This window comes from Crinia signifera, chromosome 2, assembly GCF_055691185.1.
Source record: "Crinia signifera chromosome 2, ASM5569118v1, whole genome shotgun sequence".
Lineage (NCBI taxonomy): Eukaryota > Metazoa > Chordata > Amphibia > Anura > Myobatrachidae > Crinia > Crinia signifera.
In genome coordinates, this window is record NC_139218.1 from 199,413,517 (window position 1) to 199,557,695 (window position 144,179).

Sequence of the window (144,179 nt, forward strand, 5' to 3'; positions counted from 1 at the left end):
GTAGTGGTGGCAGGTGGCACAGACTCCTCAACCTCCTCAAGAGATTCTTGACCAAGCGGTGGGGATGCTGGTGAAAGAGAAAATTACAATTACAACACATTCCATGCAAAATTAGAACCAGCTACTTATGGCATGGCAAATAATTACCTTCAAGCACAGAAGCCATGACTTCCGCTGGGGACTCGCTGTCTATGTTGCTCACCCCCGGACCTCCTCAACTGCAATGCAGCACTGTGCCATCTCCTCCAGGGGGGTGAGCTTCAGCTTAGATGGCATGGGGCCAGCCCCAGAGGTGTGGCTGTGTTCCCACCGCTGGGTCAATTTCTTCTTGAGGTTGGTTTTGAAGTCGTGCCACCTGCAAGCAAAGTTTACATATTAATACATGTCACTCCTCATGTTTGCTGTAGCACCCATTGCAATCTGCAACATAATACAACATGTGCCTCATGACACCAAACTTACATTAGGTACTTGTGGAGTATCACGGCTCCCACGACCTGCATCGTATGCAGATCGTATGCTAAAAATCGCATCGCATCGCATGTGGCATACGATGTCATACGATGCGATACGATGTTTTACAGATTTTTGAGCAAAAATGGTCAAAAATCGGTAAAAACATTGTATGCCATATGTAGTGGCATACGATGTCATACGATGCGATACGATGTTTTACCGATTTTTGAGCAAAAATTGTGAAAAACGGTAAAACATCGGATAACATCGTATGCCATATGTAGTGGCATACGATGTCATATGATGCAATACGATGTTTTACCGATTTTTGAGCCATTTTAGCTCAAAAATCGTATGCGATCGCATCGGATGCCATACGCGTCCTACGACCTTTTCATACCCCCACTATCCACGTCGGCGTGGAGTTGAGAATAGAATAGTGTGGCGAGCGCAGCGAGCCACCGAGCCCGAAGCGTGGCGAGCGCAGCGGATACCTTCACAGCTATACGCGTCTCCTCGCGGGCTTTACAGGTATCCGCGTCCCCTCGCCACGCTTCGGGCTCGGTGGCTCGCTGCGCTAGCCACACTATTCTATTCTCAACTCCACGCCGACGTGGATAGTGGGGGTATGAAAAGGTCGTAGGACGCGTACCGCCGCCCCTCGCGGGCTCGCTGCGCTCGCCACGCTTCGGGTTGACGTTGATAGTGGGGGTGGTGCACTATGAAAAATGGCATTTGGGGGCATTTCACTACTTTAATACACATTTCAATGCATTCTGATGCATTTCAGTGCAAAATCGGGTGCCATCGCATCGCATCGGATGCCATCGTATGGCATCCGATGCGATCGCATACGATTTTTGAGCTAAAATGGCTCAAAAATCGGTAAAACATCGTATCGCATCGATGGCATACAATGCCATGCGATGTTTTACCGATTTTTCACCATTTTTGCTCAAAAATCGGTAAAACATCGTATCGCATCGTATGACATCGTATGCCACTACATATGGCATGCGATGGCATACGATTTTTGAGCAAAAATGCTCAAAAATCGGTAAAACATCGTATCGCATCGTATGACATCGTATGCCACTACATATGGCATACGATGCCATGCGATGGCATACGATTTTTGAGCAAAAATGCTCAAAAATCGGTAAAACATCGCATCGTATGCCATCGTATGCCACTACATATGGCATACGATGCCATACGATGGGAGCTGTGATACTCCACAAGTACCTTACATTATATTAAATTTGAAAACCAACCCTTACAAGATACACTCACACTCACCCTACAATAACTATCAATTAAATGACATGGCAAACATGTCTGTGCCTCCAAGCAACGTGACCGGCCATTGACCAACTTCATCAAATATCTAATGTGAACATTACTGGTCTTGTACTGCTCAAATGTAACACACATGAACTTGCCTCTTCTTAACGTGCTTTGTCTCACGAACTTGTGGAGCCACCGCATTAATCTCCGCCGTTATGTCCTCCCAGATCTTCCATCTCCTTGTGTGTGTCAGCCGGTCCTGTGGACACTCGTTGCAATCCCGTGCGCGGGGCACCAGGATGGCAAGCTCCTGCGGTTCGTATGCCATGTTTCTGGTGGTTGGTTCCTCTGTTGCCCTATTTCGGCCACGGCCACGACCACTGGCACCGCCACTGCCACGGCCACGGCCACCTGTCGCTGTACTGGAAGTGCTGGCCAGGCTACTCTGTTGGGAAGCCACCTGCTGTGTTCCCAATGATTCTCCTGAGGCTGAAGATGGGCCAGCTACCGATTGGGATGATGTAGAAGGCCCATCTGGCTGCTCTTCCCCCAATGGCTGGTCTGGGTTGATGGGGACATAGGTGGTGCTGGAATCCATTCTGGCAAATAGGTCCTGCAACTCCTGCTCCTCCTCAGATTGAGATGCAGACATGTGTGCAACCACATTGCATTGGTCTAACACACCTTTATATCCTATTTCTGTAATTGGCGTACATCAGCGACACCCTGCGTTCCGTACGGCAGCGTCAACCGTGCGGCGCATAGGCCACGCCCCTAGGTGAGTAAATTTTATGGCTAAAAACCCGGGAAACTTAGTAAGACTGATTTAGTAGGTAAATGCAGATTTGTACACCAATGACCAAATAAAACTGAGTTCAGACATGAAATGTATATGTTAATGTGGTATCCGGTCATTTGGTCGATCATGGGAAGAACAAACGAACTTAGGTCGACACCACTTCACAGACACTGTAAAGGTCGACACTTAAATTACATCGAAACCTTATAGGTCGAATGTAACATAAGTTGGAGGGATCCCAGGGGTGGAGAGCTTCATGAGTGACAGTGTAATGGGTGTTTGCAGCGCTGGGCAGTGCCAGGTCATTGTGGTACTTGTGGTGCCACAGTAATAACAGAGCCCGGCAAAGCGCTATCAACTAGCGTGGAATAAGCTTCTACATGTAGACGGGAGGCTGTGTGACTCTATGGGGAGACTTGGGGAGTCTGCATTTAGGCGGCAATAGGTGTGCCGTATTTAATGGGTGCAGCTAGGGAGATGGAGGGATCCCAGGGGTGGAGAGCTTCATGGGTGACAGTGTAATGGGTGTTTGCAGCGCTGAGCAGTGCCAGGTCATTGTGGTACTTGTGGTGCCACATGGGCCGGTATAAGTCTTCTTAGGCACCAAAGTAGGGAAGTATGCCTCTAGGGAAAGTGTGGGGGAGGTCTCAGAGGTTCCAGAGCAGTCTGCTGCATTAAGTACCACAGGGATCCTCGACAGAAATCCCAGAATATTTGATAGGCAGACTTTAGCGCCCCCCGAGATCCCGGCACCCTGGGCAGCTGCCTACTGGGCGCCGCAGTCATGATAGGGCCCGGCAATGCGCTAGAGTGGAGTTGAGCTTCTAAATGTAGACGGGAGGCTGTGTGACTCTATGGGGAGACTTGGGAGTCTGCATTTAGCCGGCAATAGGTGTGCTGTATTTAATGGGTGCAGCTAATGAGATGGAAGGTTCCCAGGGGTGGAGAGCTTCATGAGTGATGGTGTAATGGGGGTGGGCAGCACTAAGCAGTGCCAGGTCATTGTGGCACTTGTGGTGCCACGTCAGAATACTGCTGTACAACGTGGTTTATGTGTCAACCTATTAACGGTGAACCTTGTGAAAGGCGTCCTAAATGTGCTCAAATTATAAACAGTTGACTTTGCACTTGTTGACCTTATAGCGGCCCACCTATTGTTGATCGACCTTGTAATTTTCGACATGGAAACGGTCGACATATTTAACGGTCAACCTAATAGCGGACGACCTAGCAATTAACGACCTCGTACTTGTCGATAAAAATGCGGTCGACCTAGATACAGGTCGACATAATAGCGGTCTACCTTTCTGCCGTAAGACTTTGCATATTTCGATCTAACTATGATGGACCATATGCTACTGTCTATCTATACTATTCGATAAAACCGTACAGTCTGACTAACGGCTTCGTCCAAAACACCGTCGATCTAATACTTGGCGACCATATATATTACTATTAAGTTGTGTTCATTATTTGCAGTGTAAAAGTGTGTGAAAAGTGCAGCATATATGTGCGTGTTTAGTAATGTTCCATTTAAGCTGCAATGGTTCCAATTGAAGCAGTGACAAGCGTGTAATTAACAAGGAATGAGTAAAGGAGTGGATTGTTTTGTGTTCACCTGACAATGGTTTCAGTGATTAGGTGTTCCGAATGCCTAGCGCATGACCGAGTGGTGTCCGCAAAGCAATACTTGCTTATGGACACCGCATATTTCTTGCCTTTTGGTTCGCGTGCATTCGGTGTGCTGTCCGAATGCACGCCTACCAAAATAAGTGCACTCCCCCGTGTCCGCCCATGTTTCCGCCCAGTTTAGCCACACTATTCTATTCTCAACTCCACGCCGACGTGGATAGTGGGGGTATGAAAAGGTCGTAGGACGCGTACCGCCGCCCCTCGCGGGCTCGCTGCGCTCGCCACGCTTCGGGTTGACGTTGATAGTGGGGGTGGTGCACTATGAAAAATGGCATTTGGGGGCATTTCACTACTTTAATACACATTTCAATGCATTCTGATGCATTTCAGTGCAAAATCGGGTGCCATCGCATCGCATCGGATGCCATCGTATGGCATCCGATGCGATCGCATACGATTTTTGAGCTAAAATGGCTCAAAAATCGGTAAAACATCGTATCGCATCGATGGCATACAATGCCATGCGATGTTTTACCGATTTTTCACCATTTTTGCTCAAAAATCGGTAAAACATCGTATCGCATCGTATGACATCGTATGCCACTACATATGGCATACGATGTTATCCGATGTTTTACCGATTTTTGACCATTTTTGCGCAATAATCGGTAAAACATCGTATTGCATCGTATGACATCGTATGCCACTACATATGGCATGCGATGGCATACGATTTTTGAGCAAAAATGCTCAAAAATCGGTAAAACATCGTATCGCATCATATGACATCGTATGCCACTACATATGGCATACGATGCCATGCGATGGCATACGATTTTTGAGCAAAAATGCTCAAAAATCGGTAAAACATCGCATCGCATCGTATGCCATCGTATGCCACTACATATGGCATACGATGCCATACGATGGGAGCTGTGATACTCCACAAGTACCTTACATTATATTAAATTTGAAAACCAACCCTTACAAGATACACTCACACTCACCCTACAATAACTATCAATTAAATGACATGGCAAACATGTCTGTGCCTCCAAGCAACGTGACCGGCCATTGACCAACTTCATCAAATATCTAATGTGAACATTACTGGTCTTGTACTGCTCAAATGTAACACACATGAACTTGCCTCTTCTTAACGTGCTTTGTCTCACGAACTTGTGGAGCCACCGCATTAATCTCCGCCGTTATGTCCTCCCAGATCTTCCATCTCCTTGTGTGTGTCAGCCGGTCCTGTGGACACTCGTTGCAATCCCGTGCGCGGGGCACCAGGATGGCAAGCTCCTGCGGTTCGTATGCCATGTTTCTGGTGGTTGGTTCCTCTGTTGCCCTATTTCGGCCACGGCCACGACCACTGGCACCGCCACTGCCACGGCCACGGCCACCTGTCGCTGTACTGGAAGTGCTGGCCAGGCTACTCTGTTGGGAAGCCACCTGCTGTGTTCCCAATGATTCTCCTGAGGCTGAAGATGGGCCAGCTACCGATTGGGATGATGTAGAAGGCCCATCTGGCTGCTCTTCCCCCAATGGCTGGTCTGGGTTGATGGGGACATAGGTGGTGCTGGAATCCATTCTGGCAAATAGGTCCTGCAACTCCTGCTCCTCCTCAGATTGAGATGCAGACATGTGTGCAACCACATTGCATTGGTCTAACACACCTTTATATCCTATTTCTGTAATTGGCGTACATCAGCGACACCCTGCGTTCCGTACGGCAGCGTCAACCGTGCGGCGCATAGGCCACGCCCCTAGGTGAGTAAATTTTATGGCTAAAAACCCGGGAAACTTAGTAAGACTGATTTAGTAGGTAAATGCAGATTTGTACACCAATGACCAAATAAAACTGAGTTCAGACATGAAATGTATATGTTAATGTGGTATCCGGTCATTTGGTCGATCACGGGAAGAACAAACGAACTTAGGTCGACACCACTTCACAGACACTGTAAAGGTCGACACTTAAATTACATCGAAACCTTATAGGTCGAATGTAACATAAGTTGGAGGGATCCCAGGGGTGGAGCCCTTCATGGGTGACAGTGTAATGGGTGTTTGCAGTGCTGCACAGTGCCAGGTCATTCTGGCACTTGTAGTGCCACAGTAATGACAGAGCCCGGCAAAGCGCTATCAACTAGCGTGGAATGAGCTTCTAAATGTAGACGGGAGGCTGTGTGAGTTGGGGGAGTCTGGATTTAGTCAGGTATAGGGGTGCTTAGGGGTGACATCTTTATTGGGTGCAGCTAGGGAGATGGAGGGATCCCAGGGGTGGAGCCCTTCATGGGTGACAGTGTAATGGGTGTTTGCAGCGCAGCACAGTGCCAGGTCATTCTGGCACTTGTAGTGCCACAGTAATAACAGAGCCCGGCAAAGCGCTATCAACTAGCGTGGAATAAGCTTCTACATGTAGACGGGAGGCTGTGTGACTCTATGGGGAGACTTGGGGAGTCTGCATTTAGGCGGCAATAGGTGTGCCGTATTTAATGGGTGCAGCTAGGGAGATGGAGGGATCCCAGGGGTGGAGAGCTTCATGGGTGACAGTGTAATGGGTGTTTGCAGCGCTGAGCAGTGCCAGGTCATTGTGGTACTTGTGGTGCCACATGGGCCGGTATAAATCTTCTTAGGCACCAAAGTAGGGAAGTATGCCTCTAGGGAAAGTGTGGGGGAGGTCTCAGAGGTTCCAGAGCAGTCTGCTGCATTAAGTACCACAGGGATCCTCGACAGAAATCCCGGAATATTTGATAGGCAGACTTTAGCGCCCCCCGAGATCCCGGCACCCTGGGCAGCTGCCTACTGGGCGCCGCAGTCATGATAGGGCCCGGCAATGCGCTAGAGTGGAGTTGAGCTTCTAAATGTAGACGGGAGGCTGTGTGACTCTATGGGGAGACTTGGGAGTCTGCATTTAGCCGGCAATAGGTGTGCTGTATTTAATGGGTGCAGCTAATGAGATGGAAGGTTCCCAGGGGTGGAGAGCTTCATGAGTGATGGTGTAATGGGGGTGGGCAGCACTAAGCAGTGCCAGGTCATTGTGGCACTTGTGGTGCCACGTCAGAATACTGCTGTACAACGTGGTTTATGTGTCAACCTATTAACGGTGAACCTTGTGAAAGGCGTCCTAAATGTGCTCAAATTATAAACAGTTGACTTTGCACTTGTTGACCTTATAGCGGCCCACCTATTGTTGATCGACCTTGTAATTTTCGACATGGAAACGGTCGACATATTTAACGGTCAACCTAATAGCGGACGACCTAGCAATTAACGACCTCGTACTTGTCGATAAAAATGCGGTCGACCTAGATACAGGTCGACATAATAGCGGTCTACCTTTCTGCCGTAAGACTTTGCATATTTCGATCTAACTATGATGGACCATATGCTACTGTCTATCTATACTATTCGATAAAACCGTACAGTCTGACTAACGGCTTCGTCCAAAACACCGTCGATCTAATACTTGGCGACCATATATATTACTATTAAGTTGTGTTCATTATTTGCAGTGTAAAAGTATGTGAAAAGTGCAGCATATATGTGCGTGTTTAGTAATGTTCCATTTAAGCTGCAATGGTTCCAATTGAAGCAGTGACAAGCGTGTAATTAACAAGGAATGAGTAAAGGAGTGGATTGTTTTGTGTTCACCTGACAATGGTTTCAGTGATTAGGTGTTCCGAATGCCTAGCGCATGACCGAGTGGTGTCCGCAAAGCAATACTTGCTTATGGACACCGCATATTTCTTGCCTTTTTGTTCGCGTGCATTCGGTGTGCTGTCCGAATGCACGCCTACCAAAATAAGTGCACTCCCCCGTGTCCGCCCATGTTTCCGCCCAGTTTAGCCCACTTTGAAACTACGCCCCTGTGTCATTCCGAATGACGCCCATAATACGCCCATATTTCACGAGTGATTGCGGTGCACATTTCTGTGCGGTATTAGTGAGAACAAGTACGGCGACCATGCATGGCACATGCGCATAGTGTTCCTCGCGCTTGCGCAGACGGCTAAAAAACGGCATCCGAAAGTATACGGAAATTTACGCACCAACCAGAATAAGGGCCTATATTCCTAAAACTCCTATGTATTATACTGTTTATATGAACGCGGGTTCTGATCATACTAGCAGTCTGGCTGGCACCATCAACCCTCACCTTTGTTAAATCATGTCACTTTAGATGCTTGAATATTATATATATATATATATATATATATATATATATATATATATATATATATATATATATATATATATATATATATATAGGACTCCAATAATGAGAGGCACACAATCCAATCTTGTAACATCAAGTGTATTCAGGCAGCTTCACATCAAGCGCTTTCGGGGGATGCAACCCCCGTCATCAGGATGACAGCCCAAGCGCTTTCGGGGGATGCAACCCCCGTCATCAGGATGACAGCCCCAACAAACAAAAAAGTGTAATGTTGGGGCTGTCATCCTGATGACGGGGGTTGCATCCCCCGAAAGCGCTTGGGCTGTCATCCTGATGACGGGGGTTGCATCCCCCGAAAGCGCTTGATGTGAAGCTGCCTGAATACACTTGATGTTACAAGATTGGATTGTGTGCCTCTCATTATTGGAGTCCTGCATATACGTTGTGGAGTGCACCGATCAAGTTGTGCAAATAATTGGAGTGCCGGCATAAAAGGAATGCTATATATATATATATATATATATATATATATATATATATATATATATATATATATATATATATATATATATATATATATATATATATATATGAAAAGGAATGGGGTTTCAGAGGGCGCTAGAGTAACACACCACCTTTGATAAATGAATTTAATTTAATACAAAGACAATTGAAAATTGTAAATTAGCATAAAACTCACCCTATTTAGGGTGTACCAAATACAAGCAATCACAAATATACAACTCTGGTGGATTGATGGATTTGTTCAAAGCAAATATTCACAAATAGATAGACAACACTGGTGGGTTGATCAGTTCAGAATGGAAATGCCAACGCATTTCTTCATGTTCATGACTTCATCAGGGGCAATGGAGCAACTGATACAGCTATGTTAATCCAAATCAAAGGTATCCAGAGTGAGTTTCTCATTGATACCAAGATAAGCAAAAGTTCACAGTAGCCAAAGAACGTGATTTTCTCTGGTAATATAAGGTAATGGGCTTTTATATATATATATATATATATATATATAGAATTGTGGGTAGCAGGACGGCACTCCACAGGGTATAGGGTTGTCGGTGCCAGGTCTATAATGAGAAATGCAGTACACTTACCCCCCCCCCCCCCCGTAGAAGGATGAAGACCAACACTCAGACGTTTTAGATGAAGAAAAAGACGTATTTTATTCTATGTGCAAGTAGAAGCAACACGGGCTGTCCCGACAGCTGTTTCAACTGGGCATCAGCCAGTTGTCATCAGGCTTATATTGTACAGCCATTCCCCTATTACTTGTCACTTGATATATGATTTAATGCATTAAGACAAAAATTATATTAGGATTAAGTTACTGTAATTCTTGAGTGTCAGAAGGATGTGATTTATAGGGGAAAGTGAGAAGATGGTGGAGACATATTCATCTCGAACAGGGGGACTGTATTAGGGAGATGTATTTAAGGGATGACCGTCGTGGAAGGACAGATGTGTCCTCTTTCAGTCTAGCCACTATGGGCCTTATTCTAGTTCACTCTATCTGACAAAATCCTTCTTAGATGGACAAAACCATGTGCACTGCAGGGGGGGGGGGGGGGGGGGCAGATGTAAACTGTACATAGAGAACTAGATTTGGGTGAGTTATTTTGTTTCTGTGCAGGGTAAGTATTGGCTGCTTTATTTTTACACTGCAATATAGATCTCACTTTGTAGAAAAACCCCACCCAAATCCAATTCTCTCTGCACACATTACATCTGCCCCCCTGCAGTGCACATGGTTTTGTCCATCTAAGAAGGATTTTGTCAGAAAGAGTGAACTAGCATTTTATGGAAGATCAGGTGCATGCGCACACTTTCCTGCGATCCATTCCAACTACAATATAATAACGTGAGCATATGCAGCCTAAGCTGTAAACAGCATTACCAGGATATACAGTATTTGCACATGCGTATGCTTTGCAATTATGTTGTAAGAGGACATATCTGCAGCGGCATAACTATATCACCGCAGCCCCCGCGGGGAGATGCTGTGCATGTGGGGGCGCCGGGGGCTGTGGTGCTATAGTTACACCCCCCCCCCCCAATCCCCCGCATATTTACCTATCTCGCTGGTCCCGGCGGCATCCGTTCTTCTGCTAAGGACCACCACAAAATGGCCGCCCCCATATAGCACACTGTTCTCTGAAACTGTTTGCTGTATGGGGGCGCCCATTTTGTGGTGGTCCTCAGCAGAAGAATGGAGCCGCCGGGACCAGCGCGATAGGTAAGGCTGCGGGGGATTGGGGGGGCGTTTGCATGGGCGGCGGGGCGCCCCCCCATAACGGTGGGGGGGGGGGGCGCCCAAAACTTAGCTACGCCACTGCATATCTGTATATACATATACATATACATATGAGAGAGAGAGAGTTTTCTTGCACTCAGCACTCCCTTGTAGAGTATACAGTAATTGTAGACATTTTTTGATGAGTAACAAAAAAAGAGAAAAAGATAAGTAGATTTATGTCTTAGGTGCACTGGGATCAGTTACAATATAAGAGTATAAGAGTCAAACACTTTATTGATAATGATATGTATTAAAATTGTTTGATATTATGAACTCAAACTGAAATATTGAAAGAACGGAAGGTGCAAAAAGTAAGAAAAGTGTTTTAAAATAATATTCCTAGTGGGCCATTATATAGTGTTACTAATTAGCTATACTTCTTGTTAGCTGTGGCCAGTCAGATACTAAACACACTGGGAGAAATTTAATAATATGATTTTGTAGAACAAAATTCGTATTTTCCTAGGAAAATACAATTTTTTTTGGTGTATTCGTATTTTTGGCATTTACTATGCCAAAAATACAAATATTCGTATTCATATTGATGGGACATTCGTATTTGTATTTACAGATACGAATGTCTACACCATCGACAGAATACGACAGGAATCACCATTCAAAAGAATGGTGGTTCCTGATTTACTAAGCGGCCATATTGAAAATACGGCTGCTAAATAGTATAAAACTGCCACGAATATACGGCAGGAAAATACACTTTATTTTAATGTCGTATTTTGGCAGAAGCCTGCACGGATCAGTTAGATCCATGCAGGCTTTAGTGATTAAAAAATTGTAAAATAAATAAATAAATAAAAAACGGCGTGGGGTCCCCCCCACACACACACAGCTGTAACCAGCACCAGGCTGAAAGAGCCGGGCCGGTAATTAAAAATCAGGGAACCCGACAAATAAGGGTTCCCCGATTTTTAACAACCAGCCCCAGGCTCCAGGTCCGGTGCTGGTTCCCAAAATACGGGGGACAAAATGACTAGGGGTCCCCCGTATTTTAAGAACTAGCCCCAGGCCAAACCAGCCAGCAGGGTAATGCCACAGCCGGGGGGAGACGTTTTATTCAAGTCCCCCCGGCCAAAGCATTAACCCCCTGACCGGTCAGCCTGGCCTGGGGTCCTGGGGGAGTGGGGACCCCCCCAATGAAGGCCCCCCCCTCCAGGACTTACCTGACCTGGCTGAAGCCCGGTGCTGTCCCCGGTGGCCCTGTGCGGTGGCCACCAGGCTGATTGAGTGTAAAAAAATTGATTTAAAAACTATTGTTTTAAACTGTGGAACTATGAGTCCCAGCAAGCCTCCCCCGCAAGCTGGGACTTGGAGAATCACAAATCCCAGCCTGCGGGGCATTAAAGGGCCTGCTGGCACTTGTAGTTCCACAGTAAAAAAAAAATAGTGAAATAAATACACACTGACACACAATAAAACTTTAATACATCCAAAGCCCATACATACTGATACTTACCTATCTTGAGCCCGTAGGTAGGTCCCTGGGTCTTTGTCCAGTGCCTTGTCATGCTCCATGTCGGCGGTCAGCTCCATATCGGCGGCGTATGTGTCGGCGGCGTCCATCCGGGTCCGAAGAAATCCATGGGGGACCTGTGGAAGGAAATCCTACTCACCCAGGTTCTCCATGGAAGATCTGAAGTCTTGATCCAATGTAGGATTTCTGGCTGGTTTGGCCTGGGGCTAGTTCTTAAAATACGAGGGACCCCTAGTCATTTTGTCCCCCGTATTTTGGGAACCAGCCCCGGACCTGGAGCCTGGGGCTGGTTGTAAAAAATCGGGGAACCCCTATTTGTCGGGTTCCCTGATTTTTAATTTACCGGCCCGGCTCTTTCAGCCTGGTGCTGGTTACAGCTGTGGGGACCCCACGCTGTTTTTTTTTTAAAATTTATTTACTTTACAAATTTTTAATCACTAAAGCCTGCACGGATCTGACTGATCCGTGCAGACTGCCTCCACAAATTCGTATATATGGCCAGCTAATACGAATTTATATGCCATCGGAGGGTTATAAAGCAGTCGTATTTGACTGCTTTGTAAATCCCCCTCCGGAACACGACTTGGCATACGAAGTATGGAGTCGTAGCCATTCGTATTAAGAATACGAATGCAACTTTTTGCATTCGTATTCTTAGTAAATTTCCCCCACTATCTCTAGTTTATATGTCTGAGTGTTCTCAATTTTTCTGATATATAGAATAATGTGGCAGTGTGCAAATTACTGAGTTACTCCCCTCAGCTGTTTGCAGTCACTCAGGTGTTCACATGCATAATTAGTATTTCAACACACTGCTAAACCTCATGTGTACATATATCACTGAAGGTACTATGGGCCTTATTCTGGTTGGTGCGGCCGGGCCGTACGCGTACGTCCCGGGGTTTTTTATGATCTGCGCATGCGTACATTCGCTAATGCGCAGGCGCGAACACTTCACAACGCTTACGGACGGGTCTCTACGTGCGAAAAAACCTATACGCGAGTGTACGGGCATTGGGGGCGGCATAGGGGCGTGATGAGGGGAGCGGCCGAAATAATGAGGGAAAATGGGCGTAAATATGGGCGTACACGGGGGTGTGCACCAAAAATGAGCGGTGCTACTACCGCACGATCGACTAAAGCACCGTTCATTTCGGACACAAAACAGGCGGCCGCCAACCGCCAGCTAAAACCACCCCTACAGATACCGCATGCCAGCGTGCGCCTGGGTTTGCTAATTTACGCTGATTACTACCAAACACATACACCTGAATGTAATAACCAATGCTGCAGTCTATTAAGTCCAAACCAGGATTTCACTACCTGCAAGCCACACACAGCACTCAAATACATTGGAAGCTTATCTTTCTATACTTCTCTACATTTAAAGGTTTATTTAATTTAAGGTAAGAATCTTTGTAAGACCTGCTTATATATGCTAAGGTAGGTATTTGTTAAACAGTTAGACACATTCACTACGTGCTTTCATAGACTTTACACAGTAGCACACTCAATCTACACAAGTCGACATGTGTCAACGTGTTCACTCTAATACAAACATAGGTTTTGTATTTATGATACAATAACATAAACCACATCTAACACCTACAAAGGATGTTTCAGCAATGTTTTAAGCCCATGCCCACTATTTTGCACATTAATTAATTCAATCAATTAATTAATTTTCATAATTATAGTTGAAAGGCAAGATTTGCAGGTCCATATATGTGAAGGGTATGCCAGCGTACACGGACGTACGCTCACTCTCACGAGCGGTGACATAAGCTGAGTTTTCTATTGAAAACAATAGGGACCCGTCCGTGCAAGCTGGCGTACGCTCAGATAGCAGCAAGAAGTCGGTGGGAAGACGGACGAGAGACGTCCGTAAACGGTGGCGTACGCTCAATTGTACGCCAGTTGTCGGAGTGTAAGGGCTGGCCCGTCCGTGTACGTTGGCGTACGCTCAATTGTACGCCACTCCCCTTTGCCGTTGTTTCTGGCCCTACGTATGCGGCTGAGTTGTGGGTGGACTTGACCCCAACGGCCGCGTACGTTAATAGCGAACGTACGCACGTTTGGCCGCTACGATTCGAATAACCTCCTATATCCTTGTACCTGGATTTGCATTGAGTGGGGTGTCACTGGATCTAAACTGATCACTATTTGGTGTGATTTCCCCTTTTCCTTTTCACATATCTTTAAATCATAGTTGCCTACCCTCCTGCATTCTGCAGGAGACTCCCTGAAATAGCAGCAATCTCCCTCTCTCCCTCGTTAGTCTAGCAATCTCCCTAATTTCTCCTAGCCCATATTACACTGTTACATTTTTTGGGGAAAAAAGTGTCAAAGTCGAGTTACATACACGCCATTTTAGAATGGTATGGCCTCCATCTTGGTTCGCAGAGTTACGCAAATAAAGTATAATAACCAAGTTTTGTAATAAGGCGAACCTAGTGTGCTGCCATACTAATACACATAAATTCATATCCCACACTCACACGTAATAAAATATAGTTATAATGGGTTTAATTTGCAGCACATAGTTTAACTGGAATCACTAGATCTTCATGTACATATTTCACATCTCTGTGATCCGTCTCTCAGGCGCAGTGCTCCGGTCTGGGTTAGATGTTCATATCTTGTAACGGCCAGAAGTTATTGAACTCTTACATATTTCATTGTTATTTCACCACGAGGACAGAGTAACCAGATGATCTGGATGTAATATGTTTCTCAGGATGAGCTATGATGATACCTGAAGACAAAGAAACCTAGGTGCATTCTCCTGCAGTAATCCAAGAGGAGCGACATCCGATCCCCTAATCAATGATGTCCCTCACTGTGCCAGTGCTTTATATGAGACAGTAACTGTTGCATTCCTGGGAACTTGTTTGGTTTCACGGCGCCAGCACAAGACGCTCTAGCTTGAATATTGGCAGCTTGCCAAACTGCCAGACTGGCTTAAGCTGCGCTACTAGTGTAGCGACTGTTTGAAATCTGGCAGCTTGCCAGTTTCCTAGCTGCCTTACATTATCAGGCTACTTGTTTAGTTTCAGGGCGGCATCGCTTGCCGCCTTACGCTGAATTCTCCGTGGCAGGCCAGTGCTGCTACCCCTAACCTCCTGTCAAGTGAGCGCCTCTCATTCAGTGCTTGTGCCCGCATGATATGCACTCTCCTGTGCAGAGGGCATCATGATGGCGACGGTGGAGAGACTCTCCATCTTAGTGTTACGTAGGAGCATCTCAGATGCTCCAGCGGCGGCAGCCCGACCCCACTCCAGCTATGAATCTGCATAGTAACTGTATGAGCGCGCAGATGTTTGACCGCCCATATGTTGCCTAGTAACTGTATGGGCAGATGTTTGACCGCCCACATGTTGCCTAGTAACTGTATGAGTGCCATGTCACTGTTTTTAGTCAGTCTGCTCTTGTATTTTGTGAGAGCTAGACATAGTACTGTGTATCACGGAGATGGCTGTAGAGAGGGTGACTTTATTCATGCAGTTGCTTTTCTGCAGGGGCAGCATTTCCTGCCAGAGACCCAGACCTGCCCCAATGGACACCCAATGAGGCTATCTCTCAGAGAGCGGATGTGGCACTGCTATATTAGGGCCTGGGGCAGATAGGTTAGTTTGAGGGCTGCTCAGTGGTTTGCAGGATGCCACTTGACCTTTGTGACCCTCCTGCGCTTTGTGTTTTGCAGGACTGAGGAGATGACCAGTGCATGGTTCTGCAAATGCCACCTAACCGTGTCCCAGGCCACCACTGTCCAATACAACAGCTTGCTGAGGGAGGCCTGTGGTGTCAACTTCCTGTCACAGCCTCAGCAGAAGATTGGCGGCTCCGGTACTATAGTGGAGGTTGATGAGAGCCTTTTCGCCCGTAGAAAGGCCAATGTGGGACGCCTAATGCTGCAGCAGTGGGTATTTGGGGGCATCTCGAGGCAGACGGGAGAGTGCTTCCTGACGGCAGTGGAGAGGCGGGATGCCAGCACGCTGATGGCTACCATTGAGAGGCATGTGATGCCAGGGACCACGATATACAGCGACTGCTGGAGGGCATATTAGACCGATCAGCTAGAGCAGTCTGGCTTTCATCACGCCAGAGTGAATCATAGATTCAACTTCGTGGACCCAAAGAGCGGCATCCACACACAGAATATAGAAAGGCTGTGGGGGACCTGCAAGTGGCGTAATAAGCGCCAAAGGGGGACCGCGCGTCATCACCTGGGCTTATACCTCCAGGAATTTATCTGGAGGAAGAGTCTTGGCACGGAGGACCCCTTTCTGCGCATTATGCAGGCACTGACCCTGCTCCCCCAGGCCGACAAAGTCGACACCGCACAGCCTTAGTCGACAGCCACCGCACAGCCTGATTCGACAGCATCTACATCCGCAACTGCTGCCTCCACTGCTGCCTCCGCTAGTGTTGATGATGGCACTGTTCGGTACTTGTTTCCTAGCACGGCGCCACCGATTTTAATTGTATGCAATCGGGTTGCAAAGATCGGGTCAATCGCATCACATGCAACCAAACTGCATGCGATGCGATTGACCCGACCGACCCGATTTTTTACATTCGAACCAATGTTAAATGGTCCCTTAGACCCGATTTTACATTGGCCCCAATGTTAAATGCCCCCCAGACCCCATTTTTCATTGTATGACCCCCATTGTTAATGCCACGCCACGATCAACGCGAACCCGAAGCGTGGCGAGCACAGCGAGCCCGCGAGGGGCGGCGGTACGCATCCTATGACCTTTTCATACCCCCACTATCCACATCGGCATGGAGTTGATTTTATATAGTGTGGCGAGCGCAGCGAGCCACCGAGCCCAAAGAGTGGCGAGCGGCTGCGCATTACTTCAGATGTATTACGCGGCCCCTCGCTGCACTCACCACACTATATGAAATCAACTACATGGCAACGTGTATAGTGGGGGTATGAAAAGGTCTGAGGATGCGTACCGCTGCGCTCACCACGCTTCGGGTTGGCGTTCATCGTGGGGTGGCGTTAACAATGGGGGGGGGCATTTGACATACAAATTACCCATGAGGGTGGGTATACAATCAAAAATTGGGTATGGGGGGCCATTTAACATTGGTTCCTATGTAAAATCGGGTCCATCGCATAGGTCGCATTGTATGCCATTATAATGGCATACAATGGACCCGATTTTACATAGGAATTTAACATTACATACAATGCTTACAATGTAAAATCGGGTCGGTCGAGTCGGTCGTATCGCATGCCATTATAATGACATGTGATGGACCCGATTTTACATTTGTCGGGAAACCTCAAAAAAAGACGGAAAATCGGGTCCGTCGGGTCCCATCGCATACCTTAATTTAAGGTATGCGATGGAACCCGATGGGCGCCGTGCTAGGAAACAAGTACCCACTGTTCTTACTCAAAAATGACTTTTTTTCTAGATTAACTTGTTTTTTCTGTCTTTTTATTGTTCTTCTAATTAATTGTTTTGTCATGTTATCAATTTTTTTCCTCTGTCATCTTTATTTTAAACTAAAAAAAACAGTTAATAGTTCACACATGTCGTCATTACTGTCTCAGGTGTATGATTTTGCAGGTGTGAATGTATTCCTGGAACACCCCCACCTTCCACGCTATCCTGAAGCGTGGCAAGCGGACACGGTGTGCGTCCGCCCGACCTTTTCATACCCCCACTATCCACATCGGCGTGGAGTTGATTTTATATAGTGTGGCAAACGCAGCGAGCCACTGAGACCGAAGCGTGGCAAGCGCAGAAAGCCCGCGAGGGGACGCGGAATACATGGTTAACTGTGTCTCTTCGCGGGGCTCGCTGTGCTCGCCATGCTTCGGGCTCGGTGGCCTGCTGCGCCTGCCACACTATATAAAATCAACTCCATGCCGACGTGGATAGTGGGGGTATGAAAAGGTCGGGAGGACGCGCACCCTGTCTGCTCGCCACGCTTCGGGATGGCGTGGATGGTGGAATAAACAAGGTTGACAGCTGTTACGTCGACTACTGTCATTTTGAACTGATTTAACAGTGTTTTACACACTGTACCCCTATGCCCCACTGAATTTTGCGTCTACTGCTTGGACACTACAGCATCCAAGCAGTAGCCAATTTTGCATGTACTACTTAGACGCTATAGCATCTAAGCCAGGGCTGGGCAATACCGGCCCTCCAGATGTTAGTGAACTACACATCCCAGGATGCTTTGCATTAGTTTGCTATGTGGCCATGCTGAAACTGATGCAAGGCATGCTGGGATGTGTAGTTCACTAACATCTGGAGGGCCAGTGTTGCCCAGCACTGATCTAAGCAGTAGGCACAAAATTCAGACGCAGTGTCAGCAGACGCAAAATTCAGACGCACTGAGGTGCCGCAGAGTCACTACGCTGACAGGTCATTGTGGCGCCACAATGACCTGTCAGCGCACAGATGACAGTGTATCATTGCATTGCTGCTGGAGTGTCTGAGACACTCCTACGTATCACAAAGATGAAGCGCAACTCCGCCGGCGCCCTTATGATCCCCTCTCCACAGGAGAGAGGATATCATACGGGCACAGGCGCTGTGTGAGAGGCGCTCACTAGGCTTCACAGGAGCTTAGGAGTAGCAGCGCTGGGCTGCCTTAGAGGAGTCAGCGTAGCACGCTGACAACGTACATTACAGAAGTAAGGCGTCACGGGCTGCCGCCCTGAAACTAAACAACTAAGCAGCTGGCAAGGTGCCAGAATTCAAACAGTCGCTACGCTGATAGCGCAGTTTAAGTCAGTTTGGCAAGCTGCCAATATTCAAGCTAGAGCATCTTGCGGTGCCGTCGTGAAACTAAACAAGTATCCATTCCTGTATGTATATTCTATAGTGTGGCTGATTGTATTTTATATCTTTTGTTTTCCCCCTAGTACTTATAAGCATACTTTGTATTGTATACCAAACTGTACACTGTGTTATATTGTTTCTCTCTCTTTCTGTAACCCCCCGCTGTCCACTAGGGACTAAATACATTATTTGGAGACTCTATCTCCTTATTTCGTAATTTATACTTGAGTCTTGGCTTTTATTCGCATTTAACGACAAAGGTTTAATAAGGACATTATCTTTAAACGGTGTACTCAAATTGGGTACTAATTACGAGCGAAAGGATACCGCTTCCTAGGTATCCGTATAGCGTGTACTATACACGGACAATGTTCGCTACGCTGCGCTAAGCTTTGTTCGCACGTAGCTAGGAATAAAGGGTTAGTGGTTCACGGACAACGTACGCAAACTGCGCACTTCACTTATTTTCCATCTGGTTATATTTATATCGACATTGATAAAGGAATGAAAGATAGATACACTTACATTAAATCATCAGAACCATTTCCCAGCACTTTACCAAATATTGTAGCTCTTACTAACTGCTTTGGGGTTCATCTACATTTGTCATTTTAAATTACACACCCACACTTCTAGGTGCCACATTTACAATTTATTTTCACAATCTCTCCATATATGGAACTAGCCATGCCCTTTGGCTGGAGCATGACACACCCCCTTCAATGGGGCGCTGTGCAAAATTATATTACCAACTGCAATCTCCATGAAACTAGTTTTCAAAAGTAGGCAAGTATGCTTTAAATATTTATTTTATGCTGCTGTCCCCATATATCCTGGGTACATTCAGCTTCTGCTGTTAGTTAAAACAGCAGCTTACTTTGCTGATAATAATACAGCTTTTGTAAATATCTGCTGTAGAATTGCAATATAAATTAACTCATTTTGGTAATATGTTAGAAATTATGATACAATAATCACAGCATGAGTGAGAATACTATTTTGTTTCAATGTGTTTACTCTGTTCTGAGTGCTACACTGCCACAATGTGCTATGGTCAATAACATTTCTGTGTACATTCTATCTGACTGCCACATATACATTATAATAATATTGTCAGGATCACACAACAGCCCAATAATAGCCTGCAGCCATTTCCCACATAAGCAGGGCCACCACTAGGCAGGTTTAGGCATTTGCCTAGGGCGCTGGCCACTGGAGGGCGGTAGTGAACTGCAGGCCAGCAGCAGGAAAGCTACCACAGAGGAGAGCCGGAGGAAGGAAGCTGCATGGATCTGCCAAGCAAGCACTTACTCACAGACAGTCACAGCTATTCGATGAGTATTTCCCCCCTGTCGGAGCCCGCCCCTGTTAAACTTGCTGCCTGTCCCCATCCCTGGCTGGTTGTTAGCAGCCAGCAGCAATCTTCGGCAACGGACAGGCGGCGGCTGCCCCAGCCAGCTAGTCAGCCACAATTCGCTGCCTTCTCCCCCCAAGACTCACCGCAGCAATCTTTGTCAATCTCTGGTGGGAGGCTACTCAGCAGCAGTCCGCTGCCCTCCAGTCCGTGCTGCCTGCTGTACATAATTTATAATAAATCATCACTGTAGCTGCTGGTGGGGGCTAGCTGTGTGCCCAGTATAAATGTTTGGCATCATGTTCCCTGCACATAGAAATACATGTACAGTGGTGTGGATGGGGGAGGGATGGGGCATGTTTACTGCAGGTGAGGGGTGGGCGGGTGCACATCCAGTAGTTCACACACTGAAAATTGTTATGAAGGAGTATTGCAACGCAGCAGGGGGGTGACAGTGTGCAATATACCCAGCTCACACCCAGATTGCTGCAATCCCTGGTCATACATTCAAAAGGTGACTGCACTGGCAGAGGGTTTGGGGGATTATTTTAACTGCAGTAGGTCTAGGCCCAGAACAGCAAGGGTGTTCCTAGATCAGCATCTACCTCTCAGCTGCTCTCCCGGGAGCTAGTCCAGCAGGACAGGAGGCAGCGATGCTGTGTGTGTGCAGGGGTTTATTCCCTCTTACCTCCAGTAGCAGCCTCAGGTAGAGGAGAGTAGCATGTCCGGCAGTGAGCGTCTCCAGTGCCGTAACTCGAAATTTTGCACCCCCTGCCAAGAAAGTTTCTGGTGCCCCCCCCCCCCCCCCCCCAGCACCTGGAACATTTTACAAAATGAACTGCCTGGGCTGTACACAGTCACAGGCCATCATCAGCTGCACAGCGCTGTACTGTACAGCACAGCCCTGGCTCATGTGCAGTGTGCGGGTGGTCTGCGCTCGTCCTTCACCCTTATGCCCTTAGGTCAGTGAGGGGAGTGGGGGCAGCCCGGACGACAAGGAACAACAGAGGGGGCAGAGCAGGAGCTCACCTGTAACCTGTTAGGTGACTGGTAGGTAGCAGCAATGGAAGATGGGGCCGCTCATGCCTCCAGCTAACAAGCAGCTCCCACTCCTCGCCTGTCAGGCAGATACGGGGGTTCACGATCAGCTCGTCCATGCACTGCCCTCGCCCGCCCTCCCATTGGATGGACAGCCCGCACGCACTCCCTCCCTCCCATTGGACAACCCACCCGCCCTTCAAATAATGTGTTGTTTTTTTTTACTGACAGACACAGTCTTGGCCATGCCCGCGCCGACTCACCTGTGATCAGCGAGCGCACGGGCAGCGGCATGTGGCCGTGGTACACAATCACTAAGTTCGCCAGCCGCCGGCAGATACCCGCACCCGGCGCCCACGCAGCCCCCACTCGCCCAAACAGTGGCGGGGGCTGCCTTACTGTATCTACGCCACTGAGCGTCTCCTCCCACTGAAAGCATCACCAGCATATGGGGGTGTGGGCACTAGCTGGAGCCATGCCCCTGATCGTTGTGAGGGCAGAGCTCTGCAGTGAAATTACAGACCTCCGTGCTGCTACCCCGAGGAGTAAAGAAGCAGAGGAGGGTGGACGAGAGTAGGCAGCTTCTCCTACCTGCCGTATCTCCACGGAATGGGGGTGTGCCTGCTACCTGGAGGAGGAATGTAGGGTACCATGGTGGAAATCGAACCTAGGAACTTATTGATGTGAGGCAACCTCATGCCTATGATATGTGATATGCCTATATTCTGTGTATAATTTAAAAAACTATGCTTAATGTACTTGTTAATGTAACCATTTTATAAACCTGCTCAGTGCTTTATTCTTGCCTGCTATGTACGTCGCTTATACTGTACAATAGCTTGCTTATCCCCATAGTCCCTGTGTTTTGAATAACGTAATAAGATGCATGTACAGCAATGCCCTGATATAGGAAAAACCTACTGTATGCCTGCTCAATAGATGTGGCTTCCACAAGGTGCTGGTTCATGGGTTGGAGACATTTTGTGAACCCACTCAGTGCTTGAGTCTGACCTGCTATGTACGATGCTCATACTGTAACTCGCTTATCCCCATAGTATCTGCGTTTTATCTAGTGTAGTGAGATACATGTACAGCATTGCCCTGATACAGGAAAAACGGTACTGGTTTACTAGCACGGCGCCCAATAAGCTAATTGCTTAGTGGCCTATTCTGCATAGGAAAATCGCATCGCATGGGCATTTTAATGCCATGCGATGCGATTTTTTAATGTCATTTATTCACTGCTCTGTGTGCCCCAGGAGATCGCATCGCATTGCACCTCCCGCAAAATCGCATGCGATTTTATAAGGTGTGCAATGGCATTACATTAGCTATACAATAATATGACTGTATGTCATACAAAGAGGTTTTAGGCACCCCCCACTATCCACGCCACCCCGAAGCGTGGCGAGGGGCGGCAGAACGCATCCTCTGACTTTTTCATACCCCCACTATCCACGTCGGCATGGAGTTGATTTTTATATAGTGTGGCAAGTGCAGTCCGCTCGCCACGCTTCGGGCTCGTTGGCTTGCTATACAAAATCAACTCCACACCAACGTGGATAGTGGGGGTATGAAAACATTGGAGGACGCATTCGGCTGCGCTCGCCACGCTTCGGGGTGCCTTGGATAGTGGTGGGGTGCGTAAAACATCATTGTATGTCATACAATTATATTATTGTATAGCTAATGTAATGGCATCGCACACCCTATAACATTGCATTTGATCGCATGCAATTTTGCAGGAGGTGCAATGTAATGCGATCCCCTGGGGCATACAGAGCAGTGAATAAATTACATGAAAAAATCATAAAATGGCCCATGCTATGCGATTTCACTACGTTAGCGTACATAGAAAATCTGGGCGCTGTGCTAGGAAACAAGTACCGGAAAATGTGACTTCCACGAGGTGCTGGTTAGCAAGCAGCAGCCATTTTGGGAACCCGCTCAATGCTTGAGTATGGCCTGCTATGTAAAGTTTGTCACTCATACTGTAGCTCGCTTATCCCCATAGTCCGTGTGTGTGTTTAAATAGCAGAATGAAACAGACAAACAGCATTGCCCTGACACAGGAAAAATCTATGCCATCGCTTGCTCCATAGATGTGGCTTCCACGAGACACTGGTTACCACTTGACAGCCATTTTCTTAACACACTCGGTGCTCGAGTATGTCCTGATATGTATGTTGTCCATACTGTATGCCCGCTTATGCCCATAGCTTCTATGTGTTTTAAATAGCATAATGAGATGCATGTACAGCAGTGCCCATATATACTGTAGAACATGTATTTCAATGGAAACTTCCCACATGCGCAATTGTAATTCTTTTTCTATAGTATTCTATTGAACACCTCATGCGTGCACAATAGTGGTTTTAAAGAGTGACATTTGGTGGATAATTGCTGGTATTACACTTCCCGGTGATGTGTGCGCCTCCCTGGAACTAGATGCACCACGTTGGGCCCATGCACGCTGCTACTCCATAACCAGGACTAATTCCATAGACAGCAGAGATGAGCGAGGCTTCATCCATCCGTATGTGCTGGTCATGTTCCCACCACACCCAAAAAAGAAAAAAAAAATTGTATGTTCTGCAAAGACAGACCTGGAGCCTCAGGAAATGTAAGCCCCTGCTATGTCCATCCACCATGCCTGGGTAATCAGTATCACACCCCTTGGCACCACTGTAAGCATGTTTGTTTCTACTATGTTATTGATACAAATCTCATATTATTTTTTATTTATTTACAGTTTCTTATGTAGCACATCATATTCTGTTGCGTTTAAATATTATAGATTTATTTTCCTTTTCTATCTCTTTATCAGTCTTTTCAACCATGATTCCTGAGACTGTGCATTCTGTTCTCCATAACTTCACATCCTAAGCAGATCACAATATCAAACACAAAATCCACTTTTGTGGTCCTGTAACCTTTTGATGGAGTGAAACGCTTCTGCTTCCCTTACATTCCAATGGAGCCGTTAATTCTCTCCGCGTTCCACTCTATAATTGGAAACCCGCGTCAGTCTTGGAATCTACAAATATGTTTCAAGAAATATAGAAAACATTTGACAATTTAGATAATCTATATTCAAGGGTATTATTGCTTCTATCCATAATGAACAGTCACACTGATATTGCCTGAAATATCCATCTGTGCATCTTGTCTTCACAGTGTATATTTTTTTTTGTTCAATAAAACCATTCATTTTCTAGTTTCAATTGCAAAAAATGTAATCAGATTTTCTTAATATGATCTCCACATCCAGCTAAGTTAGCATCCTCAGGAGTGTCATAGGCACTGAATACCCACTTAATATTTAGTTTTAACAGCAAACATTATGGCTTTCAATTTAGGAGATTATTCTTCTTGTTAGTTATGTATCATATTTCCTATATCTCGCTCTCTAGGTGGCTGATTTTCATCAGCAGCGGTATCATTTTGCCAAGGTTATAAAAATGCCATTTGCTCGGAGACTACTTTCTATTTGCTGATCCAGTGAAGCAGCGGTAGGATCACAATCATGTTCGGAAAAGTAATTGATGTAATCAGCTATATGCAGCTCAGTGTCTCTGATAAAAAGTTTTAGGCAGTGGGGCTTAGCAATGAAACTTTATTCCAGCAATGCGATTTATGCTGCAGAAACACTGTGCTTTTGAAATGTACAGTATTATTGGTAACTGTTTATTTTCTGCACTTTGCAAGATAACATGGTTAACTGTCTAGGGGCAAATTCAGCTTCAGTTGTAGATCAGCAGAAATCACTATTCAGTGATTTTTGCTAATCTGTGCATGTGCACACTCCAGAGCCTGCATGTGTTGGCACTTAAACTGTGGGTGCATTACAAAAATGTGACCACAGTGTAAGTGACAATGGGGCTTTGACACAGTATGGGAGTTGTCTCAACAATACAGGTGTGTCTGGAGATTTTGCGTGGGCAAGGCAGCTGTATGACGTCACACACAGCCTCTGTGACCCAAAACATGGCAGCCCTGCACCTGGCTTAGCAGCTAGGCTAAGCAGTCAGAGGGATACTTGTATCAGGGCAGCCATCAGGGTGGGGACTGCTGGGTCTCCAGTCCCAGGCAGAAAAGGGGGCCCAGGAATGGAGCTTCTAAAGTATAATTTGTCATAACAAAGTTCACATTTTTTTGAAGCGATGTAAAGGTTGAGTAGTGCGGCTAGTGTTGCAGACACGGGTCTCACCAGGCATTCCAGGTGTTCAAAAAAGGGAAGGGGGTCCCTGCCTATTTTGTCAGTCCTGAGCCCCACAATTTCTGATGGCAGCCCTGACTCTTATAGCTATATAGCAAAGTGCTTGCATGCTAGCAATGAAATCGCTAAATTTCGTGACCACATCGCAAGGCGGGACCCGGCATGCGTGGTGGCCTTGCCCTCCACTGGTCATCCCCCCCCCCCATGCTAGAAGGAACAGTTATAGTTTTGTGAATTTTTGCAAAACTACTATTGAAGCTTAAGTACAGTAGCCCCTGGATCAGGCTTTCCCAAGCACGGTCCTCAAGGCACACCAACAGTGCAGTTTTTAGTGATATCCAGGCTTGAGCACAGGTGACTTAATTAGTACCTGAGTGATTCTGATTAAACCATCTGTGCAATATTTGAGCTCCCTTTTGCTATGTCATTTTGAATTGCATCTGTAAATTCAACTTGCCAGAATGTGTAGTTTATAAATAAAGTGGTCAACTGTTCAGACTTGTCTTCCTGTTCTCTTTAAGAAAGCTGCATATTCTATTCCAGGATGGTGACCAAGATATATGCAGGGTCCATATTGTTGGGTTTTATTTTGCTTTTTAACCCTTTGCAGGCCAGTTTTTTTTTTTTTTGCAATCTGGTTTAAATGTTTAAATTAATTGTATTTTTTTTTTATTCAAAAATGGTCTACATTGAATCAAAGCCAACAACATGACTCTTCAGGAGGGAAAATTGCTCTGTTTCTGGACTTCCCTCTTAATCTATTATTGCCATCACCTGCTTTAAACAGCTTAATTGCTCAGAAAGGTGTTTCCACAGGTGATAGCAATCATAAATTAAGAGGGAAGTCCAGAAACAGAGCATTGTGTCCCTCCTGGAGAGGGTCATGTTGGGAGGTATGTTGAATGTTGAACAATGTTAATGTTTTTATTTTAAAGTGGCTCACCATTGCATCTGCTACTAGTGCTGTTGAGCGTGACTATATATTCGACCTGAAAGTATTGAACTGTGTAAAGTGACATGGTGGGAAACATATTGTAAGTATTCTGCTTAGATCGTATGAGAGACCTGGTTCATATACAGTACATACCATAAAACTGTTCCAGCATCCCTGCATCACTGCCCATTTGCAGCATACACTCACTTGTTGGTACGGTAAGCTGTGTGGGTGTGGTATAGTAGCCCGACAGTCGGGATTCCGACAATAGATGTCGGAATCCCGACTGCACAGCGTGGGGAGCGCAATGAAGCCCCTTGCGGGCTCGCTGTGCTCGCCACGCTGCGGGCACGGTGGCGAGCTGGGCTCGCCACCTATTTTATTCTCCCTATATGGGGGTCGTGGCCCCCATGAGGGAGCAGTCGGGATTCCGACGCCGGAGGAATGACCCAAGACTGTGTGATCTGTAGCATGTGTTCGAGCAAGATATGTATATTGAAATAAAATAAATAAATTACTTAGGCTAAAACATCAGGCCTGAGTAAAGAGTACTGTACATGCCCCTCCCCCCCTTTGGTGCCACTGAGTGCAGGAGTGCAGTTATAGCAGGGGAGGGCATAAATTGGTGTGTAAAATGTAAGTTTAAAAAGAACACAAAGAAATGTTACCAATGGTAAAACAGGCGCTTACAGGGGTGTTTTGTCAAGCTGCTAACACAAGGTAAAGTAGTTTCCCTAAGGAGTTAAGGTAAAACAGAATAAACAGTTGTAGAGCGCTATAGAGGTTCAACACTATCAATTACAGTAGGTATTACAATATTAATATTTGTTGTTCAAATGATAGTCATCACAGATGCTGAATTATGATGGCGAAAATAACAAGAATTAATGCAATAAAATATACTATAAAAAGCTAGTGCACTTTATGCATTAAATAAAACATTAAAATGTACATTAGAGAGATGGTATACTTATTATTAGAGTCCCGCTTGTTCCTATGTTGCTCTGTTCTTTTGATGGAATAGTCCGCAATGAGATTTATTATGGATGATAGATAACAATATGGGAGTCCATATACCTGGCTTGGGTGGTATACCACTGGAGGATATTACGCTCCAATGTTAGGAAGGCGACCTCACAATCTTGCGGATATGGTTGTCCCGGATTGGCAGGTGGTGGGGTCCCAGTTGCTGTATTGTGGTGGATGTGGTGACTTAATGAATTGGGGTAAAGTTTACAGCTGGTTCAATGCGGGAAAGAAATGTACAAATCCTCTAATGTCCAATTTAGCTTAGGAGTAATAGAGCTTCCTGATGCCTTTTGTTGTTCAACAACTTTTTCAAACATATAAAAATATTGAAGGAAGAAACGGATATCCTAATAGTGTGAAAGGGTGAAAAAGAACCTCCCAAAAGAAAAGTAAGGTAGCACAACTTATCTCGGGACTAATTCAGTGTGAACCGCTAATGTGCGAGTTTGCAGCAGACTACGTGGAGAAGGTTGCCGTCCAGACAGAAAGAGAAAATTCGGTACTTGTTTCCTATCTGGGCGCCCAGCTTTTCTACGTACGGCACCGTAATGAAATCGGATCGCATCGCATCGGATTCGGTCTACGATGATGCACGATGGCATACGATACGATACGATCCGATCCGATTTCATTTTAAATCGGATCGCATCGTATGCGGTACACAATGCTGTACGATGCCGTCCGATCCGATACGATCCGACTACATTTTGTAGGGAAGACACTTTGGTACCCATTAATAAAATTAACAATTTTATTAATGGTTTTACAATACAATTATAATAAAATAATGAGACGACACATTAATTTCATTCAAATGATTTTATTTGAATATTATTATTATTTTTTAATGAACCATTTCAGGCCCTGGCCTGGATTCCTTGCAAAATAACAAGAGAACAGCTGCCTTTTGGGAAGAGACAGCCGGAACCAGAGAACTTGGAATCGGGCATACAAACATACAAACAGTGCCGCAAACTGCACATGGGTTCAGCGTAATGAACAAATATGAGGAACAGTGCTTCGTGAAGGAGCACAAAAAGTAGGGATTCACAACGTTCAGAAGTTTGGGACTGTGTCCCGAATAAGCCAAAATTGTGGTACAACAGAGGAAATAAAGAATGTCCATGGAACAAACACAGGTAGAACAACAACAGCATTGCTGTATAATAATTTAGGAAAAATATTAAAATGCCAAATTGGGGAGAATTTAAGAGAAACGCGCATCATCTGAGGAAGGTGATTGTGTACTCACCAAAGATGTATACACAACCCCAGATAATGTCGAGGAGTCAGTGGCAGAGGTAGATGGGATATGGGGTCCCGCCGCATAAAAAGAAGGGGGAGGCGGAGGATTAACCGGCGCATAGTACATAGGCTGTGGATGTGGGTATTGGGGTGGTGGGGGCAATTGACTTGGGGTACTAGCATGTGGAATGATATCACACGCATCAACCAAAGTCTTGTCTGATGCGCGGATCAGACCAACATGCAGTAGACGCTTGAAAATGCGGAACTGGTGTGGATCCATATTCCGCATCTCATCGATGACGTAATTTCCAAAACGTTGGAAAGAATCTGGAGGATTTTTCCGGGCTTCCTCCGCATATATACAGCCACACTGTTGCCCACTAGAAAGAGAGCTGGTCGGCTGGGAGCTTTCTCTACTCCTTCGCCTCCTTGAAGAAGCAGCAGTTCTTCTAGAAGCCTCACGCGGAGGAGGAGGCGCTGCTTCTGCTAATTCACCAGCTTCTTCCTGTGGCTCAGGGGAAAATTGCTAGTAAAAAAAAAAAAAAAAAAACATAATTACATAAAAATACAAATTTACAGTTGGTCTCATACAATAAATGGCATATGAAACACTTACTAATTCTGCACTCTCAGAATCACTGCAGTGAGAGGCATCCTCATTACAACTTTCCTCTGGTGTTCTCCCTGGTGTCTGTTCCACGACAAACTTCATTTCCTCGTAATACCACAATGTTGGCTTGTAACGGGGAACAGTCTCGTCTTCTGAACGCTGTGACTCCAAAACTTTTTTGTGCTCCTTCACTAGCACAGTCCTCATATTTGTCAGCTTACGCCGAACCCATTTACAGTCTGCAGCACTGTTTTTAGTTTTGCTATAATCCACTAATTTATTGTATGCCCGATTCCGCATTCCCTGGTTCCGATAGTTAGGATTTTCAACATTCCAAAGGCAGCTGTTCTCCTTGAAGATTGCAAGGAATCCAGACCAGAACTTGTTGCTGTATGTGCGTGGCATGTCTAAAAAAATGCAAAGAAAACAAAAACATTGCTTTATGTAATCATGAAATGCACTGTTAAATAGTCACTGTGAACTCAGAAATGGCCCCCACAATTGTTAACGCCACCCCACTATCCACGCGTACCCGAAGCGTGGCGAGCGCAGCGAGCCCCGCGAGGGGCGGCGGTACGCGTCCTCCGACCTTTTCATGCCCTACTATCCACGTCGGCGTGGAGTCGAGAATATAATAGTGTGGCGAGCGCAGCGAGCCACCGAGCCCGAAGCGTGGCGAGCGCAGCGAGCCCCGCGAGGGGACGCGGATACCTTCACAGTTAAGCGCGTCCCTTCGCGGCCTTCACAGGTGTCCGTGGCGACCTGGACACCTGTGAAGGCCGCGAAGGGACGCGTTTACCTGTGAAGGTATCCGCGTCCCCTCGCGGGGCTCGCTGCGCTCGCCACGCTTCGGGCTCGGTGGCTCGCTGCGCTCGCCACACTATTATATTCTCAACTCCACGCCGACGTGGATAGTAGGGCATGAAAAGGTCGGAGGACGCGTACCGCCGCCCCTCGCGGGGCTCGCTGCGCTCGCCACGCTTCGGGTTCACGTGGATAGTGGGGGTGGTACACTGTGAAAAAAATGCATTTGGGTTACATTTACAAATTTATTAGAAGCACAATTTAAGGAAGACTTACCTTATTAGGGGTCAAACACGAAATGTAGATTTTCAGTGTAAAATCGTCGCAAATCTCCGATAACAGCAACTTCAATTCCCCCAAAAAATAAAAAACACATCATTAATCATAATTCAATGAGATAGGAATTCACCACCACTATCCACGCGTACCCGAAGCGTGGCGAGCGCAGCGAGCCCCGCGAGGGGCGGCGGTACGCGTCCTCCGACCTTTTCATGCCCTACTATCCACGTCGGCGTGGAGTTGAGAATATAATAGTGTGGCGAGCGCAGCGAGCCACCGAGCCCGAAGCGTGGCGAGCGCAGCGAGCCCCGCGAGGGGACGCGGATACCTTCACAGTTAAGCGCGTCCCTTCGCGGGCTTCACAGGTGTCCGTGGCGACCTGGACACCTGTGAAGGCCGCGAAGGGACGCGTTTACCTGTGAAGGTATCCGCGTCCCCTCGCGGGGCTCGCTGCGCTCGCCACGCTTCGGGCTCGGTGGCTCGCCACACTATTATATTCTCAACTCCACGCCGACGTGGATAGTAGGGCATGAAAAGGTCGGAGGACGCGTACCGCCGCCCCTCGCGGGGCTCGCTGCGCTCGCCACGCTTCGGGTTCACGTGGATAGTGGGGGTGTCGATGGTAATGGGGTGGGAAATTAACATTATCAGTCCAATAAAAATTGCAATCAACTTTTGTGGTCCTTATACCAGACTTAGATCTACATTTATTAAGTCGACACCATAAGGTCGACAGGGTTGAATATTGACATGACTTAAGGCCAACATAGGCCAAGGTTGACATGGGTTTACGTCAACAGGCATTAGGTCAACAGGAGTTTTTCACTGTGTTTTTGTGAAAAAGTTGACACAGTCAACATGGCGACAGTTGAAGTTGAACTGCACACACTATTTTCTTGTACAATAACGTCCTAGTGCATGGTAGGGCATGAAATACTGCCTGTTGGCACATGTCGGCTCAATATACAATGCAGCCCCCAACAAACACAACCCCCTCTCCCCACAGCCACATAAACATGCCCCCCACCCTGTGCATGCCTCCCCCATCCCCCCACCCCCATATCTCCCAAAACGTGCAGCTATGTGCTGGATTACACTTTCAAGTACTTACTTTATTGTCAGTCAGCCAGGGAGCCAGCCAGCGATTCTGTCGGCCAGTGTGTTGTGTGATTTCCTGGTTTCATGTACGTTTTGGCGCCTGTACAATGTGATTGACAAGAGGGCGTGAAATCGCGTCGCCTCTATACAGACGATGCGACGCGACGCGATTTCATAGTTATATGTATTGACTGAGACGACTTAACATATGAAACCTATGGGAAACGATATGAAATCGTGTGTCATCGCATCTTAAGCCATAAGATTTTGGCATAAGATGCGACCACACTCAATTTGATATTACACTGCTTTTGTAATGTGCTCTATACCCCAGCACACCCCATACCCCAGCCTACACTGCTCCCCCCAACCACAACCAAGACCCCCCATCCACAATCCAACACCATATTCAACCCCCCCTTTAGCCCACACACTAAACATGTTTTGCAGAAGTGTGGCAAGCGCAGTGTGACTGCGCAAGATGAGGCAAATTATTTAACTGCACTCAGCACACATTGTGAAGTGAAGGGCAATGGGAAGGAGGGGGGGGTGGAAAGGGGTGGAGGAAAAGATTGTAATCAAGCATATCATACCGTATCAATGATATCATCCATCTGAGACAGTAAAGATTACCTGCTTTAACAATGTTTTTTTTATATTATGTGATTAAGATATAACTTTAAATGCATACAAAACAATTAATGGTTTATTCATCCTTAGGGAGGAGGGTTAATGCATAAAGTGCCCTTTGGAAAAGATTATCCCTGGCTAATGTCTGTCTCCAAATAAACTCCTGGAGGTATGATTTGAGCATGTGGCGTGCTGTTCCTCTGTGGCGTTTGTTGCGCCACTTACACGCACCCCACATGCGTTCGACATTTTGTGTATGCACACCTGTAGTTGGGTCAACAAAATTAAATCTATGGTTAACTTGGGCATGAAAGTAACCAGCTTGTGTGAGTTCATGGGTTGTATATCCCCTCCAGCAGTCACTGTATATTTCAGTCCCTGGTTCAATATTTTCAATAATGGCGGCCACCAATGTGGCAGCATCCCTCCGCTCCACCATACACAGGAAACACTGGCCTGTCTCACGGCAAATGCCCCCAAAAACCCACTGCTGTGGGAGAATCCTGCCGACATTATATTTTCGCTTCACAAATAAGGATTCGTCGACTTCCACGATCCTTCCTGGACCACCAATTCTGCGCTGTGGCTGCGACAGGAGGTCACAAGTGCAGGCCTCTCGCATAGTGCGGTTATACAGTACAGCAGTTTTCTTGGACATAGTAAGTTCTTCCGCACAATATTGGATTGAAGTGAGCTCTTTGGTCCAGGAATAAATAAATCGTGCCATAATTACAAGTGGCATGCGGCTTCCTAGGAAACAGCAGGTGGCCCGGACACTCACTTTTTTGCGGCACACTTTAACGTGGCAGCGCCACTTCATCTCTTTCACTGACATTTTCATGTTATGCCCATTTTCACATGTCATGACGGAAGGGATCAGACTATTGCGTTGGAAAAAGCTAATCGCATCCTCCTCCGATGTAGGTAGTGAGAACAAATTAGGGGCAGATGCCATCTCTGAAGCAAGCACTAATAAAATAAAATGAAAAATCCACCATCACTACTTGATCTGTAATATATTTTAACTACTATTAAGACCCATATAATTCACCAATATAACTCACCAATATAATTCAGATGGATACTAGAATCAGCAAAGGAAGTCTGGGGAATGAAACTCAGTCCAAAGCACTAATAAAATAAAATGAAAAATCCACCATCACTACTTTATCTGTAATATATTTTAACCACTATTATTACACATATAATTCACCAATGTAACTCACCAATATAATTCAGATGGATACTGGAATCACCAAAGGAAGTCTGGGGAATGAAACTCACTCCAAATTCAAATAAATCGTCAATTATCTCTCAAAAATCAGCAGCTCTCACAATATCAACCTCTCTTATCACCAACAAACCCACAAAGATTAGATGTGACAGGGGGCCGGCTTGGGGCAGCTGTCATGACACTGATAATGATGATGTCATGTGTAACTGTGCAGAAACTGAAGGGGGCAGGATTACCATGTACATATAAAAACACTTTATTTTCATTGTTTCTGTGCAGATGTGACAAGGGGAGGGCTTTCAAGGGTAAATAAACACTGTAGAAAGCAGATGGGCCATTCTATGGGCCAACCATAGAAGCGGGAGCAAAATCGGATCGGATCGCATCGCATCGTTCAATATCGTGTGTATGCATATGTGGCATCCGATGCGATGCGATCCGATTTCAGTACGGAGAATACATAGGAACGCAAATAACGTACTGGGCGCCCAGATAGGAAACAAGTACCGAAAATTCCCCTTACTAAATGGCAAGAGAATTGCAAACTGATTGCTAATCTCTATCCATTCGCAAATCCATATGCAATGCCCAATTCATGGAAGAGGTATTGCCATCTCTGCAATTATGAGTAGGTCTCAGGCTTCAACTAATCTGTTACTGAGACATGCTGGAAGAGATCGCCGCTGGTGATGTCACAGACGTGCTTCAAAAATTCCTAGGCTCACCTGCAGTTTCTCGCCACTTCCAGAACCACCAAATGTTGGCTTTCTGTCAGTCAAAGTCTGACCACATTACATTTGTGAGCCATACTCCTTTTATTCTCATTATCAGATGCTATTTCCTCTCGCACATGCACAGCCATTCGATAATACTTTATTTGCAAATTCTCTGATCAGCGATCTATGCTGAATAAGCCCCCTGTTTTTTTAGTCAATTGACCATCAACTGGATATTATATGCAAAATAAAAGCACAAAACATAGTGTATACCGTCTATTAATTGCACGATTTAGTACTATTTAAGCCCCATTGTAAAAAATCTAAAACTGAAGATAAAGGTTAAAATTTGACATCTAAATAATGCAGTAGCAGACAAATGATAAAAAGGCACACATACAGTAGAAAGTAAAAACATAAAACCTTACCAGTTAATTTTTGGGGGTCAGGTACAGCAACTCCAACGCGTTAAATCTTTCAGTGGTGAGACTTTATCAATTGGATACAAACACTGTGCCAGGGGGCTATATTTATACCTAAGGGACAATTATAGATGGATGCCACCCATGAAAATGCCCTGGGACATCACATCCTGAATGGAACTAGTTTGCATATAATAAAAAACTAATCATAACCAAAATAAAGGGTCAAGCGTAATCTAAAATGTATAATAAAACCATTGGTATTAAGCCAGGAAATAAATGTATAGGAAAAACTATTTCCAGTGTTACAGATGGAGCCTTCTTCAACTAGCTTTCTCTGGATAGCCATGGCTCACCCAGGCCTATTGTTCTCAGCTGCAATACAATACATAGAACAATACAGTAGGGGATTACCATAGGATTAACTCTGACAGCTCTGGCTCACTTAATCCTATTAAAGGGCTTGATGAGGATGTCTCTATCTGTATATAAAAAATAAATACACATTAGTGTCTAATGGGACACATGATGCCTGTTTCAATAGGTGGAATGCAAGTGAAGCAAAGTGCCGTCATGCATGCACCTTATGTGCATTCCACTACCAGAAACAGACTTTGATACGTTCCGACACCACATTTTACAGCAATGGGCTCTTCATGTTAACTTGCACTTACTGTAGCTGGTGCAACTGCTAATACTATTCAGGACTGTTCAAGTGGGGTGTAAAATCAATGGGTATCACATAGGAAATACACTGCAAGTAAAAGTTTTATTAACAAAACAAGTGCACATTTTATCCTGTTCGGAAGGAAATACCAAGAGGAAAGTTTTTGCACCTAAAAGTGCTCCAGTCACTTGCAATTTAACACAAGATCAGAAGAACACCAAGAGAACTATCAATAGAAGGTACAGTATGGAAGAAAGAATATGAGTACAGGTAGTAGTATAGGCTTTTCTCCATGCTTATTGGCATAGTGATTTCTGGGGACCTTCTGGCTCAAGATTTAAATTTAGTGTATTACGAAACACAGAGACCAGCAATAGGTGACTGCTGAGGACATCATATGTCCATCGGGTGACATCCTCACAGCCAGTGGTCAGACACAGCCACTCTGGTAGTTGGAAATGGAGACACAAACAGTGTGCTTAAGTGTTGGGAACAAGGTAGGTTTGATTTGGGAGAGGTACTGTAGGCAACCATTACTACGGAACCCAAAACAGGGAATGTGAGCTTACTGGACATCTACCAAGACCGGGTACCAACCAGAACGTTTTGAAAAACATTGCAAATAGTTCTTAACCATTACTTTGGTTTTTACATATGTGCCACTGGGGCAGATGTATCAACCAGAGTTAAGTGCAAAATGCACTTAACGCTGGTTAACTGGGGGGGAGGATTACGTTTATCCTAATGTATTACTAGCGCACCTAACGTGCGCTAGTGACAGCCCGCCGAGTTACGCTCGGCGGGGCTGTCCCTGCAATCCCCCCCAGGGATTAAATTCGCCCCGGCCGCTTCGCCAGCTCAGGGCTAGCATTGTCCTATCCCCCACTATGGGGACAACGCTAGCCCTGCGTCTGGCTTGGGCTGCGCTGGAGATCTCGCGGTTTTAGCGAGATCTCGCGCATGCCCAGAAAGCCGGCCAGGGGGGGGGGGGGGGGGGGGCGTCAAGTGCGCATGTGCGGGGCGGCGAGGGAGACGATAAGGAGAGCCATTCACGCTGGGGATAACAGCTCTCCTTATCAGCTGGGATGGGGTTAATACATCTGCCTATAACGTTTGCCCGCTTCTCCACATTATGCTGGCGAAGCGGGAATCGTTATTCGCCAAACGTTATAGGCAGATTAATACATCTGCCCCAATATACTTTATTTCCAGTACTCCTTTTACTTATTTAGCAACCTTGATTGTTCGTCTACATCTATCTATAGCGTAGGCATTTACTTTGCAATCCCATATCGCATAGCAGAGATATATACAAACACATTGTTGCACATTGTGGCATTACAACAAGCAAAACATCAGACATACTGTATATATGTCTCTGATTCATGAATTATTTCGGTACTTATGTAGTATCTGGGCTGCCGATTTTTTGATTGTATGCCTTAAGTTAAGGCATACAATCAGATGCGATGCGATGCGATGCGATGACCCGATTTTTCCATAGGATTCAATGTTAAAATGGACTGAGTCCATTTTAACATGGAATTCAATGGGAAAAAGGGGTCCTTTTCATACCCCTACTATCCAAGTGGGCATGGAGTTGGATATAAACCTGTGGCGAGCGTAGCGAGCCACCGAGCCCGAAGCGTGGCGAGCGAAGCGAGCCCCGCGAGGGGACGGTATTCTGCGTCCCCTCGCGGGGCTCGCTACGCTCGCCACGCTTCGGGCTCGGTGGCTCGCTACGCTCGCCACAGGTTTATATCCAACTCCATGCCCACTTGGATAGTAGGGGTATGAAAAGGACCCCTTTTTCCCATTGAATTCCATGTTAAAATGGACTCAGTCCATTTTAACATTGAATCCTATGGAAAAATCGGGTCCATCGCATCGCATCGCATCGCATCGCATGCGATATGGTCGGGTGCGATGCGATGCGATGGACCCGATTTCAAAATCGGCAGCCCAGTTACTACATAAGTACCATTATTTCATGTATAATACATATCCTTTGTATTCATAATATAGTCAGCTCAATAATAGTTTCATGGCTGTTTAGACTGTGACATTATACATATTGCTGGAAAGACATTTGACAAGCTACTGAATATTAGAGAAGTTGCATATCATTATATAACAGGAGTATCAATATGCACTCAGACATCAGCTCTACTTAGAGATAATAGCCTAATATCACTAAAGCAATCAAACTGCCTGGCAGTATGCACACATTGTCCGCCCTTTTGCTGTTTATGCTGAGAGATAGACAGGAGAATCAGGCAGTTAATATGGATTTGTATAAACTTGTTTCTGAGCATATAGGCAAGTATGGAGATAGGCCTGATTCAGAGTTGATCTCTATTGTGGGAATTTGCAATCCCTTCAATTATCTAGTGACTGTGCATGCATGGGCCAAACTGACACATTACTTCAATATACTGTAGCCCAGGCATTTTACTGCTCTTTTACTCTCAAATACATACAGTACATATGCAAAAGACAGTAACCTTTGCAAAACTGCAAAACATTTTCAATGTCTACCTAATGCATGTCTAACTTTTGTTAATGTCTAACTAACGCATGTCTAACTTTTGTTTATGTCTAACTGATGCATGTCTTACTTTTGAAACTTCAAAAATCATCTTACTCTTACTGCTTCTCCGGAAGTAAAAAGTCATCAAAAATTGATGTTTTATGATTCAACAGCATCTTTTTTAATGATTATCTTTTTAATAATCATTTTTTTAAAGAATCATCTTTCTTAAAAATCATCTTTTTCAAAAATCAACTAGGAAGAGGGAGTGGATGGAGTAGAGGGAGATGAGAGGGAAAGAGGAAGAGGAAGGAAAGAGGGTAAAGAAAGGAAGAGGAGGGAGAGAAGAAATGAGGCAGAGGAGAGTGGAGAGGAGTGGGAGAGGGAATGGGGGAGATGGAGAGGAATGGTGGTGAGTGAGATGAAGGGGGAAGAATATAGATGTCAGGAAGGTCTGAATTATTTAGTTTCTCTGCATTGTGTCTCCTCTTTGCCTCCAACTGTCACTCTATTTGCCAGTGGCCTGAATAGCAGATTCCATTCTGAGCTTGCAGGGTAATCACCTGATCATGAACATTTGTGGCCTGTACCTGGGATCTGCATTTTAGGTCCAGCTCACTAGCATGCCTGTGCAGATTATTTTAGTTTTCTAGGTGACTACTACTAGGTGATTCCCTGTTGATCTGGCCTTACTTCTGCCATTCCTGCATCCCTGTGATACTGGGATTGATTCAGACCTGCTCACACAGGTCCGAGTTCAGCACCTGTCCGATGCTGGGCTGACTGCGCATGCACATTTTCCATAATGCACATGCGCAGGACCCAGTTGCGAGCTCCATCAGAATATTTTTCGCTGCCAAGGCACTTGCACCCTTACTGACTGACGGGTACATGCCGAGGTGTTTTATTCCGGGAGTGCCCGGCACAATGCAGGTGTAACTTTGGCTGCTAGATGCTGGTGACATCCACGCCCGCCCTGAAATCGCAAAAAGCCTGCAGCCGTCGATTTCTGGGTCACGCAGTGGCTGCAAATGGCAGGAACCTTAGGAGAAATCATTTGATCATAAGTAACCATTGAATTCTTTTCCTTGAGTGCATATGAACAGCTGTGCACCCGTACACATCCTTTTGTGTCCTTGCACATGAGCAGGTAAGGCCAGGAGGGCATATGTTAAGTGGGGCAGCGATAACCTGCTCACTGGGCTCTGAAATCATGCATCCCAGCAATCAGGTCTGAATTTCTCACAATATCAGCAGTCTGCTACTACACTAATGCCCCTTTCCCACTGCAGCCTTAAAACGGTATATTGCCGATTTTTGAGGGCAAAATACCGTTTAAGGCTGCAGTGGGAAAGCGCCAGAGTGGAAATACCGTTTAAAGTTAAACGGTATTTCAACCCGTTTCCAAAGCAGAGTTTTACACGGTAATCTACCGTTTAAGAGGCAATGGGAATGCATCTTAAACGGTAGAGATGATGGCTGATTTTTTCAGCCATCATCTCCGTGTGTGTACGCTGCCGGGCTGAAAGATTAACCACTTTCAGCCCGGCAGTACGCCCCGCTGCCACCCCCCGCCCCCCCCCCCCCCCTCCTGTTATACTCACTTGTCCACGCTGCCCCGCTGTGTCCGGCTGGCTGCTGCTGCGGCTGGATGCCGTTAGCAACGCTGGTCCGGCCACATGCCCCGCCTCCCTCCGTTCTGCTCCACACAGAGCAGCACTGGCCACCAATGTTTTATTTTGTAAGCCAGTAATATATAGATTGCTGGCACATGCCAGCAATCTATATATTTCTGGAACCACTGGGCACCAATGACAAACCTAAGCCAGTAATATATAGATTGCTGGCACCTGCCAGCAATCTATATATTTCTGGAACCACTGGGCACCAATGACAATCCTAAGCCAGTAATATATAGATTGCTGGCACATGCCAGCAATCTATATATTGCAGGCACCACTGGGCACCAATGATTTAGTTATTAGGCAGTAATATATACATAGCTGGCACTGGCCAGCAATGTATATATTACTGTCCACCATGGGTTAAATTGAGCCGACACATAGCACAAATGTCGACGGCTGCGGGATTTGTACGCACCACTGGCCCCTCCCCCACCTTTTATTATGTGAAAACAACTGTGGGTGTGCACCTTTTTATCCCTGAAAAGCCCATTAAAGTCACAGGCACTCATTTGTGTTGTAAAAACGTTTTGAAGAGCTAAAACATTTTACCTGCAATGGGAATGGTACTTAAATGGCATTTAAAACTGTAATCTGCTGCAGTGGGAATGCTAAATACCGTTTAAGATTACCTGTAATTTAAAACGGGTCTGCAGTGGGAAAGCAGCATTACCTGGTTACAAGATTTGTTTGTTTTCCTGTGTTTTTTTTTGTAAAATACGGATTTTCCATGTGTATCTTTGGGCACTTTAGGCTTTTACTTGTATTCTAGCACTGTTATTATCATCTTTCCAATAATATCTAAATTCTAATATCCAGTAACCATTTGCATTTTGTACAGTGACGTAAGTTTGTTCCAGTTGCCGGGAGGCAAGATACTGTAAATATTGGTGTCCCCACACACACTAACACAGAGACCAACCTCCTTAAATTAACCCCTTCCCGACATTTGACGTACATTTACGTCATGGCCGGGATGTACTTCCCGACACATGGCATAAATGTACGTCATGACTTTAAACTGTCACTGCGTCTCGAGACGCAGTGACAGAGGGACGATGTCTGCTGTCCCTGACAGCAGACATGTCCCTGCATGCCCAGGGAGGGCTGCGATGTCGCCCCCCCGTCGGCGATCGCTGTGATTGGCTGTTCAGTGTGAACAGCCATTCACAGCGTTTTCCTGTGTTACCAGCGAATCGGACGCTCGGTAACACAGGTGTCAATCACCGCCGGGCGTCAGGGGGCATGAGGGGGTCATCGGTGACGATGACACCTCACCCCACCCTCACCCCACCTGCCCCCAAGGCTGTGATTGGTCCGTGGGACCCACGGACCAATCACAGCCAAGGCGCGACATTTAAACTACCGGTGACTGCGCTGCAGACGCCATTCCGGTCTGGAATAGCGTGCAGAGCGGTCACCGTGCCTATCTGCCGTGATACTGACCTGATCCTTGCTAATACTTACCTGATCCTTGCAAATACCTTACCTGATCACTTGATCACTGCTTGTAGCGTGCTGGACGCTTCCTGGATCTGACCTCTTGGGACTTCCTGCTGCTGCTGCAGTGTGATAGAGAGATAGAGAGATAGAGAGAGAGATAGAGAGAGATAGAGAGATAGTGACAGAGAGAGCTATATTTTGTGTCTGCTACCCCCCCCTTTTTGGGGGTGCAGGGGTTTTTTATATATAAATAACTGTCAGTGCTGCTGCTGCAGTGTCATAGAGTGATAGATAGTGATAGATAGTGATAGATAGTGATAGATAGTGAGAGATAGAGAGTTTTGTGTCTGCTACCCCCCTTTTTGGGGGTGCAGGTTTTTTTTTATATATATATAACTGTCAGTGCTGCTGCTGCAGTGTCATAGAGTGATAGATAGTGATAGATAGTGAGAGATAGAGAGATAGAGAGAGATAGTGACAGAGAGTGATAGAGAGTGTATATTTTGTGTCTGCTACCCCCCCTTTTTGGGGGTGCAGGTTTTTTTTTATACATATAACTGTCAGTGCTGCTGCTGCAGTGTCCTAGAGTGATAGATAGTGATAGATAGTGAGAGATAGTGAGAGATAGAGAGAGATAGAGAGAGATAGTGACAGAGAGTGATATGGGGCGAGATGTACTAAGCTTGAAAAGTGCTAAAATGTAGAGTGATAAACAGCTATCCAATCAGCTCCTACCTGCCTTGTCACGGGCTGTGTTTGAAAAATGTCAGGCAGGAACTGATTGGCTAGTTGTTTATCATTCTCCATTTTATCACTTTTCAAGGCTTAGTACATCTGGCCCAGAGAGTGTATATTTTGTGTCTGCTACCCCCGCCTTTTGTGCTGATCACTATATCTGAGGTGATCAGCAACTTTTTGGGGGCGCAGAGGTTTTTTTTTTTTATATATACCTGTCAGTTGCTGCCAGTTGCACTGTCAGTTGCACCAAAGGTTGTGCACCTGCTGCCCCTCACTGGTAATCAGTGTTGCATCACTGATCACCTTTTTTTTTTTTGAGGCTGCTGTGGGTCTTTTTTTAATTTTTTTTTTACACACACTGTGATTTTGTGGGTGTCCTGTGGCCACTGTGCGCTGATCAGTGACGTACATCACTGATCAGCTTTTTCGGCACAGGGTTGATCTATTTTTTTTTTTTTTTTATCAAATTCCTGTTGCCTTTGAGCGCTGTTCAGTGACGGACGTTACTGACCAACATCTGTGCTCAATTTTTGGCGCAGGACCTTTTTTTTTTTTTTTTAACCCCTTCAATTTTTTTTTTTTTAATTGGGTTCAAATTCCTGTATAAAGTATTTTTTTTTTTCTGCACTACATACACACTACACACTACATACCCCCCGGGTTGAAATAAAGTTTGTACCCCCCCCCCTACACTATACACGTGTTGAAACATTTCACTACCAGTAACACAAAAATAAAAATGGCATCCCAAATGTCATCCCAAATGTCATCCCAGTCATCCAGAAGAATGTATTCAGCGGAGGATGCATATGCCATGCTTGCCTCTGATTCTGACACAGCCAGTGAGGCAAGCGGGGAATTTGAAGGATTCATCTTAACCTCATTTCCTCCTCTAGTGATGAGGGACCCCCTCAAAGACGCCCCCGTAGAGCAGCTGAGACCCCCCCCCCCAATAATTGATCTCGTATGGACCCCACCACCAGACAATTTTGAGCCCCAGGTTCCTGAGTTTTTGGCCATGCCAGGAATCCAATTTGATTCCACAGGTCTCAGAAAAATTGACTTTTTCAAATTATTTTTCTCTGATGATTTTATAAATTTAATTGTGGACCAAACTAATTTATATGCCCAGCAGTTTATTGCTCAAAACCCCACGTCATCATTTGCTAGGTGGACCCCTGTAGATGCAGTAGAGATGATGACGTTTTGGGGTCTGGTGTTTCATATGGGCATAGTAAAAAAGCCAGAAATTAGGCAATATTGGAGTACAGATGTTCTGTACAGCACCCCATTTTACCGTATGGCCATGCCCCGGGCTCGATTTGAGACGATCCTTAAATTTTTGCATTACAACGATAATGCACAGTGCCCACCCAGAGATGATCCCACCTTTGACCGGCTATTCAAAGTCAGGCCGGTCATTGATCATTTCAGTGCCAAATTTGAAGAGATGTACATCCCAGATAAATTCATTTGCATAGACGAGTCCCTTATACATTTTAAAGAAAGGGTTAAATTCCGCCAGTACCTTCCCAGTAAGAGGGCAAGGTATGGCATAAAAATGTATAAGCTGTGTGAAAGCACCTCAGGGTACACCCACAGGTTTAGGGTATATGAAGGGAAGGATTCAAGAATTGAACCGCCAGAATGCCCCCCCTCCCTCGTAGGTGTTAGTGGAAAAATTGTCTGGGATTTAGTGCACCCCTTCCTGGATAAAGGTTATCACCTCTATGTGGATAACTTTTACACCAGCATCCCCCTGTTTAAGGCCCTTGGTTCAAGAGGTACAGCAGCTTGCGGTACTGTGCGCAAGAACCAAAGAGGCCTCCCAAAAATGCACATTGCCCAAGTAATGAGAAGGGGTGAAAGCAGGGGAATATGCACCGAAAATATGTTGTTGGTCAAATATAAGGACAAGAGGGATGTCCTTATACTGACAACAATTCACGGAGACAGTACCACCTCCGTCCCTGTACGAGGTACCAGTACCCACACCTCCAAACCTAATTGTATCCTGGATTACAATAGGTACATGGGCGGAGTGGATCTTTCAGATCAGGTACTGAAGCCGTACAGTGCCCTGCGGAAAACAAAAATCTGGTACAAGAAGCTGGCCGTGTATATCATCCAGATGGCACTGTATAACGCTTACGTGCTATTCCGTTCTACCGGCCAGAGGGGGACATTTATGCACTTTCAAGAGGAAGTCATAAAGGGCCTAGTATTTGGAAACCAGCAGGCAGAGGGCCCCAGTACTTCTAGTACTGGCCCCCGTATTGTACCAGGGCAGCATTTTCCTGATGAAATCCCCTCCACTGGAAAAAAGTGCAGGACACAAAAAAGGTGCAAAGTTTGCTATAAAAAGGGAATAAGAAAGCAAACTATTTCCAGTGTGACACTTGCCCCGACAAACCCGGCCTATGTATAAAGGAGTGTTTTAAAATATACCACACATCTATGGATTTTTAGGTTCATCATTTCACCGTGCTTCGGGGGTCTTGCTAATGCCACATAGCACCCACCATTCATTCCACCAGAATCTGAGCCGCAAAATCCAAAAATCACTCCTTCCCTTCTGAGTCCTGCCATGCACCCAACTGGTATTTTTTGGTCACATGTGAGGCATTGCCGTACTCGGGAGAAATTGGGGCACAGATTTTGGGGTGCTTTTTCTCCTTCATACCTTCTGAAAATGAAAAATTTTGAGCCAGAACTGCATTTTTGTGTAAAAAAATGTAATTTTTCATTTTCACTGCCCAGTTGTATCAAAATTGGTGAAACCCCTGGGGGTTTGAAATGTACACTATACCCCTAGATGAATTCCCTGAGGGGTGTAGTTTGCAAAATGGGGTCACTTGTGGGGGGGTTCCACTGTATTGGTGCTTTGGGGGTCTTGCTAATGCGACATAGCACCCACCAACATTCCACCAGAATTTGTGCTGCAAAATCCAAATATCACTCCTTCCCTTCTGAGTCCTGACACTTTTTGGTCACACATGAGGCATTGCCGTACTCGGGAGAAATTGGGGCACAGATTTTGGGGTGATTTTTCTCCTTCATACCTTCTGAAAATGAAAAATTTTGAGCCAGAACTGCATTTTTGTGTAAAAAAATGTAATTTTTCATTTTCACTGCCCAGTTGTATCAAAATTGGTGAAACCCCTGGGGGTTTGAAATGTACACTATACCCCTAGATGAATTCCCTGAGGGGTGTAGTTTGCAAAATGGGGTCACTTGTGGGGGGGTTCCACTGTATTGGTGCTTTGGGGGTCTTGCTAATGCGACATAGCACCCACCAACATTCCACCACCAAAAATCACTCCTTCCCTTCTGAGTCCTGCCATGCACCCAACTGGTATTTTTTGGTCACATATGAGGCATTGCCATACTCGGGAGAAATTGGGGCACAGATTTTGGGGTGCTTTGTCTCCTTCATTCCTTGTGAAAATGAAAAATTTTGAGCCAGAACTGCATTTTTGTGTAAAAAAATGTAATTTTTCATTTTCACTGCCCAGTTGTATCAAAATTGGTGAAACCCCTGGGGGTTTGAAATGTACACTATACCCCTAGATGAATTCCCTGAGGGGTGTAGTTTGCAAAATGGGGTCACTTGTGGGGGGGTTCCACTGTATTGGTGCTTGGGGGGTCTTGCTAATGCAACATAGCACCCACCAACATTCCACCAGAATCTGAGCTGCAAAATCCAAAAATCACTCCTTCCTTTCTGAGTCCTGCCATGCACCCAAATGGTATTTTTTGGTCACATGTGAGGCATTGCCGTACTCGGGAGAAATTGGGGCACAGACTTTGGGTTGCTTTGTCTCCTTCATTCCTTGTGAAAATGAAAAATTTTGAGCCAGAACTGCATTTTTGTGTAAAAAATGTAATTTTTCATTTTCACTCACCAGTTGTATCAAAATTGGTGAAACCCCTGGGGGTTTGAAATGTACACTATACCCCTAGATAAATTCCCTGAGGGGTGTAGTTTGCAAAATGGGGTCACTTGTGGGGGGGTTCCACTGTATTGGTGCTTGGGGGGTCTTGCTAATGCGACATAGCACCCACCAAAATTCCACCAGAATCTGAGCTGCAAAATCCAAAAATCACTCCTTCCCTTCTGAGTCCTGCCATGCACCCAACTGGTATTTTTTGGTCACATGTGAGGCATTGCCGTACTCGGGAGAAATTGCGACACAGATTTTGGGGTGCTTTTTCTCCTTCATACCTTCTGAAAATGAAAAATTTTGAGCCAGAACTGCATTTTTGTGTAAAAAAATGTAATTTTTCATTTTCACTGCCCAGTTGTATCAAAATTGGTGAAACCCCTGGGGGTTTGAAATGTACACTATACCCATAGATGAATTCCCTGAGGGGTGTAGTTTGCAAAATGGGGTCACTTGTGGGGGGGTTCCACTGTATTGGTGCTTTGGGGGTCTTGCTAATGCGACATAGCACCCACCAACATTCCACCACCAAAAATCACTCCTTCCCTTCTGAGTCCTGCCATGCACCCAACTGGTATTTTTTGGTCACATATGAGGCATTGCCATACTCAGGAGAAATTGGGGCACAGATTTTGGGGTGCTTTGTCTCCTTCATTCCTTGTGAAAATGAAAAATTTTGAGCCAGAACTGCATTTTTGTGTAAAAAAATGTAATTTTTCATTTTCACTGCCCAGTTGTAACAAAATTGGTGAAACCCCTGGGGGTTTGAAATGTACACTATACCCCTAGATGAATTCCCTGAGGGGTGTAGTTTGCAAAATGGGGTCACTTGTGGGGGGGTTCCACTGTATTGGTGCTTGGGGGGTCTTGCTAATGCGACATAGCACCCACCAAAATTCCACCAGAATCTGAGCTGCAAAATCCAAAAATCACTCCTTCCCTTCTGAGTCCTGCCATGCGCCCAAATGGTATTTTTTGGTCACATGTGAGGCATTGCCGTACTCGGGAGAAATTGGGGCACAGATTTTGGGGTGCTTTTTCTCCTTCATACCTTCTTAAAATGAAAAATTTTGAGCCAGAACTGCATTTTTGTGTAAAAAAATTTAATTTTTCATTTTCACTGCCCAGTTGTATCAAAATTGGTGAAACCCCTGGGGGTTTGAAATGTACACTATACCCCTAGATGAATTCCCTGAGGGGTGTAGTTTGCAAAATGGGGTCACTTGTGGGGGGGTTCCACTGTGTTGGTGCTTTGGGGGTCTTGCTAATGCGACATAGCACCCACCAACATTCCACCACCAAAAATCACTCCTTCCCTTCTGAGTCCTGCCATGCACCCAACTGGTATTTTTTGGTCACATATGAGGCATTGCCATACTCGGGAGAAATTGGGGCACAGATTTTGCGGTGCTTTGTCTCCTTCATTCCTTGTGAAAATGAAAAATTTTGAGCCAGAACTGCATTTTTGTGTAAAAAAATGTAATTTTTCATTTTCACTGCCCAGTTGTATCAAAATTGGTGAAACCCCTGGGGGTTTGAAATGTACACTATACCCCTAGATGAATTCCCTGAGGGGTGTAGTTTGCAAAATGGGGTCACTTGTGGGGGGGTTCCACTGTATTGGTGCTTGGGGGGTCTTGCTAATGCAACATAGCACCCACCAACATTCCACCAGAATCTGAGCTGCAAAATCCAAAAATCACTCCTTCCTTTCTGAGTCCTGCCATGCACCCAAATGGTATTTTTTGGTCACATGTGAGGCATTGCCGTACTCGGGAGAAATTGGGGCACAGATTTTGGGGTGCTTTTTCTCCTTCATACCTTCTGAAAATGAAAAATTTTGAGCCAGAACTGCATTTTTGTGTAAAAAATTTAATTTTTCATTTTCACTGCCCAGTTGTACCACAATTGGTGAAACCCCTGGGGGTTTGAAATGTACACTATACCCCTAGATGAATTCCCTGAGGGGTGTAGTTTGCAAAATGGGGTCACTTGTGGGGGGGTTCCTAACTTTTAGCATCTTATGGTGCCTAGAAACCTACATGGTGCCTAAAAAATAATCTCATAAAAAGGAGGCTCCAAAATCAAGTAGGTGCTCCTTCTATTATGAAGCCTGTGGTTTGGTCAACGTGCACACTAGGGCCACATATAGGATATTTATGAAAACAAAAGAATTGGGGGAATCAATTTTTAGTCACATTTCTCTAGTAAAATGTACTGTGTTCCTTAGAAAAATGTATTAAAATTGCAAATCTGCAAAAAAAATGAAATTTTGAAATTTCACCTACACTTTGTTTTAATTCCTGTGAAACACCTAAAGGGTTAACAAACTTCCAAAATGCTGTTTTGAATACAGTGAGGGGTGCAGTTTTTGAAATGGTATCATTTATGGGGGTGTCTCACATACAAGTCCCTCAAAGTCACATCAGAACTGAACTGGTCCCTAAAAAAATCAGTGTTTGAAATTTTCTTGAAAATTTGAGAATTTGCTATTCATATTGTAAGCCTCCTAGTGTCCAAAAAAATGAAAAGGAAGTTGAAATAATGATGTCAACATAAAGTAGACATATGGTCTATGTTAGTTATTAACTATTTTGAGTGGTATGATTATTTGTCTCACAAGCAGAAAATTTAACATTTTGCAAATTGCTAAATTTTCCATTTTTTCACGACATTTTGGTATTTTTCACAAAAAAACACAGACTGTATCGACCCAAATTTACCACTAATTTGAAGTACAATGTGTCACGAAAAAACAATCTCAAAATCACTGGGATAAGTAAAAGCAAAAAAAAGTTATCCCCACTTAAGTGAGACATGTCAGATTTGAAAAAAAGGGCTCTGTCAGGAACGCAAAAACTGGCTCTGTCAGGAAGGGGTTAATATATGCATATGTGTTGTGACAAAAACACTGGAATAGTGTTTGAGGGCAGCTATATTTGTCCCAGGTTCTTGTTTTACACATTTTAGAAACAGGAAAACTTTCATGCAAGTGTTTCTATTGTTAAAGCTGAGTAAAGGCCCAGCTCAGGTGTTTGGCCTCACAAAGGGCCTTATTCTGGTTGGTGCGGTCCGTTCCGAATTCTTTCTGAGAGCGCTTTTTAGCCATCTGCGCATGCGTAGGCAACGCAATGCGCATGTGCCACGCATTGTCTCCGCACTCGTTCTCACTAATACCATTTAGAAATGTGCAACGAATTGATTCCGACTGCAAACGAACCAACACACATGAAATATGCGGTCTTCATAAGCAAGTTTCACTTTGCGGAGACCACTTGTTCATGCGCTAGGCAATTAGTACGCCCGCACCTGAAGCACTCTCAGCTGAACACAATACAATCCACTCCTCTACTCATTAGTGAATAATTACACTTTTTTTATAGGTTCAATTGGAAGCATTGCTGCCTAAAATAATAAGAACTTTTTGCCATGTTAATTGGCACATGGGTAAAAATAAAGGGAACATAATAATAAAGAAAAATAATATAAAAAATGTACAACATTTTTATCATTTCATACATAGCCACAGCAGAATCATTAGGAACACATCAGGTGGCTTCACAAGAAAAGTATAGGACCAACACTTCGAGAACAGCAGCCAGTAATGGTAGCAGAAAGAGGGCAACAGGGGAGCCAACCAAAACATTCCAACCGAAGGCACCACAAATGTGGGTACCCTTTGCCCGGGATTGGGTTGCACACATGAAGCTGACACACACAGCAAAATAAAAGATTTGGGACGACATAAGGGCGGAGATTAATGTGGATGCCACCTCACTTGCGTGGCCGTTTGGCCCTGGTAGGGGCCTGGCCACGTGCAGCAGCTCTTCGGCCATGGCCACGTTGTGCTGGTGGGTCGGGTGGAGTAGCTGCTGTGGAAGGGGGTGATGGTGTTCCCCTTCCGGCAGCAGGGAGTGCTGGTGTTGGGAAAGCACCAGAAACGACTGATAATAGGGCCCTATTGGTGGAGATTAGCTCCGCCACAAGCTCATGGCCCTGGTCTCCATCATGGAGAGCAGGCTGGGCCATGCGGGGCCCTTCATTAGCAACAGGGATAAGCGCCGGGCGTATGTTGCTGCCTGGCAGAATATTCGCCCGCACCCAGGTGCGGAGGACCTTCGCCCAGCTGGAGAGGCGATGGTCGGACCTGCGGAGGCGCCAGTCTGACCTTCTCCAGCATACTGTATATAGATGTGTGTTTGCATACAAGTGCTATAAAGTAAAGGGTAATGTAAAAATAGTGTTGAAGGTGTGTTGGTGTGTGTTTTAGCACAGCAAGGTAAATTACCTTTCTTGTAGTGTGCACATCCTTGCTTGACACAAATGGGTTCTTGTATAGTTTCACTTCCGGGTTGGGTACGCTCGCCAAACTATCTAAAATAAAGTAACTTAACTCCATGCCATCGTGGATAGTTCATACCCCCACTATCCACGTTGGCATGGAGTTTATTTTAGATAGCGTGGCGAGCATAGCAAGCCACCCAGCCCGCATCTTAGCGAGCGAAGCGAGCCCCGCAAGGGGACGCAGACGCACAGCGCCATGCTGGCGCCGTGAAACTACACAGGTACCCACAAATGTAATATAATTGTAGTCCAAATAACATTAGGCAAAATACATAATACACACACACACTGTGATTATAACTGTAGGTAAGTGAGCTTTAGTATGTGTTACTAATCATTTGCACAGTGTAGAATATTGCATTTGCCCTTCTATTTATATATAATATGCATAGATAAAACATAGGTAAAGGGGCATCAATGAATTCATACCACTTAACATGAGGTAAGGGTTAATCTAAAGTGCTAGTAATGTGTTTAAGTATCCATTAGGAATTAATTGATTACAATTAAAAACAATCCATTTTTTATGAGGTTGACTAAAAACGTCTTGTGTTTAGTTAGTGCCGGACAGGCAAGGTATTTTCTTTTGATGTTTATTTTTATTTTCTGCTTAATAATACTGATTGCAGCCAGTTGCATCCCAAAGGCTGGACTTGTATTATTTCTCAGCTGCTGCTTGCTGAGGGTGCCTTTTCCTACCCCAGGAAAAGGCACCCATTTCCCCTACAGTGTTACAGTGTATATGTAGTAGGGATGTGCTCTGGCCACTTTTTGTGTTTTGGTTTTGGATCTGGATCTCCCTTCATTTTTAGATCTGGATTGGTTTTGCCAAAACCACCCTTTCGAGTTTTGGTTTTGGATCTGTATTTTTTTTTTTGTAAAAAAAAACATAAAAACAGCTAAAATCACAGAATTTTTTTGTTCCTAAAGTATAATTGAACACAATAACATTAATTTCCACTCAGTTCCAGTCTATCTTGAAAATAAGTTTTTAGGCTAAAAGGTTGCACTGAGATAGCTGGAAGACTATGCTAACTGACACAAGAGGGCAACACAAACACGTGGCCCATCTAGGAGTGGCACCGTATTGGCAGACAGGATGGCAATTTTAAATACTAGGCCCCAAAGAGCACATAATGCACAAAATAAAGTTTAATAAACTCGTAATTTCAGCGACAGGTGCTCCCCTTGGAAACAGCTGGCCAAGTTCTCCAAACCATTATATTTTGAGAAGCAGCAAGATGATTATTGAAAGAAATTATTCTTAAAAAAAAGATGATTTTTAAAAAGGATGATTTTTATGAAAGATGATTCGTAAAAAAGATGAATATGAAAAAGATGATCATTAAAAAAAGATGCTGTCAATTCATAAAACCTCGATTTTTTTTTAATGAATGAGAGAAGATGATTTTTAAAAATGATGATTTTTAAAAAAGATGATTCTTAAAAAAGGGGCACACAGAGTACCGAACCCCTGTACAGCAACAGCACACAGGACAGCAACCCTGTATATTTATATGGTGCAAACAGGACAGCACCCCTCTACAGCAACAGAAAACAGGACAGCAATCCTGTATTATTATTTCTACAGTGCACAAAAAATAGCACCCCTGTCCCCTTAATCCTGCTCCAGGACTATTGACTGTATCTTTAGTTGAGAAGGTTATGTCACACTTGTCCGGATTGTACACAAGTCTGTCTTCAACCACCCAACTAGTTAATACACAGCACAGCAGACAGGTAGCAGCACCTCTGGAGTGATAGTGAAAACAATGAAAGAAGGCAAAAGATATAGCTGTCCTTGGTCCCTCCCAGCCTCCCTTATGTTGTGTAAATCGGACATCCACACTTTAACAAACCAATCATTTCAGCAACAGGATCTGCCACATGACTGTGGCTGAAATGATTGGTTTGTTTGGGCCCCCACAAAAAAGAAGCAATCAATCTCTCCTTGTACCAACTGGCTTTACAGCGGCAAGATGTCCTCCTCCTCCTCTGATTTCTCAACCTCTTCATTGTGTACATCCTCTTCCTCACTCTAATTTGTCCCCGCTGGAATCAACCTTCACAAGTCCCTGTGTAGTGTCTGGCAGCATTTGCTGGTAAAGGTCTTCCTGGAAGAATTTATAATTCATTTTGATGAACATCATCTTGTCCGCATTTTTTGGCAGTAACTTTCTCTGACCTAACATGCCGATCCGTGACAAGGTTACCGGCTGCACTAAACACTGTTTTGGAGTACACAATGGAGAAGGGACAACTTAGGTAAAACAAAGCCAGTTTGTGCAAAAGGCCTCCAAATTGCTTCTTTTTCCTGCCCATGTCTGACATGGCTATTTGGATACTGTCACCAATATATTCCTCCATTATTCTTAAAAATGGTGACAGCATCATATGCAGTGACAGTAGACATTTCAGTAATTGTTGGCAGATCCTTCAGTCTCGACCATATGTCAAAATTTGTTCCTTACTGCCCTACATCACCGCCAGTGGGTTGTCTAGGAAATATATATTTTTTTCCTTGTATCCATAACTGCAGGAGTAAATGAAGGAAGATCTGTTGCCGTAGCCATTTTAGTTGACAATTTTCTTTCCAGCAGGTCTTTGCACCTCTGCAGACTTGTGTCCACCGGATACAGAGATACAGTGTAAGCTTTAAACCTTGGATCAAGCATGGTGGCCAAATAGGACTGACTGTCAGGTAGGGCTTCCAATAGGAAATAATTTCTAGTCACAATGAGTGGGGTGGTGGATTTTACAGGCTGGGGCTGCAGACCTGAAACCTAATGGTCCATACACATGGGGCAATTACAGGCCCAATTCTAAGCGATCTGTCTAGAGTGCTTAGAAATGAAGCACGTTCGCTCCATGTACATAGCCCCGAGCGATGCTCGCTCTGCTCCTGAATTGAGAAGACTGGCCATGACAGATCGCACAGCTCTGGTGCTGCACTGTAACTAGATCACTCAGCACACTACTCCCATCACTGCGTGTGTATGGGGCATAAAGGTAAAATCTGCCACTGCATGTGACTATGGTTGTCAAGGAAGTTTTATAATAATTAGTCACTTTTAAATCTTTAAAAGTAGTCTGACGATAATGACTTCTCAAACTTTTGTTGAGATACTTCTTTTCAATGTACTGCAAATTTAACAGCATGTAGAAGCACACAGAAAAAAGAATTGACAGGCATAAAAAAGGAAGCACCAGGCTGTAACTTGGCTATCGTATACATACTTACTTTGCCCTATGAGATACTTTGCATAAGAAAGAATGTACTGTAGAGCCACCACAGCCTCATTTCTCAGCTGGCTCAGACTCAAAATCAATCACTGGCTGAAATGGCCATCAGTTTTATATATTGTTCATTCTTCATGATAGCAACATAAATTAGCAAATGTACAGTACAGTATTTTTTAAATCATATCATAAAAACAGTACTGCTCCATGTTTTACTAATATCTACCCTTCTTTTATAATGTAGATAAGCGGTTCCCAAACTTTTTCTCTCCCATACCCCTCCTCTCAATTTAAAATATCCACAGTACTTCTGAGCGGAGTGGAACTGAGCAGTATGCATGTACTTATATTAAGGATTAGCAGAGGAGTAGTATGTGGTCAGGAAACAAGTCCATCTGTGTGTGGCCGCTGTCTGTGTACTGTCTCCGGGGTTCCTGCTAACACCTGTAGTTTAATTGCCACGGCTTCTTCCAAACATGTCATCACAGGGCATGTGATTGCTGATGTCAGAGGGCAGTTCGGGTATCTCTCATTGGGTTGCTGGTCAGGCAAAAGCATGAGGAGATGCTGATGATGCAGACAGGTCCGGAAGTGAAGCAAGGCGGTTCCTCTCCATGGCAATGGAAGACTTCTTTAGCCATCAGGAGACTTATTCTTTTTTTCCCGCCATTACCAATATTATTATCAAGTACCCCCAATTCAAGTACCCCCGATTGGTCTGTAGAGTACCCCAAGTTGTCAACTACTGCTGTAAATTTGGTACTTGTGTAGTTTCACGGCGCCACCGCGCGCACAGTCTCTGTCTGAAACTTGGCAGCCTGCCAGACGCTCTGTGTTTACTGTGCACGTGCCGCTCTAGCTGTTCTCAGTGCAGCGCGTGGCTGCTTTCCTTATGTAAGCTACGTTATCAGCATAGCGCTGGGCAGCAGCAGTGCACCCAGCGCTGACAGGTCACTGTGGTACTTGTAGTTCCACAGTGAAATAGGCAGTCCTGCGCACCGCTGCCAACCCGGCAATTTAGACGCTAAAGCGTCTAAATCCAGAGACTCCCTGAACCGGACACCCCGGCAATTTAGAAGTCTAGATTTAGACGTCTAAACCCAGACTCCATGCAAACCGCTAAGATGGGGGCATCTAAATTTAGATGCTAAAACCTGTTCACAATGGCATTAGTCGACGTAACAGTTGTCGACCTTGTTAATTCCACTATCCATGCCAACCTGAAGCGTGGCGAGCATAGCGAGCCCGCGAGGTGCGGCGGTACGCGTCCTACAACCTTTTCAGACCCCCACTATCCACGTCGGTGTGGAGTTGATTTTATAAAGTGTGGCGAGCGCAGCGCGCCACCGAGCCCGAAGCGTGGCGAGCGGACGTGGATACCTTCACAGGTATCCGCGTCCCCTCGCGGGCTTCACAGGTATCCGCGTCCCCTCGCGGGGCTCGCAGCGCTCGCCATGCTTCTGGCTTGGTGGCTCGCTGCGCTTGCCACACTTTATAAATTCAACTCCACGCGGACGTGGATAGTGGGGGTATGAAACGGTCATAGGATGCGTACCAGCGCCCCTCGCGGGCTCGCAGCGCTCGCCACGCTTCGGGTTGGCGTGGATAGCGGAATTAACAAGGTCGACAGCTGTTACGTCGACTAGTGTCATTGTGAACAGGTTTAATAGTGTACCCCTAGACCCTACTAAATTTAGACGCTTTAGCGTCTAAATTTAGATGCCCCCATCTTAGTGGTTTGCAGGGAGTCTGGATTTAGACACTTTAGCGTCTAAATTGCCGGGGTGTACAGTTCAAGGAGTCTGGATTTAGACGCTTTAGCGTCTAAATTGCCGGGGTGTCCAGTTTACGTGCCCCCGTTGTCAGTGGTGCGCAGGACTGCCTATTTCACTGTGGAACTACAAGTACCACAGTGACCTGTCAGCGCTGGGCAGCGTGCGCTGCTGCTGCCCAGCGCTACGCTGATAACGTAGCTTACATAAGGAAAGCAGCCACACGCTGCACTGAGAACTAGAGCGGCACGCGCACAGTTAAACAGAGCCTCTGGCAGGCTGCCAAGTTTCAGACACAGACTGTGCGCGCGGTGGCGCCGTGAAACTACACAAGTACCGTAAATTTTATATATATATATATATATATATATGCAGTGGGTATCTGGCACTCACCCGTTGAGCAATAAAACTTGACCCAGTCCCCTCACCTGAGGGTAAAGATATAGTGCATATGAATGCGGCACTCTTGGGATTTTAATGACAATAATGACACATAGTGCAAGTGCTGAATTCTACGTTTTGGTTTATTTACAAACCATCATCAGGAATGCATGTAATACAAACAGTTGCTGCTTAAATAGCGAAGAGAGATAACACCCTTTGTGAACCTCAATTGCAGGATGACATCATCAGTCGCGGACCCTCCCGCTGTCGGCGCATCATCAATTAATTAAACAATTAGTGATAGAAGTGAAGAAAGTTCTCACCCAATAAGTACAGATGTACAAAACAGTGAAAGTTACATATAATACATACAAATGAGTCTTACAGTAAGCATAAGCGGTAATGGATTTCAGAATACATTTGTGTTTAATTTGACATGCTGTATATATATCAATTAACAATTAGGCATTTCTTTAGTCCAATTACGTTCAATAACTGTGTTATCATGTAGTTACCATGTATATAATAGTATATATGTATCATATCACATGTACCATGTATATATGTAGAGACACCAAATCAAGAACCGTGATAATATGTCAATCAAGTGACTAAGATATTTCGGATGGACCGCTATAGAAAACGTGTGTAAGACAGGTACTCATTCAGGCCTCTTGGAGCTAATGTTCTAAGAGATCCATTTTGTTTCCTTTCGCAATAAAGCCTTCAAGACTGCATGTGTCTTGGAGTGTCATTCCACTGAAACCTGTCCTTTGTGATATCCTGGAGAGGACCCACGGATAAGTCCCTCCCAAAAAACTTTTTTGTCTATCTCTACATGGTAGTTGAGACCAGCGAATCTAATACTTAATCGGTTTGGGAATCCTAGGGGAACCGGATTCATTTTTTTAATTTGATGCATTCTATCATCGAGTCTTTTTTTTACCCCTGATGAAGTCTGATTGACGAAACGTCAGGTTATTTATGATGACTGCTGTATGACTCTTCATGAATTATTGGATGAATTAATGCTACAATTCTGCATGATTTGTAAATATTTTTACAAAATGCCTGTATAATTTTAACTGATTTTGATACTTACCATCAAATTCAGAAGTGGTGACGGTGATACACTGAGAGGCGCACTCTATATATTCTCTTTGTGTATTTTGCCTTTTCCCCCACTAACAGGGGGGACTTATAGAGGTGCAGGCGTAGACACTTCTTTAGCGCAGTGAAAGGCTTACACACACACACATATATATATATAGAAATTTAAAACTGTGCTTTTAATGGTGCTCCGACGTTTACTGTCAAATAAAATTTACTGTCAAATAAAAAATAATTTATTTTTAATGTGAGTTCCAATAACCTTAAAAATAACTGTATGTCCAAGCCTGTAAAGTTCTCTTTAGTAAGGAAATCTTTCATGGTGCGTAAACCTGCAGCGTGTGGGATGGTGGTATATAGGCTGCATACGTCTAATACCACTAGAATTGCATCTTTGTGAATATTTTCCATGGTGTTTAATTTGTTAAGAAAATCCGTTGTGTCCTGCATGTAAGTCTTCTGTTTTTTTTTTTTTGATTAGGGGCTGTATTAGTCTGTCCAGAAATATAGACACTGGTTGATACAGGGAGTTTTGTGCCGATATTATCGGCCGTCTGGGTGGAGCACTCCGATTTTTGTGTACCTTAGGCACAGTATATTGTATAGGTACCACTGGATTTGTTTTACTTACAGCGGTTTTCAATTTGAAGGAGATCAGTTGGTCCTTGTTCGCTTGGTCCAATATTGCATCCAGTTTTTTTTTTTATATTGGCATGTGGAGCTTTACAGGCTTGGACATACAGTTATTTTTAAGGTTATTGGAACTCACATTAAAAATAAATTATTTTTTATTTGACAGTAAATTTTATTTGCAGTTAAATGGATGTTCCATGGGAAGCAATGTTTCCCCATCCTTTGCCAATACCTTTATGTTTTTCGAAGAAAACCAGATGTTTTTTGCAATACCTGAGACAGCAGTACACATTCACGCAGACTGCAGGTTTAACGATGACCTATTCTTCTTGTGGACCGGGGGCGAAGAAGCACTCCTAGAGCTTATTGTGGCCATCAACACACGTGAATCATCAATAAGAGTTACTTCTCAATATTCAAAGACATCGATAAACTATTTAGACGTATCAGTGACCATCAATGAAGGCAAATTGCAAACATCTATATACACTAAGCCCACAGATAAAAACACTCTCCTCCGCCATAACAGCCACCTACCCATCATGAAGAACAAAAGGCCCATGGTCTGTCATACAAGAGGAAGGAACCTCAAAGACCATCTGGTACACACCGATATATCTGGTTTCTCCAGTCCAACAGAGTATACAGGATTTCTCAAGCGTAAACCAGGGTGTTACAAGTGCCTCAAGTGCACCACGTGTAACAACATGACGGTGGGGAATACGTTCTATAATTCTCCTCTTCTCCCTCTACACCACCTCTCTGGGCACCCTCATCAGCTCCTATGGTTTTCATCACCACCTTTATGCTGATGATACCCTAATCTATCTCTCCTCCCCCGACTTATCCCCATCACTCCTGTCCAAGGTCTCCGAATGCCTCACGGCCATCTCAGCCTGGATGACCCAACGCTTCCTGAAACTAAACATGGCTAAAACTGAACTTCTAATCTTCCATCCCCCGAACATCCCCTCTTCTCCCACTATCTCCATCAGCATTGGTGAAACTGAGATCACCTCCACCGACCAAACGCGCTGCCTCGGTGTCATCATTGACTCCTCCCTCTCTTTCACCCCCCACATTTGTGCTGTCTCACAGTCTTGCCGCTTTCACCTACGCAACATCTCACGCATCAGACCTGACGCGACCAAAATTCTCATTCACTCTCTTGTCATCTCCCGCCTTGACTACTGCAACATCCTTCTTTCTGGGCTACCTCTCACCCGCCTCGCACCTCTCCAATCCATTCTTAACACTGCTGCTAGGCTCATCTTCCTCTCCCGCCGCTCTACCTCCACCTCCCCCCTCTGTCTATCTCTTCACTGGCTCCCCATTCCTTTCCGAGTTCTCTTTAAACTCCTCACCACCACCTACAAGGCTCTCTCCTCCTCCACAGCTCCCTACCTCTATTCACTGATCTCTATCCACACTCCCTCCCGTCCTCTTCGCTCCATCGCTGACTGCCGACTGACCTCTCACCTAATCACCTCCTCCCACTCCCGTGTCCAAGACTTCTCTCGCGCTGCCCCCCTGCACTGGAACAACCTCCCGCCACCCATCAGGCTATCTGATTCCCTTACCTCCTTCAAGCGCTCCCTCAAAACCCACTTTTTTCGACTAGCCTATCCCTCCTCCTAACCTCTTTTGATCCTCCTATCCAGCCTCCGTTCCCCTCCGTTCCTACTTATCCTATTGTATTTCGTTCGTCCACCCACCTATTTTTAGTATGTTAACTCTTATGAGTAGGGTCCTCCTTCCTCACGTACTCACCCTACCTCATTACCTCACCTGTGCTCCTGTCCTGTTCTTCCCTTCCTCTACTTCATCTTCTCCTCGACAATCTCCACACCTACTTCTGAACTGATGCTGATTTTAGTTCTACCAGCTATACCCCTATTTATACTGTATTTTTCAACACACCCTGTACGTTACCTTGTAATTTGTTTTTTTTTTGTTTGCTATGTACGGCGCTGCGGACACTTTCCGGCACCTTATGAATAAACCTACTACTACTACTATAATTCATCAGGCAGCAAAGAATATAAAATCCGACATGTTCTTAACTGTTTGTCCACACACGTGGTCTACATAATAACGTGCCCATGTAAACTTATGTACATGGGTAAAACCATATGTACAGTTTGTGAGAGAATGGCCCAACACAGATCCTCCATAAAGGCGGCTGTTACAAAGAAAATATCGGATCAACCAGTCGCCCGACATTTCATTGAAAAAGGCCAAACCATCGCAGACTTGAAACATATGATCATCGACCATATACCACAGACACTGAGAGGAGGAGACCGAGCTGGGCTACTGCTTCAGAGAGAAATGAAGTGGATCTATCTCTTGGACTCCAGCAAACCAAATGGGTTAAATGAGAGACTAAATTGGAATATTTTCATTTAGTCTTTAGCCTAATGTTCCTTCATCCACTTATTCAGAGAACCGTAACGGTAGCGAGGGTACTAGCTATCTAGCTGTACCAACATGTGAGATATTGATAAATAGTGCCAGATATGCAAATTAGTCAGGCTGAACCAATTGATGCATATTTTGTTTTATTAATATATTACCTATATATTGTTTCACACCCACAGGTTCGTTTACCCAGCATAGCAATTAAGTATTTGTGCCTTATATGTTTATTATTGTACCCTTGCATTTTCACAGCTCCCTCCGTGGCCAGGCACTAACCAGCAACAGAAGGGCTAAACATGAAAGTGGGCAGAGACGCTGAGAGACGTTGTTAGGCAACGCATACACATTCTACGTCATCCACATACTAACACCGGAAAACCCCGCCGCCCGGAAGCTAGCTGCGTGCAGACCACGGACGGACATCACGAGCACCTCTCTTACCAAGTGTATTTAAGGTAAGACCTCATTGTACTCACACTCACTGTTATTTTATGCCTTGAAAACAGGGTAACGCCACCCCGAAACGTCGGAGCACCATTAAAAGCACAGTTTTAAATTCCTTGGAGTGCCTCTTCCTGTATTGCTGTTAAGGACTACAAATCTTCCCAGAGGGCACCCAGGGTGGCTGCACATATCAGCGAGTGCCGGGCTGAATGATAAATGTGTATGTATATATATATATATATATATATATATATATATATATATATACATACAGGAAAAATTTGGAACCAGCCCTAATGGGGGGCGGGGTCTGTTGAGGGGCAGAGTCTGATATATGTAGTGGTCGAAGTGGAAATAATAAGTGTGGGCATGTAAAAGTGAAGGCTGTAATAATGCACACTCCAAAGGCGCATGCGCTCTGGAAAAGGGGGTGTAGCTACACAAAAGTGGAGAAGTGGAGGTGTTCTTAAATGTAGTGTACCACCCCATATACCCCATATTTCACAAAAGTAGGATCATCTAGCACTGGGAGAGCACCAAGGGTGAGAGGGGGGTGCAGGGTGGGAGACGGGCCTTAACTTACTGTCTGGCGCAGACAATGTTCTTTCCATTCCCTGGCTGCAGTGGCCACATGCACCAGTGCCATAACTAGACATTCTGGTTCCTTGTGCCAGAAGGGGAATCGGTACCCCACCCCCTCCATCCACACACAGAAATAGGGATACTACGCACCAAAAGTTTAGGGGTATGGCTTCTTGGGAAGGGGCATGGCCACAAAATAGTACCAATTCACATTAAACCGCATAGTAGTGTACGTTATTCACATTATACCACACAGCAGTGCCACTTATACACATTGCACCAGGAAGACCGTAACACCCCTTAAACATTATGCCACACACTGTAATGTCCACAACATATTATGTTGTACGCCATGGTGACCATAACACATTATGCCGCAGACCATAATGCATATTACACATTATGTTACACACTGTAATGCCCATTACACATTATGCCACTCAGCGTAATGCCAATTGCCTCAGTATCAGGCTAGGGGTAGAACAGGCTGCATTCATAGGCATGTGCAGCGCATTTTTAGGGTGTGCACTGCTATAATAATAATTCTGCCATTTTAAATATTGAATTATTATTACTTATATTTCCCCTAATCCCCTCACTTTTTGGGTCAATGTTCCGCCTGCCAGTATTGAACATGTCCTTTTAAGAGGAATGCTATATGCTCCTCCGCTTTCTCACCAATGACATGGCACATGAGAAAATGGGCAGGTGTGCGCACGGCGTGACGTCAGAGTCACATTGTGCTGGCTGGCAAATTTGAGCCTGAGGGCATGCATACAACACTGGCCCATTAGTCTCAGCCCATCCTCAGATTAATCCCTTGGGGAATACCTAATTTCTAATTATCAAGGCCAAACTCACAACATTTTTTTTTTTAATTGCTTCATTCTAGGTATAAAGCTTTGTTTAATGCAACAGTATACCTCCCAAAATGATTATCTCTGCTATTTACTAAATGGAACTAGCGGAGACAGCGGTGGTAATAACCACTGTCCTTGTGACTTACTTCACTGGCATATCAGAATCAATTGTTGCATTTTGCCTAAAGGGGATAGGCCTAATGACTAGGCATCCAGTACACCACCATCTATAGGAGGAGTATCAAACAAATAAACTAAAGACCAAAGTGCACTTTCTTTTCACCCTGCAGCAGAAGCTCATAGAAGACATGTTCACTTGCCTGTCCAAATAGAAAGTTTATGAGCTCAAACATTGCTGATCTAAATGTATCAGTTTTCATATAAACTTCAAACAGGGTACATCCTCCACAGTTGTAACTGTTCCAACGTAAGTAGTGAGTCAAACAGGATATATCCTCCACAATTATAACTGTTTCAGTGTACATTTTGTTCACCTTAATTTAAGCAGTTTTTATCACAGTACGTCACATAATCCACTGATGGAAATCCCATACATGGGCAGAAAAAAATACACAAAAACTTCTTAATGTGGACCAAGCTTATTGGACTTCCAAGATATGCAGTGACACTGATGGCTCAATCTTAGAGAAGAGCAGTGGTACATCTGTTACCTGTATGTACCAGGATTTTCTTATGCATTAGCAGGACTATCCTGTGGCAGTTAGTGGCCACTGCATCTCTCCCTACTCTAAACGTATCTTCTATCCATAGCTGGTTCAGTTAAAATATGCAGAAAGATCCAGATCCAATAAAAGCTTGTTTAAAATATAAAGTGACCAAGTCCAACTGGTCTACATGGTAGGAGTAACTGGTATAGGTGGAGGGATACCAGAGGGGACAAACGATGACTAGGCTGAGATAGAAGGAGGTGTGCTGGAGGGGACATGGGAGGAGTAGGCTTGGATAGGAGGAGGGGTGCCAGAGGGGACAAGTATGGAGTAGGTTGGGATAGGAGGAGGGATATTGGAGGGGACGTGGGAGAAGTAGGCTAGGATAGGAGGAGGGGTGCTGGAGGGGACAAAGGATGAGTAGGCTGTGATAGAAGGAGGGGTGCTGGAGGAGACACGGGAGGAGAAGGCTCAGATAGGAGGAGGGGTGCCAGAGGGGACAAATGATGAGTAGACTGAGATAGAAGGATGGGTGCCAGAGGGGACAAGGGAGGAGAAGGCTCGGCTAGAAGGAGAGGAGCCAGAGGGACAAGGGAGGAGTAGGTTGGGATAGTAGAAAGGATATCGGAGGGGATGTGGGAGAAGTAGGCTAGGATAGGAGGAGGGGTGCTGGAGGGGACTCTTAAACCCCTTACCGCCGCAGCCTGTTTTTGCCTTCCTGACAGAGCCCTTTTTTTCAAATCTGACATGTATCACTTTATGTGGGGATAACTTTTTATTGCTTTTACTTATCCCAGTGATTTTGAGATTGTTTTCTCGTGACACATTGTACTTTAAGTTAGTGGTAAATTTTGGTTGATACAGTCTGTGTTTTTTTGTGAAAAATACCAAAATGTTGTAAAAAAATTGAAAATTTAGCAATTTGCAAAATGTTAAATTTTCTGCTTGTGAGACAAATAATCATACCACTCAAAATAGTTAATAACTAACAAAGACCATATGTCTACTTTATGTTGCCATCATTATTTCAACCTCCTTTTAATTTTTTTGGACACTAGGAGGCTTAAAATATGAATAGCAAATTCTCAAATTTTCAAGAAAATTTCAAACACTGATTTTTTTAGGGACCAGTTCAGTTCTGATGTGACTTTGAGGGACTTGTATGTGAGACACCCCCATAAATGATGCCATTTCAAAAACTGCACCCCTCACAGTATCCAAAACAGCATTTTGTAAGTTTGTTAACCCTTTAGGTGTTTCACAGGAATTAAAAAAACGTGTAGGTGAAATTTCAAAATTTCATTTTTTTTGCAGATTTTCAATTTTAATACATTTTTCTAAGGAACACAGTAGATTTTACTAGAGAAATGTGACTAAAAATTGATTCCCCCAATTCTTTTGTTTTCATAAATATCCTATATGTGGCCCTAGTGTGCACGTTGACCAAACCACAGGCTTCATAATAGAAGGAGCACCTACTTGATTTTGGAGACTCCTTTTTATGAGATTATTTTTTAGGCACCATGTAGGTTTCTAGGCACCATAAGATGCTAAAAGTTAGGAACCCCCCCACAAGTGACCCCATTTTGCAAACTACACCCCTCAGGGAATTCATCTAGGGGTATAGTGTACATTTCAAACCCCCAGGGGTTTCACCAATTTTGGTACAACTGGGCTGTGAAAATGAAAAATTACATTTTTTTACACAAAAATGCAGTTCTGGCTCAAAATTTTTCATTTTCACAAGGAATGAAGGAGACAAAACACCCCAAAATCTGTGCCGCAATTTCTCCAGAGTACGGCAATGCCTCATATGTGACCAAAAAATACCATTTGGGTGCATGGCAGGACTCAGAAGGGAAGGAGTGATATTTTGATTTTGCAGCACAGATTCTGGTGGAATGAATGGTGGGTGCTATGTTGCATTAGCAAGACCCCCGAAGCACCAATACAGTGGGAACCCCCCCACAAGTGACCCCATTTTGCAAACTACACCCCTCAGGGAATTCATCTAGGGGTATAGTGTACATTTCAAACCCCCAGGGGTTTCACCAATTTTGGTACAACTGGGCTGTGAAAATGAAAAATTACATTTTTTTACACAAAAATGCAGTTCTGGCTCAAAATTTTTCATTTTCACAAGGAATGAAGGAGACAAAGCACCCCAAAATATGAGCCGCAATTTCTCCCGAGTACGGCAATGCCTCATATGTGACCAAAAAATACCATTTGGGTGCATGGCAGGACTTAGAAGGGAAGGAGTGATATTTGGATTTTGCAGCACAGATTCTGGGGGAATGAATGGTGGGTGCTATGTCGCATTAGCAAGACCCCCGAAGCACCAATACAGTGGAACCCCCCACAAGTGACCACATTTTGCAAACTACACCCCTCAGGGAATTCATCTAGGGGTATAGTGTACATTTCAAACCCCCAGGGGTTTCACCAATTTTGGTACAACTGGGCTGTGAAAATTAAAAATTACATTTTTTTACACAAAAATGCAGTTCTGGCTCAAAATTTTTCATTTTCACAAGGAATGAAGGAGACAAAGCACCCCAAAATCTGTGCCGCAATTTCTCCCGAGTACGGCAATGCCTCATATGTGACTAAAAAATACCATTTGGGTGCATGGCTGGACTCAGAAGGGAAGGAGTGATATTTGGATTTTGCAGCACAGATTCTGGTGGAATGAATGGTGGGTGCTATGTCGCATTAGCAAGACCCCCGAAGCACCGTGAAATGATGAACCTAATAATCCATAGATGTGTGGTATATTTTAAAACACTCCTTCATACATAGGCCAGGTTTGTCGGGGCAAGTTTCACAGTGGAAAATAGTTTGCTTTCTTATTCCCTTTTTATAGCAAACTTTGCACCTTTTTTGTGTCCTGCCCTTTTTTCCAGTGGAGGGGATTTCTTTAGGAAAATGCTGCCCTGATACAATACGGGGGCCAGTACTAGAAGTACTGGGGCCAGTACTAGAAGTACTGGGGCCCTCTGCCTGCTGGTTCCCAAATATTAGGCCCTTTATGACTTCCTCTTGAAAGTGCATAAATGTCCCCGTCTGGCTGGTAGAACGGAATAGTACGTAAGCGTTATACAGTGCCATCTGGATGATATACACGGCCAGCTTCTTATACCAGATTTTTGTTTTCCGCAGGGCACTGTACGGCTTCAGTACCTGATCTGAAAGATCCACTCCGCCCATGTACTTATTGTAATCTAGGATACAAATAGGTTTTGAGGTGTGGGTACTGGTACCTGGTACAGGGACGGAGGTGGTACTGTCTCCATGAATTGTTGTCAGTATAAGGACATCCCTCTTATCCTTATATTTGACCAACAACATATTTTCGGTGCATATTCCCCTGCTTTCACCCTTTCTCAGTAATTGGGCAACGTGCGTTTTTGGGAGGCCTCTTTGGTTCTTGCGCACAGTACCGCAAGCTGCTGTACCTCTTGAACCAAGGGCCTTAAACAGGGGGATGCTGGTGTAAAAGTTATCCACATAGAGGTGATAACCCTTATCCAGGAAGGGGTGCACTAAATCCCAGACAATCTTTCCACTAACACCTACGAGGGAGGGGGGGCATTCTGGCGGTTCAATTCTTGTGTCCTTCCCTTCATATACCCTAAACCTGTGGGTGTACCCTGAGGTACTTTCGCACAGCTTATACATTTTTATGCCATACCTTGCCCTCTTATTGGGAAGGTACTGGCGGAATTTAACCCTTCCTTTAAAATGTATAAGTGACTCGTCTACACAAATGAATTTTTCGGGGATGTACATCTCAGCAAATTTGGCGCTGAAATGATCAATGACCGGCCTGACTTTGAATAGCCGGTCAAAGGTGGGATCATCTCTGGGTGGGCACTGTGCATTATCGTTGTAATGCAAAAATTTAAGGATCGTCTCAAAACGAGTCCGGGTCATGGCCATACGATGAAGTGGGGTGCTGTACAGAACATCTGTACTCCAATATTGTCTAATTTCTGGCTTTTTAACTATGCCCATATGTAACACCAGACCCCAAAACGTCATCATCTCTACTGCATCTACAGGGGTCCACCTAGCAAATGATGACGTGGGGTTTTGAGCAATAAACTGCTGGGCATATAAATTACTTTGGTACACCATTAAATTTATAAAATCATCAGAGAAAAATACTTTGAAAAAGTCAATTTCTTTGAGGCCTGTAGTATCAAATTGGATTCCTGGGTTGGCCAAAAACTCAGGAACCTGGGGCTCAAAATTGTCTGGTGGTGGGGTCCATACGGGATCAATCATTTGGGGGGGGTCTCAGCTGCTCTACGGGGGCGTCTTTGAGGGGGTCCCTCATCACTAGAGGAGGAAGAGGAGCTTAAGACGAATGCAAATTCATCGCTTACATCACTGGCTGTGTCAGTGTCAGAGGCAATAAGGGCATATGCCTCCTCCGCTGAAAACAGTCTTTGGGATGATTGGGACATTTTTATTATTTTTGTGTTTGTGTAAGTGTACTGTTTCAACACGTGTATAGTGTAGGGGGGGTACAAACTTTATTTCAACACGGGGGGTATGTAGTGTGTATGTAGTGCTTTAACACGTGTAAGTGCACTTAAGGGGCAGCAGCTTCAAGGCAGCTTTTGGTACAACCTTGAAGGGGTTAAAAGAAAAAAAAAAAAGCTCCTGCGCCAAAAATTGAGCACAGATGTTGGTCAGTAACGTCCGTCACTGATCAGCGCTCAGTGGCCACAGGACACCCACAAAATCACCGTGGGTGTAAAAAAATTTTAAAAAAAGACCCCACAGCACCCTCAAAAAAAAAAAAAAAAAACTGCTGATCAGTCAAAGGCAACAGGAATTTGATCCAAAAAAAAAAATTAGATCAACCCTGTGCCAAAAATGCTGATCAGTGATGTACGTCACTGATCAGCGCTCAGCGGCCACAGGACACCCACAAAATCACAGTGGGTGTAAAAAAAATGTAAAAAAAAGACCCCACAGCACCCTAAAAAAAAAAAAAAAAAAAAAACTGCTGATCAGTGATGCAACACTGATTAGCAGTGAGGGGCAGCAGGCGCACAACTTTTGGTGCAACCTGACGGGGTATATATAAAAAAAAAAACCTGCACCCCAAAAAAGTTGCTGATCAGTTAATTTATACTGATCAGCACAAAAGGGGGGCAGCAGGGGGCAGCAGAGACAAAATTATATTACACAATGACGCTGCAGCAACAGCAGCACAAAATTATATTACACAATGACGCTGCAGCAGCAGCACAACAACCAGGAAGCACCAGGAAGCACCAGCAGCAGGCAGCACGGATGCCACCACACCACCAACGCTGATCAGGTCAGTATAAGAGGACAGATGGGCACGGAGACCGCTCTGCACGCTGTTCCTGACCGGAATGGCGGCTGCAGGGCTGTCTCCGTTATTTTCTCTGAGGTGTAATGGCTGTGATTGGTCCGTCGGTCCGACGGACCAATCACAGCCTTGGGGGCAGGTGGGGTGAGGTGGTGTGACCACCAGTGACCCCTTTACACCCGGTGGTGATTGGTGCTTTACTTAACAGCACCAATCACCACCGATCCCTATGTTACCGAGCGCCGTTATTCGCCGGTACACAGAAAACGCTGCAATTGGCTGTTCACATTTGAACAGCCAATCGCAGCGATCGCCGATGGGGGGGGGGGGCATCGCTGCCCCCCCTGGGCAATGAGGGAAGATGTCTGCTGTCAGGGACAGCAGCCATCTCCCCTCTGTCACTGTGTCTATAGACTCGGTGACACTTTAAATGCATGACGTACATTTATGCCATGCGTCGGGAAGTACATCCCGACCATGACGTAAATGTACGTCAAATGTCGGGAAGGGGTTAAAAGAAAGAGGCAGAATGCTGGGCATCCCCATGTGAACAGAGGACGTCAGCCGCTCACCCACTTCTCAAACCCGGACACCTCGATTCAAAGTCAGCGACCATTAAATGATTTTGCCCCTGTACACTACCATGCAAAACATCCATTCGCAAAGTGGCAGGGATGTTCAGATCGTGACAGGGGGTGGGCATTCGCAGGCTTGCTAAGCAGCAAATTTTTGCTGCTTATTGAGCCAACCAGAATTACCCCCCTTAGTCCATGGTTCCCAAACTAGGTGCCTAGGCACACTGGTATGACGCAAGCCACTTTTAGGGGATGTCTGAGTTGATGAATCAGGACCAATTAAAATTATTTATGGTCAATGTAAATAGACAAAATCAGTGCCCCACGGAGATGCTGCTTGTGCCGCCCTAGTTTTGATGGATAGCTGTTTGCACCCCAGAAGAGGTTAGCAGAGCGCTCTGATTAAAATAACATTGGAAGCTCCCACCTAGCGATATTCACATCGTTTTTTAATTGAATTGACCCAATGTTTGAATATCAATAAGGATCTTATGCAGTATGAAATAATGATTCATCAATATAATCAGGCACAGCAGGTCATGATATCAAACATTACTGACACTCTCCTGACCAGCAAACATTACTGTGACCCCCCCTCCAGTAAACATTACTGTGACCCCACCAGCAACATTAATAACCCTCTATCCCCCAGCAAACATTACTCCCCCCCCCCCAAAAAAAAAATATATATATTACTGTCAGACACCCCACCAAACATTAATGACACCCCCAGCAATCATTACTACTGGAACTCTCTATCCCCAGAAAACATTACTCCCCCCGAAAGCATTATTGTCACAGACACCCCCAGCAATCATTACTGCTCCCCAGCAAACGTTACTAACTCTCTATCCCCCAGAAAACATTACTGCCCCCCCCCCCACTGAAAGCATTACTATCACCCCCCAAGCAATTGTTACTGCTCCCCAGCAAACATTAATGACCCCCCCCCCCGCAAAAATTATTGACTACCCCCTCCATCATAGCAGGACTTGCCTAAGTCCCTGCTGACTGAGTCTCTGCTCCTGTAGTGTGGCTGCTTCTCCATGTCTTCTCCCCTCTGCTGGGCTCCTCCGGTGCACCATGTGATGTGACTTCCTGTTCAGATTAGGAAGCCAGAGGGAGGGGAGCAATGCTGCCTGTCTAATATCTAACATGACAGTGCAGCAGGAGAGGGAAGGAGGTTAGGACAGGCAACGGAAGAGAGCAGCATGGAGTTATTGCTGCATTAGATATTCTTTTTATTCACCTGAGGAGGCTTGTCCTCGGTCATCCTGCCGTCAGCGCTGTCCATGCGTTTTGTTGTTGTTCCTTGCACTGCCTGCTGGGGATCTGAGGTTGAGCACCATGGGATGAGCTGCATTCGGCCGTGGCCATTTTGCCTTCTGACAAAATACCGCTCAAATCGCGTTAGTGCGGTCCGTGGCCTGCAAGTGGTGTAGAGAGGCCGCTTTTGGTGGGTTATGGTCTGGCCCACCAAGCCAATCCGCCGCTGGTGGCCAGGTGCACGGGGATGTCACCTGCGATCGATGTTCTGGCCACTCCTGCATAACAAGAGCCACGGGAGGAGCTGCGTGGAGTTGCGCATGTGCAGCAGCCCTCCCGCGGCCATCTTTAAATCTCTCAGAGCCACAGGCAGCCGCGGCAATATTTGTTTTGGGCATGTGATGGATGCTGCAGCTGCGGCAGCTAAAAGCTGTAGTCGTGCGGTCCGCGGCCCAGCCAGGGGGGGGGGGAGCGGCCTGTTCTGGTCACTTATGGACCGGCCCACCGGGAAATGGCTGCATCTAGATTGGCTGATTTTGTTTCAATTGATAAGGAAGATGGGTGGGTAATGCTTATTATGATGATGTATTCACTAGTTAATGTTCTTAGATTAAACATTTGATATGGGTTCAATATGTTTTCTTAACAGAGCAACTGCTAAAAATGAATTAATACAATTGCTTAAAAATTACAAATCTAGCCCTCTTGGCTTTAATTCCCTGAATAATTAAATTTGCTGTGGGGAATTTAAAGCATACGTATTACATTAACCCTTAAGGCCCATACACACACTAGGAAAATGATACTGATCATATACAGTGAACTATATAATCACCCTCTGCCCTCTGCTAGCATGCCTCATTGACGAGATAGTCAACATTGAGTAAGCAGCATAGATGATGGGGGTACCCTCTGTATTAATACTGGAGAAGAAGAACAAAGGGCTACATGGGATGTAGGCAGTGGTCGGAGTGGGCCAGCACTTCGCCACAGATTGCATTTCTTTGTCAGTAAGGAGAAGCAGTTAGGGGCAGTGAGCTGAGGGCAGAAGGAACAGCAGCCCTGGCAAGAGTGGCACACAATGTCCCCAACACCCCCCCCCCCCCCCGCCAGCTGGGCCATGGAAGAACAATAGTGTGCAGCCTCTGTGCTGCTGAGTACGGGCGCCGGGCTTAGGAGCAGAATTAAGTTTCGGTGGAGGAGGACGAGGGAGGGGTGTTGGTGCTAAAGCCCCTGTGTCTACACGGGGTGAATGTGGTGGGCAGTTTGGAGCAATGTCCAAGGAGAGCAGAGTGCTCCCGGTGCTCACTCCCGCAGACAGGGCTATAGAGCATGGTAGAAGAGATCCTGGAGGCACAGCAGGTAGCTGATGGGCAGCTCCAGAAGAGCAGAAGCCCAAGAAGAGGTGCAGTGTCCGGTGTGGTGAGCGAGCTGCAGGCAGGCGGTGTACGAGGAGTGGGTGGAGTGGTACCTCAGCTCACAGGTAGGAGCCAGCTCTACACATCATACCCATATTATGGGCACATAAGGGCACATGTATCTGACTTTGTGAGGACATAGCTGGCATTGTGGGGGCACGTGTATCTGGCACTGTGGGAGTATGTGTATCTGGCACTGTGAGGGCACATGTATCTGGCACTGTGAGGGCACGTGTATCTGGCACTGTGAGGGCACGTGTATGTGGCACTGTGAGGCCACATGTATCTGGCACTGTGAGGGCACATTTATCTGGCACTGTGGGGGCATGTGTATCTGGCACTGTGGGCACATATCTGGCTAACATGTGCAATGGGCTGCATCTGGCGTAACGTGTGCAAGGGGCTTTAACTGGTATACAGTGTTTATGGGGCTCTATATGGCGTAATGAGTGTAAGGGGCTCTACCTGGCATAATTTGTATAAACGGCTGTACCTGGCATAATGTCTAGAAGGGGCCATTGGAATCATTTGAATTTTGTCTCATTCTGTGGGAATTTTGGGTCATTCCGTGTGGCATAATGTGAATTGTCTCATTCCATATGGCATAATCTGTAAGGGTCACCAGTACCAGATAGTATAAGGGTTTCTACTATTGTGATGCATAATGTGTATAAGGGTTATATGGTGAGGTATACTACACTTAAGGACACACCCATTTTTTTAGTGCCCACACCCCCTTTTTATGACCATGCTCCCTGTTTCCAGAGCGTGCGCATACATACAGAACAACCTTGACTTTTGCATACCCCCACTTCAAAATTTCCACTGGATGTAGGTAAGAATTTGAGCGTTAATGCAAGCATGTGAGAGTAATTAAAGTTTTACTTTCAAGGTGAGTGTATTCTGTCTTAATTGTATTATTTGTTTTACAGGTACTAGCAGGTCCTATAATATTCCACATGCTGGTACTTGTGGTTCTCACTTCACCATCAAAAAACTTGAATCCTGGGGACTTAGTAAATTTATGAATTCAAGTTCCAAATAATAGATAAAAAAAATTCCAATATCAAGTGAGATTGTTCTTGGTAACAAACAGGAGCTTGGTAAATGTATTCCTATGAGAGGTGGAAACGACAATGGATGTGGTGTGCATGCATTGCCTAACTTACAGTAAAAGTTACAATTTGGACAAACATATTTAAATTGAGACCACATCAAAAACTTATCTGCCAAGTTTCACAGGTGCTTGACCCTTGGTACAAAATGCTCACTGATTATGATGATTGGTAGCTACTTATGATTGGCTAAGTGCATTGGTACTGTTACTATGATTAGAGTGGATTTTTACAGTCTACTTGTATTATTTACTATATTTCCATTTGCTTTACAACTTGAAAGCACATTTCTACTACTGTTTAAAAGAAGTTTGTATGTAATTGAACCTAATTCGTATTTAATATAGTTTGTGCATCTGTCTATACATTTACCATTTCTTGCTTTCCAGGCACAAGCAGACTGTCTTATATGACTCTTCACTAAAGTACCATATTTTGTATAAACTGGGTTCTACAAATTTACCAAGTCATATCTTTTGACCTTTACAGGACTACATAATATTACTTATTATTTTTAATAATACTATTCAGACAAAAACAGACTTTCCTATTTATATGATATTATATTAAAGTACAATATTATGTACAAACGGCTGTAGTTTTAGCAAGACACATCACCTTGAATCAACCTGACACATTATTAGCTGACCACACTGTTTTGCAGTATACTGTACATGTAAATAACTTGAGTTATCAATTATTTGATTTTCAGTTATAAACTTTTTAATAGCACCTGCCATTTGTACCCTTGGAAAAACAAATCTTAACACTATTAAATAATGACACAAGACTACAGTCTAGCTATTGAATAGGTCATCAACATGTATGAATAACAAATTAAGAGGAAAAATGGTGACGAGAAAAAAAGTGCATACAAAAAATACTAGGTAGAGGCAGAACTACCATTGGTGTGAGTGCATTGAGGACTAAGGGGCCCACTGCTGCCACCCACTGATGTGTGGTATATTATGAACTTGACTAGGGGTGGAAGAGGGGGCACAAATAATATTTTTGCACTTGGGCCAACCACTCATAAGTTCCACCACTGGTATTAGACTTTGCTTTAATGCAGTAGACCCAAGACATGACAAAAAAATGGTGCAGTGTCTTGTCCTGGTTGCACATCTGAAAAGGCAAACTCCTCTTCTCAATATTGTAGATGTTGATGTAGAAGGACTGGATAGACAACATCAGAAGTTAAACAGACTGTGTGTACCCAGAATGACAAACACAACTACAATGACTACAGGGAAACCGAACCTTTCAGCACACATGTCAAAAGACTTCACTTCCTGACAGTTGATAATATATAAGAGATATAAAAGATATATAATGCCTAAAGAGGTAAAGGGGTAGGAAGGGGAATCAGGTTTATAGGGAGATGGAAAAAGAGAAAGAGAATCATAAAATATTTAGCACTAAGTTTAAATAGTCCTGGAATGTAGAATTTTGCTTGGATACCTGACCAGAGTTTATGAAGATGGTAAGTGTTTCAAGTGATGATTTAGCATCTAAGTATATGGTCATGGGCCTGTCATATCTTGACTTGTGAAGTGCAAATTCATTCTTGGCCAGCCATTTTGGGGTTGAGTAAAGGAGGAACGTCCTCGGACTGAGCAGATGTCAATGGCTATGCTCAAAGGTGGGCACAATTGGCTGGAAACACATACAGTACATGTTGGGACTGTGGACAAGCAGTTTCTCATTAGCAGGTCTATCCTGTTTACAAGGAGTTTGTGCTTGGACAACCTGGAACAAGATGTGGAGGATAATGTGTTGTCCAGTCATTGGTTTTTTTAGACATTCACTTTGAGGTAAATAGTGTATGTACTTATGCAGGTAATGTACTTGTTGTCTTAGTTGCTGTGTTGTATATGGAATGGCAGTCCTGGTGTGATATCACAATAACTTCTGGGCAGGTAATGGTGTGTGTGTTTTTTTTTTTAAGTTAAGCAATGTTGCAAAGATAGTGTTATCATGTGTACATTCTTAATTTTTTTTTGTCTGAGTTGACAGCTTTCTGCTAAAACCCTTGGTTGTGATTGATGGAGAGACTGTTAATTGTGAGTTTAAAGTCTCAGGTATTTCCAAACTAGAAACATCGCTGTCAATGTCATGAAATATATCACCTCACCATAGCAATACTCTGACATGCTTGGTGTCTTCAAGGCCCAGGTGACCCTGCTGGAGCAGCTTTGAATAGTTCTTCTGCAGAGTGTACAGAGGTATGAATCTTTGAACTCTTAGGGTGATGCAATAAGACAGTGTGAACCTGTCCCTCATGAAAAAGTAAGGGCTCAGATCCTGGTAGATCTCTCTAGAGGACGGGAGTAACCCTGGTAGTATAATGTGAGACAGCTGTTAGTGCAGAGTTTCAGCCAAAGTCCAATGCAGCACAGTAGCTCATCCAATATGTTAGAGCAGTGTTTTTCAACCACTGTGCCGTGGCACACTAGTGTGCCTTGAGCTGTTCCCAAGTGTGCCCCCAGATCTAGAGATGGCCAAACCAGTTTACAGCCACCACCAGTTCAACTGTTATTTACTGGTCTCTTCTTTTCATGTAAGGGCCAGTGTATTTTATTTTTATTACCTGTGGGGACCAGTGTGATTGTTTTTTATATGGTGGCCAATAGGTTTGGTTTTTTCCTGTGGGGGCCAATGTATTTTGCCCTGTGGGGATCTCATGGTGTGCCTTGGCTTTTTAAAAATCTTATTTACTGTGCCGCAAGGTAAAAAGGTTGAAAATCACTGTGTTAGAGGATAGTATTTGTACAGACATTGCCTCATATAAATCTTGTACTTGTGAGCACTCAGTGGGAGTTAAGAACTGCTTGGAGAGGTCGTCAGCCAAAACAAAATGGTACTCTTTACCTAGAAGGGCGCCCATCGCGCCCATCGCGGGCATCGCATGTACTAAAAAATCGCATCCGACGCGACCGACGCGATGACCGCGATATCCCATAGGGAACAATGTTAAATGTCCCAATTGACCCGATTTTCCATAGGGAACAATGTTAAATGTCCCAATTGACCCGATTTTCCATAGGGAACAATGTTAAATGGCCCACAGAGGCCAAATAGGCACCCTAAAGTGTGAAATGGCCCCCCCAATTGTTAACGCCACCCCACGATCAACGTCAACCCGAAGCGTGGCGAGCGCAGCGGTACGCGTCCTACGACCTTTTCATACCCCCACTATCCACGTCGGCGTGGAGTTGAGAATAGAAAGTGTGGCGAGCGCAGCGAGCCACCAAGCCCGAAGCGTGATGAGGGGACGCGGACACCTTCACAGGTATACGCGTCCCCTCGCTCTCCACGATTCGGGCTCGGTGGCTCGCTGCGCTCGCCACACATTCTATTCTCAACTCCACGCTGACGTGGATAGTGGGGGTATGAAAAGGTCGTAGGACGCGTACCGCCGCCCCTCACGGGCTCGCTGCGCTCGCCACGCTTCGGGTTGACGTTGATCGTGGGGTGGCGTTAACAATTGGGGGGGCCATTTCACACTTCAGGGTGCCTATTTGGACTCTGTGGCCCATTTAACATTGTTCCCTATGGAAAATCGGGTCAATTGGGACATTTAACATTGTTCCCTATGGAAAATCGGGTCAATTGGGACATTTAACATTGTTCCCTATGGGAAATCGCGGTCATCGCGTCGGTCGCATCGCATGCGATTTTTTTGGTCGCATTCGATGCGACCGACGCGATTTTTTTTTCCTTACGATGCCCACGATCAAAATTGTGGGCGCCCTTCTAGGTAAAGAGTACCAACAAAATTTACTATTTTGTAAAATCTCCAGTTGGTACCTAAAGTAACTTTAGGGTTATTTTTTGCATGTGGGCAGAATAATATGCAGAGGCTTCTTCAGAATGGGGATGAATGCTTCATGGTACACATCAACAGTGATGGGACACCCATATATAAGGTCATGAAATTTATAATAGCTAAAAAAACAATGCATCAGTCTTGGTGAGTACTCTGAAGTTGAAGGCAATGCTATTGAGGGCATAGTTTACCCAGACTGTGTTGTGAGACTTTTGCAAAGATCACCACCAGTAAGTGAACATTAAACTACTAAAGTTTTTGGTGCTTATGAGCATGTGTTTATAATTTGCTGCCAGTGTTGCTCCTACCAATACCATTCTATATATTGATGTAAAAAATGTCTCACTAGCATGGATGTCTTACTGTAGTTATAGAGAAATTTGAACAGGTATTTTGTCCTTCCCAGAAAGTTCTGAAGGCCAAGTTTGTCCTCAGGTGATAGCACTTGCTAAATATCTGACATTTTTCAGAATCTGGCTTGATCAGTTATGAGGTAACTCATGTATGGAACTTCTGAGACCCTGGGTGAGATTTAATAGGATTAGAGGTTCAGAAAGTGAGAGATTTGGTGAAAAATCTCCAGGTTTTTTTTTTAAAGCGGCAATCATTTACACTGCAAAACCAATTTGATTTTGCAGTGTAAATGATTGCTGCTTTAAAAAAAACTGGAGATTTCTCACCAAAATTCTCTTTCTGAATCTCTCATCCTTTTAAAATCTCACCCCCTGTGTTTTTCTGTGTTAAGACTTATGTTACATGCCTGGATCCATTCCAGCACCTAAAAAATGCTCATAGGCCCTTATTCAAATCGGATCGCAGTACAAATTTGGTCTCAAAATGGGCAAAACCATGTGCACTGCAGGTGGGGCAGATGTATAAAAATAATGCAGCCAGTATTTACCCTGCACAGAAACAAAATAACTTATACAAATCTAACTCTCTCTATACATGTTACATCTGCCCCACCTGCAGTGCACATGGTTTTGCCCATTTTAAAAAACAAATGTGCACTGCGATCAGATCTGAATAAGGGCCATAGTGTTGTTGCATGTTGTGACACCAGATGCAGATGATTTTGCATGGTACACCATCTTGCAAAAAGCTGTTCCATGCATTCCTGGAAAACTTTGTTGCATGTGGTCAAGTGAAAAAAAATGTGCATATGAAAGCATATTACTCAGCAGGTGTCATGAAATCAGTGAGCTGGGATCTGTCAAAATGGGCATCTGGGATGTTAAGGTTTTTGCCTCCGGCAAATCAGCATTGATTGAATATAAAAGAGTTAGTTGTAGAAATGGGAGCGTAATTGAATTAGGAAGGTGCTGCCCACTTTGACATACAAGAAGGGGGGTACACCACCTCCCAGAAGGTCAATGATAGCAACAAATTATGTCAAGTGTGGCGCACCCTTCCTAAAAGATGTTAACAACAATATAAAGTTTATTTTTAACATTACAAAAAAACAATAAAGCAGGAAAAGATGATGCAATACTTATGTGGAACATTTCCTCAAATCCTGGGTACAAACAATAGATTTATATATGATGGGTATCTCACCATTTATGAGTACTGCGGCGGGCTATACTTATTGGATAAAGTCTGTGGCAACACCACAGTAGGCTTATTCTGGTCTGTTTCCAGGATCAAAAAGTGCAAGTGTGTCCCAATAAAGTGCATCCAGTTAAAGTGTTCCAGTGCCAAGGTGCTTTGAATATAAAAGTGCAGTGGCGTGGATATTGTCCAAAGTAGCAGCAACGCGTATTGGAGATAAAAATTGTCTCCTTTTTCAAGCTGAGTATATCTATTGTCAGACCCTGGACCTCCTTTTACACCCAGCTCCTGGATTCATGAGAGATCCTGGGCCAATCATGTTGCTGCAATTTTCGCGTGCCGGAAGTGCCGTGCATTCCACATGGCACTTCTGGTTGTGTTCCACTGGCCGCTTCGTAACTTCCACTTCCAGTTTATGAAATCCCGGCGGTGGTTACTTTATTTCTGTAAACTTTCTCTCTCCAAGGTATATTTTCATTTTTATTTCTCCCGGCACAGATTTTATGTGGTTTCTTCCATCCACAATTGGCTTTGTAGATTTCTTTATGTATCTTGCGCATCTCTGCTAGATGAGGTTTTTCCCGCCATCTTTGTTTTGGACAGGTGTATGGGCAAAATCTTTCAAAGACCTTTTCAACAAGTTCCCCCGTAGATGAATATAGGAAGAGAAAAGATATAATGAATGATACATGATATTAAAATAATAATCACTATTTAAAAAAACAAGTGTTAAAAGAAAAAAATAATTGTTTTAAAACCAGATATGTAATTTTCCCCAAGATGGGGTCATCCAAAAAAATTCTCCAGTTTTTTTCTTATTATGGTTTCCACCTTTTTGTGGTGTGATCCATATTGGGAGAAAAAAGCGCATTCTGCCATGGTAGCTGTTTGCATACTGCTATATTTTATATTTAGGTACCTCATATCATCTATTACACCAGTATTGAAGTAGCTGTTTGCATACTGCTATATTTTATATATAGGTATCTCATATCATCTATTACACCAGTATTGAAGTAGCTGTTTGCATACTGCTATATTTTATATATATATATATATATATATATATATATATATATATATATATATATATATATATATATATATATAGGTAATTGTGCAAGTATTTTTATAAGATTTGAAAGTGAGTTAGAATGTATTAGTGGCCGGGATGGTATGTAACCTCTTACCATTTGTTATCTTAGTTTTATTGCTAGTGGAAGAGGGGCTCTGGCTGGGTGGAGTCTCAATCAATTAACTTAGAAACAGCTTTTAGTATATATTGTGAACACCAGGCTAACTATTGCAAGCTGACTATTGTTAGTTTGTCAGATTTTAAAGTAGGAAGATTTTTAAGTAGGGCAAAAACAGTTACATAGATTAAAGCTTGGACTTATTCTGGACTTAAACTGGACAGAAACTGCCAACCAACTTAACATCTTCGTATCAAAGTGACTCAGAAAGACAGAAAACACCAGCAACTCAGAAAACCACGAGACTGCTTTGAGTGAGCTCACTTCATTCTGACATAATACTACTCCTGTGTGTCTATGTCTAGTACTAATTTTAAGATATTACAATAAAGGTTAATTTTAGTGATTACATTACTCTAACCAGGGGTCACTCCCTGGACCTTTCAAAATATGTCTTACTAAAACTGTCTTATATTATGCATACTTGAGAAACCCATCAAGTCCCCCTTTAACAAACCACATTTAAAACTATATATACGTTTTGAAATAAACCATTTGACAAAGAGTGCCCCGACAAAAAGAGAGTCTTTTCCTCTTTTTTCCAAATATCTTATATTTACTCTCTAGGGAGCACCTCCACACCTGTAATTCCAAACAAGTCTTTCTTACTTGTGCTTATACTCAATTCATTGTGGATCCATACATATTCTCTTTACTGTTCTAAATTATACCTGTGCACTGGTCTATCCCCCTCCCCTTTTCCCTTAAAAATCGATAATACTACTCCTGGCTGCTTAATCTGCCTATTCAGCTGTGATATCACCATTTCTACATCTGCTAAAACTTTTTGAATATCACTCTTTATGCTTGTACTTGCACTGTCAGTTTTGAAAATGCCCAGCTGTACCTCTAATGACTTTACCTCTCTTGCTGTTCCATTGAGAGTAGGTGTCCCTGAATATTTTATTCTTGGCCCTCTTCTCTATCTCTACATGTCCTCTCTGGGTGAACTTATTTGTTCACTCGACTTCCACTATGCTGATAATACTAAAATCTACCCCTCGTTTCCTGATCGCTCTCCTTCCATCCTAACTCATATCTCCAACTGTCTCTCTGCTGTCTACTCTTGGATGACCCAGCGCTTTTTTAGACTTAAAATATCAAACACTAAGCTGACCTCTTCCGACCCTCCTGCATCCTAACCTGTTTATGCTCACTTCTCCCCCTTCTGTGTTACCCCTGTCTGTCTAACCCTCCCCTTTAGAATGTAAGCTCTCACGGGCAGGGCCCTCTCTCCTCATGTGCCTTTCTTAGAATATATAAACGTCTGCCACCCTGATGATTGCTTCAGTGTCCTGTCCCCTGATGCAACTATCCATATTTACCATATACTTGTCCTAAACTGTCTTGTAATGTAATTTGTTATGTGTGTTTGCTCATAACTATGCTCTGTAAAGTGCTGCAGAATTTGTATGTGCTATATAAGAAACTGTTAATAAATAAATAAATGGTAGAGTCTTTTTTGCCCTCTACTTTCTATTTGGGTTTTAGTAAATCTGTTCTATACATTTGATCTACTTTGGACTTTTGTAGCATTTTGTCCGTGTACCCTTAGTGTATTAATTGTTGATCTATTTCAGTATACTGCTCAGCCAGAACTTCTTGTTTAGTGCAGTTCCTTTTAGGGCGCATGTATTGTCCCAATGAGATACTGCTCAGCCACCTTTGATGGTGCTCACTATTAATTTTTATGTATGAATTTGAATCGGTGGCTTTTCTATTTCTACGTAAATATTTAGATCAAGAAAGACCAATTTTTTTTTGCTTACATTAAAAGTTAAATTAATGTTAAAATCATTGGAGTTTAAAATCTTACAAAAATCTTTTAAGACATTTCCATCCCCTCTCCATATAAATAGATGAACTGACACTGTGCGACCAGGCTCGCCTTCTCCGCCAACCTGCAATCGACTGCACCTGTCTTCCAAAATGCCATGAACAGGTTGGCGTAGCTGGGGGTGAAACCTGGTACCCATGGCGGTTCCCTTTATCTTTAGATAATAGCTGCCGTTGAAATAAAAATAATTATTTGTTAGGATGAATAAATTGGATTTTATTAAATTGTCCTGTCAATCTTTAGTGTATTTACTTTTTTTTAAGAACCATATGGCTTCTTCCCCTTTAATCCAATCAATAATGGTGTACAGTGTACTCATATCTGCACTTATTAAAAAATAATCATCAGCTCATGTAACAGTTTCTAATTGACATAGGACATAGCCCATATCTTTCAAGTAGAAACGTGTCTCTGCTACTAACAGCTATAAATAAAAATCAACCAGAGCTGAAAGATTTGCTGTTATATTTCCAGTCCTTGTAATGATTGGACGTCCTGGAGGTTTCGTAAGGTGTTTGTGTATTTTTGGAAGGAAGTAAATCATTGGGGTGGAGGGATTAGATATATTTATAAAATCAAATTATTTTTTAGATAACAGGCCTTTTTCAAATGCCTTTAAACTAAGATTGTGTAGATTTTTTACAACATTGGATCACTTCTCAACTTTTTGTATGTTGACAGATTACTTTATTGTCTATCTATCTCAGCAATATAATCACTTTTATTTAAGACAACCACTCCACCCCCCTTATCAGCAGGTTTGAAGATGATATTATGATTTTGTTGTAATGTTTCAATCGCTCGCCATTTTTTTTAACTGATATTTTTCTTTTTGGAGGTTTCCACCTTCCTTAATTCTTTTGACACAATAGTGCTACAGATCCAGCCAGGGCCCTGACATGCTGCCAACCTAAGCCTACAGACTTATGTCCATCCTGTGGAGGGCTGTAGGGAGATGGACTGTTGAGCCCTGCTGCTACTGCCCACGAGCAACCTGGGCCGGCTCTACCATTAGGCAGCTTTAGGCAGCTGCCTAGGGTGCCTGGATCTGGGGGGGGGGGGGGGCGCCACCAAGTTTGCCTATCAGAAAATCATGGCTTTCTATGAGGAATATGCAACTTCTAAGACCTCATCACCATAATTTTTCTTAAGGCATACTTCCCTACTTTACTGCCCCCTCCTCCTTGTACTCTGTTGTGGGTGTCAAAGGGAGGCATCTAGGGAAAGCAGGGGACTTGGACATCTTCCCAAGAAGGGCCGGGATGAAGAAATTATTTTGGGAGCCTCCTTACACTGGCCTTGCATGCAGCATAATTTAGATGGCACTGCTAATTGCTGCCTAGGAACTGTGCACTCAGCCATACAGATGGGTCTGTTCCCATCTTTGCAGGGGATGGCGCTGGCGTCGCCAGCCGCCATCCCCCGCCAGCGCCATGGCGATCGTGAGAAGGGGACGCGCGCGCACGAGAGGCGCGCGCGCCCCCTTCCGACGGCGCTTCGAAACGTTTCCCCGGGTCCCCGCCGGCTTGCCGGCGGTAACCCGGGGTCCCCGCCGCCTGCCCGCATCCCCCCTAACCCCGTCCGTCTCCCTGAGGCGGAGACGGACAGGGTTTCCGCCACGCTAGCGACGGAGACTGAGACGCGCGTGCGCGTGAGACGCACGCGCGTCTCAGTCTCCTCGCTGGCGAGGCTGCTGGCGGGTCGCCAGCGCGTACGTTCTGGCGACCCGCCAGCAAGGATGGGAATAGGGACATACTGTATGTACTCCCATGTCTCCCCTGTCTCTGCTTATAGTGTTACCTAAATGGCTGTTGCTGTGACCAGTGGCACCACTGATGGCTGCGTAGGCGCTGTGCAGCTCGGCGGGTATATGTTCCCGTGTGTCCCCTGTACATGTCCATCACCCTCCCCAGGGTACATGTAGTGTATACTTGTGTGTGTTCATGTATATCTGTACTGTAACTGTTGAACTGTTACCCACACGGCCAGGGCCGGCGCCACCACTAGGCAAGGTTAGGCATTTGCCTAGGGCGCCGGCCACTGGAGGGCGGTAGTGAGCCAGCCTGGCCGGCCAGCAGCAGTAGCAGAAGCAGCAGGAAGCTACGTCGCTACCGCAGTCCGCAGAGGAGAGGAGAGGATCAAGAAGAAGCAAGATGCAGAAGTAAGCCAGGACTACAGAAACAAGTGTGTGCAGCTATTATGTAAGTATATCCGGTCCTCCCACACCCCGTCCCCCCCGCTGCAGCCCGCACAGTTAGTACCTTGCTGCGCTGCTGCAGCCTGCCAGGCGCTGACAGACTAGTCAGTCGCAAGTCATCAGGCCTGGCCAGGCGGGCCTACAGCTAGCAGCCAGCGGGAAACTTCGGCGGCGGCAGCAGCCCCTGCCCCCGCCGGCAAGTCACCGTCAGCGGCACAGTCAGACAGTGAGTGAGCAATGCTCCAGCTCCTGTCTTGTAAATCTCCGGCGGGTGGAGGAGCCGCCGCCCGCCCCCCTCCCCCCGCCCAGCTACTCCTTCACACCGTCCAAGCTGTTCATCCTCTCCCTCTGGATGGTGGCATAAAGGTGCTTGCTTCATCCTACTCTGCATACTCTGTAGGGTTTCATCCTACTCTCCATGGTGACAATAATTATTTTTACGAATTGGGGGGGAGGGGGGGGGGATCGGGTGTTACTGGCAGTTATTTTTTTGACACAGTGGTGCTTGCTTCCCCCCTCTATGGGGGGGTTTCATCCTCCTCTGCATGGTGACAGTAATTATTTTGACAAGGTTGGGGGGGGGGGGGTCACTGACACCCGACCCCCCCCCCCAACCTTGTAAAAATAATTACTGTCACCATGCAGAGGAGGATGAACCCCCCCCCCCCCATAGAGGGGGGAAGCAAGCACCACTGTGTAAAAAAAATAACTGCCAGTAACACCCGATCCCCCCCCCTCCCCCCCTATGGGGGGGGGGGGCGGCATCCTGTAGGTTTTGCCTAGGGCGCCTAGATGCCTTGCACCGGCCCTGCACACGGCTGTTGCACAGCAATCCAAATCAGATTCCTAGTATATGCAAATATACCTGGCAAATAAAGCTGATTCTGATTCTGAATTAAAACAATCTATGCTACCTCCTTTTACATGTTTAGAATAGAATTTAGATTTCTGTCGTAAGGACGTGGTATTTTTAGTACCAGCATCTTCTATGGTGTGTTCTACTTTCTCATTTTCTTTTGATAGGAATAATTTTTTTAATGCTAAACAACAATACAAATGGATTTGCTTTTGCTGTAGGGAAAAATTTGAGACCTTATTTAAGGATTTGAACTTCTTCATATGTGAGTGTAGAATTACTGATATTAAATATTTTACCAGTATTGGTACTTTTTTATTTTTCTCTTTCTATATTAGCAGAGCTTGTTGTGATTTTTTTGGGGTGGGGTTTTCCTCCTCTTTTTCACCTATGCATTTTCTTTTTATTTATTTTTTTGAAAATTCTTTTTATTTGATTTTATCATATCATGGTGTCATTTGTCAATTCAACATGTATAAAGCAGAGTAGTGACAATATTAACCATCAAAATGTCGAAGAATTGGACAAGTGGAACGGCGTCCGTAAACAATATACATATACATACATCAGTCTGAAAATTACCAATATTTCAGTAGGAGTTCAGTGGTTAAGGTACAGGTTTACGCTTTCATAAATTCCTAGACAAGGTTGATCCTGTATCCAGATATCACTGAAACCTCTATGCATTGTCGTATCCTCTAAAAACCTAAACAATAATTATTAGACTAGGAACAATTTAATGATATAGTGTCACACATACATAGGGATGACAAACAAAGGTACGGAACAATAGGGATATTGGAGAGGAAGGGTGAGGGGGGGGGGGGTGTAGCCAGATAGACCAGCAGAATGAATACTTTACTACTTGTTTTAACTGAAAACACTATTTCTCGGTAGCTGGGACGATCAACGCACCAGCTAACGTTTTTTTCATGAGAAACCATTCGGTGTGATGGAAAATCTTAAATATCTGGGTCTGAATGTCGGGGTCAAGGCTTTCAATGTACATTCCCCATTTTTTGTAAAAGGATATCACACCAAATTCCGACTGGTATGAGGCTGTTTTCCTGTCGTAATATAGTAATTGAATCATTTTACTTTGGACCTCAGCAATGGAAGGGGTAGATCTAGAAAGCCAGTGTGAGAGTATAATCTTTTTAGCCACAGTAATCAGAATCGTCAGAATAGGTATTAATAGTGATCTTACATTTCCTAAATCCCAAGAAGAAAAATTTACCAACATACAGGCAGCAAAATCGAGAGACACATTAACATGGAATATGCGATTAATATAGTTTATCAACTTATTCCAGAAGCGTTTAACATAACCACATGACCAAAAGCAGTGAATAAAGGAGGCAGACGAGATGTGACACTTAGGACATTGTCCAGAGTTGTTATCTGAGAAGTGTGCATACCTCGCTGGCGAGATATATGCCATTTGTATAGAGCAAAAATGGACTTCCTGTAGATATGCAGAACTAAGTATTCTCATTGTTCGGTCATAATTTGAACTTAACACCTCATGTGAGGAAAGTAATGGGTGGTGGGCTTTCCATTTAATAAAGAGAGTCTCCCATCTTATATTTGCTGAGACTTCAGTTAACAGGGAATACAAGGATTTAATGCGATATTGTCTTCTGATGCAGGAGTTTAGAATACCATGAATTTGGTCCAGCGGAGGTGTGATTGAGGCGCTCTCTCCAAGGGAGTTTATGTAGTGTCTTAGCTGTAGGTACATAAAGAACTGATTGGTTTGTAGTCCGTACTCGTCTTTTAGTTTATTGAAAGGTAGAAGAGTTCCACCAGGGTCAAAGACTTTGGACGAGGAGGTAATGCCTTTAGTGTGCCAGTTGCGAAAATTGGAGTTGGTAAGGGAAGGTGGGAAAGCTGGGTTACCCCAAATAGGTATAAATTTTGAGTTCAAGGGATTTCTGCCTACTTTCTTATTAATTGATCTCCATGCTGTGTAAATATCATGAAATAGTGGGTTCTTTAAGGTTGCGGGAGGGATTTCCGAGGGTTTAGAGTGTAAGAGAGCACCCGGAGAGAACGGAGTAAGCATAGCCTCGTCTAGAGCAGTGTCCGTGAAAGAACAAGTGTCCAACAGCCAATCAACAACGCATCTGAACAGTACTGAGTCATTATAAAGAGAGAAATCGGGCAGACCAATACCCCCCGAGCTTCTGGGGGCAGCTAGTTTTTTGAGGCCTAGTCTTGGTTTTTTACCTCGCCATACAAAGGTAGACACCGTTTTATTTATTTGTTTTATATCTGATGTGTTCTGTCGGCATGGTAATTTTTGCATGAGATAAAAGAGTTTAGGGAATATGATATTTTGTATTACAGCCACTCTGCCAAGGAGGGATAGTGGGAGCAGTTTCCAACTTTCCAGTAGTCTGTTTATTTTATTGATCACAGGCTTATAATTTTTCCCATACAAGTCAGTAAGTGATGATGTGACCTTTACACCTAAGTATTTAATCTCTTGTTTAGTTATTGAGAATGGGAGTGATGTTATATATGCTAAGGTATTGCTATCTGTAATTGGAAAGTATAAAATTTCTGATTTTGTGAGATTAATTCTATAACCTGCCCGAGCTCCAAAGGAATATATGAGACGCAAAATTTCTGGGATAGTATTGGGGGGATCTGACACAAAAAGGAGCATATCGTCCGCAAATAAAGACAGTCTCAATTCTTTGCTTCCTACCATTATCCCCTTAAATATTGTGGACTCTCGCAGGGCAATGGCTAGTGGCTCTAAGGCTATGGCAAATAATAAGGGGGACAATGGGCAGCCCTGGCTTGTCCCCTTTTTAATTTCGAAGGGGTCGGACATGATACCATTACTTGCTATTTGGGTTTTTGGAGTATGATAAATAGTTGAGAGTATTTGGATAAATTTTTCAGGGAAGCCAAATTTTTGGAGGGTATGGAAAAGATGAGGCCACTCAATAAGGTCAAAGGCCTTTTCCGCGTCCAAGGAGATAATCAGATTGGACGCGGAAGAGGGGGAGTCTAAGTTTGAGGCGTGAACTGCGGTGAGGACCCGTCTGACATTGATCTCAGAGTGCCTACCAGCAATGAATCCAGTTTAATCTGGGTGAATGATTTGGGGTAACAATGGTTTGATACGGTCAGCTATTACTTTGGTTAGCAATTTATAGTCCAAATTGAGGAGTGAAATGGGCCTATACGACCCTGGTAGGGAGAGGTCACGCCCTGGTTTGGGTAAGACTTTCAGAGTAGCTGTATTAAAGTGTAGGGGAGGGGGGGTGTTGTTCATAAGCGAGTTAAGTACTAAAACAAGAGTTGGTCCTAGTTGAGGAAGGAGAATTTTATAAAAATCACTACTAAGACCGTCTGGTCCTGGAGCCTTGTCTTTTTTAAAGGCTCTAATTGCGGTTTCTATTTCAAGAAGTTGTATCGGGGCTGTCAGAGCTGCTGCCTGCGCTTGGGTGATTTGTGGGCAGTGTAAAGTGTCCCAAAAGTCATTAGGGACGTCTGGGAGGGATGAGGGGGGGGGTATTAGTCGGAGGAGGTCCAGAGTATAACTCTGAGTAAAAGTCACGTAAAGTTTTCGCAATACCTAAATTAGAGGTAGTGGTTTCACCCGAGGGTGTTTTAAGGGGGTGTACCAGCGCTGGAGGACGGGTACCGTTAAGGAGGTTAGTTAAAAGTTTCCCTATTTTGTTCCCGAATTTGTGGAACCTGTATCCAACTGAAAAGAGGTGTCTATCTCCTAGTGACTGCATGTATGAGTCGAAGTTGGTCTTTGCCAGAAGGTAGAGCTGTCTATGAGAGGGCGTTGGTTGTGATTTGAATTGTTGAAAGGCTGTTTTCAGTGCTCCTTGAAGTGACAGATATATGGAGGTATATTCACGTCTCATTTTTGATACATAGGTAATAATGGCACCTCGGACAACCGCTTTAGCTGCCATCCAATAGAGGGCCGGGTCTGAGTTGAGATGCTCTACATTGTTGGCCGCATAATCTCTCCAGGTACTCTCCAGGTGCTGCTTAAATTTGGTAGAATTTGCTAGATATGTGGGGAATCGCCAATTCTTATTTGTGGGTAAATTAAGAGGAGATTCTATTGAAAAGGAGACTAGGGCATGATCGGAAAGAACAATAGGGGCTATATGTGAGTCAGTGATAGTAGCAAAGACTTTATGGGAGGGCAGGACATAGTCAATTCTTGACATTGTTGCGTGGGCGGCTGAAAGGCAAGTAAAATCTTTATCTATAGGGTGTAATGCCCTCCATGCATCAATCAATTGAAGTTTGTTTGCAAATTCGGGAACTCCCAGTTTGGGGAGGGAACGGGGATTTTTTGAGGGTTTGGATTTATCCAAGGTGTGCGAGGAAATCAGATTAAAATCTCCGCATACTATGAGGAAGTCAGACATTTTAGGAGAAAGTTTTGCAATGAGGTGTTGAAAGAATTTCTTAGAATATACGTTAGGGGCGTAGATATTACATAAAGTATAGGTTATCTTACCCAGTTTCAGTGATAGCAGGACATATCGCCCCCTAGGATCTGTAGTAATGTCAGAGACCTCATGTGGGATTGTCTTTCGGATTAGAATCACCACTCCTCTAGCTTTTGACGAGTAGGGACTAGAACCTAAGACTTGCCACCCCAGTGTATTGAGTTTTAACACCTCCGCTGGCACCAAATGTGTCTCCTGCAAAAACACAATATCCATACCTTGTTTTTTGAGATAGATGAGAATCTTCCGTCTTTTAGCTGGCGAATTTATCCCCCCGACGTTCCAAGACCCCACAGTTAATGTAGACATATTGGATCGTGTTGAGAGTATCTCAAAAAGTCCTTCTGGCTAAGCGATGGAAGAGGGAGAGAAACAAGAGGGAAGAAGGGGAGGGAAAGAGACAAAAACAAGGGAGACAACGACATATACAGATAGAAACACATTTGTATGCAATGTAGCATCACTATGAATTCACTAAGTTCAATTATATTAACAGTAACTAGGTAAAATGAAATACAATATGACGTAATTCCGAACACGTGAATTCTGACTTCCGTCTAAAGAACAACTTTTCAGGGTAAAAAACCCACGAAGAAAAAATATGGACCGACCGGTGAAGCAACGGTGAGAGAAAATAGAACCCAGGTCTCCCCTCCCACCACCCACCATAACCAAAATGTGCAAATACACATTATACCCGCTATATATCCCTTGCATAAGTTCTGTCTTTTATGCTTAATTGGGCAGGTAGTCACTTGTTGGAAATAGCCAGCAGTTTCGGGGGGACTTATGAGGAGCCTCATATAAGTATAAGTCTAGATCGACGATTGGGATCCAGCTGTAGTCCAGGGCCATTTGTTTTCTTTTTTTTTTTTTTTTTTTTTATTATTATTAACGTTGTTTGATATTTTTGTTTTTTCCCTCAACTCCAAATTATGGTGAAAACATAATATCTCATCTTCTGCAGGGTATAGAGCCTTATGTTCTATGAACTCACGAATCTGCTCTCAGCATTGGTGGGTCGCTGATATCTTGCGATGGCGCTTTTGGCAATCCTCTTATGTAAGCTTGTGCATCATGTGGGTTAAGGAAGTCTTTGTGAGAAACACCGTCATAAATGCGTAAACGGGCCGGGTATAGCAAGCCGAATTTGTGGCCCTCAGCAACAAGTTGGGAGCAAATGGGATAGAATGCTTTGCGAGCCCTTGTCAGCTCCACAGAATAGTCCTGAAATATAAACAATTTCTGGCCTTCCCACTTAAGATCTTTTACTTTACGCGATGCGGACCAAATCATTTGCTTATGGAGGAAATTCAGGCAGCGAAACAGCGTGACCCTAGGTCTCGGTTTTGTTGGTGAGGGAACCGGGCCCACTCTGTGCACCCTTTCAATGACCATATCCCTACAGTCTTGTGTAATCCCTAGGAGTTCAGGTAAGGTGTTTTTGACAAAATGCGCAAGTGCAGTATTTTTCACTGATTCAGGTATACCCACAATACGCAAATTGTTCCTTCTGGACCTGTTTTCTATATCATCTAACTTCTGCCATGCTTGGTAGTTGTCAGTGGTGAGGCTTTTCACATTCTGTTTCAGCTCTTCTATATCGTGTGTCACCACCCCTAGGACATTTTCCGTCTGTGTGACCCGTTTTGTTAATGCTCCCAGCTGCTGGGTAATGTCCGACACAGCCTGCTTTAAGAGGGGACCCATCGTGGAGTTGATAGCTTCCACGATATCGCGGTATGTTACCGGCGCGTCTGGTGCCCTGCATACCTTACTTCTGGTGTCCGGGTCTATTTCTGATGCTGCCCGCTTGGATGCAGGAGATGCAGGGTCTGGCTCAGCGTCTGCCGCCATGTTGGGATGGGAGCGGCGTTTGTCCTGTCGGGCAGCGGGTGTACCCGGCGGCGCTGTGGACGTCAGGGCTCGGTCCATTTCTGCTGCGGTATGTGTTTGTCAGCTGGGCAAACGGGTGTCGCGGTATGGAGGCTATAAATAGCCTATACAAGGTTCGGTGAGGTGGTTATGCGGGGAGCTCCCGTATCTGCGTCCTCACACCATGAGACCGGAACCGGAAGTGCATTTTCTTTTTATTATTTACTCTCTTCTTGGTGGGAGGGGGTCTTCATAAAAAGAGGTCAACTGAGGTCTGCAGTTGAGGTTTTCATTTCTGAATTTGTCAAATCTATTTCTTGAGGGGATTGGTTCTCTTCTCTCCAGTGGCGTAAGTTTGTCCCAGTTGCCCGGAGGCAAGATAAATATTGGTGCCCCCCCCCCCCACACACACACACACACTGCACCTTACATACAGTAAATATATATGTATGTATGTATGTATGTATGTATGTATGTATGTTATGTATATTATGTTTAAAAATAAAGAAACTGTGACTTCTATGGTCCTGCTGGGAGGGAGGGGGAGTCATCCACAGAAGTGATATCAATGGCTTTCAATTAACTGATTCAAACTTGCAGGAGAGGAGAGGTGCCCCCTTGGGAGCAGGAGCCCGGTGGCAGATGACTCCATTGCCTCCCAGAGTTCTGTCTCTGCTTCTCTCCTCAAACTGATTCCATCTATGGGGTATGTGTGTAAAGGTACATTAGACGGATTTCTTGAGGTGTACACTCTTGTTTTCTCACTATCCAACCTATTTAAAGACTGGTTCCTATACCTCCTATTATCTTGGTTATAATGTCTCTCTTTTAGCTTATTTCTTGCTTGTTTATTCCATTGTTTATTTCTAGGTGTTTTAGCAATTGGGGTATTTTCCTGATTGGTGGACTCCTGGCTCTTTTCTCCTTTGTTGTTTTCTATTCCTATATCCCTTAGATATTTTTTTCTTTTTTTCTGAGCTGAAGTTCTCTGGAATTTTTTTCTAATTTGGTTAGGATTTCTTTTTCTTTCTTTAGAACCTCTTGAGTATTTGCATGTGGTTCCAGTCAGGTTTTTAATCTGTCTATTTCTTTATTTGTATCTATGAGGTCTCTCTGGGCAATATTCAATGAGGCTGATTCGCCATGTTTTATGGCGATTTTGTGCTATTTTCGTGCTGTACGGTGATTTTTTGACTAAAATGGTGAATCACCCTATTCAATGATCAGATGGCGAATGCATTTCAAGGTTTTTATCGCCATGATTCACCGAGTAGCAATCACTATCTTTTTATGGTGAAGTGGAATGTGAACTTTTAAAATAAAGTGTTTTGTTTTTTACATTTGGTGTCAAAAAATCAGGAATTTTATTCTGAGGAGGGGCATGCTATTTTTATTCATGTGCTGTAAGCACATGAATATATATTTAATTTTAAAAAATATATATATATATTTTTTTACACAGCAGCCAGCAGGGGGCCGGGAGCCGAGCCGATCATTAGATATTCATATATTCACTGCACTCGATCATTACATATGCACGATAGGGTGTAGTGAATACCCGGTCCCCTGTTGGCTATCCCGGGGGGCAGCCTGTGCTGCCTGGCTCCCGGGGAGCCCACCTCCCCCCCACAAACGTTCTGGGGCAGGCAGGGAGACTTCCATCTCCCTGCCTGCCGCCGTCCTCAGGCTCCCTGCGGTATTGCTGCAGGAGTTAAAATTCGCCGATCAGGGGCAGTGAGCCCCTGACTCGTTGAATACTGGAGCCGGCGAGGCTCCGGAATGCGGCGGGCAGTGGCGAATGTGCAGCGAATCCTAAACAGGATTCGCTGCACATCGTCAAAATTCTTATTGAATACTGCCCTCTGTCTCTCCTTAACGAGATCTGTGAAGGCTTTACAGCAATTATGTATGATTTTGTTCCATTGAATAAGGAATTATTCCCTAGATGAATTGAATGAGGGTGTTTTTTCTTACTTTAGACCCTTAGGCACTAGGTTTTTGCTTAAATATTGTTCTAGTGTGCTAACCTCCCACCAAAGGCGATTCTCCTTTAGGAGAAGTTTCTCAATATTTTTTAAGACATTGGGAGTGTCTCCATCAGTAATGATAATATCCTCTAAACCATTGGGTGAAAAAAATATCTTTCGGATTTTTTTATGGTTTCTCTATATGAGGACATTTTTGCAGCTCACGTTCTAAAACTTGGTGTACAAGGGTAATCGAATATATAAAAGTTAGTTGTAGAAATGGGAGCGCAATTGAATTAGGAAGGTACTGCCCACTATGACACCATCTCCCAGAAGGTCAAGGATAGCAACAAATGATGTCAAGTGTGGCGCACCCTTCTTAAAAGATGTTCACAACAATATGAATATAATTTCAGCAAAGTTTATTTTTAACATTCAAAAAAACAATAAAGCAGGAAAAAATGATGCAATATTTATGGGGAACGTTTCTTCAAATCCTGGGTACAAACAATAGCTTTATATATGATGGGTAACTCAATTTATGAGTACTGCGGCGGGCTATACTTATTGGATAAAGTCTGCGGCACCACCGTAGTACTGTAGGCTTATTCTGGTCTATTCCTAGGATCAAAAAGTGCAGTTGCATCACAATAAAGTGCATCCAGTTAAAGTGCCCAAGTGCCAAGGTGCTTTGTATATAAAAGTGCAGTGGCGGGGATATTGTCCAAAGTAGCAGCAACGCTTTTCGGAGATCTAAAACGTCTCCCTTTTCAAGCTAGGTATATCTATTGTCAGACCCAGGACCACCTTTTAATCCCACTTCCTGGGTTCATGAGAGATCCTGAGCCAATCATTTTGCTGCGATTTTCGTGGGCCAGAAGTGTCGTTTGTTCCACACTGCACTTCTGCATTCCACCGGCCGCTTCGTCACTTCCGCTTCTGGTTTATGAAATCAGCATTGATTGGTCAAATATTTTCAATAGGTTTTGAGACTTCAACAGTTTTTTTTTTTTACCACCAGGTTTACATCATCTGTCTTTTCAATAAATGCCTGTAAATTTGTACTGTTAAGGAGGTCTGTGACATGACATTGCATTTGGCTACAGTGTCATTTTTTCTCCCATTTAAGCTACCAGATCTACACTCAGTATATTGCATTAACAGGTTCTGATATTGACATACCACAAAGTACTGATGTTCATTACATGCTCACAAACCATAAAAAAATTTACAGAAATAAGTACATCCCATAAGCAAGCAGTGCCCTTGACCAATATGCTCAAAGATATATCAACAACCTGTGTATGCTGGTTAAGGTATGCATAGCAAGGACACGACTGGCTCCCTATGGTCCATCCTTCAATGCATCGATATCTTTAACTAATGATGTTGTCCTACATGAAAAGTTTGTTTATATTTCTAGACGTGCAGAGGGGAAATTTGTTTGGATATGGGATCGGTGGCTCTTATCTCCCTTTACATTATGACCTACACTTGCTGTTTAGTGTGTGCAACCCTTCCTTAGGCCGAGTCAGTGACCACTACTTATGGATCCTACTAGTGATGTATGTTAACTACTTACATGCTTCTTCTTCATCCACAGGTTCACTTTGTATATAGTATTGTGTTTTATGTATCCCAGTTGCGATATGCGTTTTGGTCATCTGTATATTGCTTATATTAACCCCTTCACGACATTTGACGTATATATACGTCATGGCCGGGAAGTACTTCCCGACACATGACGTATATATACGTCATGACTTCAAACTGTCACTGCGTCTAGAGACGCAGTGACAGAGGGACGATGTCTGCTGTCCCTGACAGCAGACATGTCCCTGCATGCCCAGGGGGGGCTGCGATGCCGCCCCCCCGTCGGCGATCGCTGTGATTGGCTGTTCAGTGTGAACAGCCATTCACAGCGTTTTCTGTGTCACCGGCGAATAACGTTCGCCGGTGACACGGGATCGGAGGTGATTGGTGCTGTAAAGTACAGCACCAATCACCGCGGGGTGTAAGGGTGACACTGGTGTCACCCCACCTCACCCCGCCCGCCCCCAAAGGCCGTGATTGGTTCGTCGGACCGACGGACCAATCACAGCCATGGAGGGGGGTTTAAACTAACGGTGACTGCACTGCAGACGCCATTCCGGTCTGGAATAGCGTGCAGTGCGGTCACCGTGCCCAGCTGCCGCCATATACTGACCAGAACCTTGCTCAATACTTACCTGATCACTGCTTGGGATCTTGCTTCATCTTGTGACATCCTGTGCTGTGTTGTGCTGTGTTGTGCTGCTGCAGTGTCATCGAGTTAGAGAGAGAGAGATAGAGAGAGAGAGAGAGATAGAGAGGCCTAGTGACAGAGAATGCTATATTTTGTGCTGCTGCAGTGTAATAGAGTTATAGATAGAGAGATAGAGAGATAGAGAGAGATAGAGAGAGAGAGATAGAGAGATAGTGACAGATTGTGCTATATATTTTTTATATAACTGACTGCTGCCCCCCCTTTTGTGCTGATCAGTATAAATTAACTGATCAGCAACTTTTTGGGGGCGCAGGTTTTTTTTAATATATATATATACCTGTCAGTGCTGCTGCTGCAGTGTCATAGAGTGATAGATAGTGAGAGATAGAGAGATAGAGAGATAGAGAGATAGAGAGATAGAGAGAGATAGTGACAGAGAGTGATAGAGACTGCTATATTTTGTGTCTGCTGCCCCCCTTTTGTGCACCCCCAGCAACTTTTTGGGGGTGCAGGGGTTATTTTTCATATATATAACTGTCAGTGCTGCTGCTGCAGTGTCATAGAGTGATAGATAGTGAGAGATAGAGAGATAGAGAGAGATAGTGACAGAGAGTGATAGAGAGTGCTAAATTTTGTGTCTGCTGCCCCCGCCTTTTGTGCTGATCACTATATCTGAGGTGATCAGCAACTTTTTGGGGGTGCAGAGGTTTTTTTTTTTATATATACCTGTCAGTTGCTGCCAGTTGCACTGTCAGTTGCACCAAAGGTTGTGCACCTGCTGCCCCTCACTGGTAATCAGTGTCGCATCACTGATCACCTTTTTTTTTTTGTGGGTGCTGTGGGGTCTTTTTTTAATTTTTTTTTTACACACACTGTGATTTTGTGGGTGTCCTGTGGCCACTGTGCGCTGATCAGTGACGTACATCACTGATCAGCTTTTTCGGCACAGGGTTGATCTATTTTTTATTTTTTTTTTGATCAAATTCCTGTTGCCTTTGAGCGCTGTTCAGTGACGGACGTTACTGACCAACATCTGTGCTCAATTTTTGGCGCAGGACCTTTTTTTTTTTTTTAACCCCTTCAATTTATTTTTTTTAACCCCTTCAATTTTTTTTTTTTTTAACCCCTTCAATTTTTTTTTTTTGTATAAAGTATTTTTTTTTTTCTGCACTACATACACACTACACACTACATACCCCCCGGGTTGAAATAAAGTTTGTACCCCCCCCCTACACTATACACGTGTTGAAACATTTCACTACCAGTAACACAAAAATAAAAATGGCATCCCAAATGTCATCCCAAATGTCATCCCAGTCATCCAGAAGAATGTATTCAGTGGAGGAGGCATATGCCATGCTTGCCTCTGACTCTGACACAGCCAGTGAGGCAAGCGGGGAATTTGAAGGATTCGTCTTAAGCTCCTCTTCCTCCTCTGGTGATGAGGGACCCCCTCAAAGACGCCCCCGTAGAGCAGCTGAGACCCCCCCCCCAATAATTGATCTCGTATGGACCCCACCACCAGACAATTTTGAGCCCCAGGTTCCTGAGTTTTTGGCCATGCCAGGAATCCAATTTGATTCCACAGGTCTCAGAGAAATTGACTTTTTCAAATTATTTTTCTCTGATGATTTTATAAATTTAATGGTGGACCAAACTAATTTATATGCCCAGCAGTTTATTGCTCAAAACCCCACGTCATCATTTGCTAGGTGGACCCCTGTAGATGCAGTAGAGATGATGACGTTTTGGGGTCTGGTGTTTCATATGGGCATAGTAAAAAAGCCACAAATTAGGCAATATTGGAGTACAGATGTTCTGTACAGCACCCCATTTTACCGTATGGCCATGACTCGGGCTCGTTTTGAGGCAATCCATAAATTTATACATTACACCGATAATGCACAGTGCCCACCCAGAGATGATCCCACCTTTGACAGGCTATTCAAAGTCAGGCCGGTCATTGATCATTTCAGTGCCAAATTTGCAGAGCTACTGTATACATCCCTGATAAATGTATTAGTATCGACGAGTCCCTTATACATTTTAAAGGAAGGGTTAAATTCCGCCAGTACCTTCCCAGTAAGAGGGCAAGGTATGGCATAAAAATGTATAAGCTGTGTGAAAGCACCACAGGGTACACCCACAAGTTTAGGGTATATGAAGGGAAGGATTCAAGAATTGAACCGCCAGAATGCCCCCCCTCCCTCGTAGGTGTTAGTGGAAAAATTGTCTGGGATTTAATGCACCCCTTCCTGGATAAGGGTTATCACCTCTATGTGGATAACTTTTACACCAGCATCACCCTGTTTAAGGCCCTTGGTTCAAGAGGTACAGCAGCTTGCGGTACTGTGCGCAAGAACCAAAGAGGCCTCCCCAAAACGTACATTGCCCAAGTACTAAGAAGGGGTGAAAGCAGGGGAATATGCACCGAAAATATGTTGTTGGTCAAATATAAGGACAAGAGGGATGTCCTTATACTGACAACAATTCATGGAGACAGTACCACCTCCATCCCTGTACGAGGTACCAGTACCCACACCTCAAAACCAAATTGTATCCTAGATTACAATAAGTACATGGGCGGAGTGGATCTTTCAGATCAGGTACTGAAGCCGTACAGTGCCCTGTGGAAAACAAATATCTGGTACAAGAAGCTGGCCGTGTATATCATCCAGATGGCACTGTATAACGCTTACGTGCTATTCCGTTCTACCGGCCAGAGGGGGACATTTATGCACTTTCAAGAGGAAGTCATAAAGGGCCTAATATTTGGGAACCAGCAGGCAGAGGGCCCCAGTACTTCTAGAACTGGCCCCCGTATTGTACCAGGGCAGCATTTTACCAACGAAATCCCCTCCACTGCAAGAAAGGGCAGGACACAAAAAAGGTGCAAAGTTTGCTATAAAAAAGGAATAAGAAAGGAAACTATTTTCCACTGTGAAACTTGCCCCGACAAACCCGGCCTATGTATAAAGGAGTGTTTCAAAATATACCACACATCTATGGATTATTAGGTTCATCATTTCACCGTGCTTCGGGGGTCTTGCTAATGCCACATAGCACCCACCATTCATTCCACCAGAATCTGAGCTGCAAAATCCAAAAATCAATCCTTCCCTTCTGAGTCCTGCCATGCACCCAACTGGTATTTTTTGGTCACATGTGAGGCATTGCCGTACTCTGGAGAAATGGGGGCACAGATTTTGGGGTGCTTTGTCTCCTTCATTCCTTGTGAAAATGAAAAATTTTGAGCCAGAAGTACATTTTTGTGTAAAAAAATGTAATTTTTCATTTTCACAGCCCAGTTGTACCAAAATTGGTGAAACCCCTGGGGGTTTGAAATGTACACTATACCCCTAGATGAATTCCCTGAGGGGTGTAGTTTGCAAAATGGGGTCACTTGTGGGGGGGTTCCACTGTATTGGTAATGCAACATAGCACCCACCATTCATTCCACCAAAATCTGTGCTCCAAAATCCAAAAATCACTCCTTCCCTTCTGAGTCCTGCCATGCACCCAACTGGTATTTGTTGGTCACATGTGAGGCATTGCCGTACTCTGGAGAAATGGGGGCACAGATTTTGGGGTGCTTTTTCTCCTTCATTCCTTGTGAAAATGAAAAATTTTGAGCCAGAAGTACATTTTTGTGTAAAAAAATGTAATTTTTCATTTTCACAGCCCAGTTGTACCAAAATTGGTGAAACCCCTGGGGGTTTGAAATGTACACTATACCCCTAGATGAATTCCCTGAGGGGTGTAGTTTGCAAAATGGGGTCACTTGTGGGGGGGTTCCACTGTATTGGTAATGCAACATAGCACCCACCATTCATTCCACCAAAATCTGTGCTCCAAAATCCAAAAATCACTCCTTCCCTTCTAAGTCCTGCCATGCACCCAACTAGTATTTTTTGGTCACATGTGAGGCATTGCCGTACTCTGGAGAAATGGGGGCACAGATTTTGGGGTGCTTTGTCTCCTTCATTCCTTGTGAAAATGAAAAATTTTGAGCCAGAAGTACATTTTTGTGTAAAAAAATGTAATTTTTCATTTTCACAGCCCAGTTGTACCAAAATTGGTGAAACCCCTGGGGGTTTGAAATGTACACTATACCCCTAGATGAATTCCCTGAGGGGTGTACTTTGCAAAATGGGGTGACTTGTGGGGGGGTTCCACTGTATTGGTGCTTTGGGAGTCTTGCTAATGCAACATAGCACCCACCATTCATTCCACCAAAATCTGTGCTGCAAAATCCAAAAATCACTCCTTCCCTTCTGAGTCCTGCCATGCGCCCAACTGGTATTTTTTGGTCACATGTGAGGCATTGCTGTACTCTGGAGAAATTGGGGCACAGACTTTGGGGTGCTTTGTCTCCTTCATTCCTTGTGAAAATGAAAAATCTTGAGCCAGAAGTGCATGTTTGTGTAAAAAAATTTAATTTTTCATTTTCACAGCCCAGTTGTACCAGAATTGGTGAAACCCCTGGGGGTTTGAAATGTACACTATACCCCTAGATGAATTCCCTGAGGGGTGTACTTTGCAAAATGGGGTGACTTGTGGGGGGGTTCCACTGTATTGGTGCTTTGGGAGTCTTGCTAATGCAACATGGCACCCACCATTCATTCCACCAAAATCTGTGCTGCCAAATCCAAAAATCACTCCTTCCCTTCTGAGTCCTGCCATGCACCCAACTGGTATTTTTTGGTCACATGTGAGGCATTGCCGTACTCGGGAGAAATTGGGGCACAGATTTTGGGGTGCTTTGTCTCCTTCATTTCTTGTGAAAATGAAAAATCTTGAGCCAGAAGTGCATGTTTGTGTAAAAAAAAAAATTTTTTCATTTTCACAGCCCAGTTGTACCAAAATTGGTGAAACCCCTGGGGGTTTGAAATGTACACTATACCCCTAGATGAATTCCCTGAGGGGTGTACTTTGCAAAATGGGGTGACTTGTGGGGGGTTTCACTGTATTGGTGCTTTGGGAGTCTTGCTAATGCAACATGGCACCCACCATTCATTCCACCAAAATCTGTGCTGCCAAATCCAAAAATCACTCCTTCCCTTCTGAGTCCTGCCATGCGCCCAACTGGTATTTTTTGGTCACATGTGAGGCATTGCCGTACTCGGGAGAAATTGGGGCACAGATTTTGGGGTGTTTTGTCTCCTTCATTCCTTGTGAAAATGAAAAATTTTGAGCCAGAACTGCATTTTTGTGTAAAAAAATGTAATTTTTCATTTTCACTGCCCAGTTGTATCAAAATTGGTGAAACCCCTGGGGGTTTGAAATGTACACTATACCCCTAGATGAATTCCCTGAGGGGTGTACTTTGCAAAATGGGGTGACTTGTGGGGGGTTCCACTGTATTGGTGCAACATAGCACCCACCATTCATTCCACCAAAATCTGTGCTGCAAAATCCAAAAATCACTCCTTCCCTTCTGAGTCCTGCCATGCACCCAACTGGTATTTTTTGGTCACATGTGAGGCATTGCCGTACTCGGGAGAAATTGGGGCACAGATTTTGGGGTGCTTTGTCTCCTTCATTCCTTGTGAAAATGAAAAATTTTGAGCCAGAACTGCATGTTTGTGTAAAAAAATGTAATTTTCTATTTTCACATCCTAGTTGTACCAAAATTGGTGAAACCCCTGGGGGTTTGAAATGTACACTATACCCCTGGATGAATTCCCTGAGGGGTGTAGATTGCAAAATGGGGTGACTTGTGGGGGAGGTTCCTAACTTTTAGCACTTATGGTGCCTAGAAACCTACATGGTGCCTAAAAAAAATCTCATAAAAAGGAGGCTCCAAAATCAAGTAGGTGCTCCTTCTATTATGAAGCCTGTGGTTTGGTCAACGTGCACACTAGGGCCACATATAGGATATTTTTGAAAACAAAAGAATTGGGGGAATCAATTTTTAGTCACATTTCTCTAGTAAAATCTACTCTACTCATTAGAAAAATGTATTAAAATTGAAACTCTGCAAAAAAAAAGAAATTTTGAAATTTCACCTACACTTTGTTTTAATTCCTGTGAAACACCTAAAGGGTTAACAAACTTCCAAAATGCTGTTTTGAATACTGTGAGGGGTGCAGTTTTTGAAATGGCATCATTTATGGGGGTGTCTCACATACAAGTCCCTCAAAGTCACATCAGAACTGAACTGGTCCCTAAAAAAATCAGTGTTTGAAATTTTCTTGAAAATTTGAGAATTTGCTAGTCATATTTGAAGCCTCCTAGTGTCCAAAAAAATGAAAAGGAGGTTGAAATAATGATTGCAACATAAAGTAGACATATGGTCTTTGTTAGTTATTAACTATTTTGAGTTGTATGATTATTTGTCTCACAAGCAGAAAATGTGACATTTTGCATATTGCTAAATTTTCCATTTTTTCACGATATTTTGGTATTTTTCACAAAAAAACACAGACTGTATCGACCAAAATTTACCACTACCTTGAAGTACAATGTGTCACGAGAAAACAATCTCAAAATCACTGGGATAAGTAAAAGCAAAAAAAAGTTATCCCCACTTAAGTGAGACATGTCAGATTTGAAAAAAAGGGCTCTGTCATGAAGGCACAAACTGGCTCTGTCATGAAGGGGTTAATTAATGGAATATACACACCTTCTGGTTTGACCAAATTGTATACTTTATTGATTACAACATTGTACATACAATCTAATGCAGCATTTTATTTGTTTTTGGCAGGAATGTTGACGGCCTTTTTGTGTTGCTTGTATGAAAAACTTGGATAAAAATGATTGAATAAAAAAAAAAAGGTTTTTATAATGTCTGTAAATAATGAGCAAATACTTTATGTTGCAATCTCTTAGTTACAGTTTTTCCTCTCCACTCAGCAATCTAGAATTTAGGTTTTCAATAAAATTGTCCTCACTAATGCCCCGTACACATGGGGCGAGTTGAGCTTTCTGCTGAGTGACACTGAATTGCTCAGATCGCTTAGCACACATGGATATGCACCAGCGATGTGTGCTGAGTGATCTGTCACTGTCCGTATTCTCAGGGCCGTCAGCAGAAATATTGGGGCACAGAACACTGATATTGCTGCTCCCCCCCAACACCTCACGCATATTTTTTATTAAATTGCATATTGAATGTATTTTTTTTATTATTAGAAATAAACAGATAGTTAATATTTACTATGCAATATAATTGGGAAGGGTAGATGGGAGGGCACAGCATTGTGCGGTCTGTGGTTTGGTGCATTGTGTGATGTCACTAAACTCATTAGTACGAGTAGCCTAACAAGTGACTAGGCAGCCATGCTTAGAGCCCCTCAAAGCCCTGCTGGGCTGCCTGGCCGGGCGGAAAAGAAGAATGCTACGAGTAGAGTCTGTGCCGGGGCAGCGTCCAGAGAAAAGTAATCACAACATCCGGTAAAGATGCACCAGCGGCGCTACTGCGTCCTCACAAAATTGGCCCACAAGGCCATCAGCCCTTCTGGTTGACAGTCAAAAGGTTGACTTGGTTTTTTTCACTTTTTAGTGCAGACATTCACATGTTGGTAGTGTTTGATACCCTACCATCCACTTGGGCATGGTGGGAAAATAAAATAGCGAGTGCAGTGAGCCATGTGAGGGGATGAAGCATTCGGGATAATAAAAGTGAAAAACCCATGTTGACCTTTTGACTGTCAGCCTAGCCCATGTCGACCTTATGCATGTGTCAGCCTAATGACCACCTTGACCTAACCCCATGTTGACCTTCAGGTGTGTCGACCCAATGAGTGTCGAACTTCCTCTTGTCGACTATCTCTTCTTTATGGTATTAGGATCTCAATGTTAATCTCCATTTCCTGTCCGCTTTACTAGGAAGTGGGAGAGTGTGCCACTTTTCTGTAGATTTGGGGAACTACCCAAAAATATCTGGAATCTTCCTTAACTTCCAGGAGAGTATGTAAGTTTGTAGTAAACATTAGAAAACCATGATAAAATAAAACTTGATGAAACAATTAAAAATAAATTAATCTATGCCAAAGCTCTTACAATGTACTACCATTATTATTATTATTATTATTATTATTATTATTATTATTATTATTATTATTATTAAAAGTATTGAACATGTACAGTATATTACTCTTCTTTAAATGTACTAAATATATTCTGTGATTGCACATACTGTAAATAAATCATAACTTTTTAAAAGTAGTAAAATGTTTTGCTTAGTATTATTATTATTATTATTATTACTATTATTATCAGCAGCAGCATCATCAATCAATGGCAAATGGAACAAATTTCAGTAGCATTGCAAAATCAGATCATGATGACAACATAAAAATAGAAATACAGGTGAGTGAGAAGCAAAATGAGATGCTGGTTCCAAATAGTTATGGCAGAAGAGAATGAGAGTTTTAGTAACATCAAAGGTAAGATATTATTGTATTTTCGTGAGGATTTAAAGATGATCCATGAAGATACAGTAGAGTGCAAATGTGGATTGATGAAGATGAAGACAAAGATGACACCCAGTACACAGAGAGGAATGTGGTGCTGTTCATGTTGAGAGAGATACAGGGTCAGAAAATCTAGAAACAGGGAAGATAATGAGCTCGGTCCTATAGATCCACAAAGAGATGGCAGAGGCAGCTAGACCTCCAATAAATGAGTTTGTGGGAGTAGAAGTAAATTTGCATGTTATGAGTTCAGAGCCTGTGCTAGATAAAAAGAGTTAATTAATCTTCAAAGGAAGAAGTATACAGCTAGAGGAGCTATGATTGTGGAACTCCAGTGAGTAGAGACTAGATGATTTTATACTATACAAGCTCACAAATATCCTTAGTGCCTTTACATCAAATATGAGGATAACCTATTACAAAACAGTGCAATGTCAGCTATTTTTTATTTATTTTTTAAACACAGAGGTAATTCCTAATTTTTTTTTAAAAAAACTCCGAATTTTTCATTTCCAAATTAAATAGATACAAACCCAAAGTTTGTTTGAAATGCCACAACAGTAGGCACAATGAAAACCAAAGAGATAATGGTATCTCTAGTTTCATATATGTATAACAATTAAACATATGGTAACTGGGCAAAGAAAGGACCATGGCCCTTATTCTGTTTCACTCTCAAAGGCAAATTCCTTCTCAAATGGACAAAACCATATGTACTGCAGGTGGGGCAGATGTAACACGTGCAGAGATTTATATTTGGGTGAGTTACTTTGTTTCTGTGCAGGGTAAATACTGGATGCTTTATTTGGTACTCTTTACTTAGAAGGGCGCCCACGATTTTGATCGTGGGCATCGTTAGTAAAAAATCTCGGGCATCTCGGGCATTGAATGCACTAAAAAATCGGGTGCGATCAACCGACGAGATGCCCGAGATTTCCCATAGGGAACAATGTTAAATGTCTCAATTGACCCAATTTTCCTGTTCAATGCCTCAATTGACCCGATTTTTCCATAGGAAACAATGTTAAATGGGCCACAGAGGTCAAATAGGCACCCTGAAGTGTATAATGGCCACCCGAATTGTTAACGCCACCCCACGATCAACGTCAACCCGATGCGTGGCGAGCGCAGCGAGCCCGCGCGGGGTGGCGGTACGCGTCCTACGACCTTTTCATACCCCCACTATCCACGTCGGCGTGGAGTTGAGAATAGAAAGTGTGGCGAGCGCAGCGAGCCACCGAGCCTGAAGCGTGGCGAGCGCAGCGAGCCCCGCGAGGGTACGCGGACAGCTGTGAAGCCCGCGAGGGGATGCGGATACCTGTGAAGGTATCCGCATCCCCTCGCGGGGCTCGCTGCGCTCGCCACGCTTCGGGCTCGGTGGCTCGCTGCGTCGCCACACTTTCTATTCTCAACTCCACACCGACGTGGATAGTGGGGGTATGAAAAGGTCGTAGGACGCGTACCGCCGACCCTCGCGGGCTCGCTGCGCTTGCCATGCTTCGGGTTGACGTTGATCGTGGGGTGGCGTTAACAATTCGGGTGGCCATTATTCACTTCAGGGTGCCTATTTGGCCTCTGTGGCCCATTTAACATTGTTTCCTATGGAAAAATTGGGTCAATTGAGGCATTGAACAGGAAAATCGGGTCAATTGAGACATTTAACATTGTTCCCTATGGGAAATCTCGGGCATCTCGTCTGTCGCATCGCACCTGATTTTTTAGTGCATTCAATGCCCGAGATGGCCGAGATGGGCGCCCTTCTAAGTAAAGAGTACCCTTTATTTTTACACTGCAATATAGATCTCCCTATGAAGTAAAACCCCACCAAATCTAATTCTCTCTGCACATGTCATATCTGCCCCACCTGCAGTGTATATGGTTTTGTCCATTTGAGAATGAATTTGCCTCTGAGAGTGAACTAGAATAACCCCCCATATCTTGAAATACTCCCCCCAAACTATCCTCAGTTTCTATTTGTAATCTTCTGCACTTGACTCTTCACCTCTTTTATATTCTGAATAAATGTGGTTGCTTATAACAGTGGCCCCATGGTGTATTTTATGTCCTTAACTGTGTTCTCATATGAAATTATGGTGCTCAATCTCTTGCATATCTAAAATGGGGTAGAGGATAGTGGCAGCGGGTGGGATGTCTACATCTGCTGGAGATGCCACTGAGTCAACTGCAGCCATTTTGTGCTGTGTCTGTCAGTGAGTGTCTATGCTGATTCTATAGCATGTGCAGTGCCAGAAACTACCCCATGTCTGGGCGGAGAGATACAGTATTGACTGCTTGGGCAGTCAAGTAGTGTGGTATGGAGGCCACCAGAATCATAAGTCTCTGTTCTTATACAAACTGGTTTACATTCACTTCATACAAATATATGTTCATATTTTGCATTTTTGATCCCAAATATTCTACTAGAATCCAGAAAGTTTAACACTTCCTTTCAGCGAATTTATCAGAGCAGAATGCTGATTAGTTAAAATTAACTTTAATGTATGTTAGCTGTAAATCTTTCATCTCTGCATAGAACTTGCCACTTTGGTTGTTAGATCTTGTTGCTGTTTAGTTGATAGCCCATACTGTTGGAAAACATAATTTAAGAACTAAAAGAATAAAAAAAATGCTAAAAACCACTACAAAATTCTTCAAGGAAAGATATTATGGGTAATGACATGAAATAGCAGCAAAGAGTGTATGAAGCATATACTTGTATAGATACTTTATACCTTCAAAGACTCTGAGACTATTTTAACAGTCCTGTGCATTTCAAAATCCTGATTATTTCACAATTAACCCTTCCTATTTTATCTTGGTAGCATTCAAATGTATATGTATGGTAGACATAAATCTTATTCAGAGTTGTGATATGTTGCTTTATAATCTACAATGTGCACTCATTTTTGTAATTTTTTTTTAACTTTGGGTGAATCTGTAGTAAAACCAAAATGTGTCTATAGGAAAGCCCAAAATATAAGAAATACAATTGCTAAAAGTGTAACCGACACACCTCAAAACTATGAACCAATCAAATCAAAAGGGTTCTACAGATGCGGAACATGCGCAATGTGTCGGACATTTAAAAGTGATCATACAAAAATCACTGAAGTCAAGTCCACAAAATTCAAAAATAAAAATCATAATATTAAACATAATATTAAACAATTTATTACTTGCCACAGCAATGTCGTATACTGTACCTGTTACAGTGTTCATGCAATAAACAATATATAGGAAGAATGTCCAGAATACTCAAAGAACGTATGTCAGAACACATTAGAAACATAAAGAAGGGATTTATGACAATGTATCAGCACATTTTAAAGAGATGCACAATGGTAATCCCAATGAAATCACTATGTATTGTGGCTTACATGTAATTAAAGAGAATTGGTGGAAAAAGAACATAGACAAAAGATTAGCTCAAACAGAGATGAAAACAATTTTCAACTTTGGCACATTAGTTCCAGCAGGTTTAAATTTAGACTTCAAATTTAAGTGGTTCTTATGAGTTATCTTCATACCTATAGAACATTTAGGAGCAACTACCCACATTAGGTTATGCACTTTATATTATAGTTTATAAGATTTTCTTTCTGGATGTCAATATTAATTTCTATGTATTAAGTTTTATGTGATCATATAAGGATTGCATTATTGTGTATTCAGTACCATTATGCTAACCATCAAGGATTATTACTAATAATATATTATACTGCAAATATTTATGTCAGTTCCCTCTTCATATAGAAAATGTGCGTTCCAGCTATGTGGAACGCACAATAATGTTGAGCAAGCTGTTTTGTATTTAGTATCACTCTTTGCAATTATGCATATATAGATTTTTTTGTCATATTTTTATGCCATGTAAATATATATATACTTTTATCATGTTGATACTATGTAAGATATTATTATAATTTTTACCAGCCATGTAAAATCATGATTATCCTATCTAAGATGCGTTCCACTACAGTGCATTACACTACAGATTATCCTATCTAAGATGCATTCCACTACAGTGGAACGCACCATACTTACGGACATTTGCTCCCAGCCGAAATGATACTTCCGTCTGTGTCACCCTGCGTTTCACCACAGTGGAACGCATAAAAGATATACATCCCCGCTCCCAGTAACCGGACATCTGCTCCTGGCCGTAATGATACTTCCGGCTGTGAGACCCTGCATTCCACCGCGGTGGAACACATAGAACATGTACATCCCCGCTCTCAGCAATTGGACTTTTTTACCCATCCGGTGGAATGCAAAAATGCCGCAGATTCCTTACTCCAGTGTAAATCTACTTATATTATTAATACACAGGTCCACCTTTGTCACAGTCAGTTTCCACATTATATCTATCTGCTCCCCGTAGTCGTAAATATATTTATATAAGGTAAATATAGCGTTTTCATTCTACTTCCTGGTATCACCACTTCCACTTCCCCTCATTATCTTACATGGCTTATAAAAGGAAACACCATGACATGTGCATATACCACCTTGAAAAAGACACTGGGCGGTATTCAATGAGCCTGATTCGTCATGTTTTTATGGCGAATTTGTGCTGTTTGGCGAATTTTTGACTAAAACAGTGAATCACCCTATTCAATGACCAGATGGCGAATACATTTTGAAGGTTTTTTTCGCCAAGATTCACCGAGTAGCAATCGCTATCTTTTTATGGTGAAGTGGAATGTGAACTTTTAAAATAAAGTGTTTTGTTTTTTACATTTGGTGTTAAAAAAATCAGGAATTTTATTCTGAGGAGGGGAATGCTATTTTTATTCATGTGCTGTAAGCACATGAATATATATTTAATTTAAAATTTTTGGTACTTATGTAGTATCTGGGCGTCCGATTTAGAAATCGGATCGGATCGCATCACATCGCATCGCATGCGACCAAATCGTATGCGATGCGATGGTCAAGATTTTTCCATAGGATTCAATGTTAAAATGGTCTGAGTCCATTTTAACATAGAATTCAATGGGAAAAAGGGGTCCTTTTCCTTTCCCCACTATCCAAGTGGGCATGGAGTTGGATATAAACCTGTGGCGAGCGTAGCGAGCCACCGAGCCCGAAGCGTGGCGAGCGTAGCGAGCCCCGCGAGGGGACACAGAATACTTTTTAAGAAATATGCGTCCCCTCGCGGGGCTCGCTTCGCTCGCCACGCTTCGGGCTCGGTGGCTCGCTGCGCTCGCCACACTATATAAAATCAACTCTATGCCCACTTGGATAGTGGGGAAATGAACAGGACCTTCTTAACATTGAATCCTATGCAAAATCGCATCGAATCGCATCGCATCGCATCGCATCTGATTGTATGCCTTAAGGTAAGGCATACAATCACAAAATCGGCAGCCCAGATACTACATAAGTACCAAATTTTTACACTGACCAGCCAGCAGGGGGCGCCGGAGCCAAGCCGCTCATTAGATATTCATATATTAACTTCACCCGATCATTACATATTCATGATCGGGTGTAGTGAATATGCCCGGTCCCCTGCTGGCACCCCCGGGGGCCAGCCTGTGCTGCCTGGCACCCGGGGAGCCCACCTCCCCCCCACAAACGTTGTGGGGCAGGCAGGGAGACTTCCATCTCCCTGCCTGCCACCGTCCTCAGGCTCCCTGCGGCGTTCGCCGCAGGAGCTCATATTCGCCGGTCAGGGGCAGCGAGCCCCTGACTCATTGAATACCGGAGCTGGCGAGGCTCCGGAATGCGGCGACCCATGGCTAATGTGCAGCGAATCCTAAACAGGATTCGCTGCACATCGCCGGTATTCATATTGAATACCGCCCATTGTGTTGAAATGCGTTGGTATATTTTATTGGCCATTATTGAAGCAACTACCACAACTGCATTGAATCCCACTGGTGAGCACAATACCCGGGTTTTTTGTGTATTCCATTCCTGGCCGACTGACCCCATCCTTGACGATTTGGTGACCTGTCCGATCCACCCACAGATTCTACCTCTTATCAATACTGGACTTTTGCATTGGGAAAACCGCACGATCCCTAATTTCATCCAGCAAAATCAGAGGCAATCAGCAATAGTGGGAACCGTGAGTCCTTGAAATTATAGGACATCCAAGGACACAATCGATCACCAGTCTGGACCCATCAAACTACCAGACCACCCAGGATGGTAACATACCCATCAGTCATTAAGTGCCTATATCTTTAAATATCCCGGTGATATTCTTTTTAAAAGAAAAATTGGACACTTTAGTCCTATTGATTCACACCTTTTAACCCACCCTTTTATGCTTTATATTATTGTGTATCATTGTATTATTAAATTGTTATATTTTTTGAGAACCGTCTGCTCCATTCATTTGGTTTAGCCAGCGCTGACACTTTCCATTTTTATTCTCTTAATCTCTTGGGGTTTGACCACCCCGTGTCAGCTGCTGATTGGTTGCGCACCACGCACACACACTGCTTTTGCTTTGTATATGATTTCCACTTTAAAAATAATATATTTGTGTTGGGTTTACTAGGCAAATCAGATGCTCATAGCCACCTGTGTATATATTATCAGCTCTATACTATGCTATAGATCAGCAACTTTCAACCAGCTACCACCGGTTCAACTGTTATTCACTGGAGTTTCCCTGCTCCAGTTCTGTCTCTGTATCCTCAGCATATGAGACCACCCATTTCAGACATCAGTGGGTCCAGATCTGGCCACTAGCTACACCTACTCTTGTCATCCACTAATCATCATTGGTTTGTGGTGGCTGTTGTTGCTCCCACTCTCACATTGATGGTGTCGGTGACAGTACCCGGAGACTGCATAGGACATGAATTGGATTTAGAGAAGACAACTCACAACTAGCTAGGTGATGAGCTGCTTGGAAGTCCTGCAGTTATACTGTCCCCGTTATAAATTCTTTTTTTTTTCTGTAGGGCAAATTTAATTTTCCCTGTGGGGCTCTGATGTTGTGTCTTGGCAATTTTAAAATCTTGCTTGGTATGCTGCTACTTGAAAAAAGTTCAGAATCACTGCTATAGATCATCTAACTGAGGAAACCAAAAAAACATGCAGGTGAAACATGTTAAGGGTAATGTCAAACATTCAAATATCTATTAATTACCTGCTATAGTTCATACTTTGTATGGAACATACATGACTACAGCCTCTTCTGGAGCTTATGTTATGATAAGGGCTTCTAAAGTGTGGAGATAAGGTTGATATGTACCAAAAAAAATCTATTTTTGTTCCCCTACATTCAGTATATTTGTAAGACTTGTATAATTTTGAATGATTATTACACAAAACCTACTGGATAAAAATCTGCAAGTAGAGCATGTAGGTTGTTGAAACCTTTTATAAATGATTCCTTTGTACAATAAATACTGTACCTGCCCTTTAAATACCCTTTGCTTTAAAGGCTTTATGAAAAAATATCTAAATACCTAAATACTGTAGATTCCATTGTTTTGTCTTTGATATCGATAAAGAGTAAAAATAATCTGAGCCTGCAATTTTTTATTGCATTTCTTCATGGAAAAAATCACAAAAAAGGATATGTTTTATGTCAAGAGGTTTTGTATAAATTGATTAATAGGTCAAATAAATTATCAGGTTAAGAACCATAGGGTAGTGAGCAAATGACTTTAATGAGTGAAAGATTTGTTTAAAGTAACAAAGAAAATAATATCCTCAGACTAAGACCCAGCTGGGATCGTTTAAAAGTAACACTAACCATAAAAAAATATAAAATAGCACATTCACACTTCTAACTGTAGCTACATGGACATTTCTTTGGCACTGCCAGAGCCTGAAGGAGTTTGAAATATGAAACAAGTATATTTTTTCATGCTCATACCCATACACTTTTAGTTCTACACATGTCAAAATCACTTGAGAATAAAAAAAAAGGTCTACAGTACAGTATGTGAATCAAGATTGCGACTTTTTGTTGAGGTTTAACTCCCTCCTTCTGAATATACCAAATTTAAAGTCACATTTCTTTGGTTCATCATTATTATCAAATAAAAAGGTTTCTATACTACTTCCCATTTGTGGGGGGAAATTTACTAAGAATCCTTTTTGGGTGCAATCTGTGATTGCAGAAACGTTTTATGAGGCAAATCAATAAAATTGATTGGGGAATTGTCTTTATTATTGTATTGAGTCGCATTGTGTCATGTGTGAAAGCTGTCAGTTTGTTTTCTTTCACATCCTCAAAATGCTTAAGCTTCCACATCAATGTGCAAAAAGTTGCAGGAGAAACCCCACATGAATGTGCCATAAGTCACAGGACAGATCCCACATAAAAGCCTCCAAAGTCGCATGAGAAATTGCACTAATATTTGATAAGTTTGAAAAATTAACACTCACAAGCTCCAACCCCCAGACTAATTTAAAAGGGACAGTAGGAGATGCTGTTGCTGTTGCTTTATGTGAGTAGAACCGATTTATATTTTATATTTCAGTATTGATCAAGCAGGGGAATAATCAATGTGTACATAGAATGTATGTTATTCTGCTCATGTGTTGATAAATATAAGTAAATTTAATAATAAAATGTGTTGGAAATATACAATTATTTTCTCTATCTTAAATCAGTCAAAACAACAAAGAAAAGGGAGGATTTTACAGTCCACCCAAATAGAGTCTTTGGGATAAATTTACTAAAGCTTCTAAAAATTAAAATAGGTAAGGTTGCCCATAGCAACCATTAAGGTTCGGTCTATCATTTTCTAGGATGCAAACGGAAAATTATAGACCAAATCTGATTGGTTGCTATAGGCACCTCTTTTAATTTTTAGAATCTTAAATTCCCCCCCTTTGTTATTTGGTTTCCTGCCAGTGCCTCACCGGAGTGGGATCCTTAGGAGAATGAGGTGGTTCTTTAGGAATCTCCTTATACCATGAACCCCCAATCCTGAGACTTATTTCTCCCCCTGATGATTTATTCTGTCTGTAAATAATGTTTCAGTGGTGTACAGTACAGTAGATATACATGTATAGCAGCATCCCACTTGTACTGTGTACTTACTGTACCAGCTGTACCTGTGCCTACAGTATCTTTGCTATCTATCACGGATCCCTTGGATATTAAGTATTAAGTTGGATATTAAGTATGGAAGCACCTGTTAAGCATTTCACCATTTTCATTGCACAATACTTAGTGTAGTCAGGTTCCCTTTTTATGTATGAAATCACTCCAAGCTTTAATCTTTGTGGTGGTATGGAATTTTCCTGGCATGGTCACCGTTTATCATGCAGTCCTGCCACGCTTAGTTCTTGTTGGTGCCATAAAAAGCTGCATGTTCTCAAGCCAGAGAGTGTTTTGGTTCCATGCGGCTATTGGCACGGTGTGTCTGTAGTTTGGGGTGTGTGTTGTGCATGCCCCTGCTTCAGTCACACCATTGCATTTCAGCTGCTTCCTGCCTTTTATTCTCTGGCTGGAGAGAATGCAGCTTTTGCAGCACCAAAATTGCTGACAGACAATAGCCCTCATTCTGATTTGCAAACTCACATGTTCATTCACACAGGAGTTCAATGTTCAATGTTGAAGGTCTGCGCATAATTGCTTATGCACAAGTGCAGAGCTTCAATGTGGGCACCTTCGGTTACTTGCATAGTCTCCATGGCATATTCTATGAGGCGCTTGCAAAGAGGGTGTGTGTCGGAGGTGGGCATGCGAACACCCAGCGTTTCCTTGATGTACTCATGAAAATGCTGGGTGTGCCCCAGAAAATGATGGGCATCCTCTTGCTAATGGGGGTGGCCACCTGCGTTCCGGACATCAACTGCCCGCCCTGTTCTCGGAGCAGGTAGCCACTAATCTGGATTAGCGAGCGCTACAAAAATCATTTGATGGTCAGAGACCATTGAATGATTTTGGGCACTCATTGCTCATCGCTGCCCCGTACACACTGGGCTGCTTTCATGCTGAAAGACGCTCAGACGAGAAAACTGAGCAGCTTTCTCATTGTGTATGGGGCTTTAGAGTTAAGCTGCGGTAGAGATAGAGTAAGACTTTGGTGTAGGAAAGTTAAAGTTAGGCACTAATGGGGGAAAGGTAGACTGCTGGGGGTTAGGTAAGGGTTAGGCTGTAAGAAGGTAAGGTTACAGATGGGAGGGGGGGTGAATGTAATTACTGGCTCCCAGTTAGAATTACTTTTTGTGATGTTGGCATTAGTATTCTGACTGCTGGAATCCCATCAGCCATTTCAGCCAGAAGACCGCCACCCTTTGGCCTTCTTCTGCAGGAGTGGGCAAAAGTAGCAAGTGGATGTTTATCAGGTTCTTCTTGTGCATATGCATTTGTTTATTTTCAAAGATGAAAGAAAAGTCGGTGCTTGTGTACTTTCATGGCACAATGCAACTACAAAAGTACCGAAAAGTCTTAGCATGTTATCTTGTAAACACTGGATTTGGATATGTCAAATGTATGATTGCATGTCTGCAGTGATCTTAAAATTGGAACAACAGCCTAGTAGAAGACTTTAGTTTTGCCAAGTGTCTGCATCTAAATTAAATTCTAACAGTCTTATTGGTATGGTGAACTCCACACGTCTGATTATTTTTTTTCAAAACATCATAAAATCTCCTGGTTATATTTGATGCAGAATATCAACTATCTGCATATTGGAGTGACAAGGGGATGATTACTGTTTTGAGGGTGGGGTCATCTTGCTGTTTTGATAAGTTAGTATTTGCAGACCAGACTTTACATTCATTGTGGTGTGTGTACACTCATACACTTCCTCCATATACTCATACACTTCCTCCATACTCTCATACTCATACACTTTCTCCATACACTCACACTGATCATACAGTACTGATGTTTTTTCCTTTAGTCTCACAAAGTCAAGAACCTTGGTCCCCAACAATCAAGCCAAATAAGGAATTGGTTAACATGACAGCAGATTTAATTGTAATGTCCCTAAATGAAAATGTTACTATAAATGAAAATGTGAGTAATCTAAACACAAACATGTCTGTTAATTTTTTATTTATTTGTATTTGCCCTATGGCATAGGTGGCTGTATGTCGCCGTATTCATATTTGTACCCAGGATGGACTGGCAGAAGTGCAGAATATAGTTGTTTACATGCGCTGTTGGCCGTATATCGGCAAAGTGGAATATTTTTTTTTATTTTTTTTTTATTTCGGGAACCAGGACCGGCCCTTGAGCATGGTGCTGGTTTTGAAAATTCCCAGGGTTCCCCTACTTGTTTTTCCCCATGAATATTTACAACTAGCGACGGCTCTTTGAGCCTGGGGCTGGTTACAGCCATGAGGGGGGGACTCCACGCCATTTCTTTAAACTATTAGTTTCATTTTTACATTTTTTTACAGTGAAGCTGATTTGTGCAGGGTAAAACCAAATACGCCTGAGTTGCATTTTCCAAGCATATTTTCGTGGAAATTACATGCCGTATATTACATATGGCTGGTTAGTAAATTAGGAATCACCATTCGACTGAATGATGATTCTAACTCATATTCTTTCGATGACATATGCATTCGTATTCCTGATTAGGAATATGAATATGCTTGTCAAAACAATACGGATAGGGGTATATCGGCAATAGTAAATGTTGAATATACATGTAGGCAGTTGTATCTGTATAAGACTGCCTACGATTACGCCTCTTTCAGGTGTTTTCACCTTAGTAAATTTCCCCAATTGTTAGTTGAATCTCTAAAGCTTCAACTGCCTGAAGCAGTATCAACTCTTTGCCTGCATCAATGACACCCAGATGTGGGGCCTGCACTAGAAATGGTAGTGTTTATCCTTCCCACTTGTCACCTTCCCCTAGCCAGACACCTAAAAGGAGACGATCCCAATACAATAACATTTTAGAGATAGCTGCATTTTTATGTGTAAAATATTCTTTGTATCCATTAATTTATATGCTGAACAAAAAAGCACTTTACATTATATTGTTTAGAAATGACAAAACACTCTTATTTAAAATGATGGTGATAAACATTTGAATTTCATTGCTATGCTGAAAAACATTTATGTTTATATTGCTTTGCTGAAAAAAAGCCTTTTTGATTATTTTTGTATTCCTAAAGATGGTTGTATTTGTTATTTATACAAGACACTTATATTTGTATGCTGAAAAAAATTCATTCTTTGTCTGTTTGACATTATGCACGAAATACATTTCTGTGTTTTAATTAATTTACTATGCTGAGATAAAAGCACAGTTATTGACATTTGACATTACAGTATGTGCTATTTCAAGTTTTTTCTTAAATATTAAACACCACTTTAAGTTTCAGTCAGTAACAATTTTATATGCTGGTGTTGACAAAATAAAATGTTTTTAACCTGATTTTTTAGTACATTCTTTATCAATTACAGGGAATGTAATATGATCAAATACAATTATTTAATTATCCACTTAACACAAATTAAAAAAAGAAGGGGAAATGATTTTGTGTACTTTTTGTAGGGTAAAATGTGGTAATACTGTACACTGACATCTAGGAGACAAATTTAAAGAAAGTTGAAATAGCAATGCTTTGTAATATACTTACTCTGAAGTAGTTGGCTACCACTGATGACCTAATCTAACTTTCACACTATGGGGCCGATTCAGGATCGCTGGGTGTGATCTGAATTCGTCCCAGTTCCCGATGTTTAGGGTTTGCGCATGTCCATGGGCATTTCTGCGCTTGTACAAGCCATGGTAGTGAATGGCTTCAGTGAGTTACTGACTCGCCAGGGCCATTTGCTGTGGGTTGGGCGGGTGGCATACACAGAGCCGGAGCAGGGGAACACCCAGCATTTTATGGGTGCAGGTGGGCGGCTGACGTCACATGATTTATATGCTTAGAGTACATAAGCCTTAAAAAAGGCTATAATTGGATTCCGTCTGCAAAAAAATACTGCATCTAACAGAATACCAGCAAAAGTGGAATCAAACTTTTCAACACACAAAAGCATGATTGAAAGGATAAAATTTACAGGCAACACAGCATTGTTTTATGGAAGGTTTAATCTCCCATCCCAGCAGCAACATTACATACAGGATATGTAATCTCTAATGTGTTAATTTATAATACAATCAGAAATGTACCAAATTATATGAGTTTTGCCATATTAAAGTGCTTTATAAGTTATACAATACAATGTGCTCCACACAGCAAACTCACATTTCTTTTTCACATATAAAAGAAAGCAAGGCATGCATTATATTAAGGTGTGGTATACAAAATCACATGTCTAACCATCAAAATAAAAAAGGCAAAAATTTGGGATATGGCTCTGATACTGTAGGTGAAATTGATTAATTCACATGCTACTTGAGTATAATGCCCATGAAAATGTAAAAAAAAAATATCCACTTTTGAGGCTACAGTATATGAAAATGGCTATGACTAGGAAATCATGTGTGTAGTTAGGTTGGCATTAAAATATATTGTAAGTTGACGTGTTTATCATGATGACATGCACCATGTTGATATGTTCACAATATCAACACCTAAAGCTAATGCTGACCTATCCCTAACCATAATGGTAATGTCCACATTTTAAATTTGTCCATGTCAACACTGTCTAGATCAGGGGTGGCCAAACCGGTCCTCGAAATCTAGATAAGAGGTGGCCAAACCTTTCCTCGAAATCTACCAACGGTCCACATTTTTCAAATCACCTAGCTGGTGCACAGCTGTAATCATTACTAAATGTCACTTTTTCAAACATGCTGCTACTACAGATCCACACATTACCTGAAATACTCAAATTGTTGGTAGATCTTGAGGACAGGTTTGGCCACCCCTGGTCTAGATGAACATATTAGATGTTGATATTATCACATGTTGTGTACGAAATATTAATGTCAACTTGATAAATGCATACTGTCAGTGTTGATTCAAAATGCAAGTTTGAATTGTTCTCTGATCAGAAGGTTATTTCAATGTTTTGTATTAACAGCAGAAACCTTATGATTCTTTATGATGAATGGATAAATTGAAGACTTTAACCCCACACAAATTAATTTCTGTCCTGCACACATTATTATATAATTTACACTTCATAGTCACAGAATGAACTCAATCAGTGGATTCTCAAGTAGTACGCATTACACAAATTACATTTTCAAGGCAGTTTTCCCAAGGTGTAGGAGTGCTAAAAATACTCTTCAGCCCGGTACACACGGGGGAGATATATTGCTTAGCAATATATTGCTAGCAATATATATATAGATGAGCAATGTATTGCTCTGTGTCTCCTGTTCATCAGCGACCGGAGATGGTCGCTGATGAAAAAGAAACTGCCGGGGGAAGCCCGGCAGTGGAAATCAGCTAGTCGCAGGAGCATGTTCCTGTGACCAGTGATCACTACAGGGGTAAAAACATGAGCGTGCACCCAGCGATATATCGCCGGTGCACACTCCCATCGCGGGCAATATGGTCGCTCAGCAACCATATTTCCTGCAATATTACACAAAATCGCCCCCATGTGTATGCACCTTTCCTCAGACTTGAGGCACTTTTTATGAGATATGGCCCTTATTCTGATCGGTGCGGATATTCCCGCATTCTTACGGTGCGGTCCGCACGCCACGGTGTTTTGCCGCGTGCGGCCATCGTCCGTAGAAACGCCCACGGGTCCTCCGCATTCGGACGGACTCACTCTTTAAGAACAGGGCGTGTTTACGGACGACATACAAAGCATGCGTGTGCGGGAGAAACACTCCGATTCGGCACGGTATTACAGAGTATGCTCGGGAATACCGCATCCGAACGGGAGCCAAGCGGTGCTACCGCACGTAAGCGGAGTATTTACGCCAAACAACCCACTATGAAGTATCTTCTGCTATACATCACATGACCCACTTATTCAATTACCTATCCTCATAAAAAAATGCTTATTTGGAATTGGAATCAATTAGATTCCAATATATCCTTACAAGCATGCCTAACACATGCATTGCACACATTAACCCTTACAGCAATTGAAGTGCAATGGTTTCAATTAAAGCACTGACAAGCGTCCTATTAGTGAGTAATGAGTAAAGGAGTAGATTCTATTGGGTTCAGGTGTTAATGGTTGTAGTCATTAGGCGTACGTTCGCCTACCGCATGAACGAGTGGTGTCCGCAAAGCAATAGTACACTTGTGGACACCGCACATTTCTGCCCTTTTTGATCGCGTGCATTCGGAGTGGTTTCCGAATGTACGCCCCCCAACATAAGTGTACTCCCCCGTGTCCGCCCATGTTTCCGCCCCGTTTTGCCCACTTTGAAACTACGCCCATGTGTCATTCCGCATGACGCCCATAATACGCCCCTATTTCCCGACTGATAGCGGTGAACAGTTTTGGACGGGATTTGCCCGAACTGGTACCGAGTCAAGGCGTGGCACATGCGCGTAGCGTTCTCCACGCATGCGCAGACGCCATAAAGACGCGATCCGTAAGTACGCGGTAAAGTCCGCGTCAATCAGAATAAGGGCCAATATTCGTTTACTATAATGTCTTCAGATTTTTACTGGTCTGAACCCATCTTGTAAACACACACAAAAAAAAAACATACATATTGTGACAAGAACACTGGAATAGTGTTTGAGGGCAGGTATATTTGTCCTAGGTTCAGTCTAAAGCCCCGTACACACTGGGGAGATATATTGCTCAGCAATATATTGCTCAGTTTCTCCTTTTCATCAGCGACCAGAGATGGTCGCTGATGAAGGGGAACCTCTGCTCCTGTGACCAGCGATTAGAACGGGGCTGAAAACGGGAGCGTGCACCCGGCGATTTATCGCCGGGGCACACTCCCATCACTGGCAATATGGTCGCCAGCGACCTTATTTCCAGCGATTTCAGCCCCTATCGCCCCCGTGTGTACACAGCTTTACACCTTTTGAAAACAGGAAAACTTCCATGAGAATGTTTATTTTTTGTTAAAGCTGAGTAAAGCCCAGCTCAGGTGTTTGGCCTCACAGAAGGCTAATCAGCACTTGCAGCTGTGCAAGGTCCATGTAGAGCTGCTGAACTGATCAGTGTGGGCAGACTGCATGGGGAGACTGGAGAAGTGAGCCATCCAGTTTTTGACTGGAAAACTTTGTGTTTTGTTTAGAGACAGTAAAGGTGCGTACACACGGGGGGAGATATATTGCTAGCAATATATTGCTGAGCAATATATTGCTCAGTGTCTCCTTTTCAACAAGCGACCAGAGATGGTCGCTGTTGAAAACGAACCTCTGCTGGGGGAGCTGCAGAGGTAATTAGCTGGTCGCAGGAACAAGCTCCAGCGACCAGCGATCACAATGGGGCAGAAAACGGGAGCGCGCACCCGGCGATTTATCGCCGGGGCACACTCCCAATCACTGGCAATATGGTCGCCTGCGACCATATTCCCAGCGATTATAGCCCCTATCTCCCCCGTGTGTACACAGCATTAGGAACATCTTGTGTTTAGTTAATGCCGGACAGGCAAGGTATTTTCTTTTGATATTTATTTTATTTTCTGCTTAATAAAACTGGTTGCAGCCAGTTGCACCACAAAGACTGGACTTGCATGATTTCTCAGCTGCTACTTGCTGCCTTCTACTACAGGAAAAGGCATCCAGTTCCCCTACAGTGTTACAACTTATAATGTATATTTAAACACTAGGTGATTCATCGCGCCCTACGGGCGCTCTTCACACCGTCGTAAGGGGCTGCGCCCCCTTAATTTGTGAACATTTGTATATGAGAAAGATGGTTAGAATTGTATGAAAGATGGCCTGTATTGCAACTTGAGTTATAGGTGAAATGTGTTAAATAGAGAGCATATGATTTGGAAGGGGGTGTGTATTGTTTTGTTTAATTAAAAAGCGGTTACAGAGTAAGATGTACATTGATAGTGTGGATGGTACAGTGACATTTGTGGGTGTGGGGGGGGGGGCCTGTGTGTGCATGTTGTTTAGGTGTGTGTGTGTGCAATAGTATAGTAGGGTGTTTTTGAGTCAGCGGCTCCCCACTGGCGGAGGTCACGACACAGGAAAACAGGAGGCTGGCTAGTGATAGGGGTGTGTGGACATAAGGGGGACTAAAGAGGAGGGTGGGAGATACTGTGCAGCTTCTGCCAGTGGGTGAGGGCAGGGCCGGATTAACAATGGGCCTGATGGAGCTACAGCTCCCGGCCCACTCTCCAAATAGGCCCATTTTGTAGATGAGGACTTGGGCTTTCCATCGAGCCCAGCCATGCATCACTAGCCTCCCGGTAACCAGAGATACCGCCAGGCAAAGCTAGAACGTTTTCCCCATAGGATAACACGGGACCCGCTAATTCAGACCCCCACCCAGTTCCGACGGCTGTCCCCCTGGCATCACAGAAGCTCGCTTCATTCGAAAACCAAATCGCTGGGCCTTCAACCAGGCTGGTTTATATGGGTTAATTGGTTCCAGAGATATTGTGGTTAAACCGATCATTTCATGGCTGTTCATGTTTTTGAGGGCAGATTTCTCTGGAACCAATATGATACTGGTCACATGTAAATGAGTCAGTTGGTTCCGAAGATACAGTATAGACGGTGGTGGTTTTCTCTCCCCTTCACACTAGAAAATGCAGGGACTAGGCTGGTGTAAAATGGGGCAGCCCAGGAATGTCCCTGCATAATCCTGGGACCATATTCCTGGGTAAGTACCTGCATTTTCTGGTGTGAAAGGAGTATTATTTAAAATAGCCGGGACCTGCAGTGCTCTCAATACAGCCGGGCAGCCCCCCCTCTCTCTGCCCGGCTGTCAATGGCTGTCACTTCTGCCCGGTGGCTGCTGTCCCCCAGTTACCGCGAGTATTCCCCTTGGCAATAAGCATGGAATTATGGTGTTTGGCATAATACAAGATGGAAATTATGGTGTGTGGCTTAACATATAATGGGCATTATGGTATAAATTTTTAATGCACGCCTTTGGTGCGCAATGTCCCTGTTTGTTAAGCGCGTATTTTGGCTCAATCCATGTGGTGAAATGTTAATTTTGCCTTAATCAGTGTGGCATAAGGTAAATTTTGGCTCAATCCATGTGTCATAGTGTGAATTTTGGCTCAATCGGTGTGAATTTTGGCTCATTCCATGAGGCATAATGTGTAAGAGGCAAGTACAGTATTAGGGGGTTACTACCCTGTTTCCCTGATAATAAGACCTACCCCAATAATAAGCCCTACCCTTATTTCTGGACAACGGTCCAAAATAAGCCCTACCTCGAAAATAAGCCCTAGCTTAATCCCCATTTTAACCAGTCCCTGTGCTAAACTCCCAGCTCCGCTAAACCCCCCCCCCACCCGCATGAAATGGATGCTGCCTCTACGGTAGCAGCCCTGGTACCGCTGAAGCCTCTGCTGGCATCAGCGGTCCCAGGGATGCATTGTGCATGTGACGTCACTGCGCACCTCAAGGACTGAGTGGCGTCTGTTCACAGACGGGAGCGGAGTGACAGAGCGGCGGCGGAGGAAAGGCTGAGTGGCTGAAGAATGCAGAAGGAAAGGAAATCGGCAGATGTGCTTTAAGTATAAGGTGATTGAGGGGCATGATGTAGCTAAAAGAAGGACTGAGGAGCTAAAATAAGCCCTACCCCAAAAATAAGCCCTTTGGTGTTTTTGGACTAAAAAAAAAAAATAAGACAGTGTCTTATTATCGGGGAAACACGGTATTGTGTTGCATGATTTGTATAAGAGGTATATGGTGTGGTAAACTTATGTGACCACATAAAAGGTGCTGAAATGTTGTCTACCAAGTTTTTGCCTGCAGTATTTTTTTATGACTGGAATGCTGCCTCAAGCTGCAAGTATCTTAGGCGTGAGGCGGCATCCTGCAGGTACACCTTTGGAGGGCACCTGGCAATATATCTCCCTGCATCCTGTGAGTGTCGGCATTTGTAATTTATATATGCATGCATTAAACTGCACCAGCACTATTCTTAATAAATTTGGAGCCTTATGTGTGCCGCCTATTTTCCTGGGACCGTATAGATTGGAATCACACTAAAGGGGTAACCCAGATTTGGAGGGAGTGTGCATATATATATATATATATATATATATATATATCATCCAATGCTCTCAGTGATGGCGATGCATGGTTGGCACTGAATCCCAAAGTCTGCAGCCGCCGCTGGATGGTAAGTATATTCTATTGTCCCTCTTTTCTGTGCCAGGCCCTTGCATATGCCAACCTCTTTGCCATTTTCTACCCTAAACTAGACCCTTTGCATTTTTTCCTATTTCCAATTTAAGAATAGACTAATAGTTCACAATATGGCAGCCCAACCACTACTGAGTTTCCCCGATAATAACACCTACCCCGTCACTACCCCCGCTAGCACCGCTAACCCCCCTCACCTCCGCTTCAGCTTCCGGTCCCAGGGATGCACTGTGGGTGGCGCGTGACATCATCGCGCACATCATGTGGTTGCAGCCACATTGTTGGTGACGGTATGTTATTTAAAGGAGGGCTGCGGCATGTTAAAGAAGGAGGACTAGGTGCATGTTAAAGAAGGAGGACTGGGGCATTTTAAGAAGGAGGAATGGGGGCATTTTTAAGAAGGAGGACTGTGGGCTTAAAATAAACCCTACCCCGAAAATAAGCCCTATGGTGTTTTTTGATAAAAAAAAAAAAGACAGTGTCTTATTATCGGGGAAACACGGTAGATTCCCAGAGGGCCAGAGAATCAACAGAAAATTCAAGGACTATGTACCCTTGATTGAGGATCAACTTTTATATTCTGTACCAACATCCGAAGAAACAAATAAATACGCCCTTTGGATGAACAAAGTCTTTGCTTACTTCACTGAAAATTGTGGACTTTCTTACCTGAATTTTATGGTTTAAATTAGTTGAAAGTATGTACACAAATAGACACACCCATGAGCAGACCACCCAACCAGAACACTGGTCACGCCCCCCACATTATTAGGTGCTGGCCACCACCCCTATTATTGCGCATAAACAGGCCCTTGATAATTTTCAGCTCCAGGCCCATTTAGATCCTTAATCTGGCTCTGGGTGAGGGTCCAGTGTGGCAGTACAGGAGTACAGGATGGTGGTCCTGAGTCAGTGTCTCCTCCTACTGGGTGGGAGTTAGGGTACATGAGAGCAGGAGGCTGGGCTATGAGGCATGATAGGGGCATGTGGGCAAAACAGCGTCAGCGACTCCCCAGTGGTGGAAGTTACGGTTCAGGAGAGCAGGAAGCTGGGTAGTGATAGGGGTGTGTGAGTATACGGGGGACTAAAGAGGGGCTTAGGGGTGCCGTGAATTGTGGGAGGGGCGTGGGGGGTGCCGTGAATCAAGGGAGGGAGGGGGCGCAGGTGTCCGCAGACCGCGGGAGAGGGCGGGGGTCCGCAAAGCGTGGGAGGGGGCATGAATTGCGGGAGGGGGGGTTGCGAATTGCGGGAGGGGGGTGTGTGCGGGGGGTGACGTGAATCGTGGGGGGGGTGCGTGAATCGTGGGGGGGGTGCGCGGGGGGGCCGTGAATTGTGTGAGGGGGGGCACGGGGCGCAATAAATCACCTAGTTGGTTATATATTCTTGTAGAATGATGGTAGGATGTTGCTGTCATTCAGAATGCATTTACATAAACAGTAATAGTAGCAGTAATGCATTTACATAAACAGTAATAGTAGCAGTAAAAGATCTGACTTAAAACACCTACAGTAAAACAGAACAGGTGTTATATATTATACAAAGAATTGGTTGATGATGTGTAGGTTGATGTGCACATAGTTGTCACTGTAAAAAAATTGCTACAAGAAAAAATCAACACAGAAAGGTCAACACATGTAAATGTTGACATAAGTGTGGCACTTAATTGGTGTCCATGTCGGCACATGAGAATGAATATGAAAACATTCAAAAAAGAAAAATAAATCTTCAAAAACTCATGTCAACCTTTTTCATTGTCGACCATAGCCGTGTCAGTGTTTTGCTTGTGCCATTTAATCCTGGGGTTGCCGTGAATCGCGAGCGGGGGTGGGGGGGGGGAAGGAGGTAAGGTGTGTCCGCGAATCACGGGAGGACGGGTCGTGGGTGGATGCCGTGAATTGTGGGAGGGGGGGGTCGCGGGGGGGGTGTGGGTGCCGCGAATCGTGGGAGGGGATGACGCGGGGGGTTGCAGTGAATCGTGGGAGGGTGGGTCGCAGGGGCTGGGGGTTGCCGCAATGACAGGGGGGAATCGCGGTAGGGGGGGTCGCGGGGGTGGGGGGTACCGCGAGGAAGGGGGGGCCTGGGGGGTTGGCACAAATCGTGGGAGGGGGGGTCGCGGGGTGCCACGAATCTCAGGAGGGGATGTGTCACGGGGTGGGGCCGCAAATCGCGGGAGTCGCCGTGAATTGGGGGGGTGTGCTGTGAATCGTGGGAGGGGGGTCGCCGGGGGGTGCCGCGAATCGCCACAAGAAAAAATCAACACAGAAAGGTCAACACATGTAAATGTTGACATAAGTGTGGCACTTCATTGGTGTCCATGTCGACACATGAGAATGAATATGAAAACATTGAAAAAGTGAAAAATAAATCTTCAAAAACTCATGTCAACCTTTTTCATTGTCAACCATAGCCATGTTAGTGTTTTGCATGTGCCATTTAATCGTGGGGTTGCCGTGAATGGGGGGGGAGGGACACATTGCTCTGTTTGTGGACTTTCTTCTTAATTTATGGATTACCATCACCTGTGCTTAAACACCTTTCTTATCAATTACCCTTTTTAAAACAGGTGATGACAATCATAAATTAAGATAGAAGTCCACAAACAGAGCATTCTGTCCCTCCTGGAGAGGGTCATGTTGGGAGGTATGGAGGTGTGGGGCGCTCACCTGGTGTGTCTGGTGAGTAGCTGTGTCTTTGCTGTGTAACATGGAGAGGCAGAGGGTGTCTGGCACTGTGGGCTCACTGGGCTGGTTCTCTGTCGTGTGAGTCAGTCATGTGAGTCAGAGGCTCCACCCAGCGTTACAGCTTCAGGCACACTTTGAGTGACAGATGTAGCCAAATATATAAGAGATATACATTGTTAAAACTCTCCAGATGAGACTTCGGTCTGTAATGTAAAAATGTACAGCATGACTGCAATTGCAGGATACCCTGCTTTATATCACTGCAAAGCAAATTAAAATTAGGAAAAATGCTCATGGGAAGGCTACTGTGTATTGTATGTTCCGTGAGTTGTGCAGAGGGATATGGTAATTGGATCAACAGAATGATGGTCGACACCATTAGGTCAACATGCATTTAGGTCGACATGACTTAAAGTCAACACAAGTTAGTTCGAAAGGGTCATTAGGTCGACATGGGTAAGGTCGACAGGGTCATTAGTTTGAAATGTTTTTTTTTTTTTTTTTACTGTTTTTTGAGCCATGTACCAACAGGTGGTATTTCCTGCCCTACCATCCAATAGGGCATGGTGTGGTGGGAGAATAAAATAGTGTGGCGAGTGTAGCGAGGCAACGTGCCCAAAGCATAGCGAGCCGCATGAGGGGACGCAGTGGTACATTTCGGTGTCCATGTCGACATGACATGTGCCGACAGGCAGTATTTCATGCCCTACCATCCACTAGGGTGTGGTGGGAGAATAAAACAGTGTGCCCAAAGCATGGAGAGCGCAGCGAACCATGTGAGGGGACACGGGACTTTAGTGTTTAGGTCATGTCGACCTTCCTGCATATCGACCGTAACTCATGTCGACCTAAATGCATGTCGATCTAATGGTGTCAACCTAATGCTTGTGGACCATAATGCTGGTGACCTAATAATCCATACCTATGTCAGAGATAGGAGCAGCAATGGTCTTAGCACTATCCCTACTACAGTACTTGATGCAACTGACTGTATCCACTTTGATTCAATTTACCACTAAATGTGTCTAAAATTACATAACATATGTTACATTTTCTTAAAAACTACAGTGTTTCATACTTTTAGTATTTAAAAAATCAAACTGTATCTATTTTATAAACATTTAACTGTATCGACATGGTTTTCCACTTCAGTCTGAATTTTGGCCCTTATTGAGATCTGATCGCAGTACAAATTTGTTCTGAAAATGGGCAAAACCATGTGCATGTAACATGTGCAGAGAGAGTTGAATTTGGGTGGGAGGTGTTGAGATTGAAATCTAAATTGCAGTGTAAAAATAATACAGCCAGTATTTACCTTTCACAGAAACAATATAACTTCCCCAAATCTAACTCTCTATACATGTTACATCTGCCCCACCTGCAGTGCACATGGTTTTGCCCATTTTGAGAACAAATTTGTACTGCAATCAGATCTGAATAAGGGCCTTTTTCTTTATTTCAGAAATGCATTTCAGGAAGGGCATCAACAATACCAGGGCAGTGTTGTTATTAAGGAGACATGACTACTGGTTCATGAGTAAATCCACATTATACACAGACTTATGTGTTTTATTTTTGCCAAAAACCACCTTCTGTGTTTTTTGTTTTCCTGTTTTGGCAAAACCACCTGTTTGTTATGGATAACAAAATTTAAAAATTTGCTAAAAACAGCTAAAATCTTGTATCCAGCAGCGTAAAGCCACAAACACAGAATAGTATTTCTGTTTAAATATTTTGACAAGGATCACAAACACAGGGTCTCAGATGACGATTTTGAAGATTATTCTCAACAGCAGGTGACAGCATAGCAGGTTCAATCCACATACAGTCAGTATTACAGGCAGTAGCATACAGGCCCTTTCAGCATAGCAGACTCTTGAAAAGGCTCCAATGGTCCCTATACTATCACACCCGTGGCCTTTCACTCAGGTAGATATTCCACCATTGAGAGCAAGGTGACTCTGCCCTGAAAACCCTTATATCAGGAAATCCCAGGTGCTGCTGATTACACCTGTGATTCTGCTACTGCTACCAAAACCAGGTCTGGATCTCCTCCACATTACTTTCATGTGGGGAATGCTGACTCTGCCATTAGCTTCAACCACCCTGGTGAAGCTACACAATTTTCAGACGAGCGCTCTGCCTTGCCTACCTCTACTTGTGACATCCACCTGAGTACACAGCCCTCCACCACTTTCCAGAGGTTGCTCTCCTCGCCTTCTTCCTCCTCCCCTAGCTTCACCATAGGGTTTATTGGAGGATCAGGACCTACAAACCTCCTGGAAAGGGCATCATTATTGAGGTGCTTTTTCCCAGACGATGCCTCACACCAAACTTAAATGGCTGCAAGGCCAAAAACTAACGGGTAACATGAACATTCACCTTTTTGTTTGCGTGCATCCACTGTATAGGTACATGGTCTGTGACCAACAAAATCTCTCTCCCCAATAAATAATGCCTTAATGATTCAACTGACCACTTAATGGCCAAGCACTCCTGCTCAACAGTTGAGTACTTGCACTTTCTGAGTAATCATTTATGGGTAAGGTATAGAATGGGCTTCTCCTCTTCATCTACCTCTTGGGAGTGGAGTGGACTGATCATAATCCTGTCCCAGAGGCATCCATATGTAACATAAATTGTTTCTTAAAATCTGGAGCTTGCAAGACAGGCTTGGTACATAAAGCTTGTCTATAACACTGCCAAGCAGTTTCCATTGGTCTACACCATGTTATCTTGTCTGGGGACTCTTTTTTTTAAGACATTCAGTTAACCACTTACCTGCAAAATCTCGAATGAACCTGCTATAATATCCCACCAGAAAGAGAAATGTCCAAACTTGTGACTTACACTTAGGTTTAGATAAGGTGAGGACTACTTCTACCTTACTAGGCTGAGGTTTAACCTGCTAGGCTGAGGTTTAATACAATGTACCCCAAATACTTGGCCTCAATCATACCAATGGCACATTTCTCAGGGATGGCAGTAAACTTGTGGGCTTCTATCTTTGGTAGGTGTAACTCCCAGTCAGAGATGAAAATAACAATGTCATCTAAATATGCAGCTGCATATACCCTGAGGGTTGTATCAACTTATTCATACTGTAGCTCTCTGGAAGGTTGCTTGGGCACCATGTAAACCAAATGGGAGTACTTTATACTAGAATAAGCCCTTTGGGGTAGAGAAGCCTGTTTTTGCCTTAGCAGCATTTGTTAATGAAATCTGCCAATAACCTTTTGTCAACTCAAGTATAGTGAGATACTGACTATTGGCTAAATAAATTTTCTACAAGCTCATCAACCTGGGGCATAGGGTAAGAATCAAACTGGGACACATGATTTAGTTTCTCGGAAGTCATTACATAACCTTAAAGCTCCTGAAGGCTTAGGTCCTAAGATAATTGGATTAGTCTACTCACTGGTGGATTCCTCTAGAACCCCTAGCATAACATCTCTTCCACCTCCTGCTTTACCGCTGCCCACTTTGCTTCATGTATGCAATATGGCCTTTGTTTAATGACCATCCCAGGTGGAGTCACATCATGTTAGATGATCTGTGACTTTAACAGAATGGCAGAAAACACATCTTGGTAATGCTTCACCAAGTTCACCACTTCCCATTTCTGTTCAGGAGTAAGCGTGACTTCAATGGGCACCTGACATTCTGGAACCTTTTTAGCTACCAAATAGGGCTGACTGGTAGTTTCCTTTCAGGGTTTTAACAGGTTTACATGGTAGATCTGTACCTCCCTAACTCTACCCTCCTGTCGGACCCTGTAAGTGACCTCATAAGTGGCCCAACATTGTGCAGGCATACGGTCATTGGGCCACCAACATGTTGGTCAACAGTCATTAGGTCGATACCATTTGTCGACATGAGTCTAGGTCGACATGCAGGAAAGACGACATGAGTCTAGGTAGACATAGGTTAGGTCAACAGGGTCATTAGGTTGACAGGGTAATAAGGTCAACATGGGTTAGGACGACAGACAAAAGGTCGACATGGGGTCTTCACATTTTTTTTAAAACCGACATGTGCGACAGGCAGTATTTCATGCCCTACCATCAACTAGGGCGTGGTGAGAGAATAAAATAGTGTGCCCGAAACATGGCAAGCTCAGTGAGACATGCGAGGGAATGCGGTGCTACCTTTCAGTGTCCATGTCTGTGTCGACATTCGGGTCAAAACATTGTGGTCAAAATCCCATGTCTACCTTTTGACTGTCGACCTAATGACCCTGTCGACCTAATGACCCCGTCCACCTAACCCAGTTGTTTAGTAACTTCAGTTGCTCCACTTTTAAACCTCTTATAGCGATTGCTTCCAGTCATTCCGTCCAGTCATCAATATAATCCTCCACAATTCTCTTGATGGTTATGACATTAGACGTGATGTGAATGTTCAAATATCCTCTGTAAAGATCTGCGGAATATGTATGCGCTATACAGTGGCGTAACAAAACTTTTGCTCCTCCCACCAGGACAATTTCACTGCCCCCGCTCCCCCCCCCCCCAGTTAAAAGACAAGACCCCCCCCCCCCCCGGGAGCTGGCAGGGGGGTCCGTGCGGCGCAGGGGTACCTGTGGTCAGGGAAAGCCTGGAGGTCCCTGCGGCGCTGAGTATGATGTTGCCGGGGTCCCTGCAGTGAAGTGAAAATAACGCGCTATCTGCGCCGCCCGGTGGCGCGGGAAGCGCTTCTAACACTGGCCGCACACCCAGCCAATTCAGCCAATCAACATGTGCCCAGTGTTTTCAAAGTCAGAAGCGCTTCCCACGCCGCCGCACGGCAGTAGCGCGTTATTTCCACTTCACTGCAGGGACTCAGCAACGTCATACTCTCAGAGCCGCAGGGACCTCCAGAGTCCAGCCTCTTCTTGACCGCAGGTAGTGGTACCCCCGCGCCGCACAGACCCCCCTGCCAGCTCCCCGCTGCACCCACAAGGAGTGGGGAGCTGGGGGAGAAACAATAGCACCCGCAGACCCCCGGCACCTCCCCGCCACCACCAATAATAATAATAATAATTAGACTAAGTCATGGTAGAGGTGTCAATTATTTTGGGAAATTATTTTAGGCCTGACCATATTTCATAACGTTGTTTCACTCTGGTGTTCTAAGTTGACTCATCCTCATCAGCGGCTAATGTCACAGGACATCACCTGCCCGTCCCATTCTCGGACTGGACGTCGCAAGCCTAAGTCAGCCCAGACTGATTCAGATTTGCAAAAAATCATTTGATGGTCAGCGACCATTGAATGATTTTGCCCACATACGCTACACTGCGAATGGATGTTTATGTCAAACATCCATTCGCAAAGCAGTGGGGATGTGCATAGTGCAGCGGGGGGCATTTGAAGGGTTGCTAAGCAGCAAATTACCACTGCTTAGCGAGCAAACTAGAATCACCTCCGTAATACTTTCAATTAAGAGTGCATATTTGTTTAATGAAAAGTGACAGGACAAGCCTGTTCAATAAAAGATAGGATAACATTGCTCACCAGTCAGCCCAGAGTGTACAGAAGATAGTACAGTATGCTGGACATGTTGGGTTAATTGTGGCAGTGGATTTCCTTCTGGACATAGGATGAAAGAGCTTTGGTGCGTCGATTGCCGGGGGGAAGGGGACTCAGGGTTGCCTACCTGACCCTCTTCTTCAGGGAGAAAATGCTCTGTTCCTGGACTTCCCTGGTAATGTATGATTGCCATAACCTGTGGGGAGCTAGGTCATTGATAAGAAAGATGTTTCATCACAGGTGATGGCAATCATACATTTCCAGGGAAGGCCAGGAGCAGAACATTTTCTCCCTGAAGGAAAGTTTCAAGTAGGCAACCCTGGTGAAACTGCATCATTGACTGCAAGAAAGAGCTTTTCTAGGCTAGTGGGCTGATGAGTCCAGGTGGTAATTTTTCTGCAATTACAGCTGGGGGGGGGAGGGGGGGGGGAGAGTTAGATTTGGGTGAGTTACTATGTTTCTGTGCAAGAAAAATACTGACTGCTTTATTTTTGAACTGCAATATAGATCTTACTTTAAAGGAAAACCCCACCCAACTTTACCTCTACCTGCACAAGTTACACCTGCCCCACCTGCAGTGCACATGGTTTTGTCCATTTGAGAAGGAATTTGTCTTTGTGAGTGGAAGAGAAGGGCCATGCAAGGGCAATGTTGCAATGCAAATGGTGCAAATTAATTTATAGTACTGTCATTTGTGTGCATGCAGGGTATATACTTTTCCGCCACTGTAGCACACAAATACTAGACAGCTTTATATGGCTAGGACAGGCGTATCTCAATGCTAAATTTCATTGCACAGTATTTGAATCCTGCACCAAGTCCAGTGTAAAGTGTTATTTTTTGTAAGCTGCAATTTTACTCCTTTGTTGCTTTGAAATCTAAATCATCGTTGTAGCAAAAACAGCCATGTTACAGTAATCTAAATAAGTTGTACTTTTACAAATGACGTTAGTAAATTAAAGCAACAGAGCAGGTCTATTGCAGAAGACTGACAGCAGTGGGTAATTTTATTGGTTTGTCTGAAAACCTACACAAGATATGCTTTCAAATAACATAATATGTAACAGAAGCCAGCTGCCCGTGAATGTCAGCTCTATTGATGCATTATCTTTCTATCTGTGATTAGTTTCCTATATTTAACCTGTAATATAGCATTAAATAAATAGGTAGTCCACTTTGCTAATTAGTGTTGCTTAGTATTGAATCAATTAAACATATTAATCAGAAAGGATGCTGGAATTCATGTGGAAGTACTACACAGTAAATAGCAATACAGAGGAGTAAGCCTAATAGCGTTTGCCATCCACTCTCTTCATAACAAATTTAGAATGGCCTCTAGAATACTGTAGGATACATTTGAAATAAATGTAGCTGTAACTGTATATAAAGCTTATTCCATAATCCAGGACTCAGTAGGGAACACACTGTAATAATTGCACTGTGTTCCCTGTTGCATATTTTCAGGCTGCCTACATGTATAAATTAGTCTAACCTGGCCATATTGTACATACAGTAGAGTGAGTTTTGAAATCTCTTAGCACACAGGTTATCAAAGTCGGTCCTCAGAACCCAACACAATGCATGTTTTGCAGGTCTCCTAACAGAATCAAGTGAAATAATTAGCTCCACCTGTGGATCTTATCAAATGTGTCAGCCAGTAATGAGTGCACCTGTTGGGTGACCTGGAAAACATGAACTGTGTGGGGTTTGATAATACTGGGGTATGTTTCTTTAGCTCTGTGAAGTGATAAAGTGTCTGGTTTTTACCACTGGCCAATCAGCTCCTACCTGTTATTTTTCAAACCATGCCTGTAACTTCACAGTTAAGAACTGATTGGCCGGTGATAAAAACCAGACACTTTGTCACTTCACCGAGCTTAATAAATCTGCCCCACTGTCTTAGCACAACAAGCCTCCTCCTGCTTATAAAGCAGCCTAAGGATACCATAGTCCGGTCACCAAAATAGGGACCCAGTAGCAGGCAATTAGAAGGTAGTAAAAGTTGGGTGGCTCTTTTCGTGCTCAACACTATAACATATCTTATATATGGTCCCTTTCCTAAAATTATAAGCAAACATAGGATACAGTATATTAAACAAAAGAGGGTATTTATTAAATTAAAACACACTTAAATAAAATGACCATATATGGGAAATAAGATTTTCAATATCAAAAGAACTAAAAAAAGTTCAATCAAAGGCGGTATGCACTAGGACATCTTGACCATTGGAACCCTGGGATCTCTGGAAAATCTTCAAGTTGATGGAAAAGTGTATCCCAATTTAATCTGCAATGGACCAGTTTACAGGTAAAATATATTGTCTATTGCACATGTTCTCAAACTGGACCCCAGGACCCCACACAGTTAATCTTTTCCAGTTTACCTATGAATTTCTAAAATGTGGCAGTTGGTCATTCGCAACTGAAGGGTTAAAATTAGGAATCCATGTAGCATATAAGAATTTGCACGTAGACTGTTTTTCCATGGTTACATTGCAAGGTCATTGTAAGCCTGAGCGTGTCTTATCTCTCTATACTGTTTCTATTTCCCCTTGGTATTGGTATGCAGTGTGTTCATGCATAAACTCCCGTATAATAGAACCCCCCCCCCCCCCCTTGCTACTCATTTCTTTGTGTAATATCTTGTATGCCTTCTGTTTAATCTGCCCAGCAACTGTTAAACGAGCCAATAACAAAGTAACACACATTTGTACACACCCATGTATCATGTCTTTTTAAGAAGCTGTTAACCCCCTAATAAACCAGAATGAATCTTAACCTACTACTGTGTGTTTCGTGTGGAGTTTAAGTTTCATTTCTCACGGGTACCTAAGGGGCCATCAGGTCGAGGGGCTACACATTTATCCTTACAATTTGGGGGCCAGTCCGGGATCCAGACGATCGTCCCCTGATCGGTAAGATAGAGAATTACTTGTCTGTCTTTTCCGCTAAGGGATTGCGACCATCTACTGGATCTGAACTCACTCCGTGTTCCGGGAACACGTGACAAGGTAATATTTAAGTCCGGGACTTAATATTACGTAATTGTATGTAAGCAAATTTATGACGCCATAAAATGTATCAGGGATACAAGGACCAGGGGTCCACGTCATAAAAAAAGGACCAGGGGTCCACGTAAAGGTAATTCAAGTCCGGGACTTGAGATTACGTAGTTGATTAAACAGGTATCCGGGATACCGCAATTGAACCAGGGGTTCACAGAGAAAGCCTCCTCGATCTGATCGCCTAAATATATGTATGTACATGTTTGTCTGTTAATGTTGCAACTGTGTATTTGTTTAAAACACTCAGTAGACGGGTGGTAAGTGCACGTACGCTGAAGTGTTCTGTCTGTCTTATATACAACTGTACGGTATATTTTGTATTAAGGATACTCAGTGAACGGGTGGTAAGTGTACGGCAACTGAGTGTCATTACTGTTTAGAGCGATTCTAAGTAGATTTGCAAATTGATTTGGCTACTGAATGTCATTGTTGTTTAAAGTGATTCTAAGTAGATTTGCGACTTGACTTGTGACAGATATTATTGTGACTATATTGACTGACGGTCTGTTATATTATGGGATTATATCAGAGTAAAGAAACAGAATATTCCCCGCTTTTACCAGGAGAGACATGTAAAGAATATGTTGCCCGTGTCTCCCCCACAAATTACTATTTCATTAACCTTTGAGTAGACAATTTAGTGGGGTGGATAGGATAATTAAAAATCGTCCCAAACCAATGATAACACCAATAGGATGCATAACATATTTAAAGAAAGCATGCAAAGGACGCAGCTTTACCCAAGGAGATATGAGACTCGTTGTTGATGATATAATTGACCATTACAATAAGTGAGACTGGGAAAAAGTTCCACTTATCAGTGTACCCTCAGTCACACAAACAGCTGTAGGTTACCCACTTAACACACAAGAAAGCATAGATGCTATGTGGGATCAACTTGCTGCACATATGAATGAAGTGTTTAAAGCACGCTCATCTCTCCCCATAGCTGTAAGTTGTAAGAAGAAAGTGTCAGAAACAGTGACAAATTTCTGGAACAGATTCAAGAAGTGCTGGACCGAGGAAGCAGGTCTGCCGCTTCTGCATAATGATAATCTATTTGTTTCTACTTTCATTAATAATCTGCTGCCGATATATATATCCTCGCTGTGAAGCAGAGTGTTTCAACTTGGACCTCTGATACAGTGAAGGATTTTGAAAAACATTTGTATAAAAAGGAAGCAGCAGGTTGTTTTGAAGTTAAAAGAAACACTGTCACACCATCACATACCCCGTTCACACGCTTCCAAAATCAAAACAATCCTAGGAGACAGAATAAACCATTCCGTCCTCCTAGAGACAGACTACCTCAGAGGGCTCCTGCGGGACCCCCACCCAACAGGCAGACAAGCTGCTATAACTGTGAAAGGGATAGCCATTGGGCTAGAGACTGTCCGTTCCCTTCAAACAAACCCCGACAGGTCAGTAACCCCATGCAGCCCAGCCAACCCAGACCTAGAGACAACTCCAGATTTCAGATTGACTGGCAGGGACAGACCTTAAAGGGCCATGACATGGGAAAACATGAATTTACTGTAATACCTGACTGCCCAATCAATTTGCTAGGCAGAGATCTTCTCTCTGTGCTAGAAATCACAATCAGTGCATCAGAAGCAGGAAAAGGAATTTATGTTTCATCACCACACTTGCTCATGACTGACAGTTCTGACCCAAACACAGAATTAGACACTGTAAATCCTCAGATATGGTCAACAGGACCTCAGAGCAATAAACCAATTAATTGTTCCCATTGCACCCATTGTACCTGTTGTAAACTCACCCATCTCAGCAATCCCTGTAGATGCCGCCTATTTCTCAGTAACCGATTTGTAAAAAAAAAAAAATGCATTTTTTAGCATACCTGTGGACACCCAGACACAACTGTTATTTGCATTTTCTTTTGAGGCCAGCAGTTAACATGATGCAGACTGCCACAGGAGTATATTGACTCCCCTGTTGTGTACAGCATCGTGCTCCAAGCCACATTAACCCCCTGGCACCCCCCCTATGGTTCAGTCCTGCTACAGTATGCAGATGATCTGCTTATCTGTAGTTCAACAAAGGAGGCATGCCGAGAGGATGGTATATCACTGTTAAACTGGCTCTGTGAATGTGGGCACAAAGTGTCAAAAACAAAAATGCAATGGTGCAAAAAGAATGTTGATTATTTAGGTTTTGTCTTGACAAAAGGGGAAAGGAAAGTCAGCCCACAACGCATACAGTCTGTACTGGGTCTGGTCCGTCCAGCCACTCAGAAAGAAATGCTGTCTTTTCTGGGAATGATAAACTACTGCAGACAGTGGATTTCTGACTGTTCCTACTATGATAACATTTTGAGACAAGCCACACTCAATGACAAACCTAAAACAGATACAATGGTCACAAGAAATTTTAAATGCATATGAAAGCCTTAAATGTATGTTGATGAAAAGTCCGGCATTGACCCTCTCAAACTATGTACAACCATTTCATTTATATGCAAGGGACAAAATGTAAAACCATGGCGGGTGTGCTGACACAATAACATGGAGGTAAGCTGCGCCCCATGCCATTCTTTTCCAAAGTGATGCCGGTGTCGGTCCAAGGTATGCCTGCCTGTCTTCGGGCACTGGCGGCCTGTGCAATGGTAGCTGAGATGGCAACCACACTCACCCTAGGCTCACCCACTGTTCTCCATACCACACATAATGTTGTAGCATTACTTAAAGGGCTACACACACAACATGTCAGCCCAGCGTCTTAGTGATGAGGTACTGCTGTTAGGAAGCCCCTCACTCACCATTAAGTATGCAAACGCATCCTCAGGCCCCGCACCCATTCTAAATGCACTTTTAGGACTAAAGGGCCCCCAGGATGACATTCCTGACGATCATGGCTGTTCTGCATCAATAGAGTCAGAGACCTCCCCTAGACTTGACATTTCCCCTGTACCAATACCAGGTTCTGACCATGTATTTGTGGATGGTTCTTGTAGTAGACCCAATGACTCGACATATCAGGCAGGCTACGCAGTGGTACGCCTCCCAAATGACATTTTAGAAGCGAGACCCATTCCATATCAATCAGCACAAGCTGCAGAACTCATAGCGCTCACAAGAGCTTGCCAAATGTAGAAAGATAAACCTGATCACTGAACTACAAAGCTCAGCATCACAAAAAGACTTGGATGACTGGTTATTTCCAATATTGCAGAAAAATCCTATAACAGGATTGATCTGCAAAGAGGGCAGACCATGCATACCACAATCAAGCGCCCCATTGTTCATTGCTCACTACCATGGGGTAGGACACCATAGCAAAAACACCACAGCTATACTTTTGAGCAAAGACTTTTATATCACAGATGCTAAAACATTGGTAGATAAGTACATTAGCAGATGTATTACCTGTCTGCGCAACAACCCTAATAACCCAATGAATGCAAAGCATCAACACCTGGAGTACCCAACTACTCCTTTCACACATTTGCAAATTGATTTTACACACATACCTAACAAAGGTACAAAACAGGAGTATGCTTTGGTTATAGTGGATATGTTTTCACGATGACCAGAGGCATTCCCAACAAAAGCAGAAGATGCTAAAACTGTAGCAAGAATTCTAACACAAGAAATCATCCCTAGATGGGGATGCCCGCTCCAAATAGATAGCGACAAAGGCACTGCCTTTACAAAAAAAATCACACAAGCTTTAGTGAAAGCACTTCAAATAGAGTGGAAATTTCACATTCCCTATCATTCTCAAAGTTCAGGGATAGTGGAGAAAAGGAATAGGACTTTAAAGGACAAACTTAGGAAAGCAACAGGAGGAACATTTAATAAATGGAAACAAACCCTCCCCATTATCCTAGCAGAAATTAGAATGACCCCCCAAAAGACTCTGGGTTATTCACCTTTTGAAATATTAATAGGAAGACCTTTTCCCACACCCTGGGCTAAGAAACCATTAGTAGTCCAGGAGGGAGACCTAGAACAGATTAGAGAAGAGTATGTTAGGTCCCTCATCACCAGACTTAGTGAAATTGAACATGGTGTTATTTGTAAAAATCTTTTTAATCCACAGGAATCAACACATCCTTTTCAGGTCGGAGACAAAGTCGTTGTGAAGGTCCTCGCCAGGAATAAAGGTCCAGGAGATTTCACCTATGGTCCAGAGACAGAGATCGTAGCAGTAACCAGGACGGCTGTCCTTACAGAAGAGAGTCCAGTGTGGATACACGCAGTCAGGGTAAAGAGAATCCCGAGTAACGTCCCGGATAGAGAACAGATCAAGGAAGAGGTACTAATGGGGGCAGACAGCCCTGACCTCCTACATGATGGAGAAGACGACTCACCAGCAGATGAGGTCATTCTAGAATTCTGGACGATGGTGGATAACGTATATTATTCTATTGATTCTTGTCTGCCAGATACCTTTGCACAAAAACTGAAGTGGACATGACTGAAAAGGCAGGCGTATACACTTTCTGGTACAATTCTTTCAGCACCGAGGTAGCCGCCTACCAGATAGACTTTTGCACCATTAACCCCTGTGTCTCCAAACGATGGACATAGGGATGTAATAAGAATGGTCACCCAAATGGTATAGAACAGGCCCTTGTTCAATTAGCAATCTATATATTGATTATTCTTACTATTATCTGTATTGTTGTTTTTTGTATTATACCATGTTGTAGAAAACTTGCTACCAAAGGTATTAAGAACACCCTCATGTATGAATCCATTGCCCCTGCACACGCAAATTCCCCTGAAGGCTACAAGCAATATCTTGCTAAGCACAGAAATAAGGAGTTTAGTAAGAAGAATCATATCATCTAAATTCATGATTCTAAGAGGGGATTGAAGGGTTAAAATTAGGAATCCATGTAGCATATAAGAATTTGCACGTAGACTGTTTTTCCATGGTTACATTGCAAGGTCATTGTAAGCCTGAGCGTGTCTTATCTCTCTATACTGTTTCTATTTCCCCTTGGTATTGGTATGCAGTGTGTTCATGCATAAACTCCCGTATAATAGAACCCCCCCCCCCCTTGCTACTCATTTCTTTGTGTAATATCTTGTATGCCTTCTGTTTAATCTGCCCAGCAACTGTTAAACGAGCCAATAACAAAGTAACACACATTTGTACACACCCATGTATCATGTCTTTTTAAGAAGCTGTTAACCCCCTAATAAACCAGAATGAATCTTAACCTACTACTGTGTGTTTCGTGTGGAGTTTAAGTTTCATTTCTCACGGGTACCTAAGGGGCCATCAGGTCGAGGGGCTACACATTTATCCTTACAGCAACGCTCCTTGAAAATGTGAACTGTGTTCGGTCTTTGGGACTGTTTGAGAACCAATGGTACATGATTCAAAAACATTTAACTTATATATTTCCACCAAAAGCCACCCAACTTTTACCTTTTAATAAACTGACATTTTCTGTCGAGCTTCTATTTTTAGAAAAAAAAAATGAAAACAGTGTTGCGAAAATCTAAATAAATTAAATTTGAATAAAAAAAAAGTAAATGTGTATCCAAAATTATGCTACTCTCTCTGTGCACTCTGTCCCAAGAGTTTTATATATGTGCATGACCAAAATCAACAAAATTGCAACCTATTTTGACCTACTGTACTTTATGTTTGTGCAACTCAGGTACTCTGGGTAAAAACTTATCTAAAGCTGTGTACACACGGAGCAATATGATCGCTGGCAACATATTGCTAGCAATCTATTGCTCAGCAATCACATGCTCAGTGTTCAATTTTCATCAGCGACCATAGATGGTGGCTGATGAAAATGACACTGCCGGGAGAAAAGGCAGGGGAAGTTGCTGGTCAGAGGAGCAAGCTCCTCCAATCAGGGGGCTGGAAATGGGAGCGCGCACCCAGCGATGCATAGCCGGTGCACACTCCAATCTCTGGCAATATGGTCGCTCAGTGGAAAAATGAGTCGGGGTCCCCCGTATTTTAAGAACCAGCCCTAGGACCAACCAGCCAGCAGGGTAATGTCAGAGCCGGGGGACACTTATTATATAAGGTCCTGCGGCCAAAACATTCACCCTATTGACCAGTCAGTTGGTTGCATAGGGATATAATGGTTCATATCACTTGCCACTGCATATGGCTGATGACATTTAGAAGCAGCACAGGGCAGTTATCTACCTTTGAAGGAACTGAGGGATAGATTTATTGAGCTCAGTTAAGTGATAAAGTGTCTGTATTTTATCACCGGCCAATCAGCTGATACCTGTCATTTTTCAAACCAAGCCTGTAACAGTTAGGATCCGATTGGCCAGTTAAAAAAACCCAGAAACTTTATCACTTCACCGAGCTTAATAAAGCCCCTAAATGCTTTTCCTCCATGTCTCTGATTGATGGATGTATTGCACTTGGCATGTACAGAAAGGTAGGTCAATTTTTATTTAATAATTAATTAAGACATAATTCTAATAGCCCAGAAAATTTAGCTTTAATAAAACATGAAAAAAAAGCTTGATCTGCTAATGACTTTTGTTAGAAGCACAGGCCTGAATTTTTGAATTTTTTTACAAAAAAAACCCACAAAAATTGCAATAGCTGGGATGCTTCTCCAATTCAGGCTAGACTAGAGATTTGTTAGGACTTGCACATGTGACTACCTTCTGTCACTACCATCACTAGCCAATTGGCTCCCAGGGAACCACAGAGAGCATTAAACACCACTGCACTGCATGCTGTGCTCAGTCCTGCACTTGCAACTTATGTATGGCACTTGAGACTGCCAGCACATGTCATACTCATTGTCATTTTCAGAATCATGCTTCGGGAATACTGTGGCAATAGAATTCATGTGTATTTGGGGTATAGAGGTTTTGTCCTGCTCATGACTATTTACTATATATTGTGTGATTATTGTATTGTAAGTAGCCAGTACTCTGTAATTTTCATTAAGCCAGATATTTGATTGTCCTGTATGGCAATCCAAAAGATTAGTGTCCTCTCAGCATCCCACTTACAGCATAAAGACATCCTTAGATGATGTTTCCATAAAAGACGAAGTCTGGGTATTGAGAGAGGTGTAAACAAAGAACAACAATTTTTGGTGATTGCCGACAGAGTGTTTAGTATGTATGAAAAAGCTTATGGGGGGGGGGGGGGTCTTAGAATGCACACCCTATATACATGAGGTGCTATCATGCTAGGACTTGTAGTTCTGAAAAAAAAATACATGGTACAGATGCACACTCCATATTATTAATCAAAAATAGAGGTTCTTGGTATATTAGTTGGCCAAGAAATATTTGCCCACCAACCAGCTTCACAGTGACCTCATTTCTGGTGGGTCCCTAATACTAAGTTTGAATCTGGGGCGCTGAACCCCAAAAAGGCTGGCATAGGCCAGTCCCATCAGGGCAGCACACCAGTGAAAAAACATCTATTCCTTTTGTCTCTTTCACATGCATTGTAGAAATGAATGCAGAGTATCATAATAAATACAGGATATTAAAAAGGGGATTGTACAGCACACATAGAAGCCTAGCTCTTCAAAAACATACTGACAAATTTAAGGCAAATGCACACAAATTGTTTGACAAACTGTTTGACATTAGACAAGAGAAATAAAGGTGCTAGAAGAGTTGGAACTGTCGGTACAAAAAATAATGTTCTACTCAAAGCCTTATGCTTTGACAGTCGAAAGGATGACACCCTCGCTCAAGTGAAACAAAAAGCGAATTCTACTGACACTTAATCAAAGAGGAGCATATTTACATTTTATCTCAGCCTGCATCCAAATATGTAAGTAATGTAGTACCCAAAGCAGGGAATGCATGTGACAATTGCGATCGCATCCACAAAGTTTTGTTTCAAGTTGGAGGCACATAGGAGCCATGCTTGCTGGCTGATCTGTGCAAATGACAGTTTATAGGCTCTCAGCCTAATTGATAGATATCAGGACATTGTTTTATGTTTGTGTTCCGATGTGGTTCAAAATAAGGAGTAGCCGCTTAATTAAGGCTATCCCAAGGCGTTTTTCCAGTTTATCCAGCAGACTCAGTACCTACGCAAGAAGTACTTATGTTGATGCTTCGTTTGCTCAAATTGCTTTTGTAAATTTCCCAAAAAATGTGCTTTTAGTCACAATGGCATTCAAAAAGATCAAAGTCCATTTAGAAGTATTTCGTAACATTTTTGGAAGCCAAAGGATGGCTGCTGGGATTGCCGGATGTGGTTATATATATCAAGCAATGTTCTGCCAAAAATCAACTAATGACTACTACAGAATGATCAATTTGACCTTTTTTTTATTTTGACCCCAGGATCTGAAAGAATATTTGTCTGGTAATCATGAATGTGATTACTCCTATCGATGGCACACTGTTGCAGTAGAACATTTAATTAAGCTCATTATTGAAGCTTCTACTCAAGCCTGCAGCAGTGATGCAATGGATGTCTTCATTCATTGCTCAACATTAACTTGGCACAGAACCCTTATGGTGCCATATAAATAAACAATAATATTAATCACGCAACAAGTCCCAATGGTAGATGTTATGGCGATAAGTACAGAAGTGTCCTCCTATATCTTGCCTCAATACACCATGCTGCGTCAGATGCCTGGTGTGCATGCGATAACTGGTCCTGTACAACACCATTAATATCTGGAATTTTTGTTTTATAAAAATACTTCTTATTCGCATCACTATGTGATCAAGCACTCTCTAAGGGTTAGCTAAAACTCTAAGCATGAGCCCTGACCACATCATTCCTCCTGTGGGCCCTTTATTCCCCATTCTGCTTGTGTGCCCTATTCGCATCGTGTTGTGAATTTTAATGGAAAAAGTCACCCAAAAGTTGACAATCCTTCTAGTCCCAGCATGGTGTGACTAGAAGGGCTGTTTAACATGCAAGGAGGCTAGAAATATGTGGACACATCTGTAGTTCTTTTTTTTAATAAAAAATATGTAAAAATATATATAAAAAAGTAAAATATTGATATTTATTTTTTCAAAAAAGGAACAAAAGGAACGGTCACAGCGGAAGGGTTTGATGAGGTCGTGTGGTGTTCAGGAACTGGAGACGGACCAGCGGAAGAAGGGTAGGTTTAATGAGAGACTTCATATAGGGCTGACAGCAACGACTCAAATACTTCTTTGAGAAACAGTCACTGGTGAATAAAAACTTAGGAAGGCACTTTAGGATAACGAGGATACGGAAGTGTGGAAAGTATGATTACTGGAGTTCGTCTGGGAGTACGGATGTACTCGGGTTGAAGTTGGCTCTGGAAAAGACTGGGAAGATGATAACGGGCACAATTGGATCCAAGGTCTGACGCATGGAGGATACTGGAACTTTGGATAACCGGACCAGGAGGTGGTAACACCGAAGAATCCAGAAATACTGGCTGAGGCCGGACTTGACAAGGACTGCGGCAATAGGTTCAGAAACTGGCTTAGCTGAAACTGATGGCAGGGCAGGATGGCCAAATGAACTAGGAATAGTCAGGAGTTTTCCCAAGAACTGAGCAGCTCAAGAGACTTTTTGCACTGACCCTGATTGCCTAGGCAGATCCCCTATATCCCTAGGGGGCAGCTGTCATTGGCTAACATGGCAGTGTGGGAGGAAAAACCCTAACCTGGCCCAATCATCTTCATCCTCCTGGCGCCGCCAGTCACACAGTGTCAGCGCCGAGCCTCCCTGTCTCCCCCTGCAGCCGCCCATCCCCAGAGAGTCCTGCAGCCTAACACCAGACCCTGGGAGAAGGAGACACACGCTAGCCAGTGGCGGGCACTGCTGCGGCGGTGTGTGACAGGAACCCAATGTGCAGCCACCTCCTCATGGTGTCCACTTTGTCGCTTTTAAAAGAAGGTGAAGAGCTGCAGGAATGGCAATAAGGTACCTTATGTGGCTGCCAAGTGCTACAGTCCAACTCGAGTGCCGAAAGGAGTCCCGACAGTCAGGATCCTGACAGTCATTTACCCGATGTTGGGATCCCGACTGTTAAAACACCAACAGCTGGGTTCCCAATGGACACCGGCTATTCTCCCTCGTGGGGGTCCACGACCCCCATAGAGGGAGAATAGAATAGGTGGTGAGCACAGCGAGCCCGCAAGGGGCTTTGTTGCGCTCGCCATGCTGTCTGAGTCCGACCAGTTGGGATCCCGACATTGGGCTTATGACTGTCAGGATCCCGACTGTCGGAACCATATACCACACCCATCCTACTCTGAGGAGGAGAGGATGCTGCCTCAATATGTAATTCTTAGTACACTGTGGTATTTACTGTCTATGATCAGATCTGCAATTACAGTCAACTAATTTTGCTGTGTGCTGTAAAAATAGGAGCATTTTATGCCAAAGTTTGCAGGGGAAATGTGAAAAAATGGCTGTCCAAATGATGTACATGGTAAGTATTACAGTTTTAAAAAATGCCACGTCCAATGATCATCCATCTCTCCTCGAAGAAAACAGTTTAAAAATACCAAGCACACATCAATTAAGTGAACTCCACCACTTATCTCTATCTATCTATCTATCTATCTATCTATCTATCTATCTATATATATATATATATATATATATGAGAAAGATATGGTGCGGCACTCAGCTTGATTGAATAAATAAGATACTGTGTCGATTTTCGTGTCAACGTTTCAGTACTCTTTTATTATGGCATTATCGTCAGGATGCTACACATATATATATATATATATATATATATATATATAGCATATTACTCAGGGCAGTCAGATGATGACTGTCTCAAAGTCAAAGCTATATAGATGCAAGGATGCTCTGGTTAAGATCCTTTTTTTTTCCCTATCTCTGAGGTTTACAGCCGAATGACTGTGAATACATCAGCTGTGTGTATTTGTCAGCCGTTTTCATATTTCAATTCGGTTATGAGCAAATGTGTTCAAATTACCATTAGCTGCAATCGCATCTCCTGGTTCACTGGGCAGGGAGGCAATAAAAGATTCTGGCTTTTAAAGCCCCCAGTCCCATTTTACTAATGTATATTGAATTTGCAATAAATTGAAAGCTGTCAGGCATGCAACATGGGGGCTAATACTTTTAATGCTTGTTTTGTAGTTTGAGATATGATTAATAGCTTTTTGGGCAAAGGGACAGCCTTAGGTATGCAAGAAGTATTAACTACAAAAGACAATTATTATTTTTTTTACAATACTATTCTATCATATTCTCATTAAAATCATATTAACAGTTTTTGTAGATGCATTGTCTCCATTATATGGACCTGCTTGGCAAATGTCTTAATAATGAAAGTGTTTTAAGCAGTTTTGCAAATTAATGTGCCCCATATTTATTGTTATAGACGAATGGGGGAATGGATACAAGTAGAGCAAGTTAAGCAAAGATTATATTAATGTTAATATATACAGTCATTAGGTCGACACTTTTAAGGTTGGCATACATTGGTTTGAACACTGAAGGTCGACAGGTCTTAGGTTGACACAGACAAAAGGTTGACATGCCTAAAGTCAACAGGGTCAATATTTTGACACA